We start from the raw sequence: 136893 nt of genomic DNA on the forward strand, positions 1-136893 counted from the left end.
AATATCCCCATAAGGCTTGGGAATTAATGCTGCACGGAGGCAGAGTGGAGTATCTGTATCTCAGGGCTACTCTTTCAGGAAGTCTGAATATGTAGATCTGTATTAATGTAGATTTTCTATAGCACTTATCTTCAGCAGGGCTGTAAGAACCAGACACGGGTTTGTTTCCAGCCGAAAGCACAAGCTTTGGGAACGCTAATTACTGAGCAAGAGGCAAACGAAGCACAATTACAGCTACGTTAGATATGGGATGCCGGCAAGGGGGGAATGCTGTGGGGAGGGAAGGAAGCCTGAACACGAGGTCAACAGCATTGCATGTCAGCAGCACATGAGGAGCATTCAAAAAAGTGAAAGTGGAGGCTTTGGGGTTTCGTTTTTTTAAAGGACAAGAGGCTGAGGGGCTCGATTCTGAACCATTATTAACAATATCTTCAGCAAAGCAACTGACCTGTAGCTATTTTCCACAGAATGGTTTGGGTTGGAAGGGACCCTTGAAGACCATCCAGTGCCACCACCTGCCCTGGGCAGGGACACCTCCCACCACACCAGCTCCCTCCAAGCCCCCTCCAACCTGGCCTTGAACCCCTCCAGGGATGGGGCAGCCACAGCTTCTCTGGGCAACCTGGGCCAGGCTCTCACCACCCTCACAGCAAAGAAGTTCTTCCCCAGATCGCAGCTCCATCTCCCCTCTTTCAGTGTCAAACCCTTCCCCCTCCTCCCATCGCTCCCCTCCCTCATCCAGAGTCCCTCCCCAGCTTTCCTGGAGCCCCTTTAGGGACTGGAAGGGGCTCGAAGGTCTCCCCGGAGCCTTGTCTTCTCCAGGCTGAACCCCCCCAACTCTCTCAGCCTGTCCTCACAGCAGAGGGGCTCCAGCATTTTGCGGAAGTCCAATTTTTGAGTTAAAGGAGGAAAAGAGCAGCTGAGGCTAAAGCAAAGCAAAGAGCAGCTGAGATATGAATCTGTGTTCCCACAATTAAAAAAAAAAGCACTTGCACTACAGCTGTTTGTACCTTTGATTAGTCGATACCACTGTTTGCAGACAAGGGCGGCCGTTTTGTGCTCCTGATACGGCGAGAGGAAGGAGAGGATATATTCCAAAACCTCTTCTGGGAGCTCCAACATCGATCTGTTGTGCCTGGTCTCCTCAACCTCCAGCTCAGCGTGCGGCTCCTCGTCTTGCTCCATCGTCCCTTCGACCACGGCGTCTTCTGGATCCACAGCCATGAAACCATCATCTTCACTGTCCGAGGAACTGGCCATGGCATTCCACTTCACAGCTTCACGGGAGGGAAAGAGAAAGACAAGGGTAAGGTCTTAATTAAAGAAAATTAAGAGCATCACAAATGCCTCTGCATTGAGCTCTACCGCAGCAAACTAAATTGAGGATGTGTTTTTTGCAAAGCTTTGGAGGAGGCCGCACACAGTTTAGGAACGAGCCATTCTCCATCGGCGCAGCGTTTTCCCAGGCCATTTCTTCATCTCTCATCAATCTCAGCCCTACCGTCGCCTAAAGACAGTACCAGAGAGAGAAAAAATACACCCGCTGGAGGAATTGCAGCCTTTCAACCCCCTGCTGCCTTGCTGGGTGCGGGAAGGCATCACGGTGCCTGCACCGATGGCCCCGGCTGGTTCACAACCGTGGGGCCACCAGCGACGGGGAAAGGGATCCCCACCAAACCCAGTGCAACCCCAGGATGGAAGCGACAGTTCTTGCAGCCCCTCCTCCCCTGTGAAACCAGTTTTCCCAGTGAGGCTGCTTTACCCTGAGCAACTTCTCAAGGGGAAAAAAAAAAAAGAATAAAAAAAGATCCCTGTCCCATTCTCCCTTAACACCCTCCTTTTTTTCCTTTCTTTTTTTTTTCTTGCACAGAGTTCCTGCCGGCAGTAGGTGAGGAAAGAAAAACCCCCACAGGATTTACTGCTGCTGAAAGGCTGGAATATCAAATATTGTACCTGCAGCTATTCAGAACATCTTAAGTATAAGGTAACGCACCGATGACAGAAATACATCATGAAATAAATCCATCTTAACGACTGCCTGTGTCCAATTTGGCCAGTTGGCAGGGTCTGCAGGTAAACCCATGCCCGTTGCTGCAAAACAAATCCCCGGACTCTATTTCCTAGGAAGCAGCTGACTTGTTTTGGGGAGAGCAGGGGGAGTTTTCCTTTCCAACGCCACTGGGTAAAGACCAAGGGATGCAACCGCTCCGTGATTATTCCTGCATCGATAGCTCAAACCAAAATAATCCATGAGGATGACACAGGGACTTTCTTTTCCAGAAATTGCAGTCACAAATTCCCTTTTTAGCTTTTTCCTTGCACAGCAGGTTGTAATGAAGGACCCAAACCAGAGCAAGCTCTCGGCTCTCTGGCCAAGGCCAGGGTGGACGGGGCTTTGAGGGACCTGGTCTGGTGGGAGGTGTCCCTGCCCAGGGCAGGGGGGTTGGAACTCTATGATCTTTAAGGTCCCTTCCAACCCAAACCATTCTACGATTCTCTCATGTCGCTCCGGGTGAATTTGTCCCGACACCCCGAGGCAGAGGCTCCCCAGCCATCCTGCCCCAGGTCCCTGATTGACTGGGACAATGGGACACGGATAAACACATTCCATGGGACAAATCCCACCTGCAGAGAGCCCAGGAGCAAACCTGCTCCTTGAGAGGGAAGACCAGACACAGTTTTTTGCCCAAGATATTGAAATACATGTACCTTGCACCACATTGGTCATAAAATAGAGTATTTTATTTTTACCAAACTCTCAGTATTGCAGAAGGAATTTAAGTTACCTGGCTATCAGGAATAAACTATAGCTGTTAAAAACTTCCAGCAATGCAAACTCTACTGTCTTCCCCAGCTAAACCCGGGGTTTTCCCATCCCGGCATACACCGAGCCCAAAAGCCATGGGAATAGCAGCCGGCGGAGACGTGGAGCGGAAAAGCTTCCCATGACAACTAATTCATGCTCAGAAAAATGACGTTCGACAGCATTACTCTCTACTTTTGTCAGGTTCCCCAACGAAGCAGCTTCAGAAAAATCCATGGGGCTGTCAATCTCCGGCAGACACCACGTCAAAAATTAAACTTACAGTGATCATCCTAACAGATGCTCCGCACGTTTCCCCTCCCGCCCCCCGCCAGAAATCCTTCTTCCAGTCAATGTTATGACAGAGAAAGGCTGAAACCCAAACGCTTCAACACAAGCGCTGCTGCCGCCAAACTGCATTACGCAGCAGATAATCTTTGGGAATTCGTGCATTAAGAATTGGAAAGCTGAAAAGGAAAAAAAAAAAAAAAAAAGAAGAAAAAGCAGGGCTGCACTAAAAAAAATTAAAGTAATTAAAAAACAGAGGGTTGGAGCTTTTTCAAGTGAAAGTATCTATCGTCGTGAAGCGTGTGTGCTGATTTCCATCTCGACACGGCAGGGCAGGAAGCCAAAGGCTGCCGGGACCCCAACCTCGGGATGCGGTTTTGCCGGAGCCGGGGAGGTGGGAGGAAGGAGGGTCATTCCCTTCCTCATGGCTCGGGAAAAGAGAGAGCGGCACAGCTACCCAGGCGGAGCAGAAGGCGTTTCACACCCTAAAAACGTGCTAGAAAACCCAAAGAGAAGTGCATTTACACCCAGGTCAGGTACAATGAGACACCTGCGGGTGACAACGTCGAACATAAGCCTCAGCTCCACGGGTTCGCACAAGACATCTGGTGTGTTACTAAGGCTTAGAAGCAAAGATTATGTGTTTCCCCAACAGCTTTGATTCACCCTTTAAATAATGTCCAAAACCTGCTGGAGGAAGTCAGCTGAGAAGCTCAGGAATGCACGTTTGGCTAGAAAGGGTTTTTTTCCCCCAATTATTAAATGCCAATTTTGCTCCTCTGGAGCAGGCTTGGGAACAACACAACACAGACAGTAAATCACAGGCACCAAACATCTTGGGGGTTAGAAAAGCATCTCTGAGGCCCGTTTTAAAAGGCAGGAGGAGCAGGGAAACCCCTCGGTGCCTCCCAAAAGCACGTGCTTGAGGAGATCTGGGGATGGAGAAGCTGCACCGAGTTTTGTCTGTTCTTACCAGGCCACTTGATAATAATATAAATATTCAAAGGCATCCACTTTGCTAGATCCTCCTTTTCTAAACGTTTGAGGGTAAGAAATAACCATCCTCCAAGCTTTCACACCCACGCTGTGTTATTTTTCTTCAGGAAAACAAGACTAGCAATAAACTCAACTCCCAAAAGGCAAGTCCCCGTCAAAACAACCCTTCAAGCTTGACCCGCTGTTGATGCAGATTTTGCTTTTATGGCACGGGAACACGGGAATAACCACCCCCGGATGGCAAAGCAGAAAACGCTCTGTCCTATAACCCTGCTCCAACATCAAAAAAAGGGAAAAGGCTCAAGAAAGTCAGGCAGTTGGTAATAAGGAGCAAACACATCCCAGCCAGCTCCTATTACCAACTATTCAGCAGATCCACAGGAGAAAAACTAGTGTTTTCACTAGTTATTCCATGAGCAGAAGGGATTGTTTCCGTCTCGTTTGCATTTCGGGGGGATGCAGTAGGTGCTTTCTCATTCATCCTGGCTCTTCACTTGCACTGAACTGAGCTTTAATTTTAGCCCGTGTACAAACTGATCTCCGAGCACTCAAAAAGCCGCAGTAAAGGGATTTAAGCAGTCGTATCTCATCCAAAAAGTACATGCAATTCAATTAACTTGCTCGGACAGATCCAGGAGTCACTTTCTGCTTGGACCGACTGCTGTGATGGCCAACACGAGCCAACTGAAGCATCATATTTTACTTTGCACCCTACAGCCCTCCTGCTCCGGGAGAATTGCCTTTATATCCCAGCAGCAGCAATGTTTTACAGCATTCAGAAATTAGCCCGAAGCCCTGACCAAGGAGGGATCGCAACCGCTTAAAATAACACGCAAAGAAACGCTAGAAGGGCAATCGAAAGAGAGCTCTGCCAGCGCTGATCAAATTTGCCTGGCCCTTCCGAAAACCTGCATCTCTGCCAGTTGGCAAAACGTTTTATAAATCTTTTCCTCCTTTCAGAGCGCTTCAATTTTCCCCTCGCTCCCCTCCTGAAATTATTTAAGAGCCTGCTATTTATTTCGCTAAAGCAATTATCCGCTGCAGTGGAACAAATAAGATGAGGAATATTAAATGGAGATGAAAAAAACACAGGGTTCAAGCACTTCTTAAAGGTTTCCCTACCTGCAGGCACCTCTCCCGGCCCCAGGGACCCCAAGTCACAGGCGTGGGTGGCATCGGTGGTCCCCATCCCGAGCTACCTCCTCTTCTCTGCAACTCTCAGCTGCTTTAAGTGCTTGAACCCGCAGGGTTTTTGACCTGGCTTTTTTTTTTCTTCTTAAAAAAAAAAAAAAAAAAAGTCAACTGATTTTAGGAGGTTAAAAAAAAAAAAAGCCTCCAAGGGAAAGATCTTGAATGAAAATAAGAGGCTGTGAAATAGTATTGAGTCAGAGCACATTAGTCATAAGGGAATGTTCATTTTCACATGCCACAAAAAAATACTTCTCTCTCCAAAACATAATCATAGAAGCTACGTTCTCACCCAGGAAAAAAAAAAAAAAAAAAAAAAGATACTAAAGGTGTGTGAAAGGACCCAGCCCCGGTTGGCAGGAGAAAGGGACTCTGCAGAACACAACAGTTAATTGCACTTGGCAATCAAGAGCCACGGCGTTAATTTAGGGGTGGCAGATAGCGGTTGCCTCTAACCGGCTCCAGACTCTTTGCAACTGCTTATTCGGCTTGTCAAGGGCCCCATCAGCACAGCTGGAGGGGGGGGGGGGGGGCATTTAGGGAGACATTTAGACCTTTTAGGCTTATTCTCTCACCCAGTTAAAAAAAACCAAAACAAAACAAACGCCTATTCCATCAGACAGACATATTTTAAAGTAAGTCTTCGGCTGCTTTCCCTGAAAAAAAAAAAAAAAAAAAAAAAAAATCCTATCTGTATTTGGATTATTTTTGCACGATATTTTCTTGCTTGCCTCATGCAGCTGTGGCATCAAGGACTCCAATGGCAGCTCCCCCCACTCCAGTTTGGCTTTTGCTACTACCAGTTGCCCTACAGAATCCCCAAACCCTTTCCTAATCACCTAAGAGGCAAAACAAAGGGCTATTTCCCAGGTAGAAGCACGTTATTTTATGAAAGCGACGGTACACGGAGTAAAAAAGATTCAGAGGAGGGATAAACACCCTTAAATAAAATGTTTCCAGTCCCCTCAAAACTTGCACCAGTTAGAATCGACCCACGTAAAAATCAATGCTAGAGCAGTTCAGCAACGGGGAAATAAAAAAAATAAAAAAAAAAAAAAAAAAAAGCAGATTTTAGGCAAGAAAAAGAACACAAAGCCCCTGGGAAAAGGAACGATGAGCAATATCCCGTCTGTGCTGCCGCCGAGCAGCGTGTGGGACCTCAGGGACACCTGCACCACGCGTTTCTTCTGAGCCCTGCAAAACAGGCAATTCCCACTTCTTTGAAACACAAGCTTTTCCCTTTAGTCGCCTTTCAACAGGAAATTGGGTTGGTTTTTTTTCCTTTCATATAAGACCTGGCTTCACCCATAAAAAGAAAGGTTTCCTAAATTCCACCTGCAAGTTTGGCAATTCCAATATACAACGTTCCGCACTATCTCCCTGCCACGTGTTTTGCCCATTAAACCCGTATTTTTATACTCAGTCAAAACTACACGACTTCATTTTACAGTGCCATATAACCTGCAACGAAACAGCATGATTACAACTGGGGGTTTAATTGATATGGTTGCAGTAAAAAGGGTTAGAGAGTTACCAGAAATTACAGAACGATATGGGGTTGGAAGGGACCTCTGGAGATCACCCAGTCCAACCCCCTGCCAGAGCAGGGTCACCCAGAGCAGGTCCCACAGGAACGTGTCCAGGGGGGCTGGAATGTCTCCAGAGAAGGAGACTCCACCACCTCTCTGGGCAGCCTCTGCCAGGGCTCTGCCACCCTCACAGCAAAGAAGTTCCTCCTCATTTTCAGATGGAACTTCCCATGTTCCAGTTTGTGCCCCTTCCCTCTTGTCCTGTCCCTGGGCACCACTGGAAAAAAGACTGGCCCCATCCTCCTGACACCCACCCTTGAAGTATTTAGAAGCGTTGATCAGATCCCCCCTCAGTCTTCTCTTCTCCAGACTAAACAGACCCAAGTCCCTCAGCCTTTCCTCAGCAGAGAGATGCTCCAGGCCCCTCAGCATCCTCGTAGTCTCCGCTGTCCCCTCTCCAGCTGTTCCCTGTCCTTCTGGAACTGGGGAGCCCAGAACTGGTCCCAGTGCTCCAGATGGGGCCTCCCCAGCGCAGAGCAGAGGAGGAGGATGACCTCCCTCCACCTGCTGCTCACACTCTTCTTGATGCCCCCCACGATGCCATTGGACTTCTTGGCCACCAGGGCACATTGCTGGCTCCTGGGCATCCTGTTGTCCACCAGGACTCCCAGGTCTTTTTCCTCAGAGCTGCTCTCCAGCAGGTCCCCCCCAACCTGTCCTGGTTTGGGGGGGTTATTCCTCCCCAGGTGCAGCACCCTGCACTTGCCCTTGTTGAACTTCATCAGGTTCCTCCCTGCCCTCCTTCTTGAACATCCCTCCCACCCCGACAATGACGAGCTGACCCTCAGCTATTCCAGCTTCCTGCTCGTTTTTATTCTAAGTTTTCAGAAAAAAAACCCAAAGCTTTGTCACCTTTGTCACGTCCCACCTTCGTTAAGACAGCGCAGATCTAGAGCTCACGGAAGCACTTGGAATACTGCAGTTCAATTAATTATTTTGAGGACGGTGTGTAAAAATGACCCAGCACTCCTTACTGTCTACACGCATCTCTTAAACCGACCAAAACCACTCAAATTATAACGGATAAAGTTAATGTAACATTACGCAGCAAGATTTATTGCACAAACAGCACTGCAACCTAAAAATAAATTCTGCCTGATCTGTCTTCCTACAAAATTAAAGCATCGAAAAGAAGAGATTGAGGTTTATTCTGGATTTATTATAGGAATACAGGCCTAGGTAGCAAATATTTTATATATTCGTCCCTAGCGTACAGTTCATGAGATATCCCTGCAAAACGGTGCTAAACAAGCCGAGATCTCCAACATCCAACAACCCTCCCAAAAATGCATCCATTTTTCAGCTTGGTTGGAAGGATGGAAGGTTGTTGAGAGGTTACTGCGATCCCAGAGTTGGAGACACAATCGTAGAATTGTCCGCGTTGGAAGGGACCTTTGAGATCATCTAGTCCAACCATCAACCTAACTCTGATAAAAAAAACCATCACTAAACCGTGTCTCTAGGCACTATGTCAACCCCCCTCCAAATGCATCCATAACCAATGGGATTTGGAGGCCTTCCAGTTTTTTTAACAGTGTTATTCCCCTTAAACCAGCTTAAGTTGCTTAAGCCCTGTTGAAATCTGGCTTGATAAGCACCGACGCCCCGGAAAAAAGCTGTTATATTAATTATTTAAGCACTGCTTGAGCTCGCAAACGCACTCGTTGGCCAACGAGCCCCCAGTTTAATCACACTCGGCACTAAATACGTTCATCCTCAGGTTAAGATGATTTGAGGGGGTGGGGGGGTAGATAGCTATACATGGGGCACCTCATAGAAATTCCAGCCTCTGCGTCCACGTCTCGGACGGGTTGACATAGTGCTTAGTGACAGGGTTTAGCGATGGGTTTTTTTTTTTAATCAGAGTTAGGTTGATGGTTGGACTAGATGATCTCAAAGGTCCCTTCCAACCCGGACAATTCTACGATTGTGTCTCCAACTCTGGGATCTCAGTAACCTCTCAACAACCTTCCATCCCTCCAACCAAGCTGAAAAATTCAGTAAAGTCTGAATATCAACCCCAGCTGGGGTTTTCCGGGGGCTGAAAGGGTCATTTCAATAATTTAGTCCCAAATTTGGCCTGTTTTGAGAACTGTTCTGCTCAGGTGCAATAATCAGCTGGACTCCGTCTAGGTTTGCTCAACCCCTCTACTGAAATCACCCTAAATTCTGTAGAGATGGAAACAAAGAGGATTTCGGGCTCACACGCTCCCTCTACCGGCTCCCCGCAAGCCGTTAATTCAAATTATTCTCGCCTGAACTTTTTCAAAGCAAAACAAATAATCATGATTCATTTCAAAAATCGAAGGCAAAACTGCACGTTAGCCAGAAAAGCAGAAAAGATGCCTAAACAAGCAAATATATGGCTTTGAGAGTCGAAAATAGAGGACTTTTAGAGGAAGACACGCAGATGCTTTTCCTGCTGTAACATTCGCTGTCGGAGGATAAAAATTTTGCACAGGGGGTGTCCGGATAAAAACATGGGATGCGATTTTCGGTACCTCTCCAAACCTGCCTGCGATGATTCATCAGCAAGAATTCCTGCTCCATAACACCTAACGGCAGATCCTGGAAATAACTGTCACCTCCCACCTTCGTTAAGAGGGCGCAACAGGTCTGGGGCTCACAGCAGCACTTGGAAAGCTGCAGTTCAATTAATTATTTTGAGGACGGTCTGTAAAAATGACACAGCACTCCTCACTTTCTACAGGTATCTCTTAAACCAACCAAAGCCACTAAAATTAAGCTGTATAAAGGTTTCAGGCAAAGGAAGGTGAATTTACAGCTGAGCCGCGAGGAAAACATAAACTACTGATGTAAAAACCAGTCTAGTTTTGACTGGAGGAAAAATAAGTCTGAAAACACAACATCGTTTCTGTATTTACATTTCCCTACAGCCCAATGCCCATTTCTACACCCAAACAGCCCAGAAAACCTGCTCAGGCAAAATAATTACATATAAAACATGGAAATATCTTAGAGAAGGGTTAACTAACAAAACTAGGAGGTACCCAAACATGTTGGGTGACTTAATTCCTCTTTTTTTTTTTTTTTCTTAACAGACTGCATTAGATGCTTATTCAGTGTGGTTAGGATTATTTATTTTTCTTAAACAAACTCTTTTCTTTGCAGAGTGTAACCCGATGAATCCAACCAGCTGCTCCCAGCACAATTCCCACTTAAACGGCTGCCCACGCGGAGGGAAACCGCAGTCCCCGAGGTGCCCACGTGTCACAGGAAAAGCAGCCGGCGGCGAGTGGCAGAGCCCGACCCGGCGCACGACTTCCTTGGCCGGGAAAGCCCTGGATCGCATCCACCTCCTCCAGTCCAGCACAACAGGCAGCTCGGGAAGGAGAAAAAAAATGTCATTTCCTAACGATTCATGGCTTGTTGGTGAGTCTCTGCCGCCGGCAGCAATGGGGCTGGGGGGGGGATCAGAGAGTTTTCCTCCCCGGGAGCTCCTCTGGTCTCCAAGATTTGGAGCTTTCTTGCCTTCAGTGGGGTCTTTCCTGTGAAACTTGGGAGAATTCAGGATTTTTTAGAACTTTATCCTTACGTTGAATCAGGCAGAAAGGGGCAACAGGATGAGGAATTACTGTGAGAAGGAAAGCAAATGGCATAAAACTTGTTTCCCAAGAAAACAAACCTGGCAAAGCCCGTCGAGGGGCTCCACGCAGCTTCTTCAGAACGTACCAGCATTTCAAGAGACTTGAATCACCAGCGCTAATACCCCACCACGGTGCTGCCCATGCGAATCCGGCAATTTCTTGTGGCTTTAAGCAGCAGGACAAACAGTCAAAATTTGATTTTCCAACCCTGCTGCAAAATTCAGGCTTAATATTTCGCTGCAGGAACAAAGAATGAAGTTTTAACGCTCAGAAAAATGAAGTTAAGCAAACACCAGGTCAAGGTCGGGGTTTACCGACGGGGCAGCGTGTCGTGCCAACACTCTTGTTTGAGCCTCTGGGTCCCCCCGTGACATGGTCTTTGGCTTAACACACGGGAAGGAGGAGGGAGGTGGAAGAATTTCATTTTTGCAATAAAGTAAGTTATTCTGCAGCCTAAATTCACAAAACACAACGTTCCTTTATCCACTAAGAAATAGAAGTCGTGAGCAGCCCTGAGACGCTTCATCTGAAGCGAAGACGAGCTCAAGGGTACTGACTTTCAGGCCAAAAGAAGAAGGATGCTCTGGAAAAAGCCATGTATTAATGTAGCCAAGGTTTAATTTAAATCGATACCCACAGCTTTCAGAGGGGCTGCTGACTTCGCAGCATTGAGCTGACGCAATGTTTTTCTCTCTGCTGGCAAGCAGGGGACCGAGATATCTAATACCATCTCGACACGGGCATTACCAGGGTACGAGCACTGCAAACGATGCTCTCCTCCCCACCTGAACTCCCAGCAGATGAGCTGCTCGGCCGTAACACGTATTGTGTGTCTAACGCCCTGAAAGTGTGTTTTCACAGAATCATAGAATTGTCCAGGTTGGAAGGGACCTTTAAGATCATCCAGTCCAACCATCAACCTAACTCTGATAAAAAAAAACCATCACTAAACCGTGTCTCTAAGCACTATGTCAACCCGGCTTTTAAATCCCTCCAGGGATGGTGCCTCAACCGCTTCCCTGGGCAGCCCATTCCAAGGCTTCATAACCCTTTCCGTGTAAACATTTTTCCCAATATCCCTCCTAAACTCCCATGGTGCAACTTGAGGCCGTTTCCTCTTGTCCCATCGGCTGTTCCTTGGGAGAAGAGACCGACCCCCCCCGGCTACACCCTCCTTTCGGGGAGTTGCAGAGAGCGAGAAGGTCTCCCCTCAGCCTCCTTTTCTCCAGGCTGAACACCCCCAGCTCCCTCAGCCGCTCCTCACGAGACTTGTGCTCCAGATCCCTCGCCAGCTCCTTCTCTGGACCCGCTCCAGCACCTCAATGTCTTTTTTTGTGGTGAGGAACCCAAAACTGGACACAGCCCTCGAGGTGGGGTCCCACCAGTGCCCAGTAAAGGGGGACGGTCACCTCCCCAGTCCTACTCACCGCTCTGTTTTCGCGACGTCCACTCGCTTAATCGCATCGAATAAATTTGTTTGCCACCTTCGAACTAGCTCGTGTAATCCCCGGCGCAGCAAAGCCTTTGATGAGAGCTGCCAACTGTGGAGTTAACCATCTAGGAAATATTGCCCAGGAGCGGGGCTGGATCACACCAAAGGGAATTTAAAAAGCAGAACTGTTTGCTAAACAGCGATTGCAACAATATAGGAAATATGTTCTCTCTCTCTCTCTCTCTCGATGGTGGGGAAAAAAAAAAAGTTTACATCAAAAGATGTAACTCTCTGACCACGCGGCACGTACCTGCCCAACGCAACTTCGAACACCCACACGCATTACAAAAGCGCAGCTTCGACTTGGCTTTAAGCACCCTGGTGGTAATTAATCCCATTTTATAGGTAAAAGAACAAAAGCACCGAGAAGCCGAGGTCAAGCAAGCCCCGGAGGGCGCCGGGGTTACAACACCGGAGGTTTCTATCTCCCTGACCCGCGCTGAAGAAACGAGGCCATCGCCTCTCCCGAGCGAAGATGAATATTGCAGATAGAGCCCAGAGCTGGGTTTTATTTTTGAGGGGCTGGAAACAAAGATCCACCAATCAAAACATAAAAAGGGGATGGAAAAGAGCAAGATCTATGAAAAGAAAGCACAGAGCTTACGTTCTGTGCTTTGACATCCACGAAGAGGGCTCGGGTGTATAAATTCAGAACATGGCCGAATTCATCACTGGGGTTTTTTTAGCAGAAGATATTCATTAAGGAGGACAAACACCCGCTGGTCTCTGCAAATATAAGGCTACGTACTCCTTCGCAATGTGGATGGAGAAAAGAACAGTACCTACGAGTCCACGAGCCCGATAAAGAGGCAAACATCGGCTTCCAGGTGGGATCGACTCGGAGGCATCGCGTCTTTTCCTCACCCAAAATCCCACGGAGCCCTCGTCGGCTCGATGTCCCGCAGTCCAGACACCGTCCCTTTGATTCCCCGTCAATACGGTGCTGGGAGAGCTCTTCTCCCAGCGCTAAAGCTTCTGCTAAAGACATTTCTCCCAGAAACCAGCATTTTGGTGGGGAAAAATCCCCAAGCAGCTCCCGGAAAACAGCTGTGTCACTTAAAGTTTCCTTTAAATCTCTTTAAATCTTTCAGAGGGAAAGCAGATGGGAAGGGAAGGAGAAATACTTTCTTCTTTGGCGACACGAGCGTGGAAAACAGCCCGCGGGGTGGTGGCAGTGACAACCCTATTATTATAAAACGGGAAGGACCGCTCCGTGTCCCCTCCGACACCTTAAGGCTTTAAAGGACACAGAAATAGGGCTGAATCCCTGGGGAAGACCCATGGACCTCGGGGTGAGGGGTGGCCAACGGCACCCACAACACCATCACGGGGACCTCGCAGGCAACTGAGCCACCTACAGGAAAATACAACCCAGCAATTCAATTTAAAAATCGATTTAACGGGAGCTAGTTTGACCTACCCCGACAGGTGGATGAGGATTTGCTGCTGCTTCTGCACATTTTGAGAGTTAGCCTTCCTTTTTCTAGATTTTTTTTTTTTTATTGCCCAGCTGGTGAAAAAGGCGATGGGCTGAGAAGGAAAAGCATCGCGAGTTTGGGGTGTGTGATGAGAAAAGCAAGGGTTATCTTTCCATCATATATGCTGTATTTTGAGTCTAGTTTCTTAGAGAGGCTTAAAAACACTAAATACTAAGAAAGAGAACACAAAATTAGAAGCCTAATCCATATTATGTTGATAAGCAAATAATAATTCAGGGAAATTGTGCTAATTTCAAATTCATCCCTAGCTCTTAATCAAAAACGCAGCTTCCCCAGCAGCTCAAGGTCTCCCTTCATTAAGATCCCAAATGAGGGCACTGCCACCACCCCAGTGGGCACCCCTTTCTAACTGGTAAGCACTGGCATCGTACTGACTGGGGTAAACCATGTATTATGAAACCCTGGGATCTCACAGCATCCAAGAGCGAGGTTCGGAGTGGGTTAAAGCATCCCACGTGTCATCCCCATCAAGCCCCGAAGCGTGTCCGTGTCCCCAGAAGGTGGGGAACCCCCGAGAGGTGGGCAGGAGCCCCCCGACAACAGTTGCGATAGGGAAAGAAAACAGTCAGCCTGAAAACAAACGCAGGAAAAGCAGCAATTCGGGCAGAGAGCTGAAAGGTGGCTGCTCGAGGGAGGAATTGAGCTCAATAATTCCAGAATGGATGTGACAACAACAGCACGGGAATAGCTGCTGTTCGGTTTTCTCGCTTAAGGTGTTCGGGGGCAGACACCATCACACGCTGGCAAAAGGATCCGATGTGCGTCCAATAACAGTGACAAGAAAAAGCAGAGATTCACTGAAAATGGTTGACTTTCGCAGAGTGATGCTTTTCTAATAGGCTTAGAACCCGGCACCCTCTCGGCACCCTCCTCTGGAAGCTCAGCACGAGGGTAACCGCACCGAAGGGACTCATGATCCTTTCTTAAAGCACAAATAAATCACTGCTATCGTTGCAGTGTGATAAAAAGCCATAAGAATTAATAGATAGCACAGATTCCCCAACGTAAAAAGTTTCAGGATAGACAGTTTCTTCCCACAGTTTCCTCACCCTGACCTAACAGCAAGATTTTTACACTTCTGAGCTGCTTTTTATCCGGAAAACCCCAAATCACTCAGCAAACCAGAGAAGATCTTTTGCTCACTGAAATGTGTCAGACTGTACAGTCAGTGAACAATCATTTTTGCAAGAAATTTCGGCAAGAACAGTAATTTCTCCAGCTTCACAGGGAGCTCTGCTTAGGCAGAACGTGTATCACAAAATATGGATTTTGCTAAGGTTTTAATCTATTTTTTTGTCATGATCTGAAGCATCCAGCGACAGCCTCTTGCTTTTACATGGCTGGCAGGGGGCAGCCCGGCGGCAGGACACCTCCTAACGTCCTCCCTTCGCAACCAGCTCAAATAAAACCAGCTTTTCACCAAACCTTGGAGACCTGGGGTGTCCTTAAACACATCTCGAAGCACGGATGGGGCAGTCACTGCTGATCTGAGGCTTGACAAGACCCGTGGAGAAGGGAGCGTTACCGCAGCACCTCAATATCAACCTCCCGAGGAGCCCCAAATACATTCAAGTAGCTCTTCCAACTTACCTTAAGCCTTTAAAAGCCCACACTATTACAAAATTTGCACAAGAACAGAACGAAATAAGCCCGACAAGCGTTTCAAAATGAGCCTGAAACATATGAAGAGATACAGGGTGTCTGAGCTGCAAATCACCGTTGCCTGAACTAAATTAAGGAGGGAGGAAAACGAACATTTGAAGTCACAGATGTTTCAGTAGGTGTTGAGCCAGCAAAGATAAATATTTTTAAAATTGCCATAGAAATGGGGAAGCGAATACAGTCCACAGCACGGTCCGACGTGAATTAAGCGAAGCTCTAGGAGAACATTTGCAGCTCTTGAAATAGCAAACTCCTGAAGGCAAAGTCCCTGTTTTCCGCATCTTGCTCAACGCAAGCCCCAATTCTCAATGTGGATGTGTCACCCTGCTCCCCTTTCATCTAAGACACAAGCGAGTTCGAAATGGATTTTGACCTGAATTTCTAAGCTACATCAAAAAGCCGCATTAGCCGCTTGGCAGCACAGCCCAGATACCTTGACGCGTCTCTCGGGAACGTCACCAACTGCAGACAGTCCTGCTCAGGTCAGAAAATACACTCCAAAAGGAGCTCTTACCTACAGAAAGCACATTATCAGAGCCACCAGAGTCCTCTTTTATCCAGATTTGGGCCGAATCTGAGCCCACTTCTGGCTCTAACACCTTTTATAAGCCCTTGCAGACATCCCCACGCAATGCCGCATTTCAAAAGCCAAGGGCTCGACGCTTATTTACGTTCAACCTCATGAAAATGTGTTAGGGCAAAGCCTGAATCAATGTTTTACAACAAAGCCTGCCATGACTAAATATACAGGGAAAAATAACTTCCCTCAGAGGCACAGCTCTGTTTATACAGAGAGTGGGAAGCCTTTTCCAGCAGCACTCGCTCACATCCTGTGGAAGTGGCTGGAAGCGGCAGCGGGCGAAACAGGCTGCACCGAAACCCAACGCCTTCCTCGAAACCCTGAAAACAGAACTTTAAAGATCAGTCGAGTGCTGGGAACACACGGAGAACAGCCCGTCCCCATCCTCCTCCCACTCCAGAGCTACAGCTGGTGTCACTCCTTCTGTGAAACGTGAAGATTCTATACATTAAATTTCCTGAAATTAAGGACACTTGAGCACATCCCCACTATCCTTGGCAACAAATATCCCCTTCAGAAAGTGCCTGAATCAGCAACTAGCAATACCAGCGGCTCGAAATCCTCAAGTCAAAGGTAACACACATTCAACAGCAGCAATAAACCATCCCGATCTTTATACCAACCATAGGCAGGACAACACCATTTGTTCTGCAGGCGAGGTTTCCTCTAGGGCTTCCCCGACACCCAAACACAGAGAAAATATTGAGTCCCCAGAGACTAAAAGCAGTAGTAAACTCAAATTAAAATTTAAAGTTAGACACACTGCCTTTAAAAGTCCACCTGAGTCAACCAGCACAGGTTTGTACACCAGCACAATCATAAAAACTATATGGTGCCTTTCAAACCCAAGCGTTTCACTTGCCTCTGTGGAAAAAAAATGCTGCTCGGGCGGAGCCACCCGTCAGTTAAAACACCAGGTAACACGGCAGGAAAAACACACACAAACATCTTCGCTATGCGAAAACAACCGCTGGATGCAATCCTGCTTCTGCTGGAAGCATGCAGATACAAAAGCCCTGGTGAACGGGATTGAAGCCCGACGCAGGAACAACTGTGATTTCTCCTTCTGCAAGAGGAGCGTCACTCTGCCTGAGAAATAGCCCGGGATCCTGCTCTCTCCTCTCCCAATTGTGACACCAGCGAAAAGACCGACCTCAGGCAAACCTGAGGGACACAACCTAAGGGAAAGACACCTGTATTTGGCCTTTCTCCGGTGTGAACGGCAGGAAAAGGAAGGCGAGATGGTGGTGGGAACGCTCGGGGCTAAGGAAATGAGGAAATAGCAGCGAGTTCCTTTTAACTCTTCAATTAACCTCCAGCTCAGAGATTTGGCTCTCTAGAAGGGCCAAGCCCGGGCTGCGACCGCCACGTTGCGATATAAAGCGGTTTGTTAGGACACTGCAGTGTCATCACCAATTCGGGGCTTCAGAAGGCCACCTGCAAGGCAGCAGATCGATCTGGGCTTCAGGCTGCTTCGCAGCGGCAGGAGGCGGCTCCTTGGTTGAAGGGCAGGGCGGGTAAAGACATCGTTACACCCAGGTTACAAATTTAGGTCAGCAGCATCTCAAAATGTAATTTCTTTTAATTCACGTCCCCTTTAGTAAAGGGGAAGACTTCCAGCTGGTGACCTGCAGCCTGAGCTAGTCTCACCAGTGATAATTAAAGCCTTTTTCATACAAACGATGTCCCCGGTGATCAACCAGGGTTATCTTACAACCAGAACCCAGCGCCCACATAACGAATTGATTCACCGGACTGCAGACAAGCATTTCAGTTTGCACGACTTCTCTTTTGTTCTTCCTCCCAGCATTAATTAGAGTTCACGTTATTAAGAGCGAGATACCAAGGCTGTGCTCCTGCTCTTGTGGCTCCTAAGAAATGCCCTCCCTGATTTTGAAAACCCGAAGAGGTTTGAATGAAGACACTTTGCCCTGGAGAGGTTTGGGCAGCATCTCGCAGGCAGCACGAGATAATCCTCCCGAGCGAGACCCGCGCGTCGAAGCGAATCCCTGCAGTGTCTGCCCAGCCCAGCCCCGTCATGACAAAAAAATAATAATAAATAAAGCCACTATCAAAGCACCGACAAGAGATCACCAGTGAAGACAATGGGGAGTAACACCCCAAACCCTGTTGGGCTAATAAATACCAAGCTCACCACCACTACCGATTTAATACAAGGCTTTCAGGACCAAAACAAATATATATATGTATATACACACACGTATGATGAGAAACACACGAGGCACGAACACAGACGCGAGTCGAGATGTGGATCGGCAGTGGGTTATTTGGAGAATAACCGGAGACTGAGCCTCACCTTTGTTTTTACACCTAGAGACGTGAGCCTTGGGGGGCAGCCACAGCCCCCCCCGCAGCCTCCTCACACCCAGCCCCCCCCCCCCCCCATGCGCTGCCAGCTCGTGCCTTAGCACTGCCCAACCACAACATTGATTTTTTTAGGGGTAAACCTAGGGTTTCTGGGGGGCAGGTTTTGCCCACCCTGGCGCTGGGGAAGACCATGAGGCTGCCTTCGCCTTCTTCCCCCCGCCCCGGGGCTGCCATTGCCCTCGGCGGGCAGGAGAGGGGCCTCTCCCCCTCACAGGGCCGAGCAGCCCTCGGGGGGGCTACAAGACCCCGGGGGGGGCTCTGCCCTCAATGGAGACCCCAACAAAAAGAGGTAAGGGGGAGGGAAAAGAGAGGCTCAAGCCCTCAAATGGAGGTGTGTGTGCGTGTGTGTGTGTGTCCCCAGGGGAGGCCTGTCCCGCCCTGAGGGGCCTGGCCCGCCGCCCCGCTCCCCAGGGAAGGGGCGCTGCCCACCGCCGCCCCCCTTCTTCCCCGTCTCGGGGAGGCCGCACCGCCAGGCCGCTCACCTGCCGCCGGCTCACCGCCCGCCGCGGCTGGGCCCGGGCCTTCAGGGCTGCAGGTGGTGGGGCCGCCGCGTCTCCTGGGTGACGGCTAGCCCCGGCGCCGCCATCTTCCTTCCCCGCCGCCGCCGCCGCCGCTCCGGCCGCGGCGGAGAGAGCACTGCGCAGGCGCCGGACCGACACCGCATCACATGACCGGGGAGGGCGTGGGATGAAGGTCACGTGGCGGAGGGCGCCATGATGAGAAGGTCAACTCGCCACCCATCTCCGTAGCCCAGAAGCCTTTTTGTGGCAGGGGAAAGGCCGCCATGTTTGGAGGGTCTGGCTAGGGGCACGCTTGCCGCCCCGCCGCCATGTTGGAAGAGGCGGGGGGGGGGGGGGGGCGAGGCCGCCATGTTGGGAAGGTCGGCTGTGAGGAGAAGGTGGCAGGGCGGCTCCCCCCTCCTCCCCGGCCACCTCGCAGGCCCCAGCCGCCGTCCTTCTCACGTCTCACTCTTTCCCGGGTTCACCGCCTCAGCCACCCTCCGAGGAGGCACGGCTGGGGCCTGGGGACCCTCCCTGTGCATAGAGCCAGGGCTTTCCTTGCTGCCCGCTGTGGCCCCGCCATGCTGCTGCACCTCCCCCGAGGCCTGGCCGCCTCCTGAGGCAGGCGACGAGGCAGGAATGGCTCGGCAGGGAGAGAAGAGGGGATCCCACCCCATCCCTGAAGGACAGCGGGTGCCCGTTTCGCCATGGAGGTGAGGAAAAGAGGGAGCACTCGGTGCTACTGGAGCCTTTCCCATGGCGGTACGTACATCTGGGCACACCAGGTCTGTGTTTTGACGTGCTGCTGAGTTGTGGGGTGGACATTCCTTTGGGGAAGGGGCAGAGGAAGACACCACCATCCTCTCTGTCTTCCATAGACCCGCATCTACCACAGAGATTGCTGCTCAGCATCCCAGGCACGTGCCCTGCCGAATAGGATGCCCCAGATGCCTTGTGGAGGGCTGGGATTACCTGAAAGGAGACGTGGAATTTGCCCACAGGCCTGTAAGTAACCCAGTGTGTGCGTGTACAACCATTAAGATCACGTTCCCCAAAGATCCGCGATGTTTCCCGGTGGTTTTGAGGGACGCTCGGTCTCGAACTGGAGCACCATGGCTGGGAATAGGATTTCTTACAGCATGGGGCAAAACCGGCAGGATGGAGGGAAACGTCCAAGAATAACGCAACTGGGACGCTGGAGACGCTGTGGATCGAGCCAACAATGCCGGGCACTGCCTGCTGGAAAACACAGTTCCTGTTTCCTCCTGGAAAGAAAACCCAGAGGGTGGGTCGGAACAGCCTGAGGCTGCTGCTCCTTTTCCTCCCGCTCCTGGGGGGGGGATGCTTGATCTCCCACCCCTCCGGGGTACCAAAGAAGTGGAAATCCGAGGATATAAATCCCCCCTGAGTGCCATACACCCCACTAACGGCTCCGCTTTCCATAGAGAGCCCCCCAAAACCCGGCTGCGAAGGTGCCCAGCGGGTTCCTGCCCGGTTTTTGGGGTTGGCAGAGGAGGGGGAGACCCGGGGGCTGCGGAGGGAGCAAACCCCAGCGTTTCGGTCAGGATTTCTCTGAGCTGGAGTAATTATTGTTATTTTTAAGAAGCCGGTCGCCATCTGGTGGCAAGCTGCAGCTCCCGGGGGGTGTTTCGGGGAAAGTTTAAGGATTTAAGGGCACTTTCTCTAACTCCCTATCCGAACGTTGATTTTTTTTAGGATGCTGGAAGCAGCGTTTTAATTTTGCAGTGAGCAAAATAAAACGCAGCTCTCACCCCAGATACCTTTGTATCGCTCAAAACCCAGAGTAATATGTTGGTGTGATGAATATCCCAGCTACGGATGAGATAAACCTAATAAATTAGTGTTATTTTTTGGGAAATCTAGCTGGTTTTAAAGGTCGGAGCTGGAGTGGGCCCGGCTGCCCCTCAGGAGATTTCAAGAGTAGCTGAGGGCTTAGATGAAAAGGGAGATAAATCGGGGTGATGGAAGGAAACACGGACACGTCAAAGCCTGTGGGAGGGACGGTTGGGATCATGGAGAAGATTTGCCAAAAATGGGGTGGGTGCTTTGGTCAAGAAATCTTAAATTAAGGAAAAATGCCCCCAAACCCACCGAGCTGTTTGAGCAGGGATCCCTCCGTGCTGCTACCGCCCTTCCTGCCCTGCCGTGGCTTGGCGTGGGCTGTTCGAAGCCCGAGGGGGTGATGAGTGTGCAAGGGTGAGTGTGCAAGTGTCACTCCCCCCCCCGCCACCGTGTGGCTCCCAAGCCCTTGCGCCCGGTCCTCCCGCCCGCCAGGGGGCGTCCTTCTCAGCGCCGCCGCCCGCCCGCACGTGGCCGCCCGCAGCGGCGCAGTGCGCATGCGCTCTGTTCGCACGCCGGTAGGCGGTGGCGGCGCAGGCGCGCGCGCGGGGGGGGGCGGTGCGCGCATGCGCGGGGCGCGGGCTGGCGGCGGCGGCGGCGGAGGGGAATTAAAATGGAAGATGAGGAGGTCGCCGAGAGCTGGGAGGAGGCGGCCGACAGCGGGGTGAGGGCGGCTGCGTTGGGGCGGCGCGGGCGGGCCGGGGGCGGCGGGGGGAGAGGGGGAAGGCGGCGCTGGTGGTTCTTGAGGAGGCGGTAGGGCGCGGTGGGGCCGGAGCGCCTGCTAGGCCTCTTAAAGGGACCGCGGCCTCCGTCGGTGTGGGGGGCAGCAGCGCGGCCCTAGCCCTTCCCGCTCGCCTCCTTTCCATCACCTAGGGCCGGGGCTGCCCCGGGGAGCCGCTCCCTGCCCGTCCTTCTGCCCCCGTTCTCTACTTGGCCTCCAGACCCACCCCCCTCTCTACCCCGGCCCTGTGGGGCGGCGGGCAGGGCGGCAGCGGCTGGTCAGCGCGGGTCGCAGCCGAGCCCGGAACAAAGCTCCTGCTGCCGGGGAGCATGCGGTAGGTGCTGGGAGGATGGCGAGTAGCTCCCTCCCTTTGCTGGGGGGCTCTGACAAAAGCGTGCCTCCCCGGCGTCACGTTAGCCCTCGCAGGGCCTCTGGGGAGAGGTGGGTGGGCTTCGTCTGACGGGGTGGGGTGGGGAGCTGGGGGTTCACATCAAAAGCCCTTTCACCCCCTCGCTCGAGAGAAACGTGCTTCTTCATTAGGACAAAACGTGGGGAGCCTTAGCATGGCCTAGTGTGGCTTCCAGTGTTGTAGCTGAAGTTCTCGCCTGCTTTTAATAGCCAGCTCAATAGCTGGAAGTTTTCATCACGTCTCTCATGCTGTGAGACTCCGAAGCACTTCTGCGTATTGCGATTGCAAAATAAAATTATTATTTTAGCAGGAGTGTGGGCGGGTGATCTGCGGGGTATTCACAACAGCACGACTAGAGAAAGGAAACCTTCTCTGCCGGTCGAACTCCTCTTTTAATAAGATCAGCAGGCTTGTTAATGATTAGAGGGCAGAACAATGACTTGGTGAGAAGACCGAATTTGATTCTGGTCAGGAGATTGGGTTACGCCTGGCCAGAAAGAGGGGAGCAAAATAGACCCTGTAACTCAATGCCCTCGCCAAGCGGCCTGGGAGATGCCAGCGTCAGGCTGGCAGCTTAAGCCAAGCGCTCGCCCTCTCCTCTTGCCAACGCCGTGAGACTGCAGTCATAGGAAGCCTCGCGACGGGTGGCGGAGTTAATTCCGGCACTCGTCAAATCGTTCCATGAAGGGACATAGCTTGTGTCTGGGGAGCTGATGATAGCTGTGGCCTTGAGTAATGGTTTAAAATTGTAGGGCTGCTCAAATCCCAGTCATTGGTTGTCTTTCCTCTTCGTCCTTTCAGCTTGTACCTTTTAGGTGTTCTTTTAAAGCCCTTAGGAGGAAAAATCTCTGTCACCTCTCCTTTCTCACATCTTTTTCCAGTCCAAACTGCTGAGAATTTGTGTTCATAAACTCGGTGGCGCTTGTGCCGCGGAGCAGAGACATTTCTTGAGGAGCCACCGCCACGCTTGCAGCTGCTTTTGCAGTTGTCAGGGCTTCGGATGTCTGCAAAAGCAGTTGGAGCGATGAGAAAAGCGAGCTGTCTGCGGCAGGAGTTTTTCTTACGTCAGAAAAGAGACGGGAGCTGCCTTCTGGCATCTGTCATGGTTTAAGAAAGGTCATTTTCAAACCCGGCCTGGCAGGAGGGAGACCCTCTGCCGCTGCTGGTGGCGGCAGGAAGCGAAAAGCAAAGCGGGATGGAGCAGAGGAGAGCCCAACCTCGTTTTTCACGAACCAAATAGATGCTGTGCAGTCAGGCACTGCATGCTCTCTGTGCTGGTACAGAAATCAAAGCTACCGGACGTGGGCAGGTTGAGAAGAGAGGAAGAGAGGGCAGGAAGAGGCTCCGCTGTAGAGCAGGCAGCGTGAGCGACTCACCGCTCAGCAGTTGAAAGAGATTTCAGGTGCACGTGCCGCTCTCTGAGCCTGAAACCCTGCTGCATTCATCAGGCAGGGGAGCCTGGGAACGAGATGGGCCTTCTCTTGAAGGTGTGAGAGGAAAAATGATGTGCAGGAAAGGCCTATGAGCTGGCCTGGTCCTGTTATCAAAGGGCCTTTTTTTTTTTTTTCTTTTTTTTTTTTTTTTTTTCCCTAAGGAATTGCCTTTAGTTTCTTCTTCCACTTTTATCTTACTTTGGGTGGGTCTGAAGCAGCACGAGGTGGATCTCAACGTAAAGGTGTGAGACCTGGTAGTCGGGTTCAGTACTCAAGAGGAAAGTGCAATAAAACATAAGAGACACCAAGGAGCAGCTTAAAATACATACTTTTGCCATAATACAGTAGAAAGACAGAGTTGTTAATTTTTTAGACCCTATAGGTTTCTCTGAGGGAATGGTGGAGTTGTAGCAAGAGACCCATGGTGGGTTTCTGAGCTACCTTGCCTGCTTCTTGGCATGGCAGTTTTTTAATATTCCACCCAGAGATGCTCTTCAGGACAGAAAGTACATCAAATTTCCAGTGCTGGTCCTTCGTTGTGTGTCTAGGTTTTGGTGTTAAGCTGGAAACGTCCAGGAGGTCCAACAAGAGGCAGTTCTGGGATGACCAGAGGTGCTGCGGCCTCCTGTTAGAATGTCACTTCATTTATCTCTTGCAGATCTACCTTCCAAATTAGGCAGCACTAAAATCTCATTAGGTTGAGGGAAAACCCCCGAGAAACCTGACTCAGACCTTCTGCTTTGGTTTGGTCACTCAAGTAGCTGTAAAACAGATCCTCAAGGGTTTTTTTTGGTGGTTTTTTTTTTTCTTTTGGTCTTTAACGTTGCTTCTGTTTGTCTTTTAGTCTTCTGTGTCAGCAGAATTACCCAGTGTTTGCCAGGAGAAGGAGCGGCTCCCTGGGTACGTGCCACCCCCCGAGTGACCTTACGCCAAGCAGATCCCCTCTGCCCCAGCAGCTTCACCTGCCCCAGGTGTCCCTCTGGGGCAGCAGGACTCCACGGGGCCTCTAGGTCTCTCTTAGCTAATTGCTATCTGATTAGATCTTCGAAATGGCTGTGAAATGGGGAGGTTTGACTTGTCTGTGAGTTACTGATGGAAAAGCAGCGTGTGAATAACGAATGAGTTGTCTAAGTTAGGAGGAAGGATCAAAGCGCCGGGCTTCAAAGACCTGGTTTGGGTTAGTAAATGCTAATACGACTTAATGCACAGCTCGTTTTTCTTTTGTGTGGTCTGGCAGGCTTTAGGGAAGAGGGAAATCACAAATGAGAGGGGTATTTGTGACACCTGAGTCTATTTACCTGGTAGAACTAATAATTAAACGTCAGGTGGGAAGCTGGGCTCCAAATCCGGAGCGGAAGCCCTGTGTCCAGGGTCACAGGTAACCCTCAGCCCTGAATGGACATTCTTCAGCTGGATTGATGGCTTATTCTTTCGCTAACTAGAATTTGAGTGTCTTCTTAATTAGTAACTTACCCTGTCCCTTGGTTAGACTGTGCCTCGCTTCGCCGACGGCCAGCGGAAAGGGAAACCCCCCCCCCGATCATCTGATTATCGACCGCTTGGGGATGATGTGAGCAGCCCAACGTGAGTGAACTTTGTCCCTCGTGTGTGGGGACAGTGATTGTCACCTGCTCGTGCTGCAGCGCTCGGTGAGGACCGTTCACCCGAGGCTTGCCAAAAAAAAAAGCCCTCATTTTTATCATGTTTTAATTGGTTACGAGTGGCAGAGGGGGCTGCCCACCTTGGATTTCACCCTTCAGCAAAGGCAGCGCCATTCACTGGTGTTAAAGGTTTTGGCTGGTATTGCTTTGAGTTGCTAAATGGGATCAAAGTGCAGAGGAGTGAAAAAGGGGGAAAATTTCGGAGTGTGACGCTGTGGCCTCCAGACTGCAAACGACTTGTGTGATCAGAGGAGAAATTAAGGGGGTTTTGGTCTGTGGGGACTGCATCCCAGATGAAGCCCCTGAGGATAGCGGCTCATTTTTGATGTCAGGGCTGCGAGGATGGCTTTTGGTTTTTTTGTAAAACGTTTCCTAAATATTTGCTTTAGGTGTTTGTCATTGGTCAAAAAAAAAAACCAACCTTATTGAAATTGGGAAATGAAAGTTTCTGTTCCCGCTGCTCAGTGCTGCCAAGGTAGAGGCAGTTTGTTTGGTAAGAAAAGTGATGTTTGTAGGTTGGGAATGGACAGGTACCTTAATAGCATGAAATGAGCATTAATTTTGGGATATTGCTGTGAGTCCTGCCTGGCCCTGGGGTCACTCGGGAGCGGGCTCTGTTTGGTGCCAGCTCTCGCAGACCTTGATGAGTGTCTGGATGTGCTCCTGACCCCGCGCAGGGACGTGGGTGCAGAGGGTGATCCTCTGGATTAAGAGATGTTCCGATGCCTTCGCGAAATAGCATGTAGAGGGCTTTTTGCTAGGTTTTAGCCTCTCTTTTTTTTTTTTTTTTTTTTTCCCTAGATTGATAAGGGGTGTAAATATATTCCCGATCTAGGTCTCAGAGGAGCGTCTGTGCCACCTGCCTGCCACAGGAGGTGCGAAGGGTGGGGAGGGAGAAAGAGCTGCACCCCTCCAAATGCTTCCCCCCTTCTCTGTGATGTATCTGTGCTGGGAATACTGTGTGGCGCCTGCCAGGCGTGTTCCCAAAAATACTCTCGTGTCTTGTTTCTCAATATTCTAGCTGCCGAGAAGCGTTATCTACCTATGGGAGATGCAGACACCAGCGCAGCTTAAAATCCTCTTGTGGCTTTCTCGGGTAGGGTCCACTGCCAGGGTTTAGCGTAAGCACAATAACTTGGAGAATTAATTACTGGATCAGTCTGATTCCCAATAGCCTCAGGAATTGGGATATTCCAGTGATTAATAGAAGATTAAATTATCTTCAGGGGAAAGCAATAGGTAGCTAATGAGGAGTCAGCTTGGAGATAGTTTAGGATTATCTACTTCTGCTCTTATTTGATGGTGTTTTCGGTGAAGCAACAAGTCAGATATCTACAGCTGTAAGGTATTAGGTACTATGAACAGCTTTGGTAACCTCAGATGTTAAAACATATTTTTTTTTCTAAATAAGAGACTGTAAACCAGGCCTTGAAGTTTATCTCCTGTCCTTTAGAAAATGTCAGAGTATCTGCTGGTGCTTTTAATAAGCAGACGAGGCTTTGTATTTAGCTTTGGTGTGGGAGGATGCAACTCTGGCCTAAATTCCCTCCTTCTGGGTTTGATCTTGCACGTTTATTTGAGCGAGCGAGGGGAGAAGGTTGTGTTCAGGAGTAATCTCCAGTAAATACGTTAAAGAATGTGGTTAATGGTTTTCTAGAGCTGCATATTTGAAATATAATGAAATTTCTAGGGGATCACAGCTCCCTTTACTGGGGAGAGTCCTGTGCTCTGGCGGGAGGGCTGGTAGGTATCTCCTCTCAATTTCTGCAAAATAACCTAATTTTGGAGGTATTTTGGAAGGAGAAATGCTCTCGCAGCATAAGGGATTTATAGGAAGCCCAAGTCTCTGCCTTCCTTTAAACATTCAGTCCTGGTTACTCCCTAAACTTGAAATAAAAACTAGCCAGCAGTTATCTTGTTACTCCTCTCTCCCATATCAGCGGAGCTTGGAGCTGCTGCTATTTAGTCTAAATAGAGTTTTTGCTGGCAACGATGTGCAGGATAATTCTTTATATGTGTCTGACGCTTTACACTTATTCCAACAAAGTTCTTTAGGCAACAGCTCGGGCTGATGGGGGGCCTCTGCTCTGTAATACACTGGAAAACCGGGTTTGCTTGGGAATGTGCATAGAATCCATGTGAAACCATGATCCATAGGAGCATCCCTTCCTGAAGGGCACATTTCTGGGGTGTCGAGGGGGGGGGAGCATCTATCTCCAACTCACCAATGACATTGCAGAATTATCAGCTATGTGGATGGGGTTCTTATTTAGGGTGCCGGACCATAGGATTGTCGGATCTAAGCATCAGGTTTGTGTCTTGCTCTCTGTGTCTCACTCTTTTCCAAGAGGTATTTTATCGATCCTTTTATGCATTGCTGTTTTTCTCAGGGTTAGAGGGCAGGAAGGATGGCTGTGACGGGGCTGGAGTTCAATTTCCATTACGTCCTCATCTGCAAATGCAGCTTAAATGTCAAAGAACAGTGTCTTCTTCGTGCTGTTTGTTTGGGTCCTTTTTAGTATCTAGACATAATAGTGCTAAAAATAGTTTGTTGAGATTCCTTCCTAATCTTTGGGGAGGGTGTTTTGAATGGGGGCGTGTAAATGAGGCTTAGTTTTTGGTTATATAAGTAAGTTTGTTTGGGAAATGAAAGCTGGGAGAGCCTCAAGGTGGTTAGTAACTGGTTTTTGGGTGGTGGGACGTGCCCAGTTACTGGGTCCGTGCGGCGTGATGTCCTCGAATGCCAAGTCTAATTGCCTCGGCTGCGAGCTCGTGCCTTTGGGTTGTTGTAGCCCTTCTGGTGCTTGCCCTGTAAGTCAGCTCCTAATTTTATCTCTTTACCCACACAGCTTGGTGACAATGTGACATAGCAGTGGCAAGGGAATGACGTCAGCAGACAAACAGATCCGTGCAGAGCAGTGGCAGGGATATATATATATTTTTTTTTTAATTAAGAATAAGCCATGTCAAGGTGTTTCTGCTTCTCAAGCTTGTAAATTCATGCAGCATGAGCCCGGTCACGAACTGCAAATTTCTTGGGTTGGTTTTGCAGGGTGATTAAGGGCTGCCCATTTAAATTAGCGATGTTCTCTGCATCCAAACACCTCCTTGCTTACAACTCAAACTCAACACAGCGAGACCTGGACAGGCTGGAGAGTTGGGCAGAGAGGAACCTGATGAAGTTCAACACGGGCAAGTGCAGGGTGCTGCACCTGGGGAGGAATAATCCCCCCAAACCAGGACAGGTTGGGGGGGACCTGCTGGAGAGCAGCTCTGAGGAAAAAGACCTGGGAGTCCTGGTGGACAACAGGATGCCCGTGAGCCAGCAATGTGCCCTGGTGGCCAAGAAGGCCAATGGCATCCTGGGGGGCATCAGGAAGAGTGTGACCAGCAGGTGGAGGGAGATCATCCTCCCCCTCTGCTCTGCCCTGGGGAGGCCCCATTAGGAGCACTGTAACCAGTTCTGGGCTCCCCAGTTCCAGAAGGACAGGGAACTGCTGGAGAGGGTACAGCAGAGGGCTACAAAGATGATGAGGGGCCTGGAGCATCCCTCTTATGAGGAAAGGAGGGTCTTGGCATGGGTCTTTTGAGTCTGGAGAAGGGAAGACTGAGGGGGGATCTGATCAACGCCTCTAAATACTTCAAGGGTGGGTGTCAGGAGGATGGGGCCAGTCTTTTTCCAGTGGTGCCCAGTGACAGGACAAGTGGGAAGGGGCACAAACTTGAACGTAAGAAGTTCCATCTCAACATGAGGAGGAACTTCTTTGCTGTGAGGGTGGCAGAGCCCGCCCAGAGAGGTGGTGGAGTCTCCTTCTCTGGAGACATTCAAACCCCCCTGGACATGTTCCTGTGGGACCTGCTCTGGGTGACCCTGCTCTGGCAGGGGGTTGGACTGGGTGATCTCCAGAGGTCCCTTCCAACCCCATATCGTTCTGTGATTCTGTAACTCCAAACACAGTAATATTAAACACCCAGAGTTTGCAGTGCTGAGAAAAGACGGGGTCAATCCCTGCATTTAATAGAAAACATGACTTCTAACACATCAAGAGGTGTGTGTGAGGTGGGGAGCTGCTTTTTTTATACTTTGAACACAAAGGAAGACTTTTTCTACCCCAAAAGCTCAGTGAATATCTGGAGGCACCTGGAATCCCCTCAGCAGCGCCGGGAATTCTGAGGCTCGTTGTTTGGATGGGGTGAGAGTGATACGTGGTGTATTTAGTGGGGATGAGTGTTTTATACAACTCTGCCAGGATTTCTACGTGTGGAGGAAGCCTCTTGTTTTGGAGAGTACACAGTGGTTCTAACAGCTCCTGATGTTAGAACTTAGGGGATGTTTTAGCTGCCTGTTACTTTGCTCCTCGGTGAGGAGCTCCCCAGGCACGGAGCAACTGTTGACCCCGCGTGCGGTGGCTTATGAACCAGGACCACGTGCTTAGCGACTGCTGGCAACTGCGGAGGCCAAAATACCGAATATTTTGCAAGAAATGGTCTGTGCGGGAGTAGGAAGGAGCGAAACTGGACTGTAAAGAGCTCTTTTGAGGAGGGGTGTTACCATGGCAGGGTTTGAACGATTCTTTCGAGTACGTTTTTGTGTGTTGAGCAAATCAAGGTGCTGTATTGGGTTGGGTTTTTTTTGTGGTTTGTTTGGTTTTTTTCTTCTGATAGGGGAAGCTGCAGGTTCTGATAGGGGAAGCTGCGTCAGAGGATGCAGTCGGAGGAAGCTTGGCGCGTGTGAGGGCGTGAAGAGTCCATCCGGCAGGGCTCGGTGTGACAGTCGTGTTAATGAGCGTGTTTTTCACATGCTGAGGTTAAACTGACGCTTTGCAATTACAGGATCTCGTAGTCCCATGTAGGGACCGCGACTTTAGCCCCAGGACTGACCTGCAAAGCCACCAGGAATGTAGAAATGTGGCTTTTGTCACAACCGTCACTCCTCTGCCAGGGAGGAGAGAGGGGAGAGCAGAATGGAGCCTTCCTTGTGGCTACCGTGTGACTCGTCACACTTTTGTGCCCCACGGTCCCCGTTGTGGGCTGCCAAACTTGTCTCCTGAGCTGGGTGGTTCAGTGCTGGGCTTCTGACTCGCAGCTGGCTCCGTAGTCACTGTGCGGCACCAAACGCTAGGCAAAATGAGGTTTTTTTTCCCCCCCTTTCTGCCCCATCTTTCTGTCATCCCTCTCTCCCACGTGCTGAAGTATTTAATAAGGGATATTTAAGGAAGCTTCCTTCCAGTCCTCCACTTCCAGGAGGCCCTGGGGAGGCACGGTTAACTCTCTTGAGTTTGAAAAAGCGTTTTAAAGCCTCTTCTATAGCCGGATATAACCTCTTGTGGCGTGGTGCGGGCAGATGAGCTAACCCCTTCCCCTTAATTGGACTTTCATTGTTTGCTGCCAGCCGCTCCACGACGTCTCCATCCTTGCCGGGATATCCGTTTCCCTGCTCCCTGTTCCCAGCCGGCTGTTCCTCTGTCTTTGTGGGCAGGAGGCAGCTGATGCACATTTTTCTCCGTCCTCCTGAGCAGCATCGGGATGGGATATTCCTCCTGTTCCTCTTGAAGAGGAAGGAAGCTGCAGGTGTGTTTGACTTCAACAGGAGGCTCTAGCTGGGACCTGGCTGTCAGCTCAATGCCATGTGAAGCCCCTGCCTGGTTTTGTCCTTAGAAATCACCCATCGCCTCCCAGTACAGAGTTTGGTAGGAAATTCAACCTCCCACCCACTGTTTATCTTCCCGACGTCGGTTTATAACTCTTCCTTTCTCAATGGAGGCTACTGTGGGCTGTTGGCCTGTGTAGCTGCGTGACCAAGAGCAAACACTGTGGTCCGGAGTCTTGTAGCGACTTGTGTTCATTCCCTGCTTACTGGGGCATCGGGGAATTACTGTGCAAACCAGTTTCTTTACTGGGTTGCGCCTGCTGCGGTTTTTGACAGCAGGGTAGGCTCCACTGGCAGCGAGCTTTCAGCGGAGTTAAGCAAACCCGCCTGAAAAGTAGAGCAGCTGCCTCCTGCCAGAAGCTTGGAATTTCCTTCAGGATTGCCAGTTATCGGCTGACGAAACTAGGACACTCTCAGGTAGCTTTTTTTTTTCCTTTTTCATTGATGATTAAATAAAACGCGTTGCTGTTTCAGCCGCTCTTTTAGTAGCATCGGTCGTCGTGAGAACCTAAAGATAGCAGCGAGGTTGGGGAAGGTTACCTAAAGAGAGACCGGGACTGAAAGCTCGCTTTATTTTCCTATTTAGCAACATTTCTTTGCATAATTGCTCCCATTGCAAAACCTGAACACCTTTGCTAAGGTAGGTGCGAGCCTTGGACGGAAGATGACATGCTTAAAGCCACGCTCTGTTGGCGTTCGGGGGGGTGATTAATACCTTTTTCCGCCGATTGATGACTCGGCAGCGATGTTGCAAAGGGAAGGAGAAGTCCAAGAAGCCTCTGCTCTGCCCTGACGAGTCCTTGGGTGCATATCGGGCAGGGCAGGGAGGGTTGGTTTGGTGTGTGTTGGTGGTTGTTTTTTTTTTTTTTTTTGTGAAGGAGGATTATTGCGGCAAGCAGCAGGAATGCGGACCTGCCGGCTAGTCCTCCGAATGGCTACAGGCTCCGGGGCTGAGCTGGCCCGCTGAAATCAAGCATGTAGACTGATGTGAGTCGCCCCGGCCGACTGTTGCTGCTGCTCCTCTGTCCGAGAGGTTCAGTGCCGATTCCTGCTTGGATCTGGGAATACCTCGCTGCGTATTCCCAGGGCTCTTTACCCTGAATAGAGCTTTCTTGCCAGCCGGAGTCCTTAAAATGAAAGATGAGCGCCTCGCAGCTGCCTCCTCACAGCGATACGCAGAATCCACAGCCTGCTGTAGGTGTAGTAATGGCTCCGGTGGAATATACGTGGTGGCTTTGCTTTTCTCTCCCTCTTGATTTGCGAGTCATTCTCAGCTGGAGACACACACTCTCTCTGCCCCCTCTAAGTATCGCTGTACGGAAGGGTGACATTAAACTTGTGTGCGGACAGGCTCAAACTCCCATCTCTGAGATGAGCCTTCAGATTTTTACTTTTGTCTCCTCTTTTTGTAGGAAATAGACAGACGGTTGGAAAAGAAGCTGAAGATCACACAAAAGGAAAGGTAACGATGCTGCGCGGTTCGGAAGAAAAAAAAAACCCTTCTTTTCCTGCAGTGCTGTTGGACATCTGAAGGCCTGGGGAGCGGGAACAGTGGGGAAACAGCTTCAAACTGAGCAGAGCGTGCTGGGTTTGAGTTCAGAAATAGGGAATCTCTTTAATTGTGCCACTAGATGGCCCTTTCGATCTGTAGTGGGGTAGTGGAAAGCTTCTTGAGAGTGATTTTATTTCAGAGCTGGGTCTTCCAGACTGGATGTAGCTACAGCTATGGGGAAGCCATTTAAGAAAAAGCCACTTAAAGGAAGAAATGGGTGAGTCAGGTAATCCCAACTCATGGCCCTAAATTGGCTTGCCGTGTCTTGCGTCAGTAGGACCCTCTTTTCCTGCTTACTTTTGGTTGGGGCGGGGGCGTGTGTGTCACTGTCTTCTAGCAGAAATACTTCTAATCACCTCTGACAAGTGTTTTGTTGGTTTTTTTTTTTTTTTTCCCCTTTGATTCTTAGTAGGAGTCCTGGTATTGCTTCTCTGGGTCTTGCACACAGAGAAGGGACCATAAAAAAATAATTCAAATGGTGAGACGAGGACCAGGGCTGGCTCTGAGAAGTGAAATGGGCAAGGTTGGAGCAGAAGGCTGGGTATCCTGGTGAGAGGAGCCCTAAAAGTTCTTGCAGGGAATGGAATCAAGGTCCTTATACCAATATCTTTGAATAGAAGTGCTAAAAATTTTGCCCGGTGTCCGCTTCCTTTCACTTCGGTCGAGTTTAAAGATGTCGAACGCAGCAGGGACTGGTTTTCTGTCCCTTACTGAGCTAATCTCCTGCAAACCCGCTGGCTGCTCTAGTTTAGGGTTACAAATATAACCAGGTCTTTAATTATTACAGGCTGCCTTCTTAATCATGGGAATGACATCTGACTGGGAGGAATTCGCATGCAGAGCGAAAAACATGCTTGGTGTAGAAAGTACCAACCAAATGTGTTGTTTTTTTTGTTTCTTTTAAACAGTAGAAAGTCAAAATCTCCTCCTAAAGTGCCGATCGTGATTCAGGACGACAGCCTTCCTGCAGGTCCCCCCCCGCAGATCCGCATCTTGAAGAGGCCGACGACCAACGGCGTCCTCAGCAATCCCAACTCTGCCAGCAGACCGGCCTTCCCCGTCAAATCCTTGGCACAGAGGGAAGCGGAGTACGCGGAAGCCAGGAAACGAATATTGGGCAGCGCGAGCCCCGAAGAAGAGCAGGAGAAGCCCATCCTCGATAGGTGAGAGCAGCCTTTTGTGCCACGGCAGCTTGGCCCGTGCTCCTCGCCAACACCTTCCCACCAGGAGGAGGGAGACAAGCTCCTTGAGGAGTCGAGTGAGGCCAGCAAGGAGAAAGGAACGCTTTGTTAGCAAGGAGGGCATCGTAAATCTCAAATCTATGGGAGTTAAGGGAAGCACAAGTGCCTGATAAGGCCATAAAAGTTATCTTAGACTCTTGCAAGAGTGTGCTGGGGGTTTAGAGAGGAGTATGGGCAACCGGAGTTGTCCTGGTGGGGCATATCCTTGGCTTTTCCTGATGTTTTTTTGACTTTACTTGACTTTTCCGCAAGGTTTTCTTTGATTTAAGGAACCTGCCACATGCAGACGGGAGAATCGAGCTTAAGCACTTTTAAATGAACGCAGGTAATTTGACAGCACCATGCTCTCCCTGTAGTTTCCCGTGGGTCTTGGTCAGACTCCCAAATCTTTGGAAAGAAATGAAGTCCTAGTTTGATATTTTTTGGATTTTTAAGCCACAGCAGCCTCTGATCATAAATCATCATAAATCTCAAATTTATGGGAGCTAAGGGAAGCACAACTGCCTGGTAAGGCCATAAAAGTTATCTTAGATCCTTGGAAGAGCGTGCTGGGGGTTTAGAGAGGAGTGTGGGCAACCAGAGTTATCCTGGTGGGGCATATCCTTGGCTTTTCTGAGGTTTTGATTTTTTTTTTTGACTTTTCCACGAGGGGTTCTTGACTTGACTTTTCCCTGCGGTTTTTCTGACTTGAATTTTCCATGAGGTTTCTTTGACTTGACTTGACTTGGCTTTTCCACGAGGGTTCCTTGACTTAAGGGAGCTGCCGCGTGCAGTCGGGAGCGTGGAACTTAAGCATTTTAAATGAATGAAGGTAATCAGATGACACCGTGCTCTCCCTGTAGTTTCCCGTGGCTCTTGCCTACTTGAGAATCAGACTCCAAAATCTTTGGAAAGAAATAAAGTCCTAGTTTGATATTGTTGGATTTTTCAACCACAACAGCCTCTGATCATAAATCATTAAAAATCTCAATGGGAGTTAAAGGAAGCGTGAGCACCTGGTAAGGCTGTAAAGGTTATTTTAGACGCGTGGAAGAGTGTGCTGGGGATGTAGAGAGGAGTGTGGGCAACAGGAGTTATCCTGGTGGAATGTATCCTTGGCTTTTCTGAGGTTTTTTTTTTGATGTGACTTGAGCTTTCCACGAGGGTTCTTGACTTGACTTGACTTTTCCACGACTCTTTTTTTTTTTTTTGGATGTGACTTTTCCACGACTCTTTTTTTTTTTTGGATGTGACTTTTCCACAACGCTGCTTTTTTTTTTTGATGTGACTTTTCCACGACTCTTTTTTTTCTTTGACTTAAGGGAGTTGCTACATGCAGACGGCAGAGTGGAATTTAAGCACTCTTGAATGAACGCAGGTTATTTCATGGCACGGTGCTCTCCCTGTAGTTCCGTTGCGAGTCTTGGCTACTTGAGAATCAGACTTCCAATCTTTGGAAAGAAATGATGTCCTAGTTTGATATTGCTGGATTTTTAAGCCACAATAGCCTCTAATCATAAATCATCATAAATGTCAAATTTATGGGAGTTAAGTGATGGACAAGTGCCTGATAAAGGTTATCTTAGACCCCTGGAGGTTTAGGGAGGAGTGCGGGCAACCGGAGTTATCCTAGTGGGGCATATCCTTGGCTTTTCCTGAGGTTTTTTTGACTTGACTGGACTTTTTCATGAGGTGTCTTGACTTGACTTTTCCATGAGGTTTTTGATTGAAGGGAGCTGCCATGTGCAGTCGGGAGTGTGGAACTTAAGCATTTTAAATGAATGGAGGTAATCAGATGACACCGTGCTCTCCCTGTAGTTTCCCGTGGCTCTTGCCTACTTGAGAATCAGACTCCAAAATCTTTGGAAAGAAATAAAGTCCTAGTTTGATATTGTTGGATTTTTCAACCACAACAGCTTCTGATCTTAAATCATAAAAAAATCTCAAATTTATGGGAGTTAAAGGAAGCGTGAGCACCTGGTAAGGCTGTAAAGGTTATTTTAGACGCGTGGAAGAGTGTGCTGGGGATGTAGAGAGGAGTGTGGGCAACAGGAGTTATCCTGGTGGGGTGTATCCTTGGCTTTTCCCAAGATTTTTTGACTTGACTGGACCTTTCCTCAACGGTTTCTCGACTTGACTTGACTTTTCCATGAGGTTTTTGATTTAAGGGAGCTGCCATGTGCGGTCGGGAGCGTGGAACTTAAGCATTTTAAATGAATGGAGGTAATTTGACGTCACCGTGCTCTCCCTGTAGTTCCCCATGGCTGCTTGAGAATCAGATTCCCAAATCTCCCAAGACAAATAAACACCTGGTTTGGTGTTTGGTTTGGTTTTTGGTTTTTGTGTGGGTTTTTTTTCCATTTTAAACGACAGCAGCCTCTGTTCTCCTTTCTCCTGGCAGGCCGCCGAGGCTCTCCCAGCCGGAAGACACCAGACAGCCCAACAATGTGATCAGGCAGCCCCTGGGTCCTGATGGCTCACAAGGCTTCAAACAACGCAGATAAACGCGGGCGGGAGATGCCGCTGCGGAAGGCAGGGTCCGCCGCCACGGGTCGCGCTGCCGGGACGGACAAACGGACTCGAGCAAAGGGAACTCCCTGGTTTATTTGCACTGTGATTCCCCCTTTGCTCTGCCCACTGTGACCTTCAACCCCCACGCACTGTGACCTCCCCTCTCCACCCACTGTGACCGAGAAGGGCTGTCCCCGAGGCGCTGGAGAAGGAAAAAGGGGACGACGAGGCAGAGGGGGGTGTGTGTGTAAAGGACTCGGAGGGGTGCGGGGAGTCGTGTGTGTGCCACGTGGGTTGAAGCTAGCGCCAGCAATAATGTTTGTTGTACCCATAACCTGGGATTTAAGGAAAAAAAAAAACAACTATGGGAAGCCTCCCCAGATGCGCATGTTGTCCTCCTCGCTTTAAGAGCAAGTTCTGTTTTCAAAGGATCTTTTTATTTTATTTTTATTTTTTTTTCCTGTTTGTTTTCTGTATATCGGATCAACGGAGTGCATGGGAAAGGTTTTAACTGGTTTTGTTTTAATTGAGAGAAGGTAGTTAAGCGTTCAAAAAAAGGAGTTTCCATGAATTTCTGCGACTTTAACGGCTCGGGTTTGACAAGCTCTTGCTTCTCGGTCTCTATTTCTACCGCTGCCAAGATCCTGGGAGCGGATTCCTGGATACCCGGCCTGTCCCATCGCCTTGGGAGCCGGTGGAGTCCGACCACTGAGTTTACGTCTTGCACCTGGTAAAGCTTGGCTGGTATTTTTCTGCTGGCTTGGAAGAAAAGCTTCAAATACATCTTTTTTTTTTTTTTTTTTTTGGTGGGTTTTTTTTTTTTCCTTTTTTATATTTGGGGAGAAGGGAATGCAGACGGATCCCGTGAAAATGCCGCTGTTCTGTGGCAGAGAGAGCCAAAGCGGTGAAGGATCAGGGCTCCGGCGTGAGGAGAGTAACCGGCACCGCTCCGTGGAGTTAATGGGGTGAGGAGGAGCTCCGGGACGTCGCGAGGGTCCCAAGCCCGAGCGGCGAAGGCTCCCGTCCTGTCTCCGTCACGGTACGAGCTGCGTTTGCCTCCCCGAAACCGCTGACGGCAGGAACAAAACCAGCGTTGGATAAAGCCTGGATGATTCCCCCTGTTTTCCCTGCTTCGGGGAAGGGATTTTCCTCCTCCGGCTCCCGGGAAGAGGCTGGTGGTCCTCAAGAAGGCGGATGTTTCCCCCCCTCCAGCCCCAGGGATGAAGCTGACCTAATTAATCTCGCTTAATATGGAGGGATTAGATGAACACTAAACGCTCTCCTCGGAGGGGAACGGTACCTGGAAACCAGTTTCTGGTTATCGGCGGATTATTCTGTACGGGTGCAGCCCTTCCTGCCGCTTCGTGCTCAGTAGGTTCAAGGGTAAACGAGCAAAATCTTAATTAAGCCGCCTTCCACCCGAAGGGAGGAAGCAACCGGACAAAAAGACGTGTATGGAAATACAGTTTAAACAAAAACAAAAAACAACCAACAAACAAAAACAAACAAACAAAAAAGAAAAACAAATGAAAAACGGTAAAATAAAACTACCTGTGTATAAAAAGAATCTGCTAGAGCGTTAATTAGCTGATTAAAGCACCCAGGACGGTGGGGATGGGTGGGCAGATGTCCCCCGGGGGTCCCCAACCGCCAGTGCTTTATTTTTTTGGGGAGGGTTTATATTTATCCCCAGCCAGGATAAGCCCCCCGGGGGGGGGAGTGGGAGGGGAGAAGGACATCAGCAATAACCGTAGTCACCGCGCCTTTCCTTAATTATTACTAAAAATAGCTTTTAATGGCCAAAAAACCCTCCAAATTCACCCGATTCGTGGTGTAGCCGGCTGGCGTTAAAGCTGCCACCTCCTAGCACTGAAATCTTTATCTCCGGCACCAAAATCTCCATTTCTGGCACCGAAATGTCCATCTCCAGCACTAAAATGTCCATCTCCGGCAACACCGAAATCTCAGTCTCCGGCACCAAAATCTCCCGGCTCCTCCGTCCCGGTGACAGGGACACGTCCCCCCCGCAGGCAGGGCTGGGCGCTCGTTCCTGCCCCTTCGTCCTGGGAAGGGTGGAGGATAAACACGGTACCGCGTGTTTGGTTTGTTTTTTTTTTTACCCCAAAAACGTGCGCCGAAAAGAAAACGTTTTATAAATTGTATTTTAAATAAATGTCTTTAAACTTTTAACGTCTTTTTTTTTTTTTTTTTTTTTCTCCCTTATCCCCTGTTTCTCACAGGGGCTGCTGCAGGAGGGACATTTCATTTGGCAGTTTAAGCTCCCAGCGCAAGTAGATCCTTAAACTCATCAGGAAGGTAAAATCTGGGAGGGTTTGTGCCAGGATTTACCCAAAAAGGGGAAATTTTGGCCCATTTTTAGGTTTGCTTGGGGAGATGTGGCCCGAGGAGGGTGGGAAGTGGAAGCGCTCGGAGGGAAGATGTGGTTTCCAAACCCTGGCGTGAGCTGTGTTGATGCTGCCTCTCTCCATGGAGGATAAAATAAGCAATTTTAATTTAATTTAATTTATTTATTATTATATATATAAAATATATTATTATATAAATAATATATTATATATATAAAATAATAATAATATATTATTATATTAAAAAATTATTTATTTTTGCTTTATGTGGTGGCCTCCCGCCTCAGGTGTTGTTGAGGTGCCTCTGGCTGAGGCAAGGAGAGCTCAGGGTACGCTGGCAGCTTCACAAGCCCTGTCTCCCTCTTAATTTCTTAATTCTTATTTTTAATCTTTTTTTTTTTTTTTTTTTTTTTAACGAGGGTGTGGAGTCCCCTTCTTTGGAGATTTTCAAGCCCCGCCTGGATGCAGCCCTGAGTAACATGCTCTGGGCAATCCTGCTTCGGCAGGGGAGTTGGACTAGATGATCTCTATGGTCCCTTCCAACTCTAAAAAAATTCGGTAAAATTCAGTGAAATTCAGTGCCTTTGCAGGGACTGGGAGCTGCTGGGCGGGGGGGGGGGGGAACACGGGGCGGCGGTGGAGCCTCCCGCCCGCCAGGGGGCGCCGTAGCGGCGGCGGGTGCGGAAGCGCCTCCTCTCATAGATTCATAGATTGGTCCGGGTCCGGAAGGGACCCCCAAAGGTCATCTAGTCCGACCTCCCCGCAGTCAGCAGGGACACCCCCAACTAGACCAGGTTGCCCAGGGCCTCGTCGAGCTTCACCTTGAATATCTCAAGGGAAGGGGCCTCGACCACCTCCCTGGGCAACCTGTTCCAGTGTTCCACCACCCTCAGAGTAAAGAACTTTTTCCTAATATCCAATCTAAATCTCCCCTTCTCCAACTTAAAACCGTTGCCCCTCGTCCTGTCGCTGCAGGCCTTTGGAAACAGACCCTCCCCAGCCTTCCTATAGGCCCCTGTCGCGGTTTCAGCCGAATTTACCAAAACCAGACTGACAGATGGCCCTTCTCCCCCCCCTCTTCCCCTCCCCACCAAAAGAGGAGGGAAGAGAGAAAAAGATAAGGAGATTTAGAAGTTTAGAATGAACTGAACTACTTTAATGAAGATTTAACGTTAAAATAAAAATAAAGAAGAAAATAATGAAATAGATACAATAGATACAAAACCGCGTCAAGCTCCCAGGGTGACAGTCACGTCACCGGCAGGCACTGGGGAAGTCTCAGACTGGACTCAGCGATGAATGGGAACTGGATTCCAGCTCTGGAGTCAGGAACACACGGATCGGGATCAAAGGCAGATCACAGAATGGTAGGGGTTGGAAGGCACCTTCCAAGATCATCTAGTCCAACCCTCCCTGCCAAAGCAGAGTCACCTAGAGCAGGCTGGACAGGAACGCATCCAGGAGGGTTTTGAATATCTCCACAGGAGATTCCACAACCTCTCTGGGCAGCCTCTTCCAGTGCTTTGTCACCCTCAAAGTAAAGAAGTTTTTCCTCGTGTTGAGATGGAATTTTCTGTGTTCCAGTTTGTGCCCATTGCCCCTTGTCCTGTTGCTGGGCACCGCTGAAAAGAGTCTGGCCCCATCCTCTTGACACCTGCCCTTTAGATATTGCTCAGCGTTGATGAGATCCCTTCTCAGTCTTCTCTTCTCCAGGCTAAACAGGCCCAGGTCTCTCACCCTTTCCTCATAAGAGAGGTGCTCCAGTCCCTTGATTATCTTCGTAGCCTTCCGCTGGACTCTTTCCAGTAGTTTCTTGTCTTTCTCGAACTGGGGAGCAGACAGATGAACAGACAGAGTCCTCTCTGGACGTTGGCCATCGCAGGAAGGGGCTGACCCTTTGATCCCTCAGCTTTTACACTGAGTGTGGGGCAGATGGGATGGAATACCCCAGTTGGTCAGGTTTGGGTCACCTCTCCTGTCTGTTCCTCCCCACCGATGTGACCCCTCTACGTTTTTCCATTTCCGACCCTCTAAGGGGGCAAATAACGAAATTGGCCGACCTTGGTTGTTACAGCAATAACTATAAGCAAGGCCTCCCTGCACACCATTCCTTGGCGTGGAGCACAAACATTGGGCTTATCATTCTGAGAACCAGCAGTTTTCTCCTCAATATACCCTTAATTTCAGAGATTTAGAAGAGGCCTAGCTAAGATGTAAAATCGCAGAACAGAAAATTGGTTCAGTTTTACTTCAAACCGGGACAGCCCCCCTCAGGTACTGGAAGGTTGCTATTAGGTCTCCCCGGAGCCTCCTCTTCTCCAGGCTGAACAACCCCAGCTCCCTCAGCCTGTCCTCATAGTAGAGGTCCTCCAACCTCTTGATCATTTTGGTGGCCCTCCTCTGGACCCCGCTCCATCAGGTCCATGTCCTTTCTATATCGAGGGTTCCAGACCTGCACACAGTGCTCCAGGTGAGGTGAGTAAAGTGGCAGAATCGCCTCTCTGGATCTGCTGGCAACACTTCTTTCGATGCGGCCCAGGACGTGGTTGGCCTTCTGGGCTGCAAGAATCATATTCAAGAGGGATAGGGAGGGATTCAAGATCAATTCAAGAGGGAGATATCTTATTCAATATCAATTCAAGAGGAATTCAAGAGGGACAGGGAACTACTGGAAAGAGTCCAGCGAAGGGCAACGAGGATGATTCAAGGATTGGAGCATCTCCCTTACGAAGAAAGGCTGAGAGAGCTGGGGCTCTTTAGCCTGGAGAAGAGAAGGCTGAGGGGAGACCTTATCTATGCTTATAAGTATCTGAAGGGTGGGTTGAAGGAGGATGGAGCCGGACTCTTTTCAGTGGTTGCCAGTGAGAGGACGAGGGGCAACGGGCACAAGCTGGAACATGGGAGGTTCCACTCAAATATGAGAAAAAACTTCTTTATGGTGAGGGTGGCAGAGCCCTGGAACAGGCTGCCCAGGGAGGGTGTGGAGTCCCCTTCTCTGGAGATCTTCAGGACCCGCCTGGATGCAGCCCTGAGTAACATGCTCTGACATGCTCTGGACAATCCTGCTTCAGCAGGGGGGTTGGACTAGATGATCTTTATGGTCCCTTCCAACTCTAAAAATTCAGTGAAATTCAGTGAAATATAAAATCATTCAGGTTGGAAAAGACCCTTGGGATCATCGAGTCCAACCATCTACTCTGCTCTACAAATTTCTTCCCTACACCGTATCCCCCAACGCCACATCTAAATGACTCTTAAACTCATCCCAGGATCAGTTTAAGACCACCTCCCTGGTTTAAGACCACCTCAACCACCTCCCTGGGCAGCCCGTTCCAGCGTCCGATCGCTCTCACTGTGAAGAATTTCCTCCTGACGTCTAGTCTAAACCTACCCTGTCGCAACCTGAAGCCGTTCCCTCTTGTTTTATCGCTATTTGCTTATGAGAAGGTGCGAGCGCACATCCCCTGCTCATCTCCAGCTTCTCCTCCACCAGCACCCCCGAGTCCCTTCTTCTCCTCAGGGCTGCTTCCTAATACCTCATCCCTCGGGCTGTATTTACACCCAGGATTGTCTCGGCCCGGGTGCAGGGATTGCTTTTGTTGAACTTCAGGAGGTTCATCTGGGCCCACCTCTCCCCTTGCTCCCGCTGAGGGGAAGGGGGCGGTACCATAGAGGCGGGACCTACCATGGAGGCGGGAGAGGCCAGAGCGGCGGCGGGAGGAGTTCCGCCGCGATGGCGGCCATGGCGGCGGCGGCGGCGGAGGAGGAGGAGTACGAGGCGGTGCTGTGCGTGAAGCCGGCCGTACACGTCTACCGGGTGCCGCCGCGGGCCTCCAACCGCGGCTACAGGTGGGGCCTGCCCCCTCTCCCCTCAGCTCCTTCCCGCTGTGTGTGTGTGTGGCTTCTGCCCCTCATTGGGTTCCGTGGGGGCTGTTTCCTCCCTCCCCGCAGGGTGTCTGCGCCCATCCTGTCATGGGGGTGTGGGGGGGGGGTTGCCTCCCTCCCCGTGGGGTGTCGGGATCCCCTCCCCATAAGGTGTACGGCTTATGGGGCAGCTTATACCGCTGTGGGGCAGCCAGGCCTTACCCCCCCCCCCCCCCCCTTGAGGTATCTCTGCCCCACATCCCGGCCCCCAGCGGGGTATCTCCACCACCACCACCCCCCCCCCCACCCCGTATGTGTGTGTGTGTGTTTTGGGGCTCCTCTCCCCTCAGCCTGGACTAAAGGCTGCCCTGGCAGAGCCAGGCTGTAGCTGAGGCACCTCAGAACCCCCAAGAAACTCCTTTCGAGCTGGAGATCCCGTGGAAAGGGAAGCGAAACCTCTTATGCAATTCTTGCCCGGGCCCTCGCTGGGACCCGACGCCCGGTTTTTTCAGGGGCCCCGGCTGGTTCGGAGTGAAACGACGTGATGATGCCGTGACAAATCTACCTCCTTCCGCAGCGAGCGTGGGTGCGAGCGGCTTCTTGCTTGCGCTGCTTCGGTGCCGTTGGTGCGGGGTGTCGAGCAGACCGGGTTCCGTCACGTTGTTACGGGGGGCATCAAAATAGGTCAGTGGCGTTGTCTGGGATGTGAGAGGCAGCTCAAGCGTCGGGTGCCGTTTCCTCTTTCTCCAGAGCTGCAGAGTGGCAGCTGGACCAGCCGGCGTGGAGCGGCAGGCTGCGGATCACCGCCAAGGGCAAAATCGCCTTCATTAAGCTGGAAGACAAGACCTCAGGTGAGGAGGAGGGAAGGCGACGGCTCCGCGCCTCTTCCTGGGGAGGAAGGTGACGCAGAGATGCTACGCCCCGGCATTAACCTGCTCCCGTTTCTCTCTTTCAGGTGAACTCTTTGCCCAGGCGCCGGTGGAGCAGTTCCCTGGCATCGCTGTGGAGAGCGTGACGGACTCCAGCAGATATTTTGTCATCCGGATCGAAGACGGGAACGGTACGTCGCGATACGTGGGGAACAGATTGAGGGAATCGCCTCAGAAAGCCTGCGGTGCCCTCGCTGCTCTTTTTTTGTGAAGGATTCTTGCTTTCAAGAGCTAAATGTTCCCTCTGTACGGTGGCAAAGGGGTGAATTATCTCACTCCCACGCGTCGGCTGCGCTCTGTCCTTCGCCAGGAATAAAAACAGTTTCATCTTGCTGCTCGCCGTTGGCACGAGGACGCCTCTCTATGAAAAGTCATCACCGTGATGCCAATTCCTGCTCTGACTCGCTTATATTAATTTAAAAGCTGGTTTTACTAAGCCCTGGACGCGCAACCAACAACCTAAAGATATCTCCGGGCCCGTATCTCAGTCTCTGGAGTCCCAGCTCCAGCTGGAGGGAGGCGGTGGGCACAGGGGGTGTGCGGGATGGGGTGTCCCCTCCCTCTTCCTCTGCCGCTTTGTGACTCCAGCCCTTACTCTTCCTCCTTCCCCAGGCCGCCGAGCTTTCATCGGAGTCGGCTTTGTCGACCGAGGGGATGCTTTTGACTTCAACGTGGCTCTCCAAGACCATTTTAAGTGAGTTTGGGCCTCTCCCTGTGTCCCCTCAGCTCAATTTCTTTTTGCGGGTGTCTGCCAGAAGCGGAGGGGAAGAGGAAGCTGTGAGCTCCTGTGGCGCTTGAGAGGGCAAGCGTGGTGTAAAGGGGTGGAAACGCCTGTTCCTCTGCACAGGCAACTCTCCCTCTCACAAATATTTCCCAGCAGGCTCCCAAACTGGGATTCCCAGTCCAAAATTGGGCACATTCCCTAATTCCTTTCCTTCTGTTCCTGTGCCACCAGCAAGGGGCTGCTCCTGAGGGACTGGGACGCTGCTCCAGCTTCTGGGAGACAGTGGGGCTTTGGGGCAGGATGGGGTGTGCCGCTCGAGGAGGATCCATGCGGCTCGAGACGCTGGTGGTGGGGTCTCGGATCACACCCAGCACCTTTAAAGAGCTGCTGCCGGGCAGAAGGGATGATCTCGGGCAGGATTTGTTCCGGGGGAGCCTCAGGCTGGTCGTTTGACGTGTCCTTTTCTTCTCGTTTAATTCCTGCAGATGGGTGAGGCAGCAGAGCGAGCTGGCCAAACAGGCCGAGAACCCCGATCAGGGACCCAAACTGGACCTGGGCTTCAAGGAGGGGCAAACCATCAAACTCAACATTGCGGTGAGGGGCTTTTCCAGCTAAATCTGTCCCCGGTGCGGCTTCTCCCTGAAATCCCCGTGCAGGGGGAAGCCCGGTGCGGAGCCCTCGGTGAAAACGCTGCGTGCAGTGATTTGCAGAGGGGATGTTCTTAGAGTTCCTCATTACAGATCCACGTCTGTGGGTTTGTGGCGGGGGGGGAGTTGCGGGTAAAAAAACATCCTTGTTTTGATGCTTCTTGCTCCTCCACCAGCGGGATGTCGCAACGCAGTAGTTTTTCCCCCCCCCAGAATAAAGCAATTTGGCTTCGCGCGAGCCGTGGCTGGGAGAAATCACGCTCCGGCTCTGGATTTAACCGTGACACCGCCCAAGTTTCCCTCTCTTCTTTCAGAATATGAAGAAAAAAGAAGGAGCAACGGGGAACACCAGGCCGCGTCCCGCAGGCCTCGGGGGCCTGAGCTTGCTCCCCCCACCTCCCGGAGGAAAATCTTCGGCTCCGGTTTGTCCTTCGGGAGAGCGTCCGTCTTCCGTCTCCGTGCCCACCCAGCTCCCGGGCACCCCCATCACAGGTCCGTGGTCACGCAGCCACGCTGAAAGCTCTTTACGTTCAGTTTTATCCGTCAAAGTTGGGGAAAACAGAGGGGGGAATCTGGGAATAAGAGTGGGAAATAACCCCTGACGTTTGTTTTCTCTCCTCCCGACGTTCCTGGCTGCCGACAGACTCCCTCTTGGCCTGGCCGCAGCCGGCTGCTGCTCCCTCTGCCGCCGCCGCCGATGTCTGGGGAGACTTTGCCAAAGCTTCGGGGTGAGGCCGGGGGGGGGTTTGTGTGTGTGTGTGTGTGTGTGGCCCCACAGCGTTAAAAAAAACCAACCCCATCTGAACCAAATCCTGCTGGTTTTGCTGAAAACCCTTGCTGGGGTGGGGGGGGACACGGCTCCATCCAAACACCCGTTTGGGATTTAAAAGTGGCTCTGACGGCGCCTGTCCCAATTTCCCCCAGCTCGCTGAAGGTCCGTGGGTGCTGCCTTCCTCTTCCTCCCCACCCCGTGCTTTCCCCGGCTTTGGGGTGACCCCAGAGGATCCATTTCTGGCTCCCCAGCTCCCTCCCCACGTGTCGCAGCCCTTTCGGTGTCTAAAACCTCTTTTTCCCCCTCTTTTTTCCCCCCCCCTCTCCAGGTCGGCTTCTAACCCGACCCAGGCGAACGCGGGCTGGGTTCAGTTCTGACCCCGGCCCCTCGGCCCCGCGCGGGTGCTGGGATCCTCGTCACTCCTTCCGGACCAAAGCAGGGGGCTTGGGGACACCCCCCCCCCCTCCTGCCCTGAAATATCCCCCCCCGTCCCCGTCCCCCCCCCGGCATCGAAATGCTGAAATAAACGAACACGTGCCTTAAAACACTCCACGCCAGCGCCCTCCGCCTTGGGGGGGGGGGGGTGGGCGTGTATTTTTCACCTGGATAAACCTCTGAGGCTTCTCCTTCCTACCAAAAAATAAAGCCGTCGGCTTCGTCGCCTCTCCTTAATTAACGAGAGGGTGAGCGAGTGCTCGGAGCAGGGGGACCCTCACTCTCAGCCCCGCCCTAATTAAGGTAATTTTGGATGCGACAGAGCCTCCCGGGTGCCTTCCTCACGGATTTGGGCTGGATAAACCCTTCCCCGGTGGGGGGGCGTCCTCCTGGAGACACTTTGCCGGCGAAAATCCAGACGAGATGCCCAGCGTCCCCCCCTGATTTTTTTCTCAGCGCTTTTTCTCTGCCCTGCAGCTGGGGGGGGTGGGAGGGGAAGCCAAACCGCTGCGGTTTTGATGCTGAAATCCTGAATTTCTTACTGCGGGAAGATGTATTTTTTCACCTCTGTTTTGAAGAGAGAATATTTGGGGTTTGTTTGTTTGTTTCTTTAACTTCTGGGGAGATTTTAATGAAGCGATATTTGCCACGAAGGACAGAGCGGAGTCGGTCTCTTTGACAGAGCCGGGGTTGAGATTCCTCTTGAAACAAATAAATATTTTCTTACCTATTTATATTAAGGCCTTTCTGTGTACAAAGTCCTGCTTATTTATTTTTTGGGGGGGGGGTTTGGGTTGGTTTTTTGGTTTTTTTTTTTTCTTTGATTATTATTTCCATTTCCAGCTGGATGAGGAGCATTTTGATTCCAAGGGCTTCGCTTCACCTGGCAGCGAGGGTGCGAAGCCGGGGGAGCGCTGGAAGGCTTCAAAAATGAAGAATAAAAGGGTTTTAATGCCAAATATGAATTTTTTTAACACACACCCCCCCCCCCCCTTTGTGGGGACTGGGGTTTTTGTGGTTCTTCCCCCTCCTTGCTGGTGTCGAGGAGACGGGGGGGGGGACGACACACAGCGAAGCACAACAGAGGCTGGTTGCTTAGCAGTGGGTTGATGGTTGTGAAGGGCTCCGGGAGGGGAAGGTAAGGAGGAAAAAAATGGGGGGGGGAAATAAGATTTCTTGCCTCCCCAAAGCTGGGGGGGGGGGGGGGGGGGAGCCTGGAGGCATCTCCTGCTGACTGTGCAAACATCTGAGAATCCGTAAATCCTCAATCCCATGGGTTTTGAGGAGGAGAAATGGCATTTTCCCGGGGGGTGTGAGCGGCCGGGAGACACCGACCCTCCCGGGGCGGGGGGGGGGGCTCGGAGCTGAGATCCGTGATTTATTTTGGGAGCTGGGATCCCTCCAGCCCACCCCCCCACACACACTTCTGGACCGTTTTGAGCTTGGATTGGGGATTTAACAGCTTTCCTGGTGGGGGGGGAGTGGGGGGGGCAGAAAGTCTTTAATTACTTACCCCCCCAAGGGGGTGGGGGGGGTGGGGGGGTGTAAAAATTGCTGCCCCGGGATGAGGGGACGTGTGGCCCCGAGGGGGGGTGTGTGTGTGTGTGTGTGTGTGTGTTTAATGTCACTTGGCCCCGTAGCGACCCCCCCACGCTCCACCCCAAGGCTTTTTCCTGCCAGAGCAAACCCTGGGCTTTTAATGAGCTTAACGAAGGCCGGGATTTAACGAGAGGGCTGGCGGACTCTCTCCAAGGAGCTCCTTTCCCGGGGGGGGGGCAGCAATTCCAGCTTTGGGGGGGGGACCAGAGCAGCAAAGTAAGGCAAAGTAAGCACATTTCCACCCATTTTGGGTACGGGGTAGCGCCGGATGCTCCTATTTTTGAATATTTTCCTTTATTTCCCGCCCCCCCGTCCCGCCGAAGGGTTGGTTGGGTTTATTTACAAAACCCTTCATGGCGGGGGGGGGGGGGGGGAGGAGGGATTTTTGTGATGGTTTTGGGGGGTTGGAAGCTAAAATGTGGCCTCGCTGGTGGCATGGAGGACACCCCCCACCCCCCCCCGAGGTGACCAGGAAGAGGAGGGTCCCCGCCGTCACGAAGGGAGGGGAAAAAAAGTGAGGATTTCGGGCTAATTCCAACCCCGCATCCGCTTCCCTCTCGCAGGCCCCCCCCCCCCCCCCCCAAAAAAAAACCCAAAAAAGGGGGTTTTTCGGAGCCAGGACCCCGCGGCTCGCTGCCCCCCCCCCCCGGGGAGCCCATGAGGGAAGAGGAGCCCACGGAAGAGGCTGTGGTTGAGGTGGGTGTCCCCATCCCTGTCCCCCCCCCCCCCGGGTCCCCAGCGGGAACTGGTGGCTGCTCTCGCGGGAGCGGCCGCGGGGGGGGGGGGGGGGGGGGGCGGGTTTGTGACAGAAAATGGCACTTTTAAAGGTTTTTTTTTTTTTCAGAGGGTGAAAGGTGCTTTTGTGCTGGGAAGTGCCGAGCTGCAGGATGCAGATCGGCAGCAAGTTTTTTTTTTTGGGGGGGGGGAGGCGGGGGGGCGGGGGGGGGGGGCGCAGTTCTGCAGCGCTTGTGTGACCGCAGGCACGAACCGGCAGCGGTTTGGGGGTCGCAGCTGCAAATCTGAGGTGATTTTGTGATCACAACTGCAAATCTGCAGGGTTTTTTGGGTCAGAATGCCAAATTTGCAGCGGTTTTAGAATTGCGATTCTAAATCTGCAGCGGTTTGGGGATCACGGCTGCAAATCTGAGGTGATTTGGGGATCGCAGCTGCAAATCTGCAGGGATTTTTGGATCAGAATTCCAAATTTACAGGGATTTTACAATTGCAATTATAATTCTGCAGCGGTTTTGGGATCACGATTGCAAATCTGTGGCAGTTCTATGATCACAGCTGCAAATCTGAGGTGATTTTGGGACCACGACTGCAAATTTGCAGCGGTTTTACAATTGCGATTCTGAATCTGCAGCGGTTTTGGGATCACGACTGCAAATCTGAGGTGATTTGGGGATCGCAGCTGCAAATCTGCAGGGATTTTTGGATCAGAATTCCAAATTTGCAGGGATTTTACAATTGCAGTTATAATTCTGCAGCGGTTTGGGGATCACGACTGCAAATCTGAGGTGATTTGGGGATCGCAGCTGCAAATCTGCAGGGATTTTTGGATCAGAATTCCAAATTTGCAGGGATTTTACAATTGCAGTTATAATTCTGCAGCGGTTTGGGGATCACGACTGCAAATCTGAGGTGATTTGGGGATCGCAGCTGCAAATCTGCAGGGTTTTTTGGATCACAACTGCAAATTTGCAGGGATTTTACAATTGCAATTCTAAATCTGCAGCGGTTTTGGGATCACAATTGCAAATTTGCAGCAGTTTTACCATTGCAGTTCTAAATCTGTGGCAGTTTTATGATCAAAATTGCAAATCTGAGGTGATTTTGTGATCACGACTGCAAATCTGCAGGGTTTTTTGGATCAGAATTCCAAATTTACAGGGATTTTACAATTGCAATTATAATTCTGCAGCAGTTTTGTTATCGCAATTGCAAATTCGTGGCAGATTTGTCATCACAACTGCAAATTTGCAGCAGTTTTACCATTGTGATTCTAAATCTGCAGCGGTTTGGGGATCACAATTGCAAATTTGTGGCAGTTTTATGATCACAGCTGCAAATCTGAGGTGATTTTGTGACCACAACTTGAAATTTGCAGCGGTTTTACCATTGCGATTCTAAATCTGCAGCGGTTTTGTGATCACGGCTGCAAATCTGAGGTGATTTGGGGATCGCAGCTGCAAATCTGCAGCGACTTTACAATTGCAATTATAATTCTGCAGCGGTTTTGGGATCACAATTGCAAATTTGCAGCAATTTTACAATTGCAATTATAATTCTGCAGCAGTTTTGTTATCCCAATTGCAAATTTGCAGCAGATTTGTCATCACAACTGCAAATTTGCAGCAGTTTTACCATTGCGATTCTAAATCTGCAGCGGTTTGGGGATCACGGCTGCAAATCTGAGGTGATTTGGGGATCGCAGCTGCAAATCTGCAGGGTTTTTTGGATCACAGCTGCAAATCTGAGGTGATTTTGGGACCACGACTGCAAATTTGCAGCGGTTTTACAATTGCGATTCTAAATTTGCAGCGGTTTTGGGATCACGGCTGCAAATCTGAGGTGATTTGGGGATCGCAGCTGCAAATCTGCAGGGTTTTTTGGATCACAACTGCAAATTTGCAGGGATTTTACAATTGCAATTCTAAATCTGCAGCGGTTTTGGGATCACAATTCCAAATTTGCAGCGATTTTACAATTGCAATTATAATTCTGCAGCAGTTTTGTTATCCCAATTGCAAATTTGCGGCAGATTTGTCATCACAACTGCAAATTTGCAGCGGTTTTACCATTGCGATTCTAAATCTGCAGCGGTTTGGGGATCACAATTGCAAATTTGCAGCGATTTTTGGGATCACAATTACAAATTTGCAGCGGTTTTACAATTGCGATTCTAAATCTGCAGCGGTTTTTGGGATCACACTTGCAAATCTGTGGCAGTTCTATGATCACAGCTGCAAATCTGAGGTGATTTTGGGACCACGACTGCAAATTTGCAGCGGTTTTACAATTGCGATTCTGAATCTGCAGCGGTTTGGGGATCACGGCTGCAAATCTGAGGTGATTTGGGGATCACGGCTGCAAATCTGCAGGGTTTTTTGGATCAGAATTCCAAATTTGCAGCGATTTTACAATTGCAATTATAATTCTGCAGCGGTTTGGGGATCACAATTGCAAATTTGCAGCAACATTACAATTACAATTATAATTCTGCAGCAGTTTTGTTATCGCAATTGCAAATTTGCGGCAGATTTGTCATCACAACTGCAAATTTGCAGCAGTTTTACCATTGCGATTCTAAATCTGCAGCGGTTTGGGGATCACGGCTGCAAATCTGAGGTGATTTGAGGATCGCAGCTGCAAATCTGCAGGGATTTTTGGATCAGAATTCCAAATTTACAGGGATTTTACAATTGCAATTATAATTCTGCAGCGGTTTTGGGATCACGATTGCAAATCTGTGGCAGTTTTATGATCACAGCTGCAAATCTGAGGTGATTTTGTGACCACGACTTGAAATTTGCAGCAGTTTTACAATTGCGATTCTAAATCTGCAGCGGTTTTGGGATCACGGCTGCAAACCTGAGGTGATTTGGGGATCGCAGCTGCAAATCTGCAGGGTTTTTTGGATCAGAATTCCAAATTTGCAGCGACTTTACAATTGCAGTTCTAAATCTGCGGCAGTTTTGTGATCACAGCTGCAAATCTGAGGTGATTTTGGGACCACGACTGCAAATTTGCAGCGGTTTTACAATTGCGATTCTAAATTTGCAGCGGTTTTGGGATCACGGCTGCAAATCTGAGGTGATTTGGGGATCGCAGCTGCAAATCTGCAGGGTTTTTTGGATCACAACTGCAAATTTGCAGCGATTTTACAATTGCAATTCTAAATCTGCAGTGGTTTGGGGATCACAAATGCAAATTTGCAACAGTTTTACCATTGCAGTTCTAAATCTGTGGCAGTTTTATGATCAAAATTGCAAATCTGAGGTGATTTTGTGATCACGACTGCAAATCTGCAGGGTTTTTTGGATCAGAATTCCAAATTTACAGGGATTTTACAATTGCAATTATAATTCTGCAGCAGTTTTGTTATCGCAATTGCAAATTCGTGGCAGATTTGTCATCACAACTGCAAATTTGCAGCAGTTTTACCATTGTGATTCTAAATCTGCAGCGGTTTGGGGATCACGGCTGCAAATCTGAGGTGATTTTGGGACCACGACTGCAAATTTGCAGCAGTTTTACCATTGCGATTCTAAATCTGCAGCGGTTTGGGGATCACAATTGCAAATTTGTGGCAGTTTTATGATCACAGCTGCAATTCTGAGGTGATTTTGTGACCACAACTTGAAATTTGCAGCGGTTTTACCATTGTGATTCTAAATCTGCAGCGGTTTGGGGATCACGGCTGCAAATCTGAGGTGATTTTGGGACCGCAGCTGCAAATCTGCAGGGTTTTTTGGATCAGAATTCCAAATTTGCAGGGATTTTACAATTGCAGTTATAATTCTGCAGCGGTTTGGGGATCACAATTGCAAATTTGCAGCAACATTACAATTACAATTATAATTCTGCAGCAGTTTTGTTATCGCAATTGCAAATTTGCGGCAGATTTGTCATCGCAATTGCAAATTTGCGGCGGTTTTACCATTGCGATTCTAAATCTGCAGCGGTTTGGGGATCACGGCTGCAAATCTGAGGTGATTTGGGGATCGCAGCTGCAAATCTGCAGGGATTTTTGGATCAGAATTCCAAATTTACAGGGATTTTACAATTGCAATTATAATTCTGCAGCGGTTTTGGGATCACGATTGCAAATCTGTGGCAGTTTTATGATCACAGCTGCAAATCTGAGGTGATTTTGGGACCACGACTGCAAATTTGCAGCGGTTTTGGCATCACAATTCCAAATTTGCAGCAGTTTTACAATTACAATTCTAAATCTGCAGCGGTTTTGTGACCACAATTGCAAATTTGCAATGATTTTTGTGATCACAACTGCACATCTGCAGCGCTTTTGTCTTCACAGCTGCAAATTTGCAGGGATTTTACAATTGCAATTCTAAATCTGCAGCGGTTTGGGGTTCGCAGCTACAAGTTTGCGGCGGTTTTGTTATCGCAATTGCAAATTTGTGGCAGATTTGTGATTGCAGCTACAAATTTGCAGCAGTTTTGTGATCACAACTGAATTTGCGGCGGTTTTGGGATTACAGCTGCAAATTTGCAGCGTTTTTACGATCACAATTGCAAATTTGCAGCGATTTTTATGATCACAATTGCAAATCTGCAGTGATTTTACATTTCCAATTATAAATCTGCAGCAGTTTTGTGATCACAATTGTAAATTTGCAGCGGTTTTACAATTGCAATTATAAATCTGCAGTGGTGTGGGGTTCACAGTTGCAAATTTGCAGCGTTTTTTGTGATCACAATTGCAAATTTGCTGCGGTTTTGCGATTGCGGCTGCAAATCTGTTTCTGTTTGGTGATGGCAGCTCTGAAGCTGCAGCAGTTTTATGATTGCAAACACAAATTTGCAGCAGTTTTGCAGTTGCAGCTATAAATCTGCAGAGGTTTTGGGGTCGCAGCTGCTGTTCTGCAGCGGTTTTGGGATCACAATTGCAAATTTGCAGCAATTTTTCGATTGCAATTATAGATCTGCAGCGGTTTTTGTGATCGCACCTGCAAATCTGCAGCGGTTTTGTGATGGCAAGAGCGAATTCGCGGCAGTTTTGTTACCGCAACTGCAGATTTGCGGCAGATTTGCGATCGCAACTGCAAATCTGCAGCGGTTTTGTCATCGCAATTGCAAATTTTCAGGGATTTTACAGTTGCAATTATAAATCTGCAGCGGTTTGGGGATCACGGTTACAAATCTGCAGAGGTTTGGGGATCACAATTGCAAATTTGCAGCGATTTTTCAATTGCAATTATAGATCTGCAGCGGTTTTTGTGATCGCACCTGCAAATTTGCGGCAGATTTGCGATCGCAACTGCAAATCTGCGGCGGTTTTTGTGGTCGCAACTGCAAATCTGCAGCCGTTTTTTTCATCGCAATTGCAAATTTGCAGCGGTTTTACGATCGCAGTCATAAATCCGCAGCGATTTTGCGATCACAGCCGCAAGTCTGCGGCGGTTTTGTGGTTGCGACGGCAAATTCACGGGGGTTTGGTGGTTGTAACTGCAGATCTGCGGCAGCTGTGTCATCGCAGACGCAAATTTGCCGCGGTTTCGTGGCCGTAACTGCAAATTTGCCGCCGTCTTGCGATCGCAGCTGTGAATCTGCAGCCGATTTGCGACCGCCAACACAAATTCGCAGCGGCTTTGCGGTCGCCGCTGCAAATCTGCAGCACTCTCGTGACTGCAACGACAAATTTGCCGGTGGTTTTGTGATTGGCAACTGTGAATTTCCTGCGGGTTTCCCATTCCAAACGCAAATCTGCAGTGGTCTGAGCAGGGCAGTGATGGTGCCTCTGTACCGGGCACTGGTGAGGTCTCACCTCCAGTGCTGTGTCCAGTTCTGGGTCCCTCACTCCAGGAAGGACATGGAGCTGCTGGAGCGTGTCCAGAGGAGAGCCACCAAGCTGGTGAGGGGTCTGGAGAACAAGTCACACGAGGAGAGGCTGAGGGAACTGGGCATGTTTAGTTTGGAGAAGAGGAGGCTGAGGGGGGACCTCATTGCCCTCTACAACTCCCTGAAAGGAGGGTGTAGAGAGGTGGGTGTTGGACTCTTCTCCCAAGGGAATAATGACAGGAGCAGAGGAAATGGTCTGAAGTTGGGGCAGGGGAGGTTTAGATTAGATATTAGGAAGAATGACTTTACTGAGAGGGTCCTCAGGCACTGGAACAGCCTGCCCAGGGAGGTGGTGGAGTCACCATCCCTGGAGGGATTTAAGGAACGTGTAGACATGGCACTTCAGGGCATGATCTAGTGCCCGGGATTGTTGGGTTGTGTCTGTTTGTGGGTAGGTGCGGTGTGTGGTTGTGGGTGTTTGGTTTGGTTTGGTTTTGGTGTTTGGTGTTCCGGGATTTTTTAGGGGTTTTTTTGGTTTTGTTTTTAGTGGGGTTTTTTTTGGTTTTGTTGTTGTTGTTGTTTGTTGTTGTTGGTTGGACTCGATGATCTCAAAGGTCCCATCCAACCAAAAATATTCTGTGGTTCTGTGGTTTTTGCCCTTCCGAGCGCGTGTTCGCAGTGGTCTCTGCCGTTGCAAATGCAAGTTCGCGGCAGTTTTGCGGCTGCAAACCGCGTCGCTCGGTGTCTCTGAGCTGCACGGGGCGAAGCATTCGCATCTGGGGGGAAAAAAAGTGCTTTTTGTGGCCTCGGCCAAGCGTGGGGCGGGGGAAGGCTCAACCCAGCCCCCTTCTCCGCTGAAGGAACAAAGGGTATCTTGGCTCCGTCCCGGGGCTGGATCCCGATCCCAGGGCCAGATCCCGATCCCGCTGCTTTCGGGAGGCGTCCTGAGCCCCGTTCCCCGTCCCCGTCCCGCAGCGGCCGTCGCGGGGGCCATGTCCTCGCTGCTGTCCCTCCAGGAGGAGAACCGCATCCTGCAGCAGGAGCTGTCGCGCGTGGAGGACTTGCTGGCCCAGAGCCGGGCCGAGCGCGATGAGTTGGCCATCAAGTACAACGCCATCAGTGAGCGGGTGAGTCACCCCAAACCCAGCCGTTTTAACCCCAAAAATCAAGGTGGTGCAAGCCGCAGCCTTTGCGTTCCCCGTGCTCGGAGGGAGAGATGCTGCGGTGTCCCAGCGGTGGGAATTTCGGTGCATCCAACTTGTCTGGACCCGTCCTGGCTTGCTGGGGCTTGTTCTGTGGGATTCACAAAGAATTCTCTGCCCCCGACCCCCATCCTTTTTTTATTTATCCCGCTGCTTTTCGGGAAGCGTCGGCATCCCTCGCCTTTGCCATGGCAACAGGGGAATTAAAAAGGGCTTTGGGCAGCGGCCAGACGCTGAACGTGGTTCCTGGGGACACCCGAATGAAGGGGCTTTTTTAGCGGGTAGCCCCTCTGTTCCTGCCCGGTTGTTTTTTTTTTTCTAAAAAAAGGCAAATATCAGGAAAATACCCCAAAGGGAATCGCCACCACTGAGCCCAAGGATCCTTTACCCATCGGCTCATCCTGTGCGAGCCGGGACGGGGCTTTGCTGAACCCCTGGACTCAAAGTTGGGTTATTTTTAAAAGCACCCCCAAATTTTCCCATTCCTCCCTACCCTTTGCATGCAAAGAGGGGGGGATGCAAGATTTGGGGGGCGGGGGGGTGTCTCAGCTTCGGCCCCATGGGGGTTTGCTGTAGGACCACCCCGGAGCGATGCCTTTATCCGGGCTGGGGTGCTGGGAGTGAGATCGGAGGATGCTCGGTGGGTGCTGGCGGGGGGGGGGGTGGACAAAAGGAGGAGGTGGTGTTTAGCATCCTGATGGGTGGACGGGGTGTCCCGGGATCTCCCGCATCCCGCCCCAGCTGGAGCAAACCCTGCGGCTGGAGACGGGCGAGCGGGAGGCGGCGGAGAGCCGGAGCCTGGCCCAGCACAACATCGAGCTGCGGCGGCTGCTGGAGGAGGAACAAGCCGCCTACAAGCGCAAGCTGCAGGCCTACCAGGAGGGCCAGCAGCGGCAAGCCCAGCTGGTGCAGAAGCTCCAAGCCAAGGTAAATCCTTCCCCGGGGGACACAGGGACATTTTGGGGACCCCAGAGGTCAGTACTGGGTCTGGTCCTGTTCAGTGTGTTCATCAATGATCTGGGTGAGGGGACACCAGAGGTTGTGCCACCATCCAGCAAGTCCTGGACAGGCTGGAGAGTTGGGCAGAGAGGAACCTGATGAAGTTCAACACGGGCAAGTGCAGGGTGCTGCACCTGGGGAGGAATAACCCCCCCAAACCAGGACAGGTTGGGGGGGACCTGCTGGAGAGCAGCTCTGAGGAAAAAGACCCGGGAGTCCTGGTGGACAACAGGATGCCCAGGAGCCAGCAATGTGCCCTGGTGGCCAAGAAGGCCAATGGCATCCTGGGGTGCATCAGGAAGAGTGTGACCAGCAGGTGGAGGGGGGTCATCCTGCCCCTCTGCTCTGCCCTGGGGAGGCCCCATCTGGAGCACTGGGACCAGTTCTGGACTACCCAGTTCCAGAAGGACAGGGAACAGCTGGAGAGAGTCCAGTGGAGACTACGAGGATGATGAGGAGCCTGGAGCATCTCTCTGCTGAGGAAAGGCTGAGGGACTTGGGTGTGTTTAGTCTGGAGAAGAGAAGACTGAGGGGGGATCTGATCAATGCTTATAAGTACCTAAAGGGTGGGTGTCAGGAGGATGGGGCCAGTCTTTTTCCAGTGGTGCCCAGGGACAGGACAAGAGGGAACGGGCACAAACTTGAACATGGGAAGTTCCATCTAAACATGAGGAGGAACTTCTTTGCTGTGAGGGTGGCAGAGCCCTGGCAGAGGCTGCCCAGAGAGGTGGTGGAGTCTCCTTCTCTGGAGACATTCAAACCCCCCTGGACACGTTCCTGTGGGACCTGCTCTGGGTGACCCTGCTCTGGCAGGGGGTTGGACTGGGTGACCTCCAGCGGTCCCTTCCAACCCCATATCATTCTCTGATTCTGTGACCCCCTCTGTGGTGTCACCCACCCCGTCCCCTCCACCTAGGTGTTGCAGTATAAGAAGAAATGTGGGGAAGTGGAGCAGCAGCTGCTGGAGAAGGCAACGGAGCTGGAGCAGGAGAGGTTGACGGTGAGGGATGGTTTGGGGGAGTCCCCCTGCCCCAAAATCCGCCCTCCCCCAAAGTGGGGTGATGGTGAGGGGGCTGATGTCCCCGCAGAGCCAGCTGGATGCCAGCAGCTCACAGCCGGAGGAGGAGAGCAGCAACGAGCTGGAGAACGCCCTGATCCGTCTGGAAGAGGAGCAGCAGAGGTAAGTGGGGGTCCCTGGGGAGCTGTGGGACCTCCCCCCCCCCGCCTCAGGGTGATGCTCCGGCTGTGTGTGACACCCCCCCCCACCCCGTCCCAGGAGCAGCAGCCTGGTGCAGGTGAACTCCATGCTGCGGGAGCAGCTGGAACAAGCCAACGTGGCCAACGCGGCGCTGAGCGAGGACATCCGCAAGCTGACAGCCGACTGGGCACGGGCGCGGGATGAGCTGGAGCAGCGGGAGGCAGAGTGGAGGCGCGAGGAGGAGGTTTGCTGAGGGGGGGGTCCCGGGGATGTGGGGGTCCTGGGGATGTGGTAGGGAGGAGGACGGGAGGTGGCGGGGAGAGGGCTGCGGGGATGTGGCGTGGAAAGGGATGCAGGGAGGGATGAAGGATCACTGGGAGGGATGCGGGGCCACCAGAAGGAATGCGGGGCCGTGGGATGTTTTGCATGGAGAAGAATTTGGGGGTGCAAGGGAGGCGGCACGTGATGGGAGGGTGATGTGATGTAGAGGGATGCATGGAAAAGGATGCGGGAACGCGGAGAGGCTGAGATTGAAGCCCCCTGAGGCTGCAGGGCCATGGGGGATGTTGCACAGAGAAGAATTTGGGGGTGCAGGGGATGCAGCACATGATGGGAGGGTGATGCAAGGCAGAGGGATGTGGGAATGCGGCATGGAATGTAGGGAGGGATGAAGGATCACTGGGAGGGATGTCGGCCCACCAGAAGGGATGCAGGGCTGTGGGACATGTTGCATGGAGAAGGATTTGGGGGTGCAGGGGATGCGGCATGTGATGCGAGGCAGAGGGATGCAGGGATGCAGCACAGAAAGGGATGCAGGACCACAGGGAGGGATGCAGGACCACCAGGAAGGATGCGGGGCCATAGGGGATGTTGCATGGAGAAGAATTTGGGGATGCAGAGGGTGCGACATGATGGGAGAGTGAGGCAAGGCAGAGGAATGGAGGCATGTGGCACGGAAAGAGATGTGGGGCCACCGGGGAGGGATGCAGGACCACCAGGAGGGATGTGGGGCCACGGGGGATGTCACGTGAAGAATTTGGGGGTGCAGGGAGTGTGGCATGTGATGGGAGGTGGGGATGCTGCTGGGGGGGGCGCTGCAAGACAGAAGTGGCTGCACGGGGCACCCGGGTGGGCACTGGGGAGGACAGTAACACCACTCTGTCCCGCGGGCAGTCCTTCAACACCTACTTCAGCAACGAGCACAGCCGGCTCCTGACCCTCTGGAGGCAGGTGGTGGCCTTCAGGCGTCACTTCGGGGAGATGAAATCCACCACCGAGAGGTCAGCAGCGTCCCAGGGTGGGGGGTTCCCTGGAGGGGTCCCCAAGGACCATGAGGTCCCCAAGGTCCCATCTTGCCGGCTGCAGGGATCTCTCGGAGCTGAGGCACGAGGCCTCGCGGGCGGGCAGGGCTGCTCACGCCGCCTGCCTTCACCTGGCCGCCAACCTGCGGGTGGCCGAGAGCCAGGCGGGCGCAGCGCGGGAGAAGCAGGCCATGCGGCTGGCACAGCTGGAGCAGCAGCTGGCGGCGAAGGAGCGGGACGCCGACCTGGAGAAAGCCGCCCTCAGCGCCAGGTATTGGGGGTGGGTTGGTTTTTTGGGGTTTTTTTGGGGGTGGGGGGTGTGACAGGGGGTGGGTGACACCCCCCCCTTGGTGGTGTCTCGCTGCAGGCTGGCGGAGCTGGCGGCGGCCCTGGAGCGCCTGCGGGCTGAGGATGGGGAGAAGGAGCGGGCGGTGGAGGCGCTGAACCTGCAGCTGCGGAACCTGGTGAGCGCCCAGCACCACCGGTCCCGGGGTGGGATGAGTCTGGGGGTGCAAGGGTGCAGGCTGGGGCACGGGGCATGCTGCATGCTGGGGCAGGATGTGCGCCAAGCTGTGATGCACACTGGGGCAGGATGCATGCCAAGCTGTGATGCGTGCAGGGGCATGATGCACGCTGCATGCCAGGGCAGGATGTGCGCCAAGCTGCGATGCATGCAAGGGCACAATGCATGCTGCATGCCAGGGCAGGATGCATGCCAAGCTGTGATGCACACTGGGGTGCAATGCATGCTGCATGCTGGGGCAGGATGCATGCCAAGCTGTCATGCATGCAGGGGCACAATGCACGCTGCATGCTGGGGCAGGATGTGTGCTAACCCGTGATGCACACTGGGGCAGGATGTGCGCCAAGCTGTGATGCATGCAAGGGCACAATGCAAGCTGCATGCCGAGGTAGGATGCATGCCAAGCCATGATGCACACTGGGGCACAATGCATGCTGCATGCCAGGACAGGATGCACGCCAAACTGTGATGCACGCTGGGGCATGGTGCATGGTGCATGCCAGGGCATGATGCATGTCCAGCCATGACGCATGTTGGTGCATGATGCACAATGCGTACCCGCGCAGTGTGCATGTCCAGCTGCAGCGCACGATGCCCACCGGGTCGATGCATGCCAAGGCAGCGTGCCCAACAGGGCAAGATGCATGCCACCGTGCGGTGCATGATGCGTACCAGGCCATGATGCGTGCTAGAGCGTGATGCACGATGCTCACCAGTGTGAGATGCACGCAGGAGCGCCGTGCGTGATGCATTCTGAGCTGTGATGCACGCTGGGGTGTGATGCACGATGCATCCCAGGGCATGATGCATGCCAGGGTGCAATGAGCGGTGCATGCCGGCTGCGATGCACACCAGGGTGCATTACGTGATGCATGCCAGGGCGTGACGCCTGCCGCCCTAAGCAACAGGCTTAACCCATGCAGCGGGTGCAACCCCCATGCAGCAGGGCTTGGTGCATGCCGAGGGGTGATGCAGGATGCGTGGCCGGGCGCGGTGCATGCCGGGGTGCAGTGCCTGGTGCATGGGCAGGGCAGGACGGCTGCCGGCGGTGCCTGACGCCACGCTGATGGGCTTCGCAGGAGGCCTCACGTGCCCAGGAGCCGTCTCCGGCGGAGGTGGAGGCCCTGCGCGCCGAGGTGGAGCTGCTCCGGCAGACACTGCAGGATGTCACCCAGGTGCTGGGGGCTCCCCACTGCCCCCCCAACCCCTCTGCAACCCCGGGGGGGGAGTCCTCCGCCTCCCTCCTCAGTTCCCCCCCCCCGTTCCTCAGTTTCCTCCCTCCCCTGCCTGTTTCTCCCTCCCCCTTTCCTCAGTTTCCCCCCCGCAATTCCTCAGTTCCCCCCCATTTCCTGAGTTCCCCCCCACCTCATTTTCCCCCCTGCCTCAGTTTCCCTCCTTTCCTCAGTGTCCCCCCACCCCTCAGTTTCCCCCTCCCTGCCTCAGTTTCCCCTCAGTGACTGGGGTGTCCCCCCCTCCCCTCCCAGGCGGTTCTGGCTGACGACCCCGAGCAGCCCCCTTCCTCCCTGGAGCCCCCCCCGTGTCCCCCCACATCCCCTCGCCGCAGCCTCTCCCCCGGCGCCGCAGCCACCGCCGTTCACGCCGCCCTGCGCCGCCGCCACCTCCAGCTGCAGGTGAGCACCGGGGGTGGGGTGGGGTGCAGGAGGAGGGTGAGGATGAGGATGATGAAGGCTGACCCCCCCACACACACTTTTGTCCCTCCAGGAGGCCCGTGGCCAGGCGGAGGCCAGCCGGGAGGTGGCCGGGGGGCTGCGGCGGGAGCTGGGGGACAGCGAGCGGCGGCTGGGGACGCTGGAGCAGCGGCTGGAGCAGCTCAGCGCCGAGGCCGGGGGCTGCCGGCGGGCGCAGGAGGAGGCCCAGCGGGAGGTGGCCCGGCTGCGTGCAGAGAGCGAGGTCCTGCGCAGGTACCTGCTGTCTGTCTGTCTGTCCCCAGCTCTGTCGGTCTGTCCTGAGCTCCATCGATCCATCTGTCCCGAGCTCCATCGATCCATCTGTCCCCAGCTCCATCGGTCTGTCTCGAGCTCCATCGGTCTGTCCCAGCTCTGTCCATCTGTCCCCGAGCTCCATCGGTCTGTCCCAAGCTCCGTCTGTCTGTCCTGTCCCCAGCTCCGTCCGTCTGTCCAGCTGTCCCTGTGTGGGTGTCCCTGTGCTTGTGTCCACCTGTCCCTCTGCATCCTTGTGTCTGTCTGTTCCTTTGCCTCTGTCTTTCTGCATCCTTGCATGTCTGTCTGTCCCTCTGCGTCCTTGCTTGTCTGTCAGTCCCTCTTCGTCTTGACCCGTCTGTCTGTCTGTCCATCCCTGTGTCCCTGCACATCCATCCCCCTGCATCCCTCCAGTCTGTCCATCTGTCCGTCCATCCCTTTTGATCTCTCCCCATGACCCCTACATGTTTGTCTGTCTCTGCGCATCCTGGCCTGTCTGTTTGTCCCTCCATCCCTTCCTGTCTCTCCCTGTGTGTTTCTGGCTGTCCGTCTGTCCTGATGCATCCTGCCTTGTCTGTCTGTCCATCCATCCCCCTGGCCTGGCTGTTTGTCCTTCCCTGCACACCTTCCCCGCTCTGTGCCTCCATCCTTGGGCATTTTGGCCTGTCTGTCTGTCCATGCATGCATCCCTGCACGCCTGTCTGTCCCTCCCTGCCTCGCCGTGCCTGTCCATCTGTCCCTGTGCATCCTGCCCTGTCCATCTGTCCCTCCAGCCCTACACATTCCTTTCTGTATGTCTGTCTGTCCCTGTGTGTCCTGCCCTGTCTGTCTGTCCCTCCGGCCCCACACATTCCTCTCTGTATGTCTGTCTGTCCATCCCTGTGTGTCCTGCCCTGTCCGTCTGTCCCTCCGGCCCCACACATTCCTCTCTGTATGTCTGTCTGTCCATCCCTGTGTGTCCTGCCCTGTCTGTCTGTCCCTCCAGCCCCACATATTCCGCTCTGTATGTCTGTCTGTCCATCCCTGTGCATCCCTGCGCATCCCTGCGCATCCCTCCACCCTGGCGCATCCCACCCGGGAGCATCACCCAGTCCGTCTGCCCACCCATGTCCGTCTGTCCGTCCCTCCGCCCACCCGTGTCCGTCCGTCTGTCCCTGGGTCAGGGAGCGGCAGCGTGCGGAAGAGGCGCTGGCGGAGGAGCAGCAGCGGGTGGGTGCCCTGCAGCAGGAGCGGGCGCAGCTGCAGCGACGGGGCGAGGGGCTGGAGGACGCCCGGGACGAGGCCACCCGCGCCGCCGAGGACACCCGCCAGCAGCTGGAGCGCAGGTAGGGGCACGGCGCGGGGGGGGGGATGGACATGGGAGGGGGTGTAATGCCACCCCCCGCCCCGGGGTGCTGCACAACAGTGGGTGCTGTGAGATAGTGGGTGCTGCAGCATCCCCCTCCCCAGGTAGGTGCCGCAAAGTCCCTGTGGGTCCCCTGCCACCCCCTGCAAGTGGGTCCCCTGAGCCCTGACTTGTGGGTGCTGTCACCTTACCTCCCCCCAAGTTGGGTGCTGCTGCAGCCTCTCTCCCCCCCCCCAACTGGGTGCTGCAACCTCCCTATCAAGTGGGTGCTGCAAAATCTCAGTGGGGCCCCTGAAGCCCCCCCAAGAGGGTCCCCTGAAGCCCCCCCCAAAGTGGGTGCTGCCACCTCCCTCCCACCCCCCAAGTGGGTGTGGTAACATCTCAGTGGGTGCTGCACCTCCCCCCAGAGTGGGTCCCCTGAAAGGTCCCCCCCCCGGCAAAGTGGGCTCCCTGGAAGCTCCCCCCCAAAGTGGGTGCTGCAGCTCCTGCCCCAAGTGGGTCCTGCAAAATAGTGGGTGCTGCAACCCCCCCGCTCCAAGTGGGTGCTGCAGTCTCCCTAGGAGGGTCCCCTGAAGCCCCCCTCCGATGTGGGTGCTGCCACCTCCCTCCCACCCCCCAAGTGGGTGCTGCAACCCCCCTGCAAAGGGAGTGCCCTGAAATCCTTCCCCCCGAGGTGGGTGCTGCAACCCCTGCCCCGAATGGGTTCTCCAAAGTAGTGGGTGCCGCAACCCCCCCCTCCAAGTGGGTGCTGCAAAAGAGTGGGTGCTGCCGTGCCCCCCTGAGTGGGTGCTGCATCCCCCTGTCCCCCCCCGGCTGCCCCCCTGGGGTGCCTGCAGCCAGCAGCAGGTGGAGGAGCTGGAGGCGCAGCGTGTCGGGGCGCAGCAGGAGCTGCTGGAGGCGCGGGAGGCGCTGAGCCGGGCGGCCATGGAGGCCGAGGTGGCCCGGGGCGAGCGGGAGGCACTGGCCGAGGCGCTCAGCAAGGTGGGTACCCCCCCACATCCCCCCGGAACCCCCTGCAGCGGGTGCAACCCCCAGCAGCATGTAACTGCCCTGCAGCAGGCTCGCCCCTGTGCAGCGGGTGCAGCCCCTAAACCCCATGTGCACCCGCCCCCCCCCCCCGCCATGCATCAGGCTTAACCCCCCCCCCTTGCAGTGGGTGCACCCCCCCATGCATCAGGCTTAGCCCCCTCTGCAGCGGGTACAACCTCTCCCATGCAGCGGGTGCAACCCCAAGCTGCAGGTGCCCCCCCGTGCCCTGGGTGCCCCCCAAGCAGCAGGTCCCCTCCTGCCCTCCTGTGCACTGAGTCGCCACCATGCTCTGGGTGCCCCCCCCGTGCACTGGTTTCCCCCCCACCCATGTACTGGGTGCCCCCCAATTACTGGGTCCCCCCCTATGCACTGGGTGCCCCCCAAGCACTGTGTCCCAGTGGGTCCCCCCCGCCATGCACTGGGTGCCCCCCATGCAGCAGGTCCCCTTCATGCACTGGGTCCCCCCCCTCGCCCATGCACTGGGTACCCCCCCATGCACTGGATGCCCCCCAAGCACTGTGTGTCCCCCGGTGCCCTGGGTGGGTGCCCCCCCATGCAGAAGGTACCCCCTATGCACTGGGTCCCCCCCAATTACTGTGTCGCCCCCCCTATGCATTGGGTGCCCCCTATGCAGCAGGTACCCCCCATGCGCTGGTCCCCCCCCCATGCACTGGATGCCCCCAAGCACTGTGTGTCCCCCGGTGCCCTGGGTGGGTGCCCCCCATGCAGCAGGTCCCCTCCATGAACTGGGTGCCCTCCCATGCACTGGGTGCCCCCCATGCAGCAGGTCCCTCCTGTGCACTGGGTGTCCCCCCCCCCCGCCCATGCACTGGGTACCCCCCCCATGCACTAGGTCCCCCCCCATGCACTGGGTGCCCCCCATGCAGCAGGTCCCTCCTGTGCACTGGGTGCCCCCCCCGCCCATGCACTGGGTACCCCCCTATGCACTGGATGCCCCCCAAGCACTGTGTCCCCCCCGGTGCCCTGGGTGGGTGCCCCCCCATGCAGAAGGTACCCCCTATGCACTGGGTCCCCCCCAATTACTGTGTCCCCCCCCCTATGCATTGGGTGCCCCCCATGCAGCAGGTACCCCCCATGCGCTGGTCCCCCCCCCCGTGCACTGGATGCCCCCCAAGCACTGTGTCCCCCCCCGGTGCCCTGGGTGGGTGCCCCCCCATGCAGCAGGTCCCCTCCATGCACTGGGTACCCCCCATGCACTGGGTGCCCCCCATGCAGCAGGTCCCTCCTGTGCACTGGGTGTCCCGGCCCCCCCCCCCCATGCATTGGGTACCCCCCCATGCACTAGGTCCCCCCCCATGCACTGGGTACCCCCCCATGCACTAGGTACCCCCCCCATGCACTGGGTACCCCCCCATGCACTAGGTCCCCCCCCATGCACTGGGTCCCCCCCCATGCACTGGGTGCCCCCCATGCAGCAGGTCCCCCCCCATGCACCGGGTACCCTCCCATGCACTGGATGCCCCCCAAGCACTGCGTCCCCCCCGGTGCCCTGGGTGGTTGCCCCCCGCCGCGGACCCCCCCACACACACCCTCCGTGTGTGTGTCCCCCCCCTCTTCTCCAGGCTCAGGGCAGCTGCGGGGAGCGGGCTGCGGCGCAGCGGGCGGCGGAGGCGGAGGTGGCCCGGCTGCGGGACGCGCTGGCCAGGACCAGCGAGCTGGCGGCGGGGCTGGCCCGGGAGCGGCGGGAACTGGCCCGGGGGCTGGCCCGGCTGGAGCAGGAGCGGGAGAGCGGCCGCAGCCGCAGCCGGGAGCTGGGGCGGGAGCTGGCGGCGCTGCGGGGGCGGCTGGAGCGGGGTCGGCGGGCCGGGGCGGTGGAGAGGCTGGGGCTGGAACGGGCCCGGCGAGCGGCAGAGGAGGGCTGGAGGGGGCTGCGGGGCGAGCTGCGGACCCTGCGGGGCCAGCACCTCCGGCTGCGCCAGCACCTGGGCCAGGTGAGACGGGAAAGGGAGGGCACTGGGAGGGGTGGGGGTACAGGGGGCGACTGAGAGTGATGGGGAGGGCGCAGGGGGCAACTGGGAGGAGTGGAGATAATGCATGGGGTAAGTCGGGGGGGGAGGGTGCTCAGGGCAACTGGGAGGGGTGAGGATGGTGCAGGGGGCGACTGGGAGGGCTGGGGATGGTGCAGGGGGCGACTGGGAGGAGTCGGGGTACAGGGGGCGACTAAGAGTGATGGGGAGGGCGCAGGGGGCAAGTGGGAGGAGTTCAGATAATGCATGGGGTAAGTGTGTGTGTGGGGAGGGTGCTTAAGGCAACTGGGAGGGGTGGGAGGGTGCAGGGGGCGACTGGGAGGGCTGGGGATGGTGCAGGGGGCAACTGGGAGGAGTGGAGATAATGCATGGGGTAAGTCGGGGGGGGGAGGGTGCTCAGGGCAACTGGGAGGGGTGGGGATGGTGCAGGGAGCAACTGGGAGGGCTGGGGATGGGGCAGGGGGTGACTGGGAGGGGTGGGGAAGGTGTATGGGCTAATTGGGAGGGATGGGGATGGTGCAGGGGGCGACTGGGAGGAGTGGGGAAGGTGTATGGGGTGATTGGGAGGGATGGAGATGGTGCAGGGGGCGATTGGGAGGGGTGGAGATAATGCATGGGGTGGGGAGGGTGCTCAGGGCAACTGGGAAGGATGGGGATGGTGCAGGGGGTAAGTGGGAGGGTGCATGGGGCAACTGGGAGGGATGGGGATGGTGGAGAGGGCAACTGGGAGGAGTGGGGATGGTGCATGGGGTAAGTGCGAGGGTGCACGGGGCAACTGGGAAGGATGGGGATGGTGGAGGGGGCAACTGGAAGGTTGGGGGTGGTGCACAAGGCGACTGGGAGGGGTGGGAAGGGTGCATGGGGTAACTGGGAGGATGCATGGACTAAGTGGGAGGACCACAGCGGATGCATGGGGCGACTGGGAGGATGCATGGGGCAACTGGGAGGCTGTGGGGGGGTAACTGTGCAGTGGGGCTGACACCCCGTGCCCCGGCAGGCGGTGCAGGAGCAGAATGCGGCCGGTGAGGCGCTGGCCCAGGCGCGGGGGGAGCAGGAGCGGCTGCGGGATGAGCTGCTGCGGCTCAGCCGGGCCCGCGAGGGACTGGCCAAGGAGGGGGCCAACCTGGCCGTCCAGCTCGCCGCCGCCCAGCGCCACGGCCAGGATCAGGCCCAGGAGGCAGCCGGGCTCAGGTGGGTGCCGGAGGGGGGTGATAGCGTGTCTCCCCACCCCAGTGAACCCCCGGTTTCAGCAGCGTGGCCGGCGGTGTCTCGGCAGGTCGGAGAAGGAGGGGCTGGAGAGCAGCATCTTCCAGCTGCAGCAGCAACTGGCCCAGCTGGAGACCCGCAACCAGCAGCTGGAGGCCGAGGGACGGAGCCTGCTCCAGGCTAAGGAGGCGCTGGAGGGTGAGGGGTCCCAGCCATCCCCACCCAGACTTGTCCTTATCCTTCCTCCTCATCATCATCACCATCCCCAGCCATGCTCATCTTCATCCTTACGCCCATCCATTCCTATGCTTCCTCATTTCAATCTTCATCCTCATCCCCTTCATCTGTTCCCATCTTCATCCTCATCCCCCCATCCATCTCTATTTCCATTCCCATCCCCATCCTCTTCTTCATCCTCACCCCCTCCATCCATCTCCATTCCCATCCCCATCTTCATGCGCATCCCCTCCATCCATTTCCATTCCCATCCCCCCCATCCATCTCTATTCCCATTCCCATCCCCATCCTCTTCTTCATCCTCACCCCCTCCATCCATCTCCATTCCCATCCCCATCTTCATGCGCATCCCCTCCATCCATCTCCATTCCCATCCCCATCTTCATCCCCATCTTCATCCTCATCCCTTCCATCCATTTCCATTCCCATCCCCATCTTCATCCCCATCTTCATCCTCATCCCTTCCATCCATCTCCATTCCCGTCCCCATCTTCATCCTCATCACCCCCATCCGTCTCCATTCCCATCCCCATCTGTCCCCTTCTTCATCTCCATCCGTCCCTTCTTCATTGTCATCCCCATCCATCACCATCTTCATCCCCATCATTGTCCCCATCTTTGTCCATCCCCATCTTTGTCTCCATCTTCATCCAGCCCCTTCTTTATCCTCATTTTCACCCTCTTTCCCATCTATTCCTCTCCATCCCCATCCACCCTCATCCATCCCTGTTTCCCCCTCCCCATCCATCCCCGTCCACCAGCAACAGCATCGCGACAAACCCTCCGCCACCGTGTCCCCCTGGTGTCCCTGCTCCTGTCACTTAACCCACCCCACGCTGCCCTCCCCGGGGGGGGTCCCCGCTGACCGGGGTGGTGTCCCCGCAGCGGAGCTGAGCGCGGCGCGGCTGGAGCGGGAGCAGGAGCTGCAGGCCCGGCGGCAGGCGGTGGCAGCGGCCGAGGCGGCGGCGGTGACGGTGGCCCTGCAGAACGCCCGCGACGCCCACCGTGACGAGCTCGACCGCCTGCAGCGCGAGAAGGTGGGCACCGGGGGGGTCATGGGTTTTTGGGGGGGGGGTGCGATATTGTTTTTTGGGGAGAAATGCTGATTTTGGGGTCGTGATACTGATTTGGGGGGCGATAGTGACTTTTAGGGGGCGTGATGCTGATTTTGGGGGGGCGATGCTGATTTTTGGGGAGGTGCAATGCTGATTTTTGGGGAGGTACAGTGCTGATTTTGGGGGAGAAATGCTGATTTTTGGGTCACGATACTGACTTTTAGGGGACATGATGCTGATTTTTGGGGTGCGATGCTAATTTGGGGGGTGCGGTGCTGATTTTAGGGTGCAATGTTGATTTTGGGGTCGTGATGCTGATTTTTAGGGGGTGTGATGCAGATTTTTGGGGTGTGATGCTGATTTGGGGGGACACAATGCTGATTTTGGGGTGCAGTGTTGATTTTCAGAGGTCGTGACGCTGATTTTTGGGGAGTGCGATGCCGATTGTTCGGGTGCAGTTGTGACTTTGGGGCTGCAAGGGTGATTTTTGGGGCGCGATGGGTATTTTGGGGTACGATGCTGATTTTTGGGGGTTCGCTGGTGATTTTCGGGGGTGTCAGGAGGAGCTGGAGACTGAGCGGGGCCGGCTGGCGCGGGAGCAGGAGGAGCTGGTGGCCGAGCTGGCAGCGACGCAGCGGCAGCGCGAGAGCGAGAAGCAGCAGGTGGGTGTCCCCAGTGTCCCCCCATGTCCCAGCTCTGTGTGTGTCCCCCCCCGGGCTGAGCCGCGTCCCCCCCCCCGTCCAGGCGCTGGCGCTGCAGGAGGAGGAGAGGGCGGCGCTGGGGGAGACGCTGCGGGGGCTACAGCAGAGCTTGGCCGAGGCCACGGCTGAGCTGGAGCAGCAGCGGCGAGAGGTCACCGGCCACCAGGAGAAGGAGCAGGTGAGTGGGTGTGGAGGGGGGGTCCTGGGACACACACCCCCCCCCCCCCCCCCAGAATGGCACAGAGCCCCACGTGCCTCCCCACTGCAAGTCCCATGCCTTTGCGTCCCCTCCCATTGCAACCCCCCATGTGTGGGAGTCCCTCACGTCCCCCGACATCGCAAACCCACATGTGTAGGCATCCCCTATGCCCCCCCCCACTGCAAACCCCCATGTTTGGGTATCCCCTATGCCCCCCCGCACTGGAAACCCCCATGTCTGGGCATCCTCAGTGCTCCCCCCCCTGCCATTGCAAGCCCCAGTGCCTGAAGGTTCCCCCCCCCAAGTTGCAAGCTCCCATGCCTAAGCATTCACCCTCATTATGTGCCCGGGTGTCCCCCATGCCCCCCCCAAAGCAAACCCCCATGCCTGGGAATGCCCTATGCCCCCCCCGCCATTGCAAACCCCTATGGCTGTGCATCCCCTGTGGCCCCCCCATTGTAAACCCCCGTGCCTGGGTATCTCTTATGACCCTTCTCACAGGAAACCCCCATGCCTGGATGTCCTCAGTTGCCCCCCCCCATTGCAAGCCCCAATGCCTGAGGATTGCCCCCCCCCCGCCACCAGTTGCAAGCCCCCATGCCCAAGCATTCACCCTCTTCATGCGCCCAGGTCCCCCCCATGTCCCCCCTTTTGCAACCCTCAATGCCTGATGATCACCCTCCCGCATTGCAAGCCCCACTGCTACACCCCCCCATGACCCCCCCCTTCTTGCAGCCCCCCGATTGCAAGCCCCCCACTCCATTCTCCCCACTGCAAGCTCCGTGGCGATGGGGATGCTCGGGTGTGGTACCCACACATCCCCATCCCTGCACCATCCCCACTGCCATCCCCCCCGGGACCCCAATGCTGCCGGGGGGGGGACTCAGGGTGCTATATCCCCCGCCGCCCCGACCCCCCCAGAGCCTGGCTGCGGAGCTGCGTGCCCTGCGGGTGCAGGCAGAGGAGACAGCAGCCACCCACGAACGAGAGACCAAGGCTCTCCGTGAGCAAGCGACGGCGGCGGCCAAGCAGCGGGACGGTGCCCTGCGGGAGGTGAATCCCCTCCCAAGATCTCTTCCCACCCTCTCCCAAATATCCCCCCCCACCCCCTAAATTCCACCCGCCCCGGGTGCAGGCGGAGGAGGTGCGGGCGCAGCTGCGGCTGGTGGCGGAGGCGCGGGCAGCGGGACGGCGGGAGCTGCTGGAGGCGCAGCGGGAAGCCCGGGAGAGCCGGGAGGGCCGGGAAGCTCAGCGGCGGCAGGCGCAGGAGGCACGTCGGGCCTTGGGAGACGAGGCCAGGGAGAAGGAAGCCCTGCGGCGCTCCAACGAGGAGCTGCGGGCGGCACTGCGGCGCGCCGAGGGCGAGCGCATCAGGTGAGGGTCGGGGTTGGGGGATGCTCAGGACGAGGGGGATGCCCGAGTTAGGACTTACATGGGGTGATGTAGCACCTTGGAGGGTGATGCTGGGGGTCGGGGTGATGCCTGGGCCATGGGGATGCTCAAGCTGGGAGATACATGGGATGGTGCAATGTTTGGGACAAGGGGATGCCCAAGTTGGGACTTACGTGGGGTGATGCAACACCTTGAAGGGCAGTGCTCGGGGTCGGGGGCAATGCTTGGGGTCAGGGTGATGTTTGGGACAAGGGGATGGTCAAGTTGGGCTCACATGGGGTGATACAACATCTTGGAGGGGGATGCTCAGGATTGGGGTGATGCTCAAGTTAGGAGACACATGGGATGGTGTGATGCCTTGGAGAGCGATGCTCGGGGTCAGGGTGATGCTTGGGACATGGGGATGCTCAAGTTGGAAGACGCAGCGGATGGTATGATGACTTGGAGCATGATGCTCAGGACAGGGGGGATGTTTGGGACAAGGGAGATGCCCAGATTGGGCTCACGTGGGGTGATGCAGCATCTTGGAGAGGGATGCTCGGGGTTGGGGGGATGCTTGGGACAAGGGGAACCCCAAGTTGAGAGAGGTAGGGGATTGTGTGATACCATGGAGGATGATGTTTGGGACAAAGGTGATGTTTGGGACGTGGGGATGTCCAAGTTGGGACTTACATGGGGTGATGCAACATCTTGGAGGGGGATGCTCAATGTTAGGGTGATGCTCAGGACGAGGGGATCCCCAGGCTGGGAGACGCAGGGGATGGTGTGATGCCTTGGAGGGTGATCTTGGGGTCAGGGTATGCTCAGGACAGGGGAATGCTCGAGTTGGGAGATACAGGGAATGGTGGGATGCTCAGGGTCAGAGTGGTGCTCAGGATAAGGGGATGCTGAAGTTAGGAGGTACATGAGGTGTTGTGATGCCTCGGAGGGTGATGCTCGGGGTCAGGATGATGCCTGGGACATGGGATTGCTCCAACTGGGAGATGCAGGGGATGGTGCAATGCCCTAAAGGCTGATGCTTGGGATAAAGGGATGCTCAGGTTAGGACATATATGGGGTGGTGTGATGCCTTGGGTGGTGATGCTCGGGGTGAAGGTGATACTCAGGACAAGGGGATGGGAGCTGGGGGATGGGGAATGCTCAGGGATGTGGGGATGCACTGGAGCAGGATGGTTGGGACAGGGCGGATGCCTGAGGTGAGAGGGGCTTGGGATGGGGCAGTGCCTTAGAGGGGGATGTTGGGGGACAGAGGGGATATTTGGGGGTGGCAATGCTTAGGGTTGGGGGCTGCCCTGATGGGGTGATACCTGGGAGGGGGTGCCCAAGGTTGGGGGGGGGATGCTGGGGGGCGGGGGGATACCTGGGATGGGGATGTTTTTGAGCGGGATGCTCAGGACAGGGTGATGTCAGGGATGGAGGGAGATGCTCGGGACTAGGGCGATGCGCCTGGGGCAGGGGGGCGGTGATGCCAGCCCTTTGTCCCCCCGCAGCCTGAAGCGTGCCAGCGAGGAGAAGGAGCAGCGTCTGGCGCTGGTGGAGGACGGGCGGGCGGCGGCGGACCGGGAGGTGACGGAGCTGCGGGCAGCCCTGCGGGAGCTGGAGCGTGCCCGCCTCGACGCCCGCCGCGAGCTGCAGGAGCTGCGCCGGCAGGTGAGGAGGAGGGTGGTGGAGACCCCCACCCCTCCAGCCATTTGGGGTGTCCCCAAGCCGCCCCCCATCTCCTCCTTTGGGCAGGTGAAGGACCTGGACAGCGAGAACAGCAAGAGGAGCAAGGAGGTGTGTGAGCTGCAGGCGCGCGTGGCCCTGGAGGAGCAGCGGGAGGAGGAGAGCCGCCGCGAAGCCTTCGGCCTCAAGCAGAAGGTGGTGGAGAGTGAAGCCAGCACGGAGGCTGCCAGGAAGGAGGTGTGGGGGGGTCCCCCAGGTTCCCCACAGCCGCATTGCTTGCTACCCCACATCCCGAAGTGTCCCCATCACCACACAGCTTGGTACCCTGGGTATCGAGGTGTCCCTGTCCCCTTACCCCATAGCTCGGTGCCTGTTGTCCCCAAGCGTCCCCATTGCCCCATAACTGTGTCCCTGAGTGTCCCCGTCACCTCACTGCTCGGTCCCCTATGTCCCCATCACCCCACTGCTCTCTGCCCAGCATCCTTGGAGGTCACTGGCATCCCCCCTTGCTCTGTCCTTTGCATCCCCATTGTCCCTTTGCTCTGTGCCTTGTGTCCCTGGGGGTCCCCATCACCCCGCCGCTCTGTCCCCTGCGTCTCTGGGGGTCCCTATCACCCTGTTGCTCCATCCTTTGCATGTCTGTTAACCTGTTGCTCCACTCCCTGCATCCTTGGGGTCCCCCATGCCCCATTGTGCCATCTCTTATGTACCTGGGGGTCCCACATACCACATTACTCCATCTCCTTCAACCCTGGGGGTCCCCCATCACCCTGTTGCTGTGTCCCCTACATCCCTGGGGACCCTCATACCCCTGTTGCTCCATCCCCTGCATTTCTGGGGGTCCTTCATCACCCGTTGCTGTGTCCCCTCCATCCCTGGGGTCCCCCATGCCCCATTGCTCCATCCTTGGGGCTCCCACATACTCTATTACTCCATCACCTACATTCCATCACCCTGCTGCTCCATCCTTTGCGTCTCTTGGGGTCCCCCATGTCCAATTGTTCCATCCCTGGGGGTCCTCTGCACCCCATTGCTCTATCCCTGGGGTTCCCCCATCACCCTATTGCTCCCTTCTCTGAATCCCTAGGGGTCCTCCACACCCCTTTGCTCTGTCCCTGGGGGTCTCACCCTATTACTCCATCCCTTGCATCCCTGGGCGTCCCCAGTATCCCACTGCTCCATCCCTGGGGGTCCTCCGTTCCCGGGGGTCCTCCATCCCCCATTGCTCCATCCCTTGCAGCCCATTGCCCATCTTTCCGCACCCTGCACCCCAACTGTCCCCCCACAATCACCCCCTTTCCGCCCCCTCCAACCAGCTCCAGCACCTGCAGCGGCGGCTGTCGGAGGCGGAGGGTGAATTCCGGCAGCGGGAGAAGGACCTGGCCCGCAGCTTGGAGGAGGCTCGGGGCAACGAGAAGAAGCTTCTGGCCGATGCCCGCAACCTGCAGCTGAAGGTGGAGGCGGCGCGGGGCGAAGCGGCGGAGCTGAGCCTGCGGCTGAGCGCGGCCGAGGGCCGGGCACAGGGGCTGGAAGCCGAGCTGGCCCGCGGGGAGGCCCTGCGCCGGGCTGCCGAAACCCGCCTGGGGGGCATCCAGTCCGCCCTGCGCCGCACCATGGGCATCGGCCGGGTACGGACCGGCTCCCCAGGCAAGGGTGAGAGTCCCTGGGGACCCCCAGTGCCCCCCTCCCTTGTTTAGGGATCCTGCTGCGGCGCATCCCGCTGCAGTGCTCCATTCACTGCGCCCCTGGGGGTCCCCCATATCCCATTGCTCCATCTCTTGCATCCTATCGCCCTGTTGCTCCATCCTCTCCCTGCATCCCTTTGGGGCGTCCCCATACCCTGTTGCTCCAGCCCTTGCATCCCCATCACCTCAGTGCTCTGTCCCCTGCATCCCTGGGGTCCCCTGTACCCCACTGCTGCACCTCTTACATCCCTGGGGGTCCCCCATACCCCACTGCTCCATCTCTTATATCCCTGGGGGTCCCCCATACCCTATTGCTTTATCCCTGGTGGTCCCCATCAACCCATTACTCCATCCCCTGCATTCCTGGGGATCCCCCGTCAACCTGTTGCTCCATCCCCTGCATTCCTGGGGGTCCCTTATCACCCCATTGCCCCATCCTCTGCAACTTTGGGGTCCCCCATGCCCCATTACTCTATCCCCTGCATCCCTATCACCCCATTGCTCCATCACTTGCATCCCTGGGGGAGCCCCATGCCCTGTTGCTCCGTCCCTGGAGGTCCTCCATACCCCATTGCTCCATCTCTTACATTCCTGGGGATCCCCCATCACCCTGTTGCTCCAAGCCCTGCATCCCTGGGGTCCCCCGTACCTCATTGCTCCATCTCCTGCATCTCCATCACCCTGTGCTCCATCCCTTGCACCCTGTCACCCTGTTGCTGTGTCCCCTACATCTCTAGGGTCCCCCCCGTACCTCAGTGCTCCATCCCTGAGGTCTCCTGTACCCCATTGCTCCATCCCTGGGGTCCCCCATACCCTATTGCTCTATCCCTAGTGGCCCCTCATCACCCCATTACCACATCCTCTGCATTCCTGGGGGTCTCCCATCAACCTATTGCTCCATCCCCTGCATCCCTGGAGGTCCCTCATCACCCCGTTGCTCCATCCCCTGCATCCCTGGGGTCCCCGATACCTTATTGCTTCATCCCTGGGGGTCCCCCATACCCCATTATTCCATCTCTTACATCCCCCATATTCCCTGGGTGCATCCCAGTGTGGCTCACCCCACTTGCCATCCTCCCTTGGCTGCTGCGCCCCCGTGTCCCCATGCCACCCAGTTTGTCCCCGTACAGGTGGGGGACCGGAGGGGGCGGGAAGTCCCGGCTCAACCCCAGACTCCGATGCGGCCGCCGAGCCGGAGGCGGTGCAGGCAGCCCTGCGGGATTTCCTGCGCGAGCTGCAGGACGCCCAGCGGGAGCGGGTACGCGTCCCCTTCCCCTCCCTTCCCCATCGTCCCCCAAAAAGCCCCTTTTTCACCCCGTTTTCTCGCCCCAGGAGGAGCTGCGGGTGCAGGTGGGCAGCCTGGGCCGGCGGCTGGCGGAGGCGGAGGAGGAGAGGGACAACGCCAGCACTCGGGCACAGCAGCTCCAGAAGCTGGTGGCTGAGAATGAGGAAGGTGATGGAGGGCGTTTTTTGGGGGGGCATCCCCCCAAATGGTGGGGTTTGGGGTGATTTGTCCCGGCGAGCGGGGGCTTTGGGGGAAACTGAGGCACAGGGTGGGTGATGCTGCTGCCTGGGACTGCGGGTGCTCGGTGGGGTTTCCCCCGTGCACGGCCCCAAAATCCCGGTAAAACTGTTAAAAACTCCCGAGCAAATCCTGTGAACGCCAGTAAGACCCCATGCGTGCCCAGTAAACCCCAGTAAAGCTGGTAAACCCCACCGTGCGTCACTGATATGCCCCAGTAAAACTGGTAAACACCCACGCAGACCCCATTAAGCCCAGTGAAACTGGTAAAAGCCCTGCGCATCCCCCCATAAACCCCAGTAAAACTGGTAAACCCCCCTATGGGTCCCCTGTAAACCCCAGTAAAACTGGTAAATTTCCCCCTGTATCCTCTATAAACCCCAGTAAAACTGGTAAACCCCACCATCCATCCCTCGTAAGCTGCAGTAAAACTGGTAAAAGACCCATGCGTCCCCCCTAAAACCCAATACAACTGGTAAAAGCTTCCCCTGCAGACCCCATTAAGCCCAGTAAAACTGGTTAAACTCCCCATGCATCCCCTGTAAAGCCCAGTAAAACTGGTAAAACCCCCTCTGGATCCCCTGTAAATCCCAGTAAAACTGGTAAATGCCCCCCTGTGTCCCTTAGTAAAAGTGGTAAATGCCCCATGTATGCCCCATAAACCCCAGTAAAACTGGTAAACCCCTCCCTGCATCCCCCATAAAACCCAGTAAAACTGGTAAAAGGCTCGTGCATCCTCTGTGAACCCCAGTAAAATTGGTAAATGCCCCCCTGTGCTCCCTGTAAACCTCAATAAAATGGGTAAAGCCCCTGTGCATCCCCCATAAACACCAGTAAAACCGGTCAATGCCCCGTGAACCCCAATAAAGCTGGCTAATGCCCTGTGCATCCCCTGTAAATCCCAGTAAAACCGGTAATACTCTCCACGCATCCCCCATAAACTCCAGTAAAACTGGTAAATGCCCCTCTGCATCCCCTGTGAAACTGGTAAAAGCCCCCCTGCATCCTCTGTAAACCTCAGTAAAATGGGTAAAGCCCCCATACATCCCCCATAAAGCCCAGTAAAACTGGTAAAAGCCCCATGCATCCCTGTGAACCCCAGTAAAACTGGCAAACACCCCCTTGTACCCCCATAAACTCCAGTAAAACTGGTAAAATCCTCTATGGATCCCCTGTAAACCCCAGTAAAACTGGTAAATGCCCCCCTGCATCCCCTGTAAACCTCAAGAAAATGGGTAAACCCCCCCGTGCATCCCCTGTAAACCCCAGTAAAACTGGTAAAAGCCCCTTTGGATGCCCCGGCGAGGTGGGTAACGGCGGCGTGGCTGCGGCAGGGCGTCGCGGCGGGGAGCTGAGCAGCGCCCAGGCCACGCTGCTGCTGCAGGAGGAGACGCTGCGGCGGGGCGAGCGGGAGCGCCGGGCGCTGCGGGAGAAGGTGACGGCGCTGGAACGCAGCCTGCGCGACGCCGAGGGCGAACGCCGAGCCACCCAGGTGGGCATCGCCATGGGGCAGGGTGGGGATGGGGGGGGGGGGGGGGGGCTGCATCCTGCCCCTCTCCCCATCCCTGACGGGTCCGGGTGCCTCTCAGGAGAGGATGAGTGCGGTACGGGCCGGCAAGGCCGAGCTGGAGGATGCCAAGCGGCGGCTGGAGGCATCGGAGAGCCGCAGCAACCGCCTGGAGCTGCAGCAGCGGGTGCTGGAGGGCGAGCTGCAACGGGCACGGCTGGCCCTGGGCGAGCGGCAAGCGGAGGCGCGGGCCATGCAGGACCGGGCTGAGCTGCTGCAGAAACAGGTAACAGCACAAATTCCTCTAAATCCCCATTGTTTGAAATTTTTTTTCTTTTTTTTTTAACGATTATCTCGAATTTTGGTGTCGTTTTGGGGCGTAGCTCGCAGAGAGCGAGCAGCGCGCCGGCGCCTTGCAGCAGGCGATGGAGCGGTTGAGCGCGGCGTTGGCGGAGGGCGGCTCGAAGGAGGATGCTCCGAGCACCACGGTGGCCACCTTGGCCGATGGCACCGTGGTCCATGAGCGGCTGCTGCAGCTCCAGAGCGCCCTGGCCGCCGGCGAGCTGGACCGCCGGGCGCTGCAGGTGGGAGCCAGCACCCTAGGGTGGAGGGGGACGGATGCCACAGCAGGGTGGTTTTGCTTGGGGGTCACGCTGAGTGTCCCCCCTGTCGCAGGAGGGGCTGGAGGTGGCCCGGCGGGCGCTGGCGGAGGCGCGGGAGGAGAAGGGAGCGCTGCGGGAGCAGCTGCGGGGGCTGCGGGAGGAACAGGAGGCCCTGCAGCGCTGCAAGGAGGAGCTGGAGGCGCAGGTCCGGCAGCAGCAGGAGGTAAGGTTGGGGGGGGGGTCACACCAACTAGTGATGGGGGTGGGGATCCCCAAATTCGCTGCCCTTTGCCCCTGGGCAGCCCCCTTTGCCCACCCCATGCAGCATCTTTTGCCCCCGCGCAGCCCCACTGCACCCTCTTGCCCCTCCACACAGTACCCTGTTGCCCCCCTGCACCCCCCTGCATCCTTTTACCCCCCCCAGCACCCTATTGCTCCTGTGCAGCCCCCACCACCCCCTTGTCCCCCCCAGCACCCTGTTGCCCCTCACATGCAGCCCCTGCACCCTCTTCCCTGCCCCAGCACCCTGTTGCCCCCCCCCGCATCCCCTGCACCCTTTTGCCCACCCCTGCACCTCCCTATTGCCCCTATGCAATACCCTGCACCCTCTTGCACCCCCCCAAACCCTATTGCCCCTCCCGTGCAACCCCCCCCCGCCTTTGGCCCACTCCCCCAGCATCCTATTGCCCCTCACATGCAGCCCCCTGCACCCTCTTGACCCCCCCACTATTGCCCCCATGCAGCCTCTTGCATGCTCTAACCTCCCCGTGCAGCACCCTATTGCCCCCATGCAGCACCCTGCACACCTTTGCCCCCCCCCTCGCAGCATCCTTTGACCCCCCCCAACCTTGCATCACCCTATGGACCCCCATATATCCCCAACACCCTCTTGCCCCCCCAGAAACATCCTTTATCCCCACCTTGCACCATCTTGTGGACCCCATATAACGGCAGCACCCTATTCCCCCCCCCCGCAGTATCCTTTGCCCCCCTCCTTGCATCACCCTATGGACCCCCCCCTCCCTTGTACCCCCTTATGGACCACCATATAGCTACAGAACCTGCTTGCCCCCCCATGCAGCATTCTTTGCCCCCCTCCTTGCATCACCCTATGGACCCCCATACAGCCCCAGCACCCTCTTGCCCCCCATGCATCACCCTATTGCCCCCCTCCCTGCCCCCCCCATGGACTCATATTGCCCCAACACCCTCTTGGCCCACTGCAGCGCCTTTTACCCCCTCCCTTGCACCCTCCTATGGCCCCCCATATAGCCCTTGCACCCTCTTGCCCCCCTCCTTGCATCACCCTATTGCCCCCTTCCCTCCCATCACCCTGTGGACCCCCATATAGCCCCCCCCTCGAACTCCCATATTGCCCCCGAACCCTATTGCCCCCCCCCCCCTCCCCCAGCATCCTTCTCCTCCCTCCTATGGCCACCCATATATCCCCAGCCCCCTCTGCCCCCCAACAGCTGACTGTCCCCCCCCCCCCCCCACCCCGTGCAGGTGCTGCGGCAGCGGCAGGAGGAGCGGGGGGGGCTGCAGGAGCGGGTGGGCAGCCTGCAGCGCGCGCTGGCCCGGGCGCAGGGGGAGAAGCGGGGGGCTGAGCGCCTCGCCCTGCGCCTGGAGAAGGACAGGAGCGCCCTGAGGAAGACCCTGGACAAGGTGAGAGCGTGAGGGGGGGGGCAACCATGGGTGTATATATATCCCTGAATATATAGATATCTATATATGGGGATATATATGTCTCTCCAAAGATATATCTAAAGATACACATTAAGAAATATATTATAAATCTAAAGATATATATAAAAAGATATATCTATCTCTATATATTTTTATATAAAATATATTTATCTGCTATATTTTATATCTAACATATACAATCTGCTATATTTTATACGTAAAGTATATATATTTTATCTGCTAAGTATATATATTTTATCTGCTACACACTTAATATATATAATCTGCTATATATGTAAAATAAATACATTTTATCTGCTATATTTTATATTTAATACACGCAATCTGTATTTTATATGTGAAATATGTTTATCTGCTATATTTTATATTCAATACACGCAATCTGCTGTATTTTATATGTAAAGTATATTTATCTGCTATATTTTATATTCAATACATGCAATCTGCTGTATTTTATATGTAAAGTATATATATTTTATCTGCTATACTTTAACATGTATAACCTGCTATATATTATAAGTAAAATAAATATATTTTATCTGCTATGTTTTATATTTAACATATATAACCTGCTATATATTGTATGTAAAAATGTATATTATCTACTATATTTTATATTTAATATATAATCTGCTATCTTTTACATGTAAAACATATAGAACTTTTTATCTGCTATATTTTATATGGTTTTATATGTATATATTTTATCCGCTGGAGCGAGTTGTGCGGGGGGGTGGGGGTGGTGTGGGGTGTGTGTGAAGCCCTCCCCAGCCCCCCCATTTTCCTCCCACCCCATCCCCAGGTGGAGCGGGAGAAGCTGCAGACGCAGGAGGCTTCCCTGCGGCTCTCTGCGGAGAAGGGCCGGCTGGGGCGCTCCCTGGGCACGGCCGAGCGGGAGCTGGCGCAGGCGCAGCAGCGCATCCAGCACCTGCAGGTGGGTGCCCCTCGGATCTCTTTCCCCCCCCCCCCCCCCCTCCTTCCCCGGCTTTGGAGGGGGCACCCCCGGGTGCTGCCCGCCCGCTGGAGGCACTCAGGGCTTGCACTGGGATGGGGCTGGGCGCTTTCGGGGGGCTCAGCCCATCGTGGAGGGGTGCTGGTGCCTGCGCTGGGATGGTGCTGGGCTCTTTTGGGGGTTCATCCCAGTTTGGAGGGTGCTGGTGCCTGCACTGGGCTCTTTTGGGGGTTCATCCCAGTTTGGGGAGATGCTGGTGCCTGCACTGGGATGGGGCTGAGCTCTTTTGGGGGTTCATCCCAGTTTGGAGGGTGCTGGTGCCTGCACTGGGATGGTGCTGGGCTCTTTTGGGGGTTCGTCCCAGTTTGGAGGGTGCTGGTGCCTGCACTGGGCTCTTTTGGGGGTTCATCCCAGTTTGGGGAGATGCTGGTGCCTGCACTGGGATGGGGCTGAGCTCTTTTGGGGGTTCATCCCAGTTTGGAGGGTGCTGGTGCCTGCACTGGGATGGTGCTGGGTTCTTTTGGGGGTTCATCCCAGTTTGGGGAGATGCTGGTGCCTGCACTGGGATGATGCTGGGCTCTTTTGGGGGTTCATCCCAGTTTGGAGGGTGCTGGTGCCTGCGCTGGGATGGGGCTGAGCTCTTCTGGGGGGGGCTCATCCCATCCTGGAGGGGTGCTGGTGCCTGCACTGGGCTCTTTTGGGGGTTCATCCCAGTTTGGGGAGATGCTGGTACCTGCACGGGGAGGGCGTTGGGCTCATCCAAGCTAGGGGAGGTGCTGGTGCTTGTACTGGGATGGCACTGGTCTCCGATTTGGGGTGCTTTCCAGCTTGGGGGAGGTACTGGTGCTTGTACGGGGATGGGGTGGGGGCTCTGTTTGGGGCTCATCCCAGTTCAGGAAAGATGATGGCACTTGTATTGGGATGGTGCTGGGCTCATCCCAGTTTGTAGGGATTCCAGTGCTTGTACTGGGATGGGGCTGGGCTCTTTTTTGGGGGTTCATACCAGTTGAGGGAAGATGCCAGTGCTTCTACTGGGATGGTACAGGCTCATCCCAGTTTGTAGGGATGCCGCTGCTCGCACCGGGAGGGGAACGGGCTGTTTTTGGGGGGGCTCCTCCCAGCTTGGAGAGGGGCTTTTGGGGTGACAACCCCCCTGTGACACCCCCCCCCCCCCCCAGGCGCAAGTGTCGGCGCTGGAGCATCCATCCCCCCCGAGCCCGGGGGGGTCACCGGAGCTGCGGCGGGAGCTGGACCGGCTGCGCATCGCCCAGCACCACCGCCATGACCTGGAGGAGCAGGTAAGCAAGGAGGGGGGGGGCACAGCCCGGGGAGGGGGGGTCACACACATGTCCCCTCCCTTCTTCCCTCCCCATCACACACCCCCCCCCCGCCTCCTTCACAGATCGCGCTGCTGAAGGGGCAGGAGCTCCACCGTCACCCCACCAGCATCTAGAGCACACGCACCGCCCCCCCCCCACCACCACCCCCACCCCGCAGAGACCGGCACAACTCATCTCACGGCTGAGGGGGAGCCGTCCCCATCCCCGTGCTCATAAAACCCGTGGATTTTGGTCCCGTCGTTCCTTTTTCTCGAGGGAAAAGCCGCACTTTACCGACGAGGAGATGACACTCGTGTTATTTTTGATACGGGTTGGGGCCCGATGGGTGTTTTCTTCCTTTTTTTTTCTATGGCAATTTTTAACAAAAAGTTTGGAAATACTCCTTTTTTTAGCCCCGGGAGATCCCTGTCTTGGCACCATCCAAACCACCCCATTTATTCCGCCCCCCCCCCCCCCCCAGCCCCCCCCAGTCCTCGTGAGCCCCCACCCTCAGCAGGTCCTCATTTTTTCTCCTTTTTCTAACAAAAAACCTACTCTACTCCGGCGGGTTTGGGATTATTATTTTTTGTTCTTTTTTTAAGCAAATATCGCTATTTTTGGAGTTTGAGGTTTTTTTACTGGTGCTACGGGGCAGCCCGAGATCGGGGGCGGGGGGGGGTGAGGGGGGGGGGGCGCTGAGCCAAGCCGAAAACACGGGGGTGTCGAGGTGGTGGCTTGGGAGCGCGGCACAGTCCGGGAACTATTAAATGTGGATAAACCCAAACTGGGAGCCCTCGAGGGTCTTTTTTCTGGGGGTGTGGGACATTTTGGGGATGCCATTGGGATACCAGGATTGATCCAGGTCCCTAAATAATAATTATAAATAATAATTATTGTTATTCCCACCACCACTTTGGAGGAGAGCTGCCCTCCCTCTCCTTGTTTTAAGCCTTTTTGGGGTGGAGGGGCTGAGCCCCAAGAAATGGAATGGTATGGGATAAGGATGGGGATAGGAGACGGGGATGGGATGGGGAAGGGAATAGAGGATGGGATGGGGATAGAAGAAGAGGATAGGGATGGGGAAAGGGATGGGGATGGAAGGGGACGGGGATAGAAGGAGAAGGGGATAGGGATGGGAATGGGATGGGGAAGGGAATAGGGGATGGGGATAGAAGAAGAGGATAGGGATGGGGAAAGGGATGGGGGTGGGGATGGAAGGGGACGGGGATAGAAGGAGAAGGGGATAGGGATGGGAATGGGATGGGGAAGGGAATAGGGGATGGGATGGGGATAGAAGGAGAAGAGGATAGGGATGGGGAAAGGGATGGGGATGGAAGGTGATGGGAATGGGATGGGGATGGAAGGGGACTGGGATAGAAGGAGAAGGGGATAGGGATGGGGATGGGATGGAAGGGGATGGGAATGGGTATGGAGATAGAAGGAGAAAGGGATAGGGATGGGAATGGGGATGGAGAAGGTGATGGGGATGGAATGGGGACGGAGATGGGATGGCATGGGGATGGGGATAGGATGGGATGGGATGGGGATGGACTAGGATGGGATGGGGATGGACTAGGATGGGGAAGGGGATGGGGAAGGGGATAGGGATGGGAATAGGGGATGGAATGGGATGGGGAAGGGGATGGGGATGGAGACGGGGATGGACAGAGAAAACTCTGTTGACCCTCCCCCCCTCGCCGCCCCGCCTCCCAGATTATTTTCTATAAGAAGACTGGAAAACATGGGACCTGCACACGGCAACCTACACACCGTATAAGAGACAGACGCCCTAGGGCTGGATATGATAGAAGAGATCTGCACCCTATGTAAGGGCTACACACCCTGTGAGAGCTACACACTATAGAGCTGCGTACTATAAGACAGCTACACACTATAGGAGCCTCAGCCTATGTAAGAGTATACCCCATATAGGGCTGCACTATATACCCCATATATAGATCTATAGGGGGTAAGAGTATACCCCATATAGGCCTGCACAGTATGAGTAGACACAATATAGAGCTGCACGTTATATAAAAGAACAAACAGTATGAAGAGAACTAGGCGCTATATAAGAAAGCTGCATGATATAGACGTGGACACTATAGGAGCTATATGCTATAGGAGCTATATGCTATAGGAGCTCCACGCTATGAGAACTGCGTACTGTGTGCGCTGTGTAAGAGCTGCACGCTATACAAAATGCACACTCTGTAAGAGAACTGTATCCTATATGAGCTATACATTATATGAGGACTGCACACTATATGAGAACCACATCCTATATGAGCTATACGCTATATGAGTGACCTATACATCGTACAGGAGTGCTGCAAACTATATACCAGAGCGATCCTATGCTATTTCCTATAAAAGACCTGGAGAAACTCCCCAGGCAGAACCCCTAAAGCCCATACTATTTCCTATAGGTGAATCCCAACCTCCCCTCCCCTTTCTATAGGGGAAGCCGAGCCCTAAACACCACAGGACCCCACCCTTTGCCCTTTTCTAGAGGGGAACCGGGCATCGCCCCAAAACCAAACCCCAAAACACCCATTATTTTCTACAAGAGACTCAGAAATTCACCCCAAACACCTATATAATGCACTTTTTTCTATAAGAATGCCCCCCCCGCCCCAAATTAAGCCCCCTCCAACTGTGCCGTTCCCCCCACCAACTGCCCCCAAATCAGACATTTGGCAACCCCAAAACACCCCAAAAATGATCACCCACAGCCCTTCTCCCCCCGCCTGCCCAGGGCTGGATGGCCGGGAATGGCTTAAATCGTTGGAATCTCCCCCCCCCCCCCCCTAAAAATTAGACCTCCCCCCAAAAATCAGAAAATCCCCCCCCAAAAAACGAGTCAGGAGCCGCAATGACCCTTACGCTTTATCTCTTGGATACTCTACGTAGAAAATGGGGCGGCGGGGCCTCGCACCGCTCCCCCCTTTACAATATAATAAGGAAAGTAATAAAAATAATACCCCCCCCCCTTATTTTTAATTATTATGTGCACAAAAAAAAAAAAATGGACTTTTTGGTTTTTATGCTCTTTCATGCACAGTTTCTTTAGCACCACGGTGAGTGAGGATCCGGAGCGGGACGGGTACCCGGGAGAGGAGGCTGGGAAGGGGTTGGGATGCCGGGATGCGGCCGGCGAAGGAGAGAGGGGGGGGTGTGTGTTTGTGTGTCCCCCCCCCCCCCACCTCGGGCTCAGCACCCTCCGCAGCTGCGGGCGCAGGATGCCACCACGGTTTGGCAGAGGCCGCTGGTGGCCATCACCCCGCACTTGGAAAACTTGTCACGGCAGAGATCAGCTGCGAGGGGGGGGGGAGAATGGGAAAGGAATAAATCCGTGGATGCAGGAAAAATGGGGGAGAAGCAGCAAGGGACCCCACCCCACCCCACCCCCCCCCACCCCATGGTGATGCTGCAAGGGGGGAGTAGATCAGCTCCCCCCCCCCCAATATGGGATCCCAGTTATTCCACTGGTTGTGGAGCGATGCCTGGAGCAACTTGGCTTGGTTGCTGGGTTTTTTGCCACCCCACCCCCCCCCCCCATGGAAAAAGGGGTGACTTGGATGGGGACAACCCCAATTTGGGGTGCTCCCCCCTTCTCCCCCCCCCCTTTTACCTCTCAGCAGCTCTTCATGGGCGCACACGGTGCGGACGCAGATCTCCTTGTTGATCACGTAAACCCGGCGGAGGCTGGATGTGGGGGGGGGGGATAAAAAAAAGAGATGGGGGGTTTAGTGCAAAAGCAGAGCGGCTTCCCAAAATATGGGGGGGGTGTCAGGGAAGTTTCCCCCCCCCCCCTCCCTGCTCGCCTGTAAAAGCAGATCTCGTTCAGGCACTGCTTGCAGGGCTTGTGCACGGAGTAGAGCCTGGTGCAGGGGTATTGCTCCTCCCGGCAGTCTGCAAGGAGAAAAGGCAGGGAGTTCGGATGGGGGGGGGTCTGGAAAACCCCTGGGGGGAAACCTGACACCCTGGGGATGGGCTTAGCATCCACTCGATGCTTTCCCCCCCACCCCCTAATTTTTACCCTGGCACATCCTCATCCTTCCCAGCCGGGATAAAAAGGAGGATGAAAACTTCCCCAGGGACTGAGGGGAGAGGGGTAAGGAACTCACCGAGGGGTCCTGGCTCCGTGGGCTCAGTCTCGGGGGCAGCAGCTGGGGGGGGTGGGGGGGGGGGGGGAGAGTAAATTTAGTGATGGAGTAAAAGCATCTCGCTGCCCTTTCCCTAAAGGGCTGGAGCATCCTTATGCCGGCACCCGTGAAGCTGCTCTGGGGGGGGGGAGCACAGCCGGGCTAAGGGTGCAGGGAGGGATGGAGACCCCACCCACCCACCCCCAGCCCTGGGGTGGGGAAGGGGGGGGGCCCGGTGGCTGCCACCCACCTGGGGTCGGGGCTGGCACGATTTCATGCTGGGATTGCTGCTGGGACTGGTACCGAAACTGCTCCTCGGGGGCACGGGGGGTCACATCTGCAAGGAGAGAGAGACAATGTGGCCCCCCCCCCCTCAAATCTGCCCCCCACCTCCCCACCCCGGCATCCCGAGGGGGAACCACTTACCGTGATAGTCGTAGTAATCCTGAATTTCTGGGGAATAAAACAGAAAAGAGAGCAGAGGCTGAGGATGGAGGGGTTTTTAACTGTTCGGGGAGAAAACACACCCCATCCACAAGCCGGGGTTTTGCCATGAGCTCCCCAAAATTTTTGCAGCTGGGCTGCAGATGGGGAAACAACCCCCCCCACCCCCCACCCCCCCCCAGTCCCCCCAGGAATGAATCTGGGCAACATCCCAGCAGGGTTTTATTAAAGTTACTAAAGGCTGGGTGAATAACGGGCAGCGGGAGGAAGGGGAAAGGAGAGGCACGTGTGTGAAAGGGGGAGATGGGGAGGTGTTAGGAAGAGGTTGGAAATTTAAGGGGCAGGAGAAAAGGGATGGGGCAAAGAGTATCGAAGCAGAAAGAGGCATCAGGCTGAGGTGTATTTGCCCAGAAAAAGCAAAAAAGAAAAGAAAAATAGGGAGGAAGAGAGGTGGGTGAAGCCTCTCCCAGTTCAGGGTGGGGGGGTCTAACCTGATTGCTGGTCGTACTGGGAATATTGTACCGGCTCGGGGTAGGTGATGCCTTCAAACCTGCTGTACTGACCCTGGACCAGGAGCGCTGCTGGGAGACAGAGCCGGGGAGGGGGGGGGGGAAGCATCACCAGGAGGGGCACGGCCACCCCCAGCCCGGGAATTCAGGGTTCCCTGCTCTGCCTCTGCCTCTTTAGCTTCACGTCGCCCCCCCAAATATCACCCCGTAGCTGCCCTCAGGCTGCCCGGAGAGGAGGGAGAGGAAAGCGGGATGCTCGTCCACCAGCACCAGCCCGGGATCCCTACGTTATCCAGGGGATGATCCTGGGTGATCCCGATGTCTTGCAGCACCCAGGTACCACGACCCTGCCCGGAGCAGGGGCCAGCACCTGGCAATGCTCCCGACACCCCTGGGCGCCAGGACACCCCCCTGCATCCCTGGGAGCTGATCCTGCCACAGATCCAGGGGGGAACATGGGTTCAAGTGCCAGTGTGCGTGAACTGGCGCGATCACACAAGCAGGATGCTTTGCGGGGGGACAGTTTCAGGTCACCCCCCCATCCCTGGGACACTACAGGGACACGCTGTGATGCCCCGTGGTCCATCCAGCCGCCGCATCCCTCCACATCCTAGCAAGAGGCATCATCCAGGAGCGAGAGACCTCTGGGAATGATGCCGGGATGGGACATATCTTTTGTGCCCACTACCCCCCCACTGTCCCCCCCCTTTCCCTGGGCTCCCTTGGCCTCTCCTGCTTAATATTTTCCAGTTGTTTGCCCGCCTTTGTGCCGCCGAGCTGGTTGCGCCCAAAGTTTTCCTGGCTCCAGGCTCCCGGGTCCGTCACCTCCCTCCTCCTTTCCATCCCGCTTTTGCCAGATCCCCCGGGGGGTTACAAATATAATTTTTTCTGGATGTCGTCCCGGTCCTGAGGTGCTTATTTTTTGCCACCCCATGGTGCCACCTCGATGTCCCCAAAGCAGGAGGGACTCGCTTGGGTGCCAGACCCCTTGCACCCTCCGTTCCCCCCAACCTAGAGCCAATCCCAGCCTAAATATGAGTCTACGCCGGGGGGGGGTTGGGTTAATTTTGGGGTATAACAGGCGATGAGGTGATGCCTGTCCCAGATGGGTGCTCCTGGGGGTGTCACCTGGCCTTGCGGGCCCCCCCGGGGAGGGGGACACTCACCTGGCAGACACAGCAAGAAGAGCCCCACCGCTCTCATCCTGATGGCAGCGATGGAGGAGCAGCCGGGATGCAGCCGGAGGAGTCTGGATGGGGCAGAGGGAAACACAGAGGGGTTAGCGGGGGGGGGACACACACAGACCCCCAAACCCTCAGCAGCCCTTCTCTGCCCCCCCTCATGATGCCACACACCTCTCTTCCCCAGATGCCTCCAGAGGTTGGCTCAAAATATATATATATATATATAAAAAAAAAAAAAACCCTAAAAAATAAAGAAACCTCCCCAAAAAAGGCAGGCTGTTTCCCCACCGCTCGCTCCCGAGGGGGAGGCGGGGGGGGAATTGTAAGGGACAAGCCCTGAAATATCCGTAGGCAGAACAAGGGATGAGAAATGCCGGGATGTCTGAATCACCACCATGGGGGGGGAGACATCTGGACCCCCCCCGGCGATAACAGACCCACGAACTGGAGGTTCAGGGCTCCTTTTTGGGGTTTTCAGCCCCACTCTTTGGCAAAGGGCTTTATTTCGGGGGGGGGGGCCTCCTCCGCCAGGGGATGCTGCGTTTCCTCGGGCATCCCCTAAATCCAAGGGGATGTTGAAATTTGGGGAGAGGAAAAAAAAAACAAAAACCAAAAAACCAAAAACCACAACCCTTTTTCATGAAAATTCCCGCGCTGGGGTTTGGCAGCCTGGGGCGTTCGCGGCTCCCGGCGCTTTCCAGGCGGGGATTTGCGTGTCGAGCGTCTGCTTTCCCCGGCGGGGACACGGGCCAAGGCCGGCTGTGCCGCCGGTGAGCCGGGCCCCCTTCCCCGGCGCGGGCTGGCAGAGACCCCGCCTGCCCTTCCCCCCCCCCCCCCCTCAATCCCATCCCAAGCTCCAGGGGGAAAATTGAGGGAAAAAAAGATGAATTCTCCCAAAAAGCTCCTTCCAAACCCAACCATTTGGCTGTTGGAGATAAAGCACGTTGGGTTTCCCGGCTCAGTGAGATGCCGTGGGGATGGGGGACCCCTCCCGGCACCCCCGTCTCTGCTGCTGGAGCGGGGAAACTGAGGCACGGGTGGAGATGAGCTGAACCCGTTGGTATCTTGGCCCCGCTACGTGGTTTGGGCTAAAGCATCAGCCCCCCCTCCTTGGCAGGAGGTACCCAAGCCCCCGTCCCAGCTCCTGGCTGGGTGCAGCACCCCAAGTAGGAACGCGGCTCCAGCCCCAGCACAGCACGGTCCCTGCTGGGTTTCAGGCCACATTGGAGAATGTGGGGTCAATGGGACTGACTGCACCATCACCAGAGCATGTGGCATCTTCTAGTGACCACGTTCTCACCATCCAAAGCATAGCACCTTCCAGGGACCATGTCCTACACCATCAACAGAATACAGCATCTTCTAAGGACCATGTCCTGCGCCGTCACCATAGTGTTGCACCTTCTAGGAACCATGTCCTCAAGATCACCAAAGTGTAGCACCTTCTAGAGACCATGTCCTGCACCATCACCATAGTGTAACACTTTCCAGTGACCACATCGTGCGCCATCACCATAGTATTGCACCTTGTCTCCACCATGTCCTTAATATCACCAAAGTGTAGCACCTTCTGGGGACCTTGTCCTGCACCATCACCATAGTGTTGCATTTTCTAGGGACCAAATTCTGCATCATCACCAAAGCACAGCACCTTCTAGCGGCCATGTCCTCAAGATCACCAAAGCGTAGCATCTTCTATGGACCTTGTCTTGCACCATCACCAAAGCGTAGCACCTTCTACCTACCACGTCCTCACCACCACCAAAGTGTAGCACCTTCTAGCCACCATGTCCTCAAGATTATCAAAGCACAGCACCTTCTAGCGGCCATGTCCTCACCATCATCAACACACAGCACCTTCTAGCTGCCTTGCCTTCAAGATGACCAAAGTGTTGCATCTTCTAGCAATCATGCCCTTGCACCACGACTGTAGTTGCATCTTCTAGGCACCACATCCTCCTCCATCCCCAGGCTCACAGGTACTGGAGACGTTGACAACTGACTTCCAGACCCCTCCCAGCTTTCGGAAAGCCATAAAGTCGGTCCCTACCTGAGCTGGGGTTGGAAAACCAAGCTTGGCTGGTGGTCAGAGTTTGGTGGTCCCAAATGAAGCACCCGCCAGAGCTCCATCCCCAACCCATGGCTGCACCCTGGTGGGACCTTCTTCCCTGCAAGTCCCATCTGCTTCCCATGACAAGGGAAGCCCCAGACCTGGGTTTAACGGAGGTGAAATGTGTCCTGGGATAAAGGGGATTGCAGGGGGATGAGCGGGATCAACGTGCGGCTCTGGGCTTGGTGGGCGATTGGCCGGGGTCTGGGAGGCTTTATCCAGCCTTAGAGCTGCTGGCAGACCTTGGGTTTGGGAGAGCAGCTGGGTCCTGGCCAGGACAAGGCTGCTATGGGGGACCAGTGGGGTTTGGGGCTACCTCGAGATGGCAAAAAGGGACTCTAGATGCCCATCCTGAGCTTTGCCGGTTCTCCAGATTCCTCGGGATGCTGACACGGACATCCCGTGGCCCCAAATCACCCTGACCGGCGCTCGTATCCCACCCAGGACAGCTTAGGACCAGCTGGACACTCATCTTGGGAGGCATCACATACCGTCCCCCCATCGCTCCCATGGATGGACACAGCCACACGGCTTGGAATTAACCGGCCCTGCCAGCCCCTTTTTGACCCAAAGCACCCAAGGCTTCCTCGAGGTCTAATTCCCCCTGAATTTCCCCCAAACTCAGAGATCTTGGACTGAGCTCGCGGGGTTTGGCCGGGGAACGGGGACAGACGGGTCACGTCTTCCCCTGAAGGCGATGCCAAGGTCTTCTCCTCCCGACGGAGGACACCGAAGCCCCCGCCGCCACCTCCGAACCCGGCCGGGAGCGATGCCGAGGGTCACCACGACACCTTCCTTCAGCCCAAGAGGGGATGAAGCCACCTCCATCCTCCTCCTCCTTCTCCTCCTCTTCTCGGCTTTTCCTACCACCCAAACCACCCGGTGAGACGCCCAGGGAGGGACCCGAGGTGTCCCCGTGTGTCCCCCCCCCTCCAAAGCTCCTCTCCCCTCCGGGCAGGGGTCCGGCGACTCCAACCGCGCCAGATGTTTTTGCAACTGCACATCTGGGAACAATCAACCCCGAAGAAAGAACACCACAGTCTCTCCCTTTCATTCTGCTAAACCCCACCTTCCCCCAGCCTTTCCCCCCTCCCCCAGCTGCCTTTTTTTTTTTTTTCCCCTCTTTTTTTCCTTTCTTTTCTTTTCTTTTCCTTTTTTTTTTTTTTTTTTTTCTCGAAGCTCTCCCGTCGCCAGAGAGTGGGAGAACAAAGGGAATATGAAAGGAGTCGAATTTTTTTTTGGCCCCCGACCAAAGGTTAAAAAAAAAAAAACCCACACACATATACCCCCCCCTTCCCCCCCCCCCCTTTCTTTCCCCCTCCCCTCTCCTCCCCCCCCCCCGTTTTCACACATCGCGTTCTCATGAGGGTCCCGTCTCCCCCCCCCGCCCAGAGGAAGGGTATGGGGGTGGGGGGGCAAAATAACTAGAAATATTAAAATAGCCTTTTTCTCTTTCCAGGATGGAAAAAAAATAAAAAAATAAAAAAAACCACACGGCTTCCTTCAGACGGTAGGGTATTTTTAGACTTTTGGAAGTGGTTAAAAATCTACTACAAGAGTTGTCAGGCTGCAAAGATGGGGTGTCCCCTTCCCCCCCCCCCCTCCTCCGCGGCCGCTGGCTCTTCGGCACCCCCAAAAATAAGGTGGGTTTTTTCTTTTTATGAGCTTCAAAGGTTAAAAAAAACAGCTTTTGCGAGCTCGCCTGCCCCGAGCGAAGGGGTTTTTAAGGCGATTTTGCAAAACCCCAAAGATGGGGGGGGGGGGGGGGGGGGGATCGGTCCCCAGCATCCCTGCCTGATGCAGGGGGTGGGATGGGGAAGGATGGGGAGGCGGGGGGGGGGGGGGGTGTCTCTCTCGCCTGGTCCTTACCCGCTCTGGGTGTTAGTGCTGGTTCTGCCCTTGCCCACCGCCTGGCTCTCTTCTCTCCGCTTTCAAAAACTCCGAAATGAGAGTTAAAAAAAAAAAAAAAAAAAAAAAAAAATCCCCCAAAAAAACCTCCTACCTCCAACATGGGGGCTCCGCTGGGTCCTAATGCCACACCTGGGCCGGCCCCTTCCTCCTCCTCCCAAAATGCTGCCTGCTAGGGGGAAAAAAAAAATAAAAATTAAAAAAAAAAACCAGTCGATGCTAGATTGTGTTGTTTTTTTTCTTTTCCCCCCAGCCGGATGAATTTTAAATTAATTGTAAAATCAAGGAGAGAGGAGGATTTTGTGCGGTGCCGAGCACGCCCGCACGGTTTAAACTGCTTTTTGCGCTTCTGGAGGATGAGATGAAAGGATCGCGTCAGGGAATTGCTCTACGATCTCGGATAAACCCCCCCAAATTAAAGGATCCTGGGATCCCAACCGCCCCTCCTGACTCCAAGCTCAGCACCGGTGCTCCATGTCCCCCCTCCTTCCTCCCCCCCCAGCAGCGAGGATGCTGCAACCCTGCAGCAGATTTATTTATCCCAAGATGGAGGGGAAAAGAATTAAAAAAAAAAAAAAACTCCAAAAATCCCCTTTTTCCTCACCCAGGGTGAGGATGCCGGAGATCAGCAGCCCCTGCGAGGCGGTGGGGCCAACATTGCTGACCGTGGGGCCCTCTTTCCCCCGGCTCGCTGGCGGCTTTCCGGAGGATACGGGATGCCGGCTACATCCCGGCGATGCTGGGGATGCTCCCAAAAAAATCTTGGAGCCCGGGAGTGACACCGAGCCTGGCGCCGGGGGATAAAAACCTGCAAATTTTAGGCTTGTTCCAACCTGAGAACGGAGCAAACGGAAGGTGCTCGAGGGCTGGGAGGGAGGGAGAAGGTCTCCGGAGATGGCCAGCGGAGTGTAAGGGGATGGGGATGAGCAACGGGGAGGAGACGGAGGAGGTTTTTCAGCCATGGGGCAGGATTGCACCCCCTGCACCCATTACTCCCAGCCCACAAACCAGTTGTGCCAAGGTATAAGCGTCTCTGCAGCTGGGAGGGTCTGACTGCTCTAAAAAATGGGAGAAAACACCGTTTCAGGCTCAGAGGAGAAGCAGGGGGAGGTTTTAAGGTGCTCCCATCTCCTATCCAGCCTGGTTTTCCAGTCTGAAGGACGGACAAAACCATCCAAAAGGCTCCAGACACATCCAATAGTTGTTCCCGCAAAGCTTTTGCCCGCCCCGAACTCCAGCATCGCCCTTGCCCCCCCAGCCCTGTTAATCTCTAGCCCAGGGCAAGGAGCCGCCTGTTAATAATTAAATGGACTTTGCAAAACCCCCCCCCGGGGCCGGGAACACCCTGCAAAAAACCAGCCAAGCAAAACACCCCCGGGTATGGGGCGGGGGGGGAGGGAAACCAAGGTGCAAACGGGATCCCACGCACCCGGGTGCCTTTTGTTGTTAAAAATTGCCAAGCCCAGGAAAAATCTCCGAGGGTTGTGTGTGTGTGTGTGTGTGTGTGTGTCTGTATTTGGGGTTTTTTGTTGGGTTTCTCTTTTTTTTTTTTTTAAGCTCAGGAAGCCTGGTTTAATAACTCAAGCCTTGGCTAGGGTTTCAGGAAACCTCTTACCTCTGCTTGTGCCTCATTTCCTGATCTAATCCCCAGCTCCCGGAGGGCAGAGAGGCGCCGCTGGCGCTCGGAGGGGTTTAGACTTTCCATGCAGGCGAGTTCCCCCGCAAGAACCAGCCTTCGATCCCGGAGACAGCCAAAAAAAACCAAAAAAACCGTCCCCCCACCCTCCCCGCAGGGCTCCGGGATCGCTCCCTGCGGTCGGCTTTTCCCCTCTCGGGATGCAGCATCTCCATCTACCGGCTTTTCCTCCGTCGAAGGAGCGAGGTTTTGCAGTCTTGGCGAGGACACCTGGTTTTGTTGTTTTTTTTTCCAGCAATTATTTCTTCTTATTTTCTAGGAAATTCCAGCTGGAAACAAGGCTCGGGGGTTATTTACCCAGTTTGGGCTGCTGAAATCCCAGCGGTGCCATCCCTGGGTTCACCGATGCTTTCGGGCATCGAGGAGAACGTCTTCCAAGCCCGGATGGAGAATGAGGTGACCCTAAAACCTCTTTCGACTCCCGATGCCACCCTGCCCCGAGCAGCCCCAGCCAAACCAGGCAGGACAAGCAAAGGGTCAAGAAAATAGTGTTAATTTATTAGACAAGGCTCACGACAAGCACCGTACGGGAACCGAAAGCCGTACGTCGTTCTCCCGACTGCACTTACACCTCGATGCGCTGGAGTGGAGTTAAAAAATAAAGAGATTTGGGTGGGGTTTTTTTGTTTTTTTTTTTTGTTTTTTTTTTTAATGCTACAAAGGTCCCGTCTGGAAGCAGAGATGCTCTGCGGGAGCATCGCGAGCGGAGAGAGGGTGCCCGTGGCCGGTCCCCGGGGGTTTGGGGACCGAGCAGCATCCTTGGCCAGCCGGGGACGGGGCGGTTTGTAAACAGTTCCTACACATCTAGGGCGGCCGCAGGGGATGGCGGAGGGGGTTTGGTTTTTTCACAGTGAGCAGAAACGCGAGGCTTTTGGGGGGACGGAGGGGTTTGCCCTCGCCGTGAGATGATCAGGGACCCTCTTCTTGGTGGTTTGGACCAGCCAAGGAGAGGAAAAAAGGAGGAGGTGGCCCCCTCGCCCTGGGAAACAGTACCGGTGCCCAGCGTGAGGAAGATGGGCCCGAGGTCAGCACGGGAGAGGTCCTGGAGGAAGGGCTGGACCGTTTCTCCTCTTCTTCTGGACCTTCTCCCCCAGTTTGCTTCTCCAGCATCTTCTCCTCTCGGCTGCGGGGCCGGCACAGGTGGATTCACAGCTGCGATGCTGCGGGTCTCCCCGCGGGGAAGATGAGCCCTGCTGCCCGCCGCATCCCTTGATTTAACCAGGATAAATAAATAAAGGACAGTATTTAAGGGCTCGCAGGCAGGGGAGGATGCCCGGCGTGTGCTATCTCACGGCGATGGACATCTTGGGTGTAGCAAAGAGCGGTTCATTAAGGGGAGGCCAGGATGGCTGCTGCTGGCTCAGCTCCTTCTCCAGCCTCTTGAAAAGCTTCTTGGAGGCTTTCTTCCGGCGCAGCTTGCGGAGGCAGCTGAGCAAGCCGTGGTCCAGGGCGGTCTGCAGCAAAGATGGGGGGGGAAAAATGGGTTTTGGGGAGGCTGTGGACCCCAAGGAGAGGGCAGAGCCAATACTAAGGTGAGCCTTGCTCTCTCTGTGCTCACAGCTTCTGGAAGAAGTGTTGCTTGGAGAGCCCCAAAAGGATGACACGTCTCCTGTGTGCCCAGTGCCCACCCTGGGCTGACCTACCTCCAGCACGAAGGCAGCAAAGAAGTTGAGGGCAGCGATCCCCAGCAGCAGCAGCTTGAAACTCAAGTCGTCGATGCCCTGCAGCTTCAGCAAGCTCTTGGGGAAGCCCAGCGGGTAGAGGGTCAACCATATCATGAGGCCAAAAAGGAGGATGAGGACTACTAAGAAGAGCACTGAGGGGGAGAAGGAAGAGGGTTGAGGAGGGGGGATGAAGGTTTGAGGTCTCTCTTCGCCCACATGGCCAGCATCATCCTCACCATTGGTGTAGAGCGGCTCCCGAAATGGGTACCCCTTGGACATGGCGACGGCCAGGATGAGGTACTGGAAGCCCGTGACACAGAAGAGGACCGTGTTCTCATAGTTGGGCAGGTTTTGGGGAGCCGTCACCGTGCTGTTCAGTGGCACGTACCTGAGCCAGGCAGGGGAGAAGAGACGAGGTGAGATGAAGCGAGAGGCAAGGAGAGGATCCAAATTGTCAACCCCTGGTTCTCCATGAGCACATGGGAGCTGCAAGGTGGCTGGATGCATCCTTGGCCAATGCCAAGGATGAGCACCAGGGCTTCCTTGCCATCCTCTGGGCCATTCCCATCACTAAACCCACGTGAAGGCGGGTTCCTCACCAGCTCTGCGAGACGGTGATGAAGTAGCTGAGGACCTGCACGGTGATGAGCAGAGCTGTCTGGAGGAGCAGGCTGCCCAGCACCAGGATGCTGATCAAGGCCCCCTGGGGACGTTCCACTCCCAGCTCCTGAGCAGGACCGGTGCGACCCATCAGCACGGCCACGGTGGTGGTGATGATCAGGTCAAAGAAGAGGAACTGGAAATCGCTCAGGTTGGTGTTGATCTGGGAAGGAGAAACCACCTGGCTCTCAGTTGGGGGGTGGTTAGGAAAGGGACAGGCTAAAACCCAGCGGTGACAAGGTGACCCAAAGGCATCTGGGCAACCCTTGACTCACCGTGTAGAGCAGGAGTACGGACACAAACTGCACCAGGCTGTACAGGGCCATGTACTTAAAGACACCGAAGGAGGTGACCAGCGAGCACCTGCCCTCCCTGCAGGGACAAAGAGACATTCACCCACCAGCCACAACACCCTTGTCCCCAAAGAGGGGACAGAGACACTCAATGAGACACACTCCCTTTGGTTTTTATCCCCCGCCCCAAGGCTCCTGGCAGCTCACCGGATGACGGTCGGCACACACTCGATGTTGGCCACGCGGGAGGTGAAGGGAGAGGCCACCGATGCCTCCGCCTCTGACAGCGAGATGCCCACATCAGCTGCCTTCAGAGCCCCGCAGTCGTTGGCCCCGTCCCCGCACATCCCCACGCAGTAGCTGCGGCGAGAATCACAGAATGGTTTGGGTTGGAAGGGACCTTAAAGCCCACCCAGTCCCACCCCCCACCCTGGGTAGGGACACCTCCCACCACACCAGGTCCCTCAAAGCCCCCTCCAACCTGGCCTTGAACCCCTCCAGGGATGGGGCAGCCACAGCTTCTCTGGGCAACCTGGGCCAGGCTCTCACCACCCTCACAGCAAAGAAGTTCTTCCCCACATCTCAGCTCCATCTCCCCTCTTTCAGTGTCAAACCCTTCCCCCTCCTCCTATGGCTCCCCTCCCTGATCCAGAGTCCCTCCCCAGCTTTCCTGGAGCCCCTTTAGGGACTGGAAGGGGCTCGAAGGTCTCCCTGGAACCTTCTCTTCTCCAGGCTGAACCCCCCCAACTCTCTCAGCCTGTCCTCCCAGCAGAGGGGCTCCAGCCCTCCCAGCATCTCCATGGCCTCCTCTGGACCCTCCCCAACAGGTCCGTGTCCTTCTTGTGCTGAGAAAGGATCTGATATTTCATGATTGAACCAGGTAAAAGCCCTGGGTCTTCAATGTTGCACCCCCGTATTTAGGATCACCCCACATCTGGGAGAGGGCAGGAAGCAATTTGGCAGCTGCCAACCACTCCGGCACACAAGGGAAGTCTCCGGGAAGAGGACTAACCCCCTTGTCCTCAGAATCACAGAATCACAGAATCACAGAATCTTAGTGGTTGGAAGGGACCTTTGAGATCATCGAGTCCAACCACATTAAAAAAAAAAAAAAAAAAAAAAAAAAACCAAAACACAAAAACACACAAACAAACAAAAAAACACAACACAAAACCAACAAACAACAACACCCCCCCAAAAAAAAAAAAAAAAAAAAAAAAAAAAAAAAAAAAACAAGCAGCATCCATCAACTAAACCCCACACACAACACCCCACCACAAACCAACAATCCCGGGCACTAGAGCATGCCCTGAAGAGCCACGTCTACACGTTTCTTAAATACCTCCAGGGATGGTGACTCCACCACCTCCCTGGGCAGGCTGTTCCAGTGCTTGACCACTCTCTCAGTAAAGTAATTCTTCCTAATATCTAATCTAAACCTCCCCTGCCGCAACTTCAGACCATTTCCTCTGGTCCTGTCGTTATTCCCTTGGGAGAAGAGGCCAACCCCCGCCTCTCTACAGTTTCCTTTCAGGTAGTTGTAGAGGGCAATGAGGTCTCCCCTCAGCCTCCTCTTCTCCAAGCTAAACATGCCCAGTTCCTTCAGCCTCTCCTCATAGGACTCATAGGACAGTCCTCCTCTGTCCCTCATCACTCAGGGGCTGGAGGGGCTTACTTGAGCTCTTGCAGGCTGCCCACCAGCTGAGTCTTCTGGTCCGGGGACATGCGGGCGAACACGGTGGCTCGGATGAGGATCTGCAAAGAAGGGAAAGGCTCCGTGTTCGCACGGCAGGACCCGCATCCCTGCTCGGCGGGGCAGAGGGGACCTCGCAGCGGCAAAAAACACCCCTCCGGGCATCTTATTTTGGAGCTGCGAGACTGCAGCACGAAAATCCCGGCGAGGGCAACCCCGCCGGAGGATTCCCCGCCGTCGGACTCACCTTCGGCAGCAGGTCGGCAAAGTGCTCGCAAACCACGGCGAAGGATTTGCCGTTCAGGGCGAAGTGGCAGGGCTGGGGCCGGAGGAAGCAGCCGTCCCCCTGGCACGGAGCCTGCCAAGGAAAACAGCTCTTTTTTCCGCAGCGGGGCTTCGGCTGGCCCTCAAACCCACCGCCGAGCCCCCGGGCAACCGTCCGAACCCTCATCCTCAACCTGCGCGGAGCAGGAGGTAAAGCAGCTTCCCTTAAAGCTCAATTTCAGGCACATAAAATGATGGTGTTTTGGATAAAAAAAATGATGGTGTTTTGGATAAAAAAAATGATGGTGTTTTGGATAAAAAGTTTGTGTGACCGAGCCCTTCGGGCCAAGCCTGGAGCAGGACCCGCCGAAGGTGTTTGGAGCATCAGCTCCAGCCTGACATGCTCCCAGGGAGGAAAAGGAGCAGGTCATCTTCTGAAGATTTAATAAGGGGCAGAATCCCACCCGTAATTGTCTTTAAGAGTAATGACGCTGGGAAAAAAAGATTCCCACAAGGTGTCTGGCAGAGTTTGGGCTTTACAACCTCCCCCCCATCCCCCGAAGTGTTGCCTGGGGACTCACCTCCGGCTGCTCCTCGCCCTGGGAGTGCTCGGCGAGGATGAATTTGAGGGTGGCGGGTTTGTCGTGGCTGGGGGGGGAGGCGTTGACGAAGATCACCTGCTCCTTCGGCTCCACCATGCGGCAGCTCCTGGCCACGTTCACGGCCGTCAGCATGTTGTCCCCTGGCAGAGAGAGGCGGCGAGGGCTGAGTAGCCACCAGTGGCATTTGCTAGCCAGCGCTGGCAAGGTCTCGCGTGGCTGCGAGCCAAGAAGAGCGGCTCAAACCTGTCGCATCCCCTCTCCTTGGCCACCACAGCCATGCCGGGGGGGTCCCTTTGCTCCCCCCAGTTTTGGGGGAAAGCCTCAAAATCTCCTTTCTGCCCTTACCCCAAAGAAAGGCAGCAGCTTCCAACCCTTGTCTTGCTGCAGAAGACCTGAAGGAGACTCCTACATCCCCCCATTAGCTGTGAAACTTGGGGTGCTCACGAGATACCGACATTTCTGTGATCGGTGGTGAAACTGTGAGCGGTTTCGCTGTTTAAGCCGCCCACCCCACGTCTGTGGGTTCACGCTGCATCCATGAAAAAGCCCCCTGTACCCCTCCAGACCCTGCTTGATGTGAGCCCACCCCCAGGGAAGTGCCAACAAGTAGCGGGGATGCACAAAACCGGGATCCACGAGTCCTCCCCGTGCCTCCCAGCCACCCATTTCTGGTGGAGAAACCCTCCACCCCTTGCAAAACGTCAAGGGAGAGCTGTGTCCCCTCTCTTCCCGGGCCCGGTGTCCCCGTTCCCCTCCGCAGGGTCACCTGTCACCATGACGGGGCGGATGTTGGCGTTCCTCAGGAGGCGAATCACAGGCGCCGACTCCGGCTTGAGGACGTTTTTCATGACAAGGAACCCCAGGAAGGTCAGGCTGCTCTCCAGGGAGTCCCTGGTGGGACACAACGAGCCGTTCAACACCACCTCTGACACAAGGCAGAGGGGATCCATTGGGATAAAGAGCTGAAAACCCACCCGGGGGCAACCAGCGGTCGCTTTAGTGTGGGTGAGGGTTTAATTCCTTGCAGGCTGCAGGGCAGCAAAGCATCCTGTGAAACGCTTGGGGCAAACAAGATATAAATAGAGAAAAAAGCTGTTGGCACCAACCTCGGGAGCTGCAGGGCCTCCTCGAAGGTGGACACGGTGCTCAGGGCTTTGCAAGCCAGACCCAAGACGCGGAACCCATCCGTGGTGTAGTGTCGCAGCATCTGGGAGAAATCCAGGGGCACTGCCAGTTGTTGAGGGGAAAAGCAAGGTCAGAACTGTCCCCCAACAAACCCAGGCTCCTCAGACCCAGCAGGGGGAGCCGGGGCTCCAGCTCCCGAAGGATCAAAGGGCTTTGGATGCTCATCCAGCCTCCAACCCCCTTTCCCTGTCTTCCGGCTCCTATTTTCTTCCCCCTTCCACAAGGCTGAAGCGAAACCAAAGCCCTTGTGCCTCTGGGAACTGCCCTGCAGCATCCCTGAGGATAATTTCCCTGCGGGGATGAGCTGTGGGGATGCAGAGAGATGATGGAGCAGCAGGACCAGCTGTTTTTCAGCCGTCCCCCAGTATGTACCAGTTTCCTTCCTGCAAAGACTGGCCACCATCTCCGGGGCACCCTTGACGTAGCCATGGGCTAAGACTTCTCCAGGCATCTTCACCAGGACACTCATCCTCTGCAAGGAGGAGGAGAAGGGGAAACGCCGGAGGATCCCCAGGGGCGACTGGTGCTTCTGGGGAGGAGAGGAAGAGGGTGTCAGGGCCGGGCAGGAGCTTCTCTGGGAGGCAGAACCTCTCCAGGGCTTGTGAAGAACGACCACCCTCTGGAGGTGCAGACCTGGTGACTTGGGGAGCCTGAGCCACTCTGGTCCCCGGGACCTACCCTGTCTCGCGGCTGTTCTTCCTCGGGAGGAGGTTTCATCACAGCCAAGACCTTCGTCCCAAACTGCTGGAAGGCAGGCAGCTCACCTTCCTCCTCCTCCGTCATCTCCAGGCACTGAAACCAAGGCAGATGCTGGGAGGGCAAAGCCCTGCCTTTCAAGCCCCAAGCCCCATCCACCCCACGGATGGTTTTAAACAGCCCCTCTCCCGGTAGAGCAAGATGTGGGACACCTCCCTCTTCATAGAAATGCAACTTTTCCCACTGCTTGTCTCACCCAGCCGGTGGATTCCACCATCTTGAGGTCCACAGGGTCCCCGATGGGCTGGGCCCGCAGCAGCGAGACGGTGTGGCAGGTGGCCAGCGAGTAGAGCAAGGGACCGGCCGGCAGGCAACGGGGCTCATGGACGATGGGCATGAAGTGGTTGTCCTCCAGCGGGACCACCCCCCAGACATCCAGACCTTCCTCCGTCAGGGTTCCTGTCTGCAGGGAATGCATGGTGGGTCCAGGATGGTGTTGTCCTGCCCCCCCCTGCAAGATGACAACCATCGTCCCACGGTTGGTGAGGAACCAAGACTCACCTTGTCGAAGCAAACCAGGCGGATCTTCCCACAGAGGTTAATCCTGGGGGGGCTGATGCAGAAGATGCCCTGTTTCTTCAGCCTGTTCTGGGCGTAGATGGTGCCCACCGTCATGGCAGCCGGCAGAGCTGGGGGCACGATGACAGTGATGAGGTCCAGGGCACGGATGATGATTTGCCCCACAGGGACCTGGCAGGCGAGGAGGAAGAGGGGTGGGCATCCTGATGGCCCTCACTCATCTTCTGATGGTCCCAGTGACAGCCTGAGCATGGGGAATCACCAGCTCCAAAAACCCTACCTGGTTTTTGACCAAGATGAGGATGCTGTAGATTGTGCCGATAAAAGCTGCACAGGAGGGAGAACGGGCTTGGTTACAAAGCAAAGCCGGCAAAGGGCAGGTTCAACCATTTTAAGAGGATTTTGGCTGCTTCTGGCCATCCCTCCACATTCAGACGTACCCAGGACGGCGAGGAACAGGACGAACTTCACAGCGTCCTTGTAGAACTTGAAGCTCACGGGTTTGGGGTAGAGGATGGAGCTGATGAGATCCCCTTTGGCTGTGCAAAACCCTGCGGGAGAGGGGCAGAAGGTAAGCACCTGCAAAGTCACCGCCCCGAAGGAGGTGGTTTAATCCTGGTTTTCCCCTCAATCCATCACCTGTGCGGGTCACCACGGCCAGGACTTCTCTGCCCACGTAGGACTTGGCTTGGATGACCTGCGTCCCGCAGAACAGCGTGTGCCGCCGGTGCTCCTCGGGGGAATAGAGGGTGCCAGCTGCCTGGCTGCCGGCCGGGAGAGGGGTTTTCATCACCGGCACGCTCTCCCCTGTGGTGAGGAACACCACGGAGGGAGGTTTGTCACCCTGGGGGGGTCAGAATCCCAACCAGCCTGGGTGGGAAAGAGCTGGAGTAGGGCCAGCGAGGTACAAAGCTCAGCCTCTCCCCCAAAATCCACCACGGGGCGGTGGAGACATGCTGGGGCTCTCACCCGTCAGCATGCTCTCGTTGACCATGCACTCGCCCGTCAGCAGCGCAGCGTCGCAAGGGACCAGCATCCCATCGGCGGGGAGGCTGATGCAGTCGCCCGGCACCAGGTCCGCTGAGCTCACCACCATCTCCTCTGGAAAACAGCATGGCCGTGCTCAGGGACATCATCATCCCGGTATTATCCCCAGGCATGTCGTCATCCCGGCATCATTCCCAAGAACATCATCCTGACATTGTCCGCAAGAACATCATCCCGGCATCGTCCCCAAGCATGTCATCCCAGCATTGTTCCCAGGAACATCATCCCGGCATCGTCCCCAGGAATGTCATCCCAATATTGTCCCCAGGAACGTCATCGCGGCATCGTCCCCAGGAATGTCATCCCGGCATCGTCCCCAGGAACACAATCCCTGTATCTTCCCCAGGAACACAATCCCGGCATCGTCCCCAGGAACACAATCCCGGCATCGTCCCCAATGGCTTTGTGCCTGGAGCCCTTGCTCATCATGGGCACTGCTCTCACCTCCGCTGGGGCGATGGACTCGGACACCGACCGACATCTTGGCCATGTTCTGCAGTGTGGCGGTTTGCTGCAAGGGAGGAAGCCGTTAGAGCACACCAAAGAACACCTCCAAAAGCCCAGAAAAGCAACCATAAAACAGGTCTGGAAGGCTCAGGACCATGGATGAAGGACAAGGAAACCTGCCCCACCGCTGGGGTGTGGGTTGCCCTCACCCAACTGGGCTCAGAGGGAGTTGAGCATCACCACAGAGGTCAAACGGCATCAGAAAAGGGGGCTATTCTGCTAGAGCTGCTTGTCCCAAATAAGCCCACCACCAACCTTCCTCGTCTCGTAGAGGGACAGCCCTAAGGAGATGGTGGAGATGAGGAAGATGCAGGCGGCGTAGTAGTAATAGGCGTCACAGACCCACAGCACGATGCTGAACACTTGGAAGATGTAGAAGGGATTGAGCACCTGGAAGAGAACAAGGAGAGACAGGTTTTTTTGGGGGAAAGTGCTTCCTCCAGCCCACCGTGAAACCTCCAGGCTCCTTGAGGAACAACTGCTTATGCAGAGGAGAAGATGGCCCTTCCCTGGGGCTGGGGATGAAGTAGCTGTCTCCTCGCAAACCCCCCATCCTCCCCGGCTCTGCTTACGGTGGGTGCTCCTGAGGATGCTCAGCCACCTCCACAACTCCCTGGGGATGCTCCTGTCTGAGCTAAGAGGCAGGACGGGGTCCCCTCCGCAGCTGCATCAGCTCTGCCTTCTCTCATCTCTGCCCCAAAGCTGCTTCTCCTAAAGTCCTTTCTCCTCCCCGGGGAGGGACACGGAGCAGGGGGAAGGACCTGCCCGGGGGACAACTTGGCCTTTTGAAGCACGGCCCGTAGGTGCACACCTCCTCCACCAACAGCCGCGCGTAGGACTTGACGGGCACCTCGATGAGGTTGGGTCCGTAGATCTTCCTTCTGGAAAAGGGGGAGAGAAAAAGGAAAGGGGGGAAGCAAACACACACTAGGGGAAAAATCTGCATTTCCAACCCGAGGGACCCTCACACCGCCCAGATCTCCACAGGAGGCTGGCTACATGGAGAAGCCAAGCCAGGGCAATCCAGCACACCCAGGAATCCTCTGGTTTGAGGTCTGGGTGCAAGAAAAACCCAGGCTCCAGGATTTTCTGACCCCTGGAAAAGCCTCATCCGCGCTCCCCGGGAGTCCCATGAATCTGGAAGATCCCTACCTGGTGTTGTGGTCTTGCTGGTGGAGCCCAGCCTGGGAGAGGTGGAGATCTGCGCAGGTCCAGCCTTCATCCAAGACGCTGGTGAGCCCGAGGGGGAAAGAAAAACAGAGGAACGGAGTCAAAATCAGCAGGAGCCTGGCCCGGCAGAACAAATACCACGTCCAAGTCCTTGGTGACACACAAAAAACCGCCCCCCTTTGGGAAAGGGAGAGCATCTTGTTCCTCGGCATCCGCCGCAGCTTGCGGGTGCCAAGGAGCGGGAACAAAAGGGACACGGGGCGGTGGGGACCGTCCAGCACGGGGCAGACGCCAAAGCAGTTTCCTCTGCCCACAAAGACGGGCAACATCAACAACTTTTGGGGGGGGTGAGGGGAAGCAGAACAGCTTTCTCTGACCCAACGCCCCGGGGATGGTCTCCAAAGGCTTTGCAGGGCAGGGAAAAGCTCCAGCCGTGGTTATGCGACATCCAGACGGGTCAGGATCATTTTGGGGGGGGCTGAGGGGTCCAAGGAGAGCAGTGGAGAGATGCAGAGAGGTTCTCCGTGGTGAGGAGGCGGGGGGGGGGGGGGGGGGGGGGGCAGAAATACCTGACTTTGCAGTACGCCTGCCGCCGCTCGATCCAGACGTAGCGCATGCCCTCAAAGAGGTAGTACCGCAAGATGTTCTTCTGAGGGGGAGCGGGATGGAAAAACATAAGGTGTTAGTGGGACGGGAGGGCAGGTCACGCCAAGGGAGAGGATTTACAGGGAGGAGGCGGGAAGGGTCGTCGGCGTTACCTCTTCCTTCTCATGGAGGCGGATGGTGTCCCGGCTCTCCTCCTCATCCGCCACGCCGATGGCGATGCTGGTCCTCCGGTCCTCCAGCCGGGCCCCAGGGTGATGCTCCAGGCTGCTCGGGGTGGGAAACCAAGGGTTGGTCCCTCCCCATCCACCTACAAACGCCCCTCTCCCTCGAAGCCAAAAGCCCACGGGAGCCCCGTCATTGCGGTGGGGACAGGAGCCCCATCATCGCGGTGGGGACGGGAGCCCCCAGCATCATGGTAGGGATGGGAGCCCCGGCATCACCTCAAGGACAGGAGTCCTGGCATCGTGGCAGGAGGATGGGAGCCCTGGCATCACCGCAGGGATGTGAGCCCCAGCATCACGGCGGGGTGATGGGAGCCCTGGCTTCGTGGTGGGGGGACAGGAGCCCCAGCATCGCAGTGGGGATGGGAGCCCCGGCATTGCAGCAGGGGGATGGGATCCCCGGAATCATCATGTGGACAGGAGCCCCGGCATTGCGGCGGGGATGGGAGCCCCGGCATCACTGTGGGGGGACGGGAGCCCTGGCATCCCCGTGGGGATGTGAGCCCTGCCATTGCAGTGGGGATGGGAGCCCCGGCATTGCAGCAGGAGGATGGGATCCCCGGAATCATCATGGGGACAGGAGCCCCGGAATCATCATGGGGACAGGAGCCCCAGCATTGCGGTGGGGATGGGATCCCCGGCATCACTGTAGGGGGACGGGAGCCCCGGCATCACTGTGGGGATGTGAGCCCTGCCATTGCAGTGGGGATGGGAGCCCTGGCATCCCCATGTGGACGGGAGCTCTGGCATCGCAGCAGGGACAGGAGCCCTAGCATTGTGGTGGGGGGATGGGAGGCCTGACATCACCATGGGGATGTGAGCCCTGGCATCGCGGTGGGGGGACAGGAACCCTGGCATCGCGGTGGGGGGACAGGAGCCCGGCTCACCTTCCCTCGCCCAGCGCCTCCGTCCGCACGCGGGTGGTGAAGCACTGGCCAAATCGGTCCTGCAAGACAGGCAGAGGGAAATGGGGAGCGTGTCCCCCCCTGCTGCTTCAAATGGGGACAGTGTCGCAGGCAGGGGGTTCCCGGCCACTCATCCCAGATGACGGCTGGGTTCTAGGGACAATAAAGAGGAACGCAAAGCCAGGCTGGCTGCTACGGAAGGGACAAGTGCAAAATTATTCCAGCAATAATAATTATTTTTAAACTGAAAGAGGGGAGATTGAGATGAGATCTGGGGAAGAACTTCTTTGCTGTGAGGGTGGTGAGAGCCTGGCCCAGGTTGCCCAGAGAAGCTGTGGCTGCCCCATCCCTGGAGGGGTTCAAGGCCAGGTTGGAGGGGGCTTTGAGGGACCTGGTGTGGTGGGAGGTGTCCCTGCCTGGGGGACAGGGACAAGATGATCTTTAAGGTCCCTTCCCACCCAAACCATTCCATGAGCCTATGAATAATTTGGCCCTGGGGTAGCGCATTGCTTGGCGAAAGGAGATGTCAAACAGATAGGGAGGGGAGGGTGACAAGCAGCAAGGAACATGCCCAGGGCTCTCCTGGGGAGCCCAATCCCACCAGAGCCCAACCCCAGACCCCCAGGACACCCCTGGGGACTTACTCTGATGATGACCCAGTCGGCCTGGCCCAGGGCACAGGGCTGGCACTTCGCCTGCACCTCCAGGCTCGGCTTCCAGTGGAAGAGGAGGAGAAGCAGCCCCGCCGTCAGCACGGAGCACACGTGGCACAGGGCCACCCGCCATGTCTTGGTCTGGTAGCCCGTGACCTCCTGGAAGAAAGGAGATCACCTTTCCGGGGATGCTTATTCATAAAATCAACCGAAATTAAGATTATCAAGCGTCTAAATCCCCAATTGATAAAAGCCCTAAGGCTCCTGGTGGGATTTAACACCAGGCAGGTGACTGAGTTAACTTTGGGGCTGGAAAGCCACCGTTTTGGGCTGGTGTGGCAGATAATACGTGGATTTTTGTGCCAGCCCTTCCCGAGCATCCCTTCCTCCCCGCGGCGAAGCCCTCGGACCTACCATGTGGGCCTTATCGGCGTCCGGCTGCAGCGTCCCGTACCCCGGCCGCTGGCCCCCCAGCAGCCGGCTGCTGTCTGCGAAGTCAAAAAAAGGGGGAAAAATACAATAAGGGGAGCTGATCTGAGGGATTTTTTAGGAGACGGGCTCCCGACGGCAGCGACGGCATCCCTGGATCAGTCCCAGGAGGTGGCTGGACTCGGTGTCCCCTCTGCCACCCACCCCGGCTGCCGGCGGAGCTGCTCGGGGCCACCTCGGCGGTGCCAGGGCAGGGGGGGGGCTGTGGGCACGGGGCACCCCAGCGCTGCCTGGTCACCCTCCCGCGGCACGTGACGGTCACGGGAAGGATGCCAAAGGAGCCCGGGGAGAAAAACTGGCAGAAAACCAGGGGCTTTGCGGCTGGGGGAAGGGAGCGGGGCTGGTGCAGGGCCAGGGCAAGCGCAGGGAGAGCTCTCCCGGCCACTTTTCAGGGTTATTTCCCCCCCCCCCCCGCCTCAATGAGGATGTGGCCACAAAATTTGCCTTTTTTTCCCCAGTTTTAATGATGCTCAGCACCTCCTGTTCCTGCTGGTCCCCGCTGCACCCCAATACCCAACCCGGGAGACGGGAGATCGTCGGAGGCATCGCCGTCATTGTCCCAGGTGGGATTTTAATCATCACCCTCCCTCCCACGAAGCCGAACCCCGTTCATCCCCTAAATCTACGAGTCCCAGCTCCGGGATGTTAAAGCAGGAGCGGGGAGGTAACACGTGGCACAAACACAACCCCAAGGAGCCAATTCCCACCCTCGGAGCCCGGCAGATTAATTTCCTGGCCGGGTTTTCAGGTTTCCAGGAGGGCGCTCAGACCAGTTTTAATGATTTACACCCCGGCTGGATTCCTGCCTCTCCCCTCTGTCCCAACCCCAAAAAGCTCGTCTGCAGGTGACGAAAGCCATTAATTAAATTTGATGATTACCAGGGCTGGGGGGGGGCTCCATCTCACCGTGCGACCCAGTGGGTCACCAGTTCCCGAGAGGCAGCCGGTGCCGCTCCAAGGGGTTTTTTTTTGGGGGGGGTTGAGGAAGGGGGGGGATGAGCCCAAAGGGTGGTTTATTAAAATAAAAGCCCCCCCCCCCCCAGGAGGTAAAAAGGAAGGGTTGCGAAGCTCCCCAAGGGCCTGCGATGGGGGGAGATGTCAGATCTCCCCGGTGGCAGCATCAAACCCTGGGAAAAGCAGAGATTTCAGGTTAAATGAGGCCGGGAGGGCGAGGGGGAGCGTGTTCTGCCCTTCCAAAGAGCCGAACAAAGGAGAGGGCGAGGGGGGGTGTGTGTGTGTGTGTGTGTGTCCTCGCACAAAGGCTTTTCCCCCAGCGCTTGTCCGCAGGGGGGTTTGCAGGAAGGTGGTGGTGGTGGGGGGGGGGGGAAAAAGCAGCGAAACAACCCGAAAACAACCCAGTTTGCTTTCTGCACCTCCCCGAGCAAGAGGCGAGAAGCACGGCCCACCTCCCCCCGCCTGAACCCCCTTAACAACAAAATCACTACGATTTTTTCTCCATCCGATAAGCAGGAAACCTTTCGGGGAGGGGGGGGGGAAGGCAAACGAGGACGCCCACAAACCGGCTCTTGCACAACCCCGTCTCCCCGTGGGGTTGTTTTTTTTTTTTTTCTCACCTCCCGCTCCCATCCCCGGCTGCTCCCCCAAAAACCACGGCCAGCGAGAAAAGGGCTCTCTCCGGCCCTTGACTCACCCCACCGGTGGGAAGGGGGTGGCTACAGCCCTCATCGCCGGCGGACGTGTCCGGGAAGCATCCGGTGAAGCCGCGCTACCGGTTGGAATCGGCCACACCTCGTTGGCAAACACGGCGCGGGGGCAACCGGCCCTCCCTCCTCCGGTTGCCGAAGAAAGAAGTGGGTTTTAACACCCCCCCCCCCCCCCCCCGGAGAAAGAGATTTGCTTCTCTCTCTGCCGCGAAAGGGGGGAAAAACACCCCCGAGGTGGCTGCAGACTCAAGGGGGGCCAGTGATGCACCAGCCCAGGTGGCCAAGGAGAGAGGGGGGGGCCCCGATTCCCCACCAACGCCAGGTTTACATGGTCAAAATGCCGCTTGAAGTCCTTGGAGCTGCCTGGCTCCGAGATGTGCCCTGTCTTGTACCTTCCAGAGAACCACCAGCGCCGGTCCCTGCCCTGAGATTTTGCCCCAAAATGCAGCCTTTCTCCCCAGTGAAAGCGAACACAGGCTGGTCCCAGAGACCTTCTCCACAAGCTCCTCCTGCATCCACAGCTCTTTTACAAGCACCTTTCTCAAAGCAAACAAACCCCAAGTGGACTTTTAGATGTCTCTCTGCTCTTGTGGTCCACGTTGGATGCTCAGGGCTTCCCAAGCAGTGTCCTCCATCTGTCCATCTCCCATCCATCCATCCATCCATCCATCCATCCATCCATCCATCTCCCATCTATCATCTCACATCCACTGTCTCACATCCAACAGTCCACCATCTCGCACCCTCATCCATCCATCCATCCGTCCTTCCATCCTCCTCCATCCATCCATATGTGAGGGCTAGAGGTTGCATGCAAGAAGAGGAAGGTCCACCCAGGGAGGTTACTGCAGCCAGCAAGGTCTTGGTTGACAGGATGGAGCTAGCAAGGTCAACCTGGGCCCTTGGAGATGGGGAAATGGAAAATCAGGCTGAGGCAAAAGTAAGGAAGGAGGGATAAGGAAAGGAAAACGGTGTTTGGGTCACGTAGGGCAAGATTCAACTCAGGAGAACTTTGCAGAGCAGCCTTCAGGCTCTGGTTGGGGATGGGAGACGTCACGGCTGGCTGCAAGCCCAGCCCCAGAGAGGGGTTGGGATGAGGTGGTGTGGATTCTCCTGCCCTTTCCACCGAGCCAACATCAACTCATCCACAGGAACCAAGCGGAGAAGAACGCGGCGCCCTGTCCTCCATGCAGCCGGAGCAAACGGGTCTGACCAGGAGCTCTGGTCCTACCCAGCCCTGGCAGCATCCACCGGGAAAACACCCCAAGGCTGGAAGAAACAGAAGGACCGCACGGGCTCCATACAAGGTGGGGAGGTGGAAGCTGGGGATTCCGGCTCTGCCATCACCGGGAAAAACCGCTCTCGTGCATCAAACCCTTGAGATGGGTGAGAAAATAAAGCTGAGGAGCCCTCCCAGCAGACCCGTCCACCTCAAACCGGTTTGGGTTTGGATTTGTAGGGAAGGGTTGTCCGCGGGGAGGAAGCCGGCAGCTTCGCTACGTGCTGACGACAGCGGCTGAGGCAACGGCGGTCAAAAACCCTTCCGGCAAGGCGGGTTTCTCCCCCACCCCGGGCAGGCATCGCTCCGACCTCTCCCCGCCCCCGGTTTTGCAAGACCTCGCCGTCGCCAAAACCTCCTGCCAAGCTGGGGAACGTGCCTGGTGGCTTCAGGGAGCATCCTCGCTTGGGCAACCACCGGCCAGGGGGACAAAGAAAGGTGGTTTAGAGCCCAAACCTACATTTTTTTTCCCTAATTTTGGTTAAATAAGGAGCTCCTACCTCCCTTCATCCATCGTTCCCCATTCTGGTGTGTTGAGCCAGGATTAGAGCATCCTGAGCCAGCTCCCAGGCTGGCAGCGTTAAACGCGGGTATCCTTAAATTAAGCACGTCAGGGAATAAAAGGGGTGAGGTTTAACCCCCGAGCGCTGCTACACATCCAATTTGGTGCAAAATGTGGGTGAAAGGGGGTCCAAGGGGCTGCGAGCGGGGTCAAGGGCCACGGTGGCAGGGACCGTGGCTTCAGGGAGCATCCTCACTTGGGCAACCACCGGCCAGGGGGGCAAAAAAGGTGGTTTAGATCCCAAACCCACATTTTCCCTAAATTCGGGTTAAATAAGGGGCTCCTACCTCCCTTAGGGATAGGGGGTCCGTGCTCCTCGCAGCCCGTGGTCCCCGTTCCGGTGTGTTGAGCCAGGATTAGAGCATCCCGAGCCAGCTCCCAGGCTGGCAGCGTTAAACGCGGGTATCCTTAAATTAAACACGTCAGGGAATAAAAGGGGTGAGGTTTAACCCCCAAGCCTTGCTATGCTGCCCATTTGGGGTCCGAGGGGCTGTGAGGGGGGTCAGGGACCATGGTGGCGGGGACCACGGCTGTGGCACAGCCGGACAAGCCCCATGGACCCGAGTCTGGGCACCCAAAGAGCCCTCCGAGGAGCGGCCACCGCACCGTCACACTCCTCCCTTTCCTGCCACAAAGCTCTTCCTCTCTCTCCCCGGCATCGCTTTCGAGAAACTCCTCTCCGCGTCCGACCGGGGCAAATTCAAAAGGAAACGGGCAAAGGTCGCACGGGCCTTGCTTCCGTACAGCCCGGCGGGAGAAACGCTGCCCCTGTCAGGGATGCAAAGCACCTCGGATGCTTTCCCCGGCAGGGTATCGCACCCAGCGCCAGGCTGAACCCAAAGCCCTCTTTTTCAGCCCTTTCTGAACTCCTGGGATGCCTCTTCCCCATCCAGCCGCCGCCCTGCGAAGGCTCTTCGGGCTCTAAATCCACCCCATCGGCAGCGATGCCCAGCCGGAGCTCAATTATCCAACATCCTTTGACCGGCGCGAGAAAAGCCCGGGATTCCCGCTCTCATGGGGTCAGGAAAACGCACACGCGGTCCTTCCCAACCTTAAAATCCACGGTGTCGATTAAAGACGCCGCAAAGGGATGCTCGGGGATGAGCTTGGAGCCCCCCCCCAGCACCAGCTGGAGCAGCCCGGTGGCGGGAAGCAGCCTTGTCGGGGTGGAGGGACTCAGCCGTGGGGTTCGGGGGTGTCGGAGCGTCCCAAAGCGATGCCCGGGTTTCGCTTCCCCACTTTTTTTGGTATTTTTTTGGCCCGGATTAAATCGGTGCACGCCTTTCGCGGAGTCCCACGCGGCGGTGTCGGCAGGAGCGGGGCTGAGAGCTCGTGTCACAGAACAGTTTGGGTGGGAAGGGACCTTAAAGAGCATCCAGTTCCAAGACCTCCTGCCCCGGGCAGGGACACCTCCCACCACAGAGTCACAGAACGATATGGGGTTGGAAGGGACCTCTGGAGATCACCCAGTCCAACCCCCTGCCAGAGCAGGGTCACCCAGAGCAGGTCCCACAGGAACGTGTCCAGGGGGGTTTGAATGTCTCCAGAGAAGGAGACTCCACCACCTCTCTGGGCAGCCTCTGCCAGGGCTCTGCCACCCTCACAGCAAAGAAGTTCCTCCTCATATTGAGATGGAACTTCCCATGTTCCAGTTTGTGCCCGTTCCCTCTTGTCCTGTCCCTGGGCACCACTGGAAAGAGACTGGCCCCATCCTCCTGACACCCACCCTTGAAGTATTTAGAGGCGTTGATCAGATCCCCCCTCAGTCTTCTCTTCTCCAGACTGAACAGACCCAAGTCCCTCAGCCTTTCCTCAGCAGAGAGATGCTCCAGGCCCCTCAGCATCCTCATAGTCTCCGCTGTCCCCTCTCCAGCAGTTCCCTGTCCTTCTGGAACTGGGGAGCCCAGAACTGGTCCCAGTGCTCCAGATGGGGCCTCCCCAGGGCAGAGCAGAGGGGGAGGATGACCTCCCTCCACCTGCTGGTCACACTCTTCCTGATGCCCCCCAGGATGCCATTGGCCTTCTTGGCCACCAGGGCACATTGCTGGCTCCTGGGCATCCTGTTGTCCACCAGGACTCCCAGGTCTTTTTCCTCAGAGCTGCTCTCCAGCAGGTCCCCCCCAACCTGTCCTGGTTTGGGGGGGTTATTCCTCCCCAGGTGCAGCACCCTATGCTTGCCCTTGTTGAACTTCATCAGGGTGAATTTCCCCAGCCCAGGTCACTCCAAGCCCCCTCCAACCTGGCCTTGAACCCCTCCAGGGATGGGGCAGCCACAGCTTCTCTGGGCAACCTGGGCCGGGGGGGGGGACAGGACAGGTCTGGGTGAAACTGCTGGGACTCGGGTGTCAGGACGGGACGCAAAAATAGACCATTTCCAATCAAAAATAAACCATTTCCGTCCCCCCAGGGACAAACGCCCTTAACCGTGGTCTCGCAGAGAGCGCTCCAGCCCCGCAGCACCCGGGGTGGGCTGGGGGGGCCGTGGGACATCGCTGCCACCCCCCCCAAGATTGGTGGCACCAGGGAGGGGGCAGCGCCCCGCTTCGCACCGTCCCCGGCGCTGCCTTCTGCGAAGCCGGCAGAGGGAAGGGCAAAATAAGGCAAAATAAGGCAAAAAAAGTTGTCCTCTCCTCTGCACCCTGCAAAATGCAACCCTGGGGGCCAGGCACGATGCGACACACCCCCCCCCCCCCGGGGGACACGCAAAACGCAGCCCCCCGCCCCCCCCCCCCCCCGGGGACAGGCACGATGTGACCTCCAGGGGCCACGCAGAATGTGACCCCCACTGGGGGCCACGGAGAATAAACACCCCCCCCCTCCCGCCGTGCGTTCTGCACGATGCAACCCCCCCCAGGGGACACACATAATGTCACACACACACCCCCAACCCCCCCGGGATCACGCAAAATGCGACCCCCCCGTGGGTCGTGCACAATGCAACCCCCGGGGGCCACGCAAAATGTGACACACCCCCACACCCCCCCCCCCCAATGGGGCCACGCACAACGCGACACCCCCCCCCCCCCCCCGTAGGGACACGCACGATGCGACCCCCGGGGGCGGGGGGGGACACACGACACACAATACGACCCCTCCCGTGGGCTGTGCACGATGAAACCACGGGGTCACACACGATGCAAGCCCCCCCCCCCCCCCCGGGGACCACGCAAAACGCCACCGTGGGGCCAGGCACGATGTCACACACACCCCCCCCCCCCATCCCACCCCGTGGGGTCGTGCACGATGTAAACCCCCGGGGTTCAGGCATAATGCGCCCCCCCCCCCCCCCCGTGGGGCGTTCGCAATGCAACCGTGGGGCCACGCACGACGACGCCCCCCCCCCCGTGGGCTCTGCACGATGCAACCGTGGACACACCCCCCCCCCCCCCCCCCCCCAGCCGGATGCGAGCCGAAAGGCGGGGTGGGGGGGACAGCCGTGCCCACCGCTCCCCCCACCTCTTCCCATCCCATCCCCCCCCCCCCGCCAACCGTGGGCCCCCCCCTGACCTGAGCTCATGGCGAGCGGCCACGCGTGGGCCGGAGCCCCGCGCGCAGCCGGCGGGGCGGCGCGCGGCGGAAGGGCGGCGCGCAGGGGCTGATGGGACTTGTAGTTCTTTAACCCACTCCCCCCCGCAGCCCCCCAAGCGAGGACACACGGGGGTGCTGCTGCTGCCGCCACCCCCCCCCGACACGGGGCTCGGCTCCACGGGGGGGGGGAGAAGCTCTGCGGCCCCCACAACAAAATAACCAGGGTTCTGCCCCCAAAAATGGGCTCTGCACCCCCATAAAGTAAAGAAATGCGCCATGTTCTGCCCCAAAAAAGGGCTCTGAACCCCCAAAACGTGTAAGGAAATGCGCCAGGTTCTACTCCAAAAAAGGGCTTTGGACCCCCAAAATTTGGAAGGAAATGTGCCAGGTTCTGTCCCAGAAAGAGCTTTGCACCCCCAAAGCTTGACAAGCAATGCACACAGTTCTGCCCCAAAAAAGGGGCCTTGCACCCCCAAATCTTGTAAGGAAACACATTGGGCTGTGCCCCTAAAAACGAGCTTGCACCCCCAAAACTTGTAAAGAAACGCGCCAGGTTTTACTCCAAAAAAGGGCTCTGCACCCCCAAAATTTGGAAGGAAATGTGCCAGGTTTTACCCCCCAAAAATGGGGCTTTGCACCCCCAAAGCTTGTAAGGAAATGCACACAGTTCTGCCCCAAAAAAGGGGCCTTGCACCCCCAAAATTTGTAAGGAAATGTGCCAGGTTCTGCCCCAAAAAAGGGCTTTGCACCCCCAAAGCTTGACAAGCAATGCACACAGTTCTGCCCCAAAAAAGGGGCCTTGCACCCCCAGAACTCGTAAGGAAACGCATTGGGCTGTGCCCCCAAAAAGGTCTTTGCACCCCAAAATTTGAGAGGAAATATGCCAGGTTCTACTCCAAAAAAGAGCTCTGCACCCCAAAGCTTGAAAGGAAATGTGCCAGTTTTTGCCCCAAAAAAGGGCTCTGCACCCTAAAACTTGTAAGGAAATGTGCCAGGTTCTACTCCAAAAAAGGGCTCTGCACCCCCAAATTTGGAAGGAAATGTGCCAGGTTTTGCCCCAAAAAAGGGCTTTGCACCCCCAAAGCTTGACAAGAAATGCACACAGTTCTGCCTCAAAAAAGGGGCCTTGCCACCCCCAAAGATTGACAAGAAATGTGCCAGGTTTTGCCCCAAAGTAGGGCTCTGCACCCTAAAACTTGTAAGGAAACGTGCCAGGTTTTACTCCAAAAAAGGGCTCTGCACCCCCAAAATTTGGAAGGAAATGCACCAGGTTTTACCCCAAAAAAGGGCTTTGCACCCCCAAAGCTTGTAAGGAAATGCACAGGGTTGTGCCCCCAAAAAGGCCTATGCACCCCAAAATTTGTGAGGAAACGTGCCAGGTTCTGCCCCAAAAAGGGCTTTGCACCCCCAAAACGTTTAAGGAAATGCACAGGGTTGTGCCTCCCAAAAAAGGGCTTTGCACCCCCAAAACGTGTAAGGAAACACATTGGGCTGTGCCCCCAAAACCGAGCTTGCACCCCCAAAACTTGTAAAGAAATGTGCCACGTTTTGCCCCAAAACAGGGCTCTGTACCCCCAAAATTTGGAAGGAAATGTGCCAGGTTCTACTCCAAAAAAGGGCTTTGCACTCCCAAAAATTGTAGGGAAAGGTACCAGGTTCTGCCCCCAAAAAAGAGCTTTGCACCCCCAAAACTTGCAAGGAAAGGCACTGGGCTCTTCCCCCCCCCCCCCCCCCCCCCGCCACAGGGGCCAGCCCCCTCTTTTTCCCCCCCCCACTCACACCCCCCCGGACTCACAGTGAGGGGGACATCGAGCCCAATAATGAGGCTTAGACCCCAATAACCCCCCCCCAGCGCAGACCCCTCCAGCCACTGGGTTGCCCCAAGTGCTGCCAAACGTGGCCGAAAAAAATGCTCTCCCCCCTTCACCCCCCCCCGCCCCCCCCCCACCCCGTACCCATCCTCACACACCGGAGTTTGGGTTTTTCCCAGGAAGGGAGATAAAAATCACTGTTTTCTTTGGATGGGACCCGGCTTCGAAATAAAACAAGGCAAAAACCAGTTCATTTGTGACCAAAAAAACACCCCCCCCCCCACAATTTTAACTAAAGAAAAGGGAATAGCGGGAGAGGAGGGGGATCACAAAGCTCCTTTTACCCAAGCTGTTCATGGGAACCCCTGGGATTCTAGTAGGGAGCTGAGATTTGAGCCCCTGGATTTCGGGGGGGTGGAGGGGGGGGCTGAGATTTAAGACCCTGAATTTCAGGGGGGAGCTCAGATTTGAGCCCCTGGATTTCGGGGGGGGGGGAGCTCAGATTTGAGCCCCTGGATTTTGGGGGGTGGGACACACACACACACACACACAGATTTAAACCCCTGGATTTCAGGGGGGAGCTGAGATTTAAGACCCTGGATTTCGGGGACACACACACAGAGATTTAAACCCCTGGATTTAAGGAGGGGGCCTGAGATTTAAACCCCTGGGATTTTGGGGGGGAGCTCAGATTTGAGCCCCTGGATTTCGGGGGGTGGGGACACACACACTGAGATTTAAACCCCTGGATTTCGGGGGGGGGGGGGACGAGATTTAAACCCCTGCATTTCAGGGGGGAGCTGAGATTTAAACCTGTGCATTTCAATGGGGGGGGCTGAGATTTAAACCTCTGGATTTCTTGGGGGGGAGCTGAGATTTAAACCCCTGCATTTTGGGGGGGGGGGAGCTGAGATTCAAACCCCTGGATTTCGGAGGGGAGCTGAGATTTAAACCCCTGGATTTCGGAGGTGGGGGGGCTGAGATTTAAACCCCTGCATTTCAGTGGGGGGGGGGGGGGCTGAGATTTAAACCCCTGGCCTTTGGCGGGGAGCTGAGATTATGGAGCACAGGGGTGCAATATATATATAAAAAAATCAGTATCACGAGACTGACACCACGTCCCTGCTCTCTCTAACACCAGCTGGGGGGGGTTTCCCCCCACCGCAGGACGGGCGCTCGCCCAGCCTCAACCACAGCTCAGTCGAGAGACAGAAAACAGGGGCAGCAACAGCCCAACACGCGTGGGTTTTAAGTGTAAAATCTCTGACCTACAGCAGCCTGCCCCACATCAGCTCTTGGGAACCAAGACGTTCGCTCCAGGAAAAGAAATAAGCATTTCTGGAAATGAAAACTGAGACAGACAGGAGGTTCCCTCGCTGCAGGAGAGAGACATGAGTGGAAAAAAACAGTCAATTTTGGGGTTAGGTTTTCCTGAGCTGAACACAGCTTTTTATGCCACCTCAAGTCTTCGTTCGCTGCATCCTGGTTATCACACCAGGTCTCCCAAGCAGCTTCATGGTATTTCTGGAAGTTTTTCCTGCATCTAGACCAAAAAAAAAAAATTTAAATAAATTTATTAAACAGCAAAACAGAAAGCGCTTCCCGTCTCTCCATCCCCCTCAGGCTGCAAACAGCCGCTTCGAGCAACAACCTGCCACGAACATCACAAGTTTGTGAAACGCGAAGCTAAAAAACTACTTGTGCTAGAGCAAAGAGACAGGTTCAGCCCTGGGTCTGAGAAACCTCATCTAATTTAGGACTTGGAATAAAAATAAGCAAGCCCAGCAGTAGCACCGCCACCGGGATTTTGCCACTCCGCGTCCTCACTTCACTCCTCACTGAGGAACCCCGGGGATTTCGGAACAGGGTGAGATTCCTCCAATATTCCCCTTTCCCAGCCACTTCCATTTGTTTTCTTGCCAGTGGCCATGGGGCTCGTTACTCCCAGGTCTCTTCCCACACACGAATTCGCTTTAAAGACGTGGGATCAAGGTCACCCCAGGAATTCTGTCTCCCTTCATCTCAGCTCACTTTCAAATCCTCAATCCCACAGCAGAGCCCCAGAGGTGACCCCCAACTCCTCACACACTCAAAACCACAAAAGATTTAGGATTCTATGACAGCGGCAGAGACATCAATTCAGTATCATTAATAAGTAACAACTCTTATTCGTTCTTTACAGTATTTATTGTACATGCAAACCTATGGGAGAAATGCCAAACTCCCCGTTGGAACCTTCTTTTCCTAAATCAGGTACAAGTTACTTCCAGGTAAAGCACGTGTGTGTGTTACGCTTCCAGCGTGGGAACAGCATCACGCAGCGGTCGCCTTCTCTTTGTAAGTCGCCATCATCTTTTTGATCTCAGCAATTGCTTTGCCGGGGTTCAAACCCTAAAAAGAAGAAGTTATAGTCAGCTTTTCTGGAAATCACAGAATGATATGGGGTTGGAAGGGACCTCTGGAGATCACCCAGTCCAACTTCACCCAGAGCAGGTCCCACAGGAACGTGTCCAGGGGGGTTTGAAAGTCTCCAGAGAAGGAGACTCCACCACCTCTCTGGGCAGCCTCTGCCAGGGCTCTGCCACCCTCACAGCAAAGAAGTTCCTCCTCATTTTCAGATGGAACTTCTCATGTTCCAGTTTGTGCCCGTTCCCTCTTGTCCTGTCCCTGGGCACCGCTGGAAAAAAGACTGGCCCCATCCTCCTGACACCCACCCTTGAAGTATTTAGAGGTGTTGATCAGATCCCCCCTCAGTCTTCCCTTCTTCAAGCTAAAAAGACCCAAGTCCCTCAGCCTTTCCTCAGCAGAGAGATGTTCCAGGCCCCTCACCATCCTCATAGTCTCCGGTGTCCCCTCTCCAGCTGTTCCCTGTCCTTCTGGAACTGGGGAGCCCAGCACTGGTCCCAGTGCTCCAGATGGGGCCTCCCCAGGGCAGAGCAGAGGGGGAGGATGACCTCCCTCCACCTGCTGGTCACACTCTTCCTGATGCACCCCAGGATGCCATTGGCCTTCTTGGCCACCAGGGCACATTGCTGGCTCCTGGGCATCCTGTTGTCCACCAGGACTCCCAGGTCTTTTTCCTCAGAGCTGCTCTCCAGCAGGTGAGTCCCCATCAGCACATGAGAGCATTCTCCCTGCATTGCCCCCATCGAAATCACTGTAAACTCACAAATGTGCTGCTACTCATAAAAATAACTGGCAGAGGACACCCTTTTTTTCCTAAAAGCCTAGTATTTCAAATGCTGGGAGGTTACAGGGTATGGAGGGACAGATCTGAAGAGCATTTTGGTATAATATATGGAATAATAACCCTGGGCTAAGGTGTTGCTGAGGCAGGTTTGCTGTGCGCCAGCCTTAATTTACAAGGGAATAGAGCCACGGCGCTGAGAGCTCAACCTCCTCAACCCAGAGGCTGAACCAGCAGTATTTCCCAGTGCTGGGAAGAAAAACCCTCATTTGATTTTGGAGGACTGGTTTTAATCAGCAACGTGAGGATCAAAGAGAAGAACGAGTGGCTGAGGGCTAGGAAGTTTTAATAAAGCTCAAGCAGGACCGAATTCAACACTTTTTCTGGGTGTTATTTAATAAAGCTAAAGCAGGACCAAATTCAACACTTTTCTGGAGGCAGGAAACTGCTTTACAAAAGCTTGACAGTGACAGTACAAGAGATGCGGTGTTTTTTTCCCCTTGTCTGAAATAAAAAAATAAAAGCTGTGTATTGGAGGACACCAAGTCACAAGATGGAAATGCCCCTCACACAAAAGCCAGCTAAACTTTCCAAAAAGAAGGTTTTCCGACAATACAGACACGTCATGTTGCAAAGGTCCTTATACCCTGCAGAGCAGCCGCTCTGACCAAACCAAGCGCGTCTAATCTCCAAATGAGGGGTGGGGGGATGAGGACTGCCCTGTGGTATCGTGATTTACAGCCGCAGCACCACAGGAAGGAGAAGGAAGAGGAAATTCCCCCAGTGCCTAGCTCGCCACGTGCTTTCAGGGCCAATGGAGACAACGGCCAGGATTAGAGCACGTGAGTGGCAATGTGTTATTAACCATAAAGGTGTCTCAAAGTCGAGGGACCGAGCCTCAGTGTGCTATTTCCCTATATTCCTACGTACAGCCAGCTCTTCGAGTTGAACCTTTTCACCTCCAGCTGAACTACGGTTGACACCAGATCACGAGTCAGCTCTCTATACAAAGAGTGAATTATCTGTAGCCAGTGAATCACTTCAGTAAAATAAAACCACAAAAATTCAGCATGACGCGCTCCTGACCAACACCTGTCAGCCCCAGATCTCCAGGAGCTTGTTTTCCCCCACATCTGCGATCCACTCAAAGATTTGCCTTCACTTTACTTCACAGCTCAAGAAGAATTTCTCCAGTAAAGGCTGGTCAGAAAACAGCAGAGTTGGCAGGAAAGCAAAACCCGATAATCCACCCAACAAGAGGCACAAGGTCACTGTGAAATGAGGAAGAGGCACGCTCTGATTTGAGAAAGCTTGTTCGGTTCTCAAAAGAAATATCAGAGAGAACAGAGTGTCTGGGAAATGCCCTGAGAGGACGTCAGCATAAAACACATCCTCCAAAAAACCTTCTAGTCTTAGAATCACAGAATGGTTCGGGTTGGAAGTGACCTTAAAGATTATTTCCAACCCCCTGCCCTGGGCAGGGACACCTCCCACCACACCAGGTCCCTCAAAGCCCCCTCCAACCTGGCCTTGAACCCCTCCAGGGATGGGGCAGCCACAGCTTCTCTGGGCAACCTGGGCCAGGCTCTCGCCACCCTCACAGCAAAGAATTTCTTCCCCAGATCTCATCTCAATCTCCCCTCTGTCAGTTTAAAACCCTTCCCCCTCATCCTCTGGCTCCCCTCCCTGATCAAGAGTCCCTCCCCAGATTTCCTGGAGCCCCCTTTAGGGACTGGAAGGGGCTCTAAGGTCTCCCTGGTCTTCTAGAAGCTGTAGTTTTCTCCATTACCCCAGTGGCACAATACATCAGGGAGAGCTGCTACCATTGGAGTTTAAGTGTATTTTTCACAAGGCTAACACTGCTGATAGCACCACGCAGGAGACACTTCCCCGTGCCATTTCTGGCACTGTCCCTTGCACCACCTTGCCCTACTGTCACCTTCCTAAACCCTGGCACCAGGTTTTCCAAGTCCCAGCCTTGCTCAGGCGGAAGAGACGTTGCTGCAATGCGTAACACCAACTTTGTCACCTCCTCTCTTGTACAGTCACTATCACAAGCACGACTGCTGGTAACTCACTGTGTTTCAAAAGGCTGAACAAGCCAAGGCAAGTTTGAGGAAAACAAAAGCCTAAGCGGGTATTTTCCCCCTGGTTCCAAAGGCAGCGCTTGGAAACGTGCCAGTAACCCCTGGAAGGACAAACGCAGGACACACACGTACCTTCGGGCAAGTCCTTGTGCAATTCATGATAGTGTGACAACGGTAGAGAGAAAACGGGTCTTGAAGCTGTGCCAGGCGCTCCTCTGTGTAGTCATCCCTGGAGTCGATCATCCAGCGATAGGCCTGAAAATCAGCCGCATATGACACACCAAACACTTCCTCAAGGTGTTGTCACCAGTATGAGATGTTAAAAGCAACACCTAACTCAGGAAATTAGGTCCAGGATTTGGACTATGTAACACCATCCCACTTGCAAACTGGTTTTCGGTGGGGAGTCCCTCGTCATTCCCAAGTGACAAAGGGGATCGGTCCTTACCTGCATCAGGACAGCGGGACCCAGGTACTTGTCCCCGTTCCACCAGTAACTGGGGCAGCTGGTGCTGCAGCAGGCGCAGAGGATGCACTCGTAGAGTCCGTCCTGCACAGGGGGAGGGGGTGGGAAACCACAGTCAAACCAGAAACCCAAGACAAAGCCTTTTTTTTTTTTTTTTTCTGAAGAGGGGATTTACACGAGCGCCTCCATCACCACCTTCCCCTCTAGTGACTTGTCACAACAGAGCGGCTCCAAAAACTTCACACCAGAGAAGTGCTGCCAGAAGAAAGCAATCCCTACACGCCTGAAACAAAGACACGTGCAGTCCTCCCAACTCGACCACTATAACAAACTAGGTTTTTTGGTGACAGAATGGAGAAAAAACAATAAAATAAAGAAAAACGTAGAAATTGCTTGGTGTTGCTACCTTCCCTCCTTCCAGCCTGTCCCAGTTAGTGGCTGAGGAGAGGAAGAGATACGTAACCAATTAACAAGTCAAGGCCGCATTAGAGAAGAGAAGGAAGAGCAAACTCTGCCCAACAGCCTGGGGACAAGCTCTCAGAGTTTAATGTGTGCTTTGAAGGGATCCCCAAGCACTTGCAGAACAGGAATGGTGTGAAGTTTTAGCCTTTTCACCATTTTTAGAGAGATGAGGGCATTTTTATTTCAGGCACTGAAGAAAAGGCAGGCAGACCTACATGGAAGCGACACTGGGCAGAAGACAGAGGAGCAGAGGGTCTCCCAAGTCTCCTTGTAGCTCAATCAACCACCCAGGCTGAGAGACAAAGTCCAGTCTGGCTTAATTTATGAATCTGAAAGTTGTTTTGGGACAAAGGTTTCATTAAATTTAGTTCAGAAAGATACCTGATGCCAGAGCTCCTGGGAGCTTTTAACAAGTCCCCTCGTTAGTCTTTTGGGAAGACTTGCCAAAGCTGGGTCAGTCAGAGCTACCTTCTCGCCTTAAATTTGTCTTATTTCTAACTGTAACACTTCAAATGATTGATGATTTGAAGAAAAAGGTGGGAGTTTTTCAGCTGACGCTGTATCCAAGTTTCTCCCGCACACAGGCAGTTCTCAAAGCCAGAAAAACTTCAGCAACGAGATAAAAAAAGCAAGTTTATTAGTTGCGAGAAAGATTTAGGCATCTCTTGTAGTTGCTTTCAAGTTTGCTTATTTCTACTTGAATGAAAAAGTGATTTCAAGGATGCTGCTGTATGAAAACCATGTGAAGGGAGAGTCCCTTTAGTCCTTACACACGGATGAGATGACATTATGAAGTGGTACAGGAGAAGGAACTGTGGCCCTTGGAGAGGGATCCTTTCAGACTAAAACCCTGCAGTTGTTAAGGTGGCACAGTCGCATGGTGCTGCCGACACCTCGGGCTCGTGATTGGGCTGCTCACATGAAGTTAGCTTTCGAAGATCACTGTAGAGAATTAGGCTGCAGCTCACAAGTTTTCACCGAATCCCCTTGAAACAGCCTCCCTCTTTGCTCTTCATATTCACCTCCCTCTTACCACTTGACGAAATCCAGGCTGCCTGCCCACTTTGCGCCCCCTCAGTGACAGCAACGACCCACAGCCGAGCACTGGCTGGGCTTTGATCCGCGAAATGAGTGATAGATCCATCCAGACAGGTCAGAGGCAAAAGAAATTGCCAATTTAATGATACTGCAGCGGCCAAGGAAGTCCAGAAGGACTTACCCGCATTATAAAGAATTGTTATCTCCCAGCTGTTCAAATGATTCCTGCTTTACGCAGAAACTTCAGACCAACACATTATGTCCCCAGAAACCCCCCCGAAATAACACAGTGCTCAAGACAGAAATCCAAAGACTCACGCTAACACATCACGCTCGTGTCTCCACATCCAAAAAAGAGTTTAGCTTTTAGTTTTTAGGGTTGTAAAACCCAGTGAGCAGCAACACGAAAGCGTTGCTCAGCACAACAGCCAGCGCTGAGCCTGACAGCCTGCACGCCAGCATAAACTGCAGCGCCTTATCTCCACTGGAACATCACAAGCCTGTAACCTTCACGATGTTTTTACAAACACACGTGGCTTCGCAGTGCAGACAGCGAGATCTGCGTCCCCATCGCAACCGCGACTGCATTTCATTAGCAAATGTTTCCCCTAGCAATGCAGGCGTGCCATGACACTGCATGTCCTGGGTTGAGCAACACAGGACTAACTTTTTCTCTGATGCTGGGGAAAACTGCACTTTTAGAAGACACTAGTGTCTGAATTTGTGAAAATCTTTCATTTCTAGCCAGCTCTGGAATGTGGGATTCAAGGTCATGGTGTTTTCAAGCTCGCCAGGTGCAGGGATAAGGAGAAGCAAGACTCGGGCACTTGACCCAAGCTGCCAACAGGGTTATTTCATACCATGAACGTCACATTTAATATAAATTAAAAAGTTTGCTGTGTAGTTTCTCTCTCCCCTGATGGCTGCCATCCTCAGAACTCCTTGCCCCAGTGCTGGAGCCCCGAGCCCTTCCCCTTCCTCCCGAAGCCACAGCGCTCGCAGGGTCCCACATTGGCTGTCCCTGCTGGGAGGGCACAGCTTCCTGGTGGGGAATGGGCTGGGGATGGTCCTTATGTATTTTATGTTGGTATCGGGATTAATACTGGTTCTTTAGTATTACTGTTAATTATTTAGTCTTATCCTATTAAATCTGGTTATATTTCAACCCTTCGTGTTTCCTTCCCAGGTAGGGAGGGGTCATCAGGTGAAAGAATAATTGTCTAAATGACAATAGATCCTTATGGGTTTTCTCCAACCATTAACACTGCATTTCAGGGAGCAGATTCCACCCAGGAACTAGGAGCTATTGCATGTTAACATTTAACCCTGGTCTTATCTGGAAAGGATTCCAATGGTAGAAAAGAAGCAGTAACCAGTTTCTGACGGTCTTCTATGGACTGCAGATACTGCTCCTTGCCCTGTTTCGACTCGTCCTTCTTCTTCAGGTAAGGCTCGATGGATTTGTACTGTGCGTAGAAGTTACTCAAGTCCTAGGAGTCAAAAGGCAAAGAGGTCACATTCAGCGAGGTGAACTGATGCATGAGAGACTGAACATCTGCTACCACTCCAACAGAAGGCTGCGTTTTGTACCTCAACCGGCCGCATTCCTTCAAATGAGGACAGATTTAGTCACTGCTGCAAAGCTCAGACCCACCCAAGCCAGAAAACACCAGCAGGAGGAACATGTGAATTGTGAGACCTGATCTTGGCACCTCACGACGTTATTCCTTCCACCCAACCTGAACCCCACGCTGCCCCAAGCGGTGTCACTCTTGGTCAGGAGGTGACAAGAGGCAGATACTCACCGGAACGAGGTCCTTCACCACGTACATGTGGGGGAGAGGGTAGATTTTAGTGATCTTGTTGAGATCGGGGTCAATTCTTTTGATGCAGGCCAGCGTGTTCCCGCCAGCAATGTTCATAGCACAGGAGCCGCAGATGCCTGAGCGGGAGAAAAAGAACAAAGTATTAGATATTTACCCTCTTATCCTACTTGAGGAAGATCCTCTTGGCCCCAAGCATGCCCTTGGGTCGTCTTCAAGAAAAGTCTGTACGTGACAAGGAAAACGCCAGAAGTTGCCATTGGGCGAAACACGTTGCTATTTTAAATAAAGAACAAACACAGGAGTCACTTTTCATTAAAGCCTAAGCACATTCTCAGTGTTGGAACTTTCTTCCACAGGCAGGAGCGGCTTGGACACTTCATCCCTTTCGCACCATTCATTAGTTTTTACACGCTGCTTAGGGTGGGGAAACCATTCAGCTTTGTTCCCAAGTTTGAAGCACAAGCTCGTACTGATGCCAAGCAGCTAACGCTAAGATTATAACGTGGGAACCAGGCGCATCTCCCATCAATCAGCCCTACAGTGACGGTCAAAAGCATCCCTGAAGGTCAGGAACATAAAACAAAGTCTCTAAGACAGAAGCTTCTCTCTGCGCCTTCTGTAGCAGGGCAGAGTGGTGCCATAAATGACATTCATTAACTCCCAAAGGTGAGAGGACAGACACTCTGCAGAACAAACAGCATATAAATAGCTTAACAAATGGATTAAATGACACCACTAATGACCTCCCAGTAATAAAAGGATCAGATGTAGCCCAGGAAAGGCCAAGGTTTACAAGAAAAACCACGGCAGAACTGTCACGGATACTACTCAGGTCAGGAGCTCGGGTGTCCAATTCAGACCGATGCCTAAAACATCACATTAGAAAGAAGACAAATGTCGAAAGGGCAGAACTCTTAATTTCAGAGGATTTGACACATATCAATTGCTATGAGTCAGAGAAATGCCACCGCTCCTCACGCTGACGAGCCGGTCCGCCTCAGCGCCTGATGCACTGGCCTTCCCCTCGCTGCCGGATAAAGGCTGGCACTCGAACAAGGTTATTCCTCCCACTCGAGAAATTTCCAGTATTTTCCAGTCAGCTGGAAAGGGAACCAGGACTGGAGACACAGGCCCACGAGCACACAGCAGGAATGTGTGATCAGGGCTTTTTTTCCCTCCCCCCCCATGTGGTAGAAAAGGGGCGAGATTGAACCAGCTCAGCTTGAAAATCTGTCTTCTGGTTCTCAAAAGAAAAGCATTCAGGGCAATTAATTCCAGCTGCTTGGGAAGAGTGTTGGTTATCTAAATATCAGACACTGGGAACAACCACACTGTATGAAATTCCTCCACCTGCTATGCAGATTCTACAGGAAATGGCTGCATTAAAGCATGCTTTTCATTTAAATCCAAGTCAAAACATCTTTAGGCATCAATTGCACCTGAAATTCTCATCCTTACAAACCCACCTAATTAAATCAAAAGTCAGGCCATAAAGGCATCCTCCCTTTCCGCATTTCCACAACTATCATTTTAAGCTCAGCACTCCAACATTACCCATGAATTAGGATATTTTTACAGGGAAAGTCACCCGGACAGGTAAGTTTTAATGGAGTTAAACAGACAGCCTGATTTGTACCTGCACGAGAACCAGTCAGTCGCTCTGACACGTCAAACCACCAGATGGCCTTTTCTTCAATCGATCATTTCCCTTAGTCAAGGGGCCAAAAAAAAAAAAAAAAAAAAAAGATTCCTGAAGCTATTCCTAGAAGTCCTAAGTACTCTCCCAGTTACACCCTTTCTTATTTCCACGGCAACACTAGATAAAGCAGCCCCTACAATTCATTCCCATTCGTCTGCCCCCTCAATTGTGCTGTTGTAATCTCTCTCGATGGATTTCCCTACGCAGTCTGTTACTGGAGGGCAGCAAGATGAACAAGATCAGGAGAGAAACAGGAAGGACTGGGGCCGTTTAAGCACACTGCTCATAGCTCAACTTCGTGCTATTACGCCCTCTGAACACAAGCTTTAACTCTACTACTCGATTCATTGAGGTATTTCACACGCTGGAAGAGGAGAGTGGCAAGTTGTCGTCTACCCTGAAGTCTTCTCGTGGTTACACGTACGCTGTCAGCAACAAACAAGGACAATCTTCAATTTATCAGGCTGGAAAATCCTTCTTACCTTCCCTACATGATCTGCGGAAGGTCAGAGTGGAGTCCAGCTCATTTTTGATCTTGATGAGAGCATCCAGCACCATAGGCCCACATCTAGAACAGAAAACAAAGTCAGTGAACACATCTAATTCCCCCCCAGCCTCAGTGCTTCATCTCTGACATCCCAACTGAGCAGCGCCTAAAAGGATGTTGATCAGCTACAATTAAAAATACACTTTTTTTTTTTGACCCAGGCAACAGGATAGAAATCTCTTGATTGGCAGCACAACCCAACCGCCTCAGAACACGCCAGGGTTGCGGTAGGGGATCGGGGGGGGGAGAAACCCTTCATTTTGCTGATTCCCTGAAGATTTGGCTCAGCAAGCACAACTGAAAACAGAGCGCCTTGTACCGGTTCTCTCCTTTTGGGTCAGGTTTTAACAAGTCTGCCTGTCCTCATTAGTCACAAGAGGCAGCGCTGCACACAAAAACAAACAGTCTTGGACAACTTATGTAATTTTATATACGGCAGACAAGGCAACACCCAGAAATTATTAACTGGTGCAAGTTACACGAAAATTTGAGTTCTTCGTCATGCCCTTCTTAAGTAGGGAGCTGCATGGCTTCGTATCTGTAGCTTTCAGAAAGAGCTGGAGGTGAATTCCTCTGGCAAGAGCGCAGCAGCCGCTGGAGTTCAGGGAAATCAAGGCACACGTGGAGGTTTCTGCACCAGAGGGAAGTCTGCACCCCTCCAAATAATCATGGAAAAGAGCTCTCCTGGTGATAGATTCACCAAAGTGTTACTAGGAGTAACTAAGTGTTAGGAAAACTATGAGAAGAGTCTCACAGCTACACGTAACAGTTTCCTTTTGTATCATACCCCCAAATTTAGCATATAAATAAGGCTTAGTAGAGCCACAAACTCGATTCAAGTCTTCAACACAGCTCAGGGACACGGGTAAAATCTCACAGAGGTCACAAAACAAAGCAACCATTTTACTGCTGACATCTGTTGAGATACTGGCATTCAGGACCCAGTTTTATTTGCCACACATAGCACCGGCAGGTGAGGGAGGGAAATATAATCCCTCGTGATTTGCTGATCTCACCCGTGCTGAGGACAAGGTGCTCTGTAACACAGCTGAGGCATCACCTTCCTGAGGCACTCCAAGATTTTAACAGTCCCTGAAGCTTAATGAGGCTGCCGACACCTTCAGCTGTCAGATCAAGTGCTCCTCAACCACCCTCCGTTATCACTTGTCAAGATAACCTCGGTGCGCAGGCAGCCTGGCAGCAAAGCTTCTGCCTAATGGGGCAATACTCACTTATTCAAATCCACTTCGTATGTCTGCATGCGGGGCTTGTCCCCAGGCTTATCGGGATCCCATCTGTAGATGGCAAACTTCTTGAGCCGGGGTGCTGCCACCGCCGCTGTCTGCGCTCCCCGACACAGCTGTATTCAAACAACAGGGAAACAGCCCTTAGGTCCCTTCGGGTGGCTTTTAGTTCAGCAACAAAATGACTTGAGGCCACGTGTTTGGGGTGAGAGCTGCAGGACCCATGACTGCTTTGTATTTGGGCATTTGCAGTGTTGTTGGAAAATCCTCCCGAGGATTTGCTGGAGCAGCACATCTGGGCCCAAGCAACCACCGTTGTCCTGGGGCTCCCTCCTCCTCAAGGCAGAGGAGATAATCCTAAAACTAAAGGGTAACCCACAGGTGCTCCTGTCATGCCTGCAGACACTCCTTCCTCCACAGCCCTGAAGATTCTCCCTGCCCCAAAACTGCCCTCAGAAGCTCCCCGTCACATTTCCACTCCAGTATTCCATCTCCTCCCACTATTCCCCCAAGGGTTTCTTCCCCTTCCAGGCCACCTGTCCCTACTCACTTCTTTCCAAATTGCCCCACATCCCTATTCCTCCTGTTCCCACATCTCTTCCCGACCCCTTTCTGGATCTCCTGCAACCCCCCCAGTCTGTTGTAAACTTCTACCTCCCCCTAAACCCATCCCAGATCCTTTTCCTGCTCCTTTTTGCTCCCAGACCCTCCCCAACATCCTCCTCGCACATCCTCTTGCTCCCCCAAACCCACTTCCCCTTCCCTTACCCATTCTGAACTCTCTTCCCATCCTGTACTGCACCCTGGAGCCCCTCCTGCCCTCCAGGCTCCCCTGCACTCCCTCCAGCTCCCTCCCATCCCCCTCCACACCCTCTCCTGCCCCCCCGCTCCCTCTCAGGTCCCTTTGCACCCCTCTCCTGCCCCCCTGCTCCCTTCACAGGTCCCTTTGCACCCCCGTCCTGCCCCCCCGCTCCCTCCCAGGACCCTCTGCACCCCCCTCCTGCCCCCCGCTCCCTCCCAGGACCCCCTGCACCCCTTCCTGCCCCCCGCTCCCTCCCAGGACCCTCTGCACCCCCTCCTGCCCCCCGCTCCCTCCCAGGACCCTCTGCACCCCCTCCTGTCCCCCCGCTCCCTCCCAGGACCCTCTGCACCCCATCCTGGCTCCCAGCTCCCACTCTTCATGCCCACCCCAAACCTCACCCAGCCCCTCCCGCCCACCAGACACCCCCCCATATCAGCCCTCCTCACCCCCCCATCCCCCCGAAGCCCTCATCCCCTCGCCTCCCGCCTCCCGCCTCCCGCCTCCCCCGAGGGCCCCCCCCTCCCGTCTGCCGGGCACAGGGTGGCTCCAGGCCCCTCACCGGCCGCGGCCCGGCCCGCAGGAGCCGGGCGGGGACGCTGCGCCTCAAGGAGACTCCCACCACGGCCGCCGCCATCTTGGCGTTGCGCAGTTCCGACCCCGCTCCCGCCCCGGAAGCGGAAGTGACCCCCCGCATGGCCATAGAGCGTAGCTGTAAGGGGACGGAGGGGCGGGGCTCTGTCGGCAGCCATCTTGGATGTGGCGGCGGCCTCAGGGGAGGCGCCATCTTGAATGCGGCGCGTCCTGTGACACAAGGCGGGATGGCGGGGCCAGGACGCCTGGATCTCCCCTGTTTGGGGAGGAGGGAGACCAGTGCGCCCCCCTCTTTAATTCCCAGCCGAATTCTTTCTGCGAGGAAGGTGCCCAGGCCCTTCCACCTGCCCCAACACCAGACAGGGCAAAATGGCAAGCTCTGAGGGCTGACATGATGTGTGTCCCCCACCTCACCCTCCCTTTGGGCTTCCCACCTTCTCTCTCACGATTATCGCCCCATATTATTTTATTTCCCACCTCATTCCTCACAGCAAATTTATTAATGAACTGAATCTCAAGCAACACACACCGAAAAAGCCGCCGGGGGCGAGGGTGGAGGGGGAAGGAGGCCCCGCTATGGCGTTACGTGCCACCATTTGAAGGCGAAGGGCCGCCGTTGGGCGTTGGTGCCACAGCGGACCTCCCCGAGCCGGCCGTGGTAGGAAGCCACGTCTTCGAGGAAGCGGCAGCGGAGGCCCAGGGGCTCCAGGAGGGAGCGGGTCCGCTCCTCCAGGCAGCATTCGCCCCCCACCACGGGGCCGAAGGGTTTGGGGATGCCCAGGTCCTTGTCCAGGATGATCATGGTGACCTGTGGGGTGACACAAGGGGAGCCCAGTGGCATCAGGACTGATGAAGCCGAAGGAACGCCGCTGGCCACCCTCCTCCATCAGCCTCACCCCAAAATGGGGCATCGACACCACTTTTTACAGTCGCCTTCTCCCAGGCCTCCAAATCCAGCATCGGTTTTCCCCTTTTTATCATTAAAATGTGCCCAGCGCCTTGCAATTTCTCCGCTTTGAAAGGCTTTCGCCTCAAAACTGTGTAGTTTAACCCAACCGCAAGCAGCACAAAGCCACAAAGTTGTGGAAGACCCAGGCTTATCCGAGACTGGTTGGAGATATTTTCATTTTCTGGGTAGCAGTAAATATTGTGCTTTTGGGGGACAACTTTGAGGACTCATCCTGGCTGAATAAGCTGTTTTTTGGGGAAGACCCGAGGTGCGGGGCCCCCCCTCACCATGTTGGGGAAGTACGGCACGGCTTTGCCCTGCTTGTCGAGCTTGAAGAGGGCCGGCAGGTCGACGATGTCCTCCTCTGTCAAGCCCAGCTCCTTCTTGAGGATGTCCCTGTTCCAGTCGATGCAGCGCTTGGAGGGGATGGAGAAGAGCAGGTCGAGAAGGGGGACACAGGTGGGCACGGTCCCCAAAACCATCTCAGGAAGGAGGGGAGCCAAAATACAGCACCTCCCCTTAAGGATTTGGCACAACGCTGGGGCAGTTATTGCAAGAAATATCAATTATTGACAGAAATATTGGTTATTACCTGGACATACTGGTTCTGCTGCACCAGGATGTCATTGGAAAGGACCTTGTTAATGGTGACCCGTTTCGTGTCTGCCCCTGAGTACCCTGCAAATGCAAACCCCTGTCAAAATGAAGCATCGCTGGTAGGAGTCCAGCTTAAAACAGGGCACAGAGATGGGGAAAAAAACCCCCAAATCCCCATTTTCTGAGCTTGGGGTTAAGGCTGTTGGGTGTCCCAATTCTTAGTTTATTGGGAAACTTGGTGGGAGGAAAACCTTTGCCCATTGGAAAGAGCATTGGAAAGGTCCCATCATCCATCCTCCTGCCCACAGGAATTGTTAGCTCCTAAATTCCTCCACTGAGCTCCATAAAACCAGAGCTACCAACTCCATCCCTTGTTTGGGGATGGCTGGGTCCCAGGCAGGTGGCAGTGACCCAGAGGGACCCATGGAGGTGTGGAGATATTCCCCCAACCCCATCGCAGATGGATGGTGTTAAAAAACACAATTTAAGGGTGCACAAACTGGCAGACAAAATATCATCGCTGCAGGGAGGGAAGGGCAAGCGAGAAAAATACGGTGCTAATTCGGGGTGACACAAGAGCCCCCTCGGTTGTCCCCACTCTGTGCTGGAGCTCTGCTGGCCTTTATAGAGATGCCCCATCCCACCAAAAAAGCATCCCCTCCATGCAGAGGGCTTTATCCCTCCCGTCCCACTCGCTTTCCTGAAATAGGGCCTGAGGAGGCTGGGTATGGTGGGCAGGCATCCCGTTTGCCAGCCGTGAAGGACAACTGGGTGGGAAAAGGTCCCCATGTCCCCCTGATACCCGCACGTTGGTCAGGCGCTGCCGCCCTCATGCTGGCTGCTCTGCAAGGGTGGCTCCGGCTGTCTCAGCCGACATCAAAGCTCGGCTGAAGCCTGCCTGCTGTCCCCTTGCCTTTGAACATGGTAGCTTCGCCCTGACCTTCCTTCTGCTTCTCCCGAAAGAGCTTGTAGCACGCGGCAGGGCTGGCCATCAGCATCCGAAATCGCTGGGGCGAGACAAGAGGGAGAGCGGTCACCAAAAGTGCCTTATCCAAAGCCTCGAGGCACTTATTTTTGCAAGGAACCTGAGCTGAAACTCTTAAAATGAGGCATTTTTGCTGTTAATAAGTGTCTTTTTTAAATGGAGTGCCAAGGGGATACGCCTGAATGATGTGCGGTGATTTACGCTGTTAGCAAATACCCACCAAACCGCCCCCGGGGGATTAAACTGCTGCGGGGACGGGGAGGAAAACTGCAGCCTTGGCTGCACCTGGGGCAGGATGGTCCAATCCTGCCCACCCCAGGTGGGGTATTTAAACCCCTGGGAGGGGGTTTGCTGGAGGGTTGGGAGGGCTGAGATGGTGAGTGAGGTGTGAGGCTGCTGCTAGGTTAGTATATATATTTTTGGGGGGGGTTTTGGTGGTGTGGCAATGTAGGAGGGGAGGAGGGAGCAAGTGAATAATCAAGCTCTGGTTTCCTCAGAAGAGGCTAAAAATTGCTATTGGGCTAATCCCATGGGAATTTTGAATTTGTAGGGTCTGAACCCAAACTGTGACAGTCTTGACTTGCTTCCCACCAGCAGAAGAGGTCTGCTTGGTGGAGCACTGGAGGTTTGTTTGCTGCAGTCTTATGGCATCTCCCGTGGGGGCTTAGCACAGCCCTGGGGAGGGTAAAAGTGCTGCTTTGAGGATTTTTTGGGGTGTGTGTGCACAAATACTCCTCTTCTGAACCATCTAGATTAAGGTGTGATTTACCCAGGGGGAAAAATCTTATATTAGAAGCAGTAAAAACCATGTTAGAGGAAAGGAAGAAGGGTCTGAAAACATCTGGGAGATGCTGAGCAGCTCTGATCCTTGGCCAGTCTATGTGAATTTTAAGGTTTAAATTTGTTGGACTACCTTTGCAGGCATCTTTTTTTCATCTATCTGTGTTGATTATTAGCTCAGCAAGTCCCCTTGTTGTGTTCAGAGCCCTCATTTTGGGGACAGGGGTGAAAACCTGAGCAAATACTGGTTGGAACGATCAAAAAACAATAAGCTTTGGGGTTTTCCCTAGAGGTGCCCCAGTGGGATTAGCTGCTCAGAAGAGAACCCACAGAGCGGCACGATGGGGTTTGGGGGGGGTACCTTTGTGTCGGAGGTGGGCACAAAAGTGACGAACTCGTTGACGTGGCCCACGGCCAGCCAGTCGGAGTAGAGCTCCACGGGAGCCTGCACTTGCTGGGCGTAGAGAAAATCCCGCACTACTCGGGTCATTCTCCTCCCTGCGGATCTGGGGATGGGGGTGAAATACCCCCGGGGAGAGGGAATAAAGGGAATAAATACTTATGCATTGATATGTACATACACATAAATTGCTATCAAGGTGGGGGAAAGAAAGGAGGGTGCAGATGTGAAGGCAGAGATTGAGTGCACCCCATCCGTAGGGTACCATATTTGCAGCTGGTCAAGGAATGGCTAATGAAGGCCCTTAATGTGAGGGTTTTCTGGTGATATTTAGGGTCAATCATGGTTCCTTTGCTCCCAAACCCACGGATTTCCCATCTCTTACGTGGGGAAGCTGCTGCCGATGAGGATTCTCCCCAGGGGATACTCCTTCCCTGCCACGGTCACAGGTGGGCTGACCTCCAGGTTGCCAAAGGAGTCGAGGCTGGTGGTGGCTTCAAAGAGGGGTTCTTTTCTCACGTAGCCAAAGTCGGGGCCCTGGGGAAGGAAAAATCACTGTAGGCTTTGCCGTGAGTCTCCCTGGCCTCCATACCTTTGCTTTTATCCCTCCTGCTGGGCTCAGAGTGGCTCCCATGGGTAAAAATATCAAGAGTGAAGCCTCTCCATGGGTGGGGAGAGGTTAAAGGAAAGGCAAGAGGATAAAGGTCTCTGGGTCATTGGGGCTCAGTAATAAATGGCAAGTGCCAGGGGTAGAGCCAGGGCGTTGAGCTGGTGAGAGATCTCCTCTGCTAGCCTGCAGCCAATGTTTAAGTGTCTGCATTAAGCTAAATAGGTGCTGGGGGAGCCCCGAAGCTGAGTTCCTGGGTGGTTCTCATGGAGCTAGAGGAACTTCAGCCCCCGAGGGTAAATCCACCCTGGGCATAAGAGCCACCCGAAGGGCTGTACTTCACTTAAATCCTATTTAAGCCCTGATTTTCAGGACTTAATATATCTGGGATTTAAAGTGTTGTGCTTGCAGGGGTAATTAACCCTCGGTTGTGATGCACCGGGGTCAAACGCCCAAGGGGGAGATTGCAATGCTAAAAACTGGGCAAAAATGGCAGCGGGGGGACAAAAATCCTGCCTTGAACCTGTCCTTACTCCCTGGTTCATGTCACCGTGGGCTTGGAGCTCACGGCAGCCCCTGGGATGGGATCAGTTATCTGTTGGGTTTGCATTAAATCCCCATCACTTAGTGTTGGGTTTCCTTAGGGGTAAACCGAATATACAGGTTGGTAAAAATGAGCAGGGAGACCTGAGTGTGCATGGCTTTGATCTCAAATTTGATTTTTTTAATTTTCTTTTTTGATCGAGGGTGTTTAGAGAAGCTGGGATGGAGGGAGTGCAACGGGACTGCCTTTCCCTGAGGTTCCCTGTGTATTTTTGGGGCGGACGGCTGGGGACCAGATCCTTTCCTGGGTGCTGCAGGAAGGGACTGAGGACGAAACACCTGCTCTCAGCTTATTTCAGTTTAATAAACTACGGAGCCGGGACGGTTTCAACTGTCAAGGCGCTGGTTCATCCCAGGTTTGCGGGTCACATCCAAGTCCTATCAGTTCCAGATTGATTTTGAGGGGCTAATTCCCTCTCGTCTCCTTTTTCCCTGGCGCGGGGTCCCAGGGGCTTAGGGCTTGGCCGGGGCGAGAGGAGGACCCCGTGCGTGTTGCCTTTGGCTAAATATTCCTAGCTGGAAAATGAGATTGGAAAGATAGGAGTTGGGGATTAGGGGAGGCTTCAAAGCAGAAATTGGAGTATAATGTGTTAGCGGCTCCAAAGGCTGAAATTGCTTCTCTAAATATGAAGCAAAGCAATTCCTAAAGAGGGCAGATAGGAGCGGTTGCCCGGCTTATTTGCGCAGGAGCGGATCAGCACGCTATTCCCATCCTGCCTGATGAATCTGGGACTGCGTGTACTCATTTCAGGCATGAGAAAAGATGTATTTCAAAGCTTTCGAAAGCACTTAACCTTCCCCAAAGTGACATGCAGCAAAAAAACCCCCAAGCTGCTAATACGCTGCCCTCTTCTCCCATTACGGCTGGAGAGAACAGGGCCAAGGCTGCCCAGAGGGCCCAGTTGGGTTTATGGGGTTTATTGGTGGCTACCTGGGGATGACACCTTTAATGATATCTCAAAGGAATCGTTCAATCCCTCTTTTTTTTCCCACGCTTGGCTTTAGGCACTCACAAAACTCCCTGGCTGGGGTCACTGCTCTCCCAGGCAGCTTTCTTTGCACACCCTGCCCCTGGCTGACCCTTTGCTTGACAGAGAAGCTCCATGGGGATGTTTTTGGCAGCTGGATGCATCTTGCTGTCTTCTGAGCAAGTAAATTGACCCTCTCACCCTTTCCTTTCCTCTCCTTCTCAGGAGCTGCAGTGTATTCACAGGCGTAGAAGAGGAAAGGGAAAAACAGCCCATTGCTCGGATATTCGGGGTGAAGAAACCCACTCCTGACCTGGAGCTTGGCAGGAGTCTCGTTCCCAGAGGGGTGATCTCCTCCCTGCCTGTCTCAGCCAGCACCTTCTGGATAAAGAGTTTTCCAGATGGCTGGGATGTGGATTTGTCTCTGATCCTTGCTTTGAGAGGGGGTGAGGCTGTTGGTGGCCTCCCAGCTGCAAATGGGCAGGGTAATATCTCCATGCAGTTGCATGCAAAGGTGTTAAACTCTCATTTTTCAGGGAATTCATTGTAGGGCCTCCAAGGAGCCAAGTGCAAGTAGGTTTTTAGGAGTGATGAAATAGGCTAGGCATAAAAACCTTCATTCTCCTCCTCAGGCTGTTGCGCTCTTACCAGCAGCTCCTTGATGGGGAATTGCTCCAACCCTCCATCCCGAGGCGAGTCCAGCACCACCGGGAAGCTTTTGTGGGGAGCATGGGTGTAGCCAAACTCAATCTCATCCTAAAGAAGGCAGGAAAATCCTCATAGGGGCGCATCAGCAGGGAAGGAAAGCTTTGCCCCCTCTCTGGTGCCCACCTACCTGCATCCAGCGGTCCCCACGGTTGATGTAGCCGAAGCAAGCCCTCAGCTCACAGCCGGCCTTGTTTACCAGGTTTTTTATCTCCTTGATGAAGAGGTAGTTGTCCTTCATGCTGGGAAAGGAAGGAAGGGGCTGAAGGGCTTCTGGAGGACGGATATCCCCTGCAGGCAGCTGCCATTCACCCTGCCCATCATCTCCCTGGCCTCGCTCGGTGACCTCCAGGGAGACCGTGGGGCTGATGCTGTTTTGGCTGGAAATGCATCATCCCTCGGCCTTTACCTGCAGACGAAGACATTCACTGGTGCCAAAGTGTTGGGTGTCATGATCCACGGTGCTACCCTGAACACTACTGTGTCGGTGAAGATTGGTGCGTGTGGGATACCCTGAGGGAGGCAAGCAGAAATTAGGGACTTTCCACACCCTATTTTACCACTATTTTCCCTCAGAGGTAATTTTTAGCGTGAATTAATGAGGACCTCCCTCCATTCAATCCCCATCCTTTTCTCCAGGGCTTTGAGCAACCTGGTCTGGTGGGAGGTGTCCCTGCCCAGGGCAGGGGGGTGGAACTGGGTGGTCTTTAAGGTCCCTTCCAACCCAAACCATTCTATGATTCTCCATGCTCCTTGGACTGTTGTAGCCTCCCATCTGCACCCCTTCCCTGGAGCCCCCAGACCTCAGCCAGGGTCTCCAGGAGGCTGACGTGGATGGAGACCAGGCCGGGGAAGGTGTCATCAGGAAAACGGAGCCCCTCTACGAAGAAGTCGAGCTCGGCGGCCCCACCGATGTACTGCACAGTGTGGTACAGCTTCCTCCGGCCCAGCACGTGGATGTAGCGCTGCCCGAAAAAGGGGTCTGCAAGAAGAGAAAGGGAAAATTGGACAATTCCCAGAGTTTCAGTAGTAGTTTCAAGCCTATTTTGTTTCTGTGCAAGGAGGTACCACAACCCCTCTGTGCTGGAGCTTCTCTGCCTTTGTGGGTGGATACATCTTCACTACTGGCAGAAGTAGCTTAAAACAGGAGTTAAGGTGCTTGCAATTTCATAGTCATGCACAAGAAGGGTGAGGAAAAATGTCTCAGCCTTTCTTTGGATAGAGCAGTCATTGAGAAGATGTTTTCTTGGGGTTTCTGCCCTTGCAGCCCCCTCTGACCTGCCACGGGGTGGCAATGCCACCAAACCCCTCACCAATGGGCTGCCTCTGTACTGGAGAACAAACCCAAGCTACGGAATGGCACGTTTCTGGGCTGGATGATGGCTTTTAGTCCCAGGGAATAAATCGCTGTGCCCACAATAAGGACCAAGGAGGGGAAAATGTGTTGTAGAACATGTTGCCATCGTGGATAAAGCATCCGGGAGTCAGGACACATGGCTTTGTTTTGGCTACTCCTTTGCTGGAT

General features: G+C 54.7%; 8 protein-coding genes across 11 annotated transcripts in view; 3 read left to right on the forward strand and 5 right to left on the reverse strand.

Annotated features, from left to right (window-relative positions):
- Positions 1 to 5276, reverse strand: part of FBXO42 (F-box protein 42) — a 42535-nt gene extending 37259 nt beyond the window's left edge. Inside the window, exons 1-2 of the mRNA XM_074161595.1 lie at positions 5210 to 5276; positions 1011 to 1277 (exon numbers count right to left, since the gene is read on the reverse strand). Coding sequence (XP_074017696.1) covers positions 1011 to 1277; positions 5210 to 5276 — 334 coding nt within the window. The remainder of the gene's footprint in view (positions 1 to 1010; positions 1278 to 5209) is intronic.
- Positions 5277 to 21000: 15724 nt separating this feature from the next.
- SZRD1 (SUZ RNA binding domain containing 1) lies at positions 21001 to 37804 on the forward strand. Its single transcript, XM_074161573.1, has 4 exons — positions 21001 to 21117; positions 31740 to 31789; positions 32788 to 33042; positions 35501 to 37804. The coding sequence occupies exons 1-4, from the start codon at positions 21067 to 21069 to the stop codon at positions 35601 to 35603; spliced, it is 459 nt and encodes a 152-aa protein (XP_074017674.1). The 5' UTR covers positions 21001 to 21066; the 3' UTR covers positions 35604 to 37804.
- A 3887-nt stretch (positions 37805 to 41691) lies between these two features.
- NECAP2 (NECAP endocytosis associated 2) lies at positions 41692 to 46085 on the forward strand. 2 transcript variants are annotated; one of them, XM_074161585.1, is made up of 8 exons: positions 41692 to 41825; positions 42591 to 42691; positions 42796 to 42900; positions 43382 to 43463; positions 43979 to 44087; positions 44455 to 44632; positions 44784 to 44868; positions 45241 to 46085. In XM_074161585.1, exons 1-8 carry the CDS (start codon positions 41710 to 41712, stop codon positions 45287 to 45289), a joined length of 825 nt encoding a protein of 274 aa, XP_074017686.1. In that variant the 5' UTR covers positions 41692 to 41709; the 3' UTR covers positions 45290 to 46085. The 2 variants fall into 2 exon arrangements, with proteins under 2 accessions (XP_074017686.1, XP_074017687.1); XM_074161586.1 differs by having other exon boundaries at positions 41699 to 41825; positions 45670 to 46080.
- Positions 46086 to 54466: 8381 nt separating this feature from the next.
- CROCC (ciliary rootlet coiled-coil, rootletin) lies at positions 54467 to 80882 on the forward strand. Its single transcript, XM_074161438.1, has 34 exons — positions 54467 to 54601; positions 55418 to 55603; positions 56592 to 56675; positions 56764 to 56855; positions 56952 to 57117; positions 58047 to 58153; positions 58239 to 58445; positions 58542 to 58638; positions 59777 to 59872; positions 60182 to 60328; positions 60420 to 60619; positions 61801 to 61962; positions 62819 to 62963; positions 64595 to 64963; positions 65997 to 66190; positions 66276 to 66403; positions 67328 to 67479; positions 68058 to 68159; positions 68242 to 68376; positions 69319 to 69450; positions 69533 to 69771; positions 71280 to 71439; positions 71524 to 71691; positions 72771 to 73107; positions 74270 to 74397; positions 74472 to 74592; positions 75996 to 76153; positions 76251 to 76454; positions 76552 to 76752; positions 76844 to 76993; positions 78277 to 78435; positions 79280 to 79411; positions 80608 to 80727; positions 80832 to 80882. Exons 1-34 carry the CDS (start codon positions 54467 to 54469, stop codon positions 80880 to 80882), a joined length of 5364 nt encoding a protein of 1787 aa, XP_074017539.1.
- A 2737-nt stretch (positions 80883 to 83619) lies between these two features.
- On the reverse strand, positions 83620 to 87052 carry MFAP2 (microfibril associated protein 2). The gene is made up of 8 exons (XM_074161652.1): positions 87016 to 87052; positions 85832 to 85918; positions 85323 to 85349; positions 85147 to 85233; positions 84879 to 84920; positions 84576 to 84663; positions 84383 to 84456; positions 83620 to 84065 (listed from the first exon to the last, which is right to left on the reverse strand). The coding sequence occupies exons 1-8, from the start codon at positions 87050 to 87052 to the stop codon at positions 83962 to 83964; spliced, it is 546 nt and encodes a 181-aa protein (XP_074017753.1). The 3' UTR covers positions 83620 to 83961.
- Positions 87053 to 93225: 6173 nt separating this feature from the next.
- Positions 93226 to 113003, reverse strand: ATP13A2 (ATPase cation transporting 13A2). The gene is made up of 30 exons (XM_074161439.1): positions 112994 to 113003; positions 109774 to 109893; positions 105907 to 105980; positions 105484 to 105651; positions 104822 to 104880; positions 103866 to 103977; positions 103677 to 103756; positions 103090 to 103167; positions 102749 to 102818; positions 102193 to 102327; positions 101875 to 101941; positions 101353 to 101484; positions 101023 to 101190; positions 100824 to 100934; positions 100664 to 100710; positions 100366 to 100554; positions 100061 to 100267; positions 99787 to 99900; positions 99481 to 99637; positions 99030 to 99150; positions 98690 to 98814; positions 97903 to 98063; positions 97305 to 97415; positions 97040 to 97119; positions 95572 to 95724; positions 95347 to 95443; positions 95011 to 95234; positions 94648 to 94799; positions 94391 to 94563; positions 93226 to 94201 (listed from the first exon to the last, which is right to left on the reverse strand). The coding sequence occupies exons 1-30, from the start codon at positions 113001 to 113003 to the stop codon at positions 94031 to 94033; spliced, it is 3666 nt and encodes a 1221-aa protein (XP_074017540.1). The 3' UTR covers positions 93226 to 94030.
- Positions 113004 to 116041: 3038 nt separating this feature from the next.
- On the reverse strand, positions 116042 to 128853 carry SDHB (succinate dehydrogenase complex iron sulfur subunit B). Of its 3 annotated transcripts, none has more exons than XR_012463611.1 (9): positions 128743 to 128853; positions 127370 to 127497; positions 126073 to 126158; positions 123871 to 124007; positions 123439 to 123555; positions 120548 to 120649; positions 120232 to 120354; positions 117028 to 117216; positions 116042 to 116368 (listed from the first exon to the last, which is right to left on the reverse strand). XR_012463611.1 is itself a non-coding variant. In XM_074161538.1 (9 exons), exons 1-9 carry the CDS (start codon positions 128815 to 128817, stop codon positions 117139 to 117141), a joined length of 873 nt encoding a protein of 290 aa, XP_074017639.1. In that variant the 3' UTR covers positions 116390 to 117138. The 3 variants fall into 3 exon arrangements, 2 of the variants coding, with proteins under 2 accessions (XP_074017639.1, XP_074017640.1); XM_074161538.1 differs by lacking the exon at positions 116042 to 116368 and adding an exon at positions 128220 to 128232 and having other exon boundaries at positions 116390 to 117216; positions 128729 to 128817; XM_074161539.1 differs by lacking the exon at positions 116042 to 116368 and having other exon boundaries at positions 116390 to 117216.
- Positions 128854 to 129348: 495 nt separating this feature from the next.
- The window catches only part of LOC141473880 (protein-arginine deiminase type-2-like), a 10882-nt gene continuing 3337 nt past the window's right edge, over positions 129349 to 136893 (reverse strand). Inside the window, exons 7-16 of the mRNA XM_074161500.1 lie at positions 136172 to 136350; positions 135778 to 135881; positions 135499 to 135610; positions 135312 to 135419; positions 132871 to 133022; positions 132447 to 132591; positions 131234 to 131327; positions 130316 to 130401; positions 130011 to 130139; positions 129349 to 129582 (exon numbers count right to left, since the gene is read on the reverse strand). Of these exons, the coding sequence (XP_074017601.1) occupies positions 129349 to 129582; positions 130011 to 130139; positions 130316 to 130401; positions 131234 to 131327; positions 132447 to 132591; positions 132871 to 133022; positions 135312 to 135419; positions 135499 to 135610; positions 135778 to 135881; positions 136172 to 136350 (1343 nt within the window). The remainder of the gene's footprint in view (positions 129583 to 130010; positions 130140 to 130315; positions 130402 to 131233; positions 131328 to 132446; positions 132592 to 132870; positions 133023 to 135311; positions 135420 to 135498; positions 135611 to 135777; positions 135882 to 136171; positions 136351 to 136893) is intronic.

The sequence above is a fragment of the Numenius arquata genome, chromosome 20 (genome assembly GCF_964106895.1).
Source record: "Numenius arquata chromosome 20, bNumArq3.hap1.1, whole genome shotgun sequence".
NCBI lineage: Eukaryota > Metazoa > Chordata > Aves > Charadriiformes > Scolopacidae > Numenius > Numenius arquata.

Bases quoted from the DNA above. Each gene is read 5' to 3' on its own strand.
- ATP13A2 (XM_074161439.1), bottom strand. The intron at 103,757-103,865 runs GTAACGCCGACG...GCTCCCCCTCAG, and splicing joins GCCTCCATGAGAAGGAAGAG to AAGAACATCTTGCGGTACTA. The intron at 97,416-97,902 runs GTGAGTCCCCAG...TTTCCTTGGCAG, and splicing joins AGGGCGAGGAGCAGCCGGAG to GCTCCGTGCCAGGGGGACGG.
- NECAP2 (XM_074161585.1), top strand. From the start codon at position 41,710: ATGGCGGCCATGGCGGCGGCGGCGGCGGAGGAGGAGGAGTACGAGGCG. The intron at 42,692-42,795 runs GTGAGGAGGAGG...TCTCTCTTTCAG, and splicing joins GCTGGAAGACAAGACCTCAG to GTGAACTCTTTGCCCAGGCG. The intron at 43,464-43,978 runs GTGAGTTTGGGC...TAATTCCTGCAG, and splicing joins GCTCTCCAAGACCATTTTAA to ATGGGTGAGGCAGCAGAGCG.
- MFAP2 (XM_074161652.1), bottom strand. From the start codon at position 87,052: ATGAGAGCGGTGGGGCTCTTCTTGCTGTGTCTGCCAG. The intron at 85,234-85,322 runs GTAAGTGGTTCC...CTCTCCTTGCAG, and splicing joins GGATTACTACGACTATCACG to ATGTGACCCCCCGTGCCCCC. The intron at 84,921-85,146 runs GTGGGTGGCAGC...CACCCCCCCCAG, and splicing joins CGTGCCAGCCCCGACCCCAG to CTGCTGCCCCCGAGACTGAG.
- SZRD1 (XM_074161573.1), top strand. From the start codon at position 21,067: ATGGAAGATGAGGAGGTCGCCGAGAGCTGGGAGGAGGCGGCCGACAGC. The intron at 21,118-31,739 runs GTGAGGGCGGCT...CTCTTTTTGTAG, and splicing joins AGGAGGCGGCCGACAGCGGG to GAAATAGACAGACGGTTGGA. The intron at 31,790-32,787 runs GTAACGATGCTG...TCTTTTAAACAG, and splicing joins AAGATCACACAAAAGGAAAG to TAGAAAGTCAAAATCTCCTC.
- CROCC (XM_074161438.1), top strand. From the start codon at position 54,467: ATGTCCTCGCTGCTGTCCCTCCAGGAGGAGAACCGCATCCTGCAGCAG. The intron at 57,118-58,046 runs GTTTGCTGAGGG...TCCCGCGGGCAG, and splicing joins AGTGGAGGCGCGAGGAGGAG to TCCTTCAACACCTACTTCAG. The intron at 68,377-69,318 runs GTGAGTGGGTGT...CGACCCCCCCAG, and splicing joins GCCACCAGGAGAAGGAGCAG to AGCCTGGCTGCGGAGCTGCG.
- SDHB (XM_074161538.1), bottom strand. From the start codon at position 128,817: ATGGCGGCGGCCGTGGTGGGAGTCTCCTTGAGGCGCAGCGTCCCCGCC. The intron at 124,008-126,072 runs GTAAGAAGGATT...TCTCCCGCTCAG, and splicing joins CCGCAGATCATGTAGGGAAG to GCATCTGCGGCTCCTGTGCT. The intron at 117,217-120,231 runs GTACGTGTGTGT...TCTTCTTTTTAG, and splicing joins GCACAAGGACTTGCCCGAAG to GGTTTGAACCCCGGCAAAGC.